The sequence below is a fragment of the Lingula anatina genome, chromosome 2 (genome assembly GCF_051362555.1).
Source record: "Lingula anatina isolate TDL-2025a chromosome 2, LinAna3.0, whole genome shotgun sequence".
Lineage (NCBI taxonomy): Eukaryota > Metazoa > Brachiopoda > Lingulata > Lingulida > Lingulidae > Lingula > Lingula anatina.
Window position 1 is genome coordinate 25,038,272 of NC_141768.1, and position 108,812 is coordinate 25,147,083.

At 35.8% G+C, this 108,812-nt stretch overlaps 2 protein-coding genes across 3 annotated transcripts; both read left to right on the plus strand.

The window, feature by feature from the left end:
* The first annotated feature begins 5,224 nt into the window (after positions 1–5,224).
* On the plus strand, positions 5,225–81,058 carry LOC106165535 (protocadherin Fat 4). The gene is made up of 22 exons (XM_087003190.1): positions 5,225–5,237; positions 5,580–5,654; positions 17,962–23,228; positions 27,352–27,471; positions 27,772–29,352; positions 30,161–30,341; positions 30,632–30,729; positions 31,142–31,285; positions 32,345–32,441; positions 32,844–33,125; positions 33,620–33,738; positions 34,121–34,340; positions 39,320–39,534; positions 53,809–53,979; positions 67,858–67,987; positions 68,325–68,515; positions 69,446–69,567; positions 70,774–70,937; positions 71,661–71,718; positions 72,865–72,958; positions 73,244–73,281; positions 78,467–81,058. Exons 1-22 carry the CDS (start codon positions 5,225–5,227, stop codon positions 80,280–80,282), a joined length of 11,196 nt encoding a protein of 3,731 aa, XP_086859316.1. The 3' UTR covers positions 80,283–81,058.
* Positions 81,059–97,684: 16,626 nt separating this feature from the next.
* On the plus strand, positions 97,685–104,887 carry LOC147763492 (calcium-responsive transcription factor-like). 2 transcript variants are annotated; one of them, XM_087005286.1, is made up of 6 exons: positions 97,685–97,859; positions 98,320–98,531; positions 102,181–102,291; positions 102,511–102,654; positions 103,155–103,463; positions 103,716–104,887. In XM_087005286.1, the coding sequence occupies exons 1-6, from the start codon at positions 97,748–97,750 to the stop codon at positions 103,818–103,820; spliced, it is 993 nt and encodes a 330-aa protein (XP_086861412.1). In that variant the 5' UTR covers positions 97,685–97,747; the 3' UTR covers positions 103,821–104,887. The 2 variants fall into 2 exon arrangements, with proteins under 2 accessions (XP_086861412.1, XP_086861413.1); XM_087005287.1 differs by having other exon boundaries at positions 98,446–98,531.
* Positions 104,888–108,812: the final 3,925 nt, after the last annotated feature.

Sequence of the window (108,812 nt, forward strand, 5' to 3'; positions counted from 1 at the left end):
CCTTTCTCATGGGTTTATTAGTCAGACCAAACTCTTTAAAGGTGGTTTGAGAATGTTGTTGTACCAGTACATGGTTCTTGAAATTACAAATTATGCGTGGTTACAATCCTTAACTCAGTGGTTCCCATTTGGGGATTTTCCTACAATATAAACTGAAATTCCGGAATTAAGTAAGCTCCTTTATATGATTTAAATTTTATAGAAGTATGCATTTTTGTCAAGTGAAAAGAGTTAAAAAAAACAATGTATTTTTTGTTAAAACAAAGGATTTTTGCCTATTCCCTGACATCAAATTGTAGTACTTACTGTTGTGATTATATAGGCATTCAAATGGTATTGATTGGCATTTGGGTGAGAGAGAGATATATTTAAAATAAGAAAAAAAACAAACAATTTAACACAAAATGCCGATGCTTCATTATTAGCTTGATTAGAACAATTAAACTGATGTTATTCAGATAAGAATTTCATCCTATATTGGAGGTTAAATACTGGAAATATTGGAGGTAAAATCTCAATATTAGCTGTTGACTGAAGAAAAATATATCATTCTTCAAACTGATGTTTTTTTGATATGACAGTATTATCTCATTACCTGACTCTGTTTGTATTTACATTTACCTAAGTGGATAAGGAAATGGACCCTTACATATTAATCTCCCTTAAAGTGGATAAAAATTCATAATTCAGTTTCATTTTATGGGTACTATTAGGGTTAGCCAAAAACTCTATGTATACTGGCTTACATACTTTTTTGGATAACAGATGAATCTTAAGTTTCACTGACTAAATTCCTGAACATGTATGTACACAAAATTAATGTCATCTAAGACTGGGTTCCCATAGATTTAGATTGATCTATCTGGATCAGTCTAACTCCCTGGGGGTTCACGCTGAATTGCTGTCAGCCGAGCAGTTAATAACCCCCTTACAGCTTTTAGTAGGTAGGACAGACATTTAAGCCGGCTAACCTGACTGCAATCTAGTGAGACTCCCCATGGGGATAGATTGATCTAAAAATCTGTGGGAATGCAGTCTTACTGATGGCATCATAATTGCAATTTTGGGGTAAAAATTGAAAAATGAATTTCTCAAATTACTTAACCTGAGCACCCTCGAATACCATCTCAATCCCAATTTAATGAAACCATTAAGTAATTAAAAACCATGTCACTGGTTTTATTAAAAGCCTTAGGTCAGATTTTATTATTTAAAAAACAAAATAATGCCTTTGTTTAATAAAAGTTTGCAATTAGGGGAACATAACATAACATAACATAACATAACATAACATAACAATACTACAAGAGATTGAAGCCCAAACACAGAAACAACTGGCAGTATCTGTTGTGTTAGCAAGGGGAGATAAAAATGCCAAAATCTTATTTTGTGGGAGATTGTTATTGTTTCAATCAGCAAAATGTTCACAAAAAGCTCTTTTTATGCATTTTGATGATAAAACTTAAGGTTGCTGACAAGATATTTTAACCCTTTATAATCATCCAAATAAAACTGTGTTCATGGGTGCTCAGGTAAAGGAAATATTTGAGAAACTGATTTTCCATTTTTACTTCAAAATCGCAATTATGAAGTCACCAATACAATGGCATGTGTAAATGTTAATTAATTTAGTCACTGAACACTGAAGATATATCTGTTATCCAAAAGAAAGTAAGGCAGCAAGTGAGGAGTTTTTGGCACAGGGTAACAATATCCTCAAACATATTTCATATTTTGAAGTGATAAAAAGTTGATATATAACATAATTTGAATTTTCAACTTAAAGATACAGTTTATTTGCTCGTCTTTTTGCAATTAAAGCTTGAGCCCAGTAATCATGATAGCAGCTGCACCAGATAAATCATCTTGTGTTGCTTCCCTTACAATAACATCTTATTGTTTTCAGGTAACCCCACTGCAGTAGCCATAAGCTGGAGCCAAGCTAACGTATCTTGGGTGCATGAGACATTCCCTGGGCAAGCTTGGGCATATGATGTGCATGCATATAGCTGTTGGGATGAATACCATTATTATTATTATTATTGCAATTATCATGTGTTGTCCAGATATGGTATACAGGTAAACTTATTAAGCGTGCAATTATCAGGAAACAGCTTTATTAGTACCGCCAGAGTACATGTTTACTCCGTTTATTTGCACATGTGCATGCAGAGAGAATATCATCAGCTCTGTGGCTCATCTTTTGCGTAGGGTCCACCATATTTGATCCATGGATGTTCTGTTCTGAATGAGCCCTAAGTAATGTAGAGCACTTTATTTATGTGGGAACTTAAGGCCAGAAGTTGTAAGTCCAGTGTCCAAGGGATGATGCTGTAGCGCCATTTTAGGGGGGAAAAATACCGTTTTTGGTTTTGGGATTTTCTCTACAACCAAGACAACTTTTCAAGTGATTCAAAAGGCATCATAAAGCTGGGTGAAAGTACCACAAAAGGATACCAGGGAATTGTCTTAAACTATTTCCTTTTGATTTTATAGTCTTTTACATTAAATTGCCCCATATTTCAATGGGTTATTCACTTCAAAGGACAATTACTTTAAAACAAACAATTTCTTCTAAAATTCCTGATATCCATCTGTAGTCCACATTCCCAACAACAATTAGTGCAATTTTCATAATGTTTGGTTGCTCAGATATTGAGATATACTTGAAACCGATTCACTTATCTCATCAATCAAGAAAGCTGTTAAAACAGTCAAAAACGTTCGCAGGTTGGTTAACAGAGTTTATTAGTCAAATTCTTAGCTGATAGATAGAACAGATAGAACCATTGCTCATTGTTATCTAGAAATATTTTGTTTTGGTGCTTTGAAATGCCAGAAAATCGTGTTTTTGTAACATTTTCTGATCACACGTTAGATTTGTAAGTGTACTGCCATTTTGATTGTCAGCTCTGGACTGGTCCCTAGCCTAGTGATGCAAAGTAGGGTGTCAAGCATACTAATATGTAGTAGGAAGCACTAACAAAGGCGGTTACGTTTAACGGCAATTAAGAGTTGTGAAGTTGCATTTGAACATTTCTATGGGCCTTCCTCAGCAATCGAGCAATTTTACCTGGAAGCTTCCTTCTCTGTTATAGGTAAAGTGTTCACATGAAATAGTTTGTATCTGAGAGAAAGTGGCTGTCACTCGTGTGACTCGAGTTTTTGACAGGTAATGCTGCATGATTGTTTTCACAGCTCTTTGTAATTGTATATGAAAGTTAAAATCTAGTAACAGATTTGCAAATTCGGCATTTTTTATTTTTACACACATCACACAAGTTACTTTTTACCCGGTTAGTCTTGACTATTCTCGTGGTCTTTTTGCAAGTTCCATCTTTTGCCTACATTTTGAACTCTTTCTTCTCGCTTGATGAGTGATTTTGAAATTAATTTTCTCCAAACATCACGAAATGCAATATCCCGCTAACATGCATTTTTTAAAAAAAATCATGTAATCAACCCTTGCTTGAATTTCTCTCATTTAGCCATTCCCATCACAATTTTTTCACATGTCTCTCAAGCCCCTTAAAATATTCATGACTTGGAGAAGAAAACTTTTTTTGTCAACATGAGTTTTAATCAATAGATTCAATGGGACCATTCCCACAGATATTTGGATCAATCTATCTCCCTGGGGAGTCTCACTAAATAGCTGTCAATTTGACCAGCTTAAATGTCTGTTACGCCTAGTAAAAATGTTAGGGGGTAATTATCTTTACCCCTAGCTGATTTGGTAGGCGTGACAGCATTAAAGCTTCTTGAGCTGGTAGCAATTTAGCTTGAACCCCCTGGGAGTTAGGTCGATCCAGATGATCTGTCTAAGTATGGGAACCCAGTCTATGTTGCGTTTTACAGCTGACAAAACATGTTTTTGAAACGGCTTCGAACATTTCTGGTTTCGTGACTTGTCACAGGTACGCTCACCAATATATATCGCAAAAATTAAGACCTAAAAGTATTGTTACCAATGCCTTTTTTTCTTTTTGTTATTGATTTTTCTTACAAACAAACTTTTCTCTTCCCCATAGAGTACTCTACTTCTTCACTGCTCAGCTGTTGTAAGACTTATGACCTGTTACCACACACATAATTGGCTTATAACTCATTAACTTTGCTCTTCCCCCTCATGGCAACAGCCGATAGCAACAGAGGTGTGGCTTAGTCATCAGTCTGACTAGGGTCTGCTGGTTGAAAAACTCATCAAAAACACATTTTGCAGTGCAAACTCAAAAAACATTATAACATCGAATGTTAGATACTTTTTTGATTAAAATAAACATGCAAAAAACTCAAAAATGTGATTTAAAGGCAATTTAACCATCCTACAGGCAATGCAATGTATGCATGTATTGTTAATAAGCCAGATGATCATTCTTGTCCTTTTAAGAAGTAGGTCTGGCGCCAAAGACAAGATAGGCTGACTGACACAACAAGAATGTTTGAATATGTTTTCAACAGACCCATTCAGCCAAAACTATGACAAAAATTGCATCTTGAAGAGAAAGAGTCCAAATTATTGTTCTATAATCACCTCCGAAGATGGATAGGTTTAAAGCTGTAGAAAAAAATTCCATTGGAGACTGGTATGAGACCTTTAGTAGCTGTTACTCTCAGATTTTCTGTCACTGGTGAAAAAATACCCTTGCACGGCCCTGTTTGGGAGTAAAAATTTAATATTTTATGTCCGACCTTTGGCTGACCATTGAGCATTCATTCTGCAATCAAAGTGATGCTAGTCCCTCCTTTCTGCGACTGTAGTGCATCCTCTCAGTGACCACGGCTATGCTTTTGTGTCTTCTCTGCATCCCTTGAGCAACCTTGTAATGACCAACCACAATCCTGTTTTTTGTGCTATTGTTTTGAACACACGCAAAACTTTGTGGTGACCATGGTGTCCTCAGCAATGCATACATTCTGTATGCATTCTTTGAGTGTCTAACAGTGTCCCGGCCAGTTTCATGGTCGCACCATGGATGCAGAGAGGATGCCGTGCAGTGTAAAGGGGGTTTAAGGAGTTGCATTGTATGGTTAGATATTTTTATTTGGTTCTTTTAAAGTGCAATTTTTTATTTTGTTAGTTATATAAGACAGTGTATTTAATATTTACTAGGAAAAGCGGGTTATCATAGATGGATTGCTTCCCAGAAGATGCTATTATTTTTCCGTGTATAGTTACTTGCCTGGTCGAGGGTTTGGCACTAGGTACAGTAACAGTATCAAAATGCCTAGGCATAGTAAGTATTATATGTTTTTTTTTTTCAGATATGGCATGGCACCAAATAAATGAAAGTTCATGTTACAGTTGAAATATAATGAATTAAACTATATGATTATTCCAAAATGTTTCATAATTCTGCAGCCAATTACAAATTGGCATTGACAGTGATAAGAAAATAAAGAAAGAGTCAATGTTAGACTTTTGACTAAACTGAATTTTGCTAAAATATTTTATCACCTTGCATTTTGTCTAATATCAACCCATGATAGTAATTTTAAAATAACATCACACACAAATCTTTAAGGACTGTATTGATAGAATCAATCAATGTCAAATTGGCAATGAATTTTACTTACAGTACCAGAATCTCCTTTCAAGTTTGTCCCAGAGAAGCTTGATCTCAGTTTTCCTGAAAATACAAGCCTGGGTACAGGTGAGAATCTATGATTAATACCTTTACTTGTGACCCTTAAGTTTACTTGCAGGCTTCAAGTGCAAGTCAAATTCAATACTTTGCATTGGTTCTTATATATATATATATATATATATATATATATATATATATATATATATATATATATATATATATATATAAAATTTCTATAGTGTCAGATCTTACTGTATTACTGTCAGATGCAAATGCATAAAATATTTTAACTGTCTATATTTTGAAGAAAAGGAGACAACAGATTTTGCCAATGATATGTTTTTTGACAAACACAGTCATATCTCTCTCTGTATTTCCATCACTTAAGTCTGTAAGCATAATGAATGCTTGTCAAGTTCAAAACTGAGCTTGAACTAATTTTTCCATAATTTTTTTTTTATTTCTTTAAATATGTGGACATTTAAGTCTTTGTTAAAACTAGTTAAAACTAGTAGATATTACTTTGGGTATTTTTGGTTTTCGTTAAATACTGAGTGTATTTGAATTTTGTAAAAACAAAAGCAAATTTTTTTTTCAAATTCAACATGATTGGAATTAATTTTACAATAGTTATTGAATATTTTTTGTATCCTGTAACAATGAAAATATGCCAGATCATCTTTTTCTTTTGGTGTGGAGATTTGCATGCTTATAAGGCAGGCCTTTTAAAAATTCAGCATGATTAGCATATTTTTATGAAAAATTGGATTTATTTGTAAATATTTTGACAGAGTTCTCCCTATAATTAAGTGCAAAACTGATTTTTTGTTTTCCTTCATATTTATATTTTTTACTTCATTATTTTAGTAGAAATACAGGCTCTTTTCAAAATTCTACATGATTGGTTTATCTTACAAAAATAATTGATTTTCTTTCAAGGTAAAAGGGTTGTTTTTCATTTGTATTTTGGCAAAGTTACCCCAAAATTGTTCAATGGTATTTTTGCTTTACTACTGATTTTCTAAGTGTTTGAGTGATTTTTGCTAAGAAAATGCAAGTTCTTTTTCAGCCTTTGGAAGGTCAGAATTATCAAATTATTTTCTTTTTATGTACAGACACAGATGTGTCTGTACATATAGCCGTCATCTGCGTCTGTCGTCGCCGTCGTTGCCGTCGTCGCCGTCGTCGCCGTGCACTTTTACCGATAACACGATAAGTGGAAACTGTTTTTTCTTTTGGCTTGAAACTTACAGAACTGATAAATATTCATAATACGCAGGTCAAGTTCGAAAATCAGCATGATCGGGTCACTTATAGGGAATTTATGCTGTTTTTTCACTTTTTTCAGCATATAGGCAGCACCGATTACACGATAAGTGGAAAACCATTTTACCTTTTGGCTTGAAACTTACAGAACTGATGAATATTCATAATAAGCAGGTCGAGTTTGAAAATCGGCATGATTGGGTCATTTTGAGTGAATTTAGGCTATTTTTTCACTTTTTTTCAGCATTTTTGCAACACCGATAACACAATAAATGAAAAGCTGTTTTACCCTTTGGCTTGAAACTTACAGAACTGATAAATATTCATAATACTCAGGTCAAGTTCGAAAATCAGCATGATCGGGTCACTTATATGGAATTTATGCTGTTTTTTCACTTTTTTCAGCATGTATGCAGCACCGATAACACGATAAGTGGAAAACCATTTTACCTTTTGGCTTGAAACTTACAGAACTGATGAATATTCATAATATGCAGGACAAGTTTGAAAATCAGGGTGATTGGGTCATTTTTAGTGAATTTAAGCTATTTTTTCTCTTTTTTCAGCATATATGCAGCACCGATAACACCATAAATGGAAAACCATTTTACCTTTTGGCTTGAAACTTACAGAACTGATGAATATTTATAATACGCAGGTCAACTTTGAAAATCAGCATGATTGGGTCATTTTTAGTGAATTTAGGCTATTTTTTCACTTTTTTCAGCATTTTTGCAACATCGATAACACAGTAAATGAAAAGCTGTTTTATGGAAGTTAAGCTGTTTTTTCACTTTTTTTCAGCACATATGCAACACTGATAACACAATATAAGAAAAACAGATAGGCCAATTGTCATTAAACTCAGAGGAGTGGTCAATGCTGCTAAAACACAGGTTGAGTTTGAAAAACAGCATAATCGTGCCATTATTTTAGAAGTTATGTTGTTTTTATGTACAGACACAGATGTGTCTGTACATATAGCCGTCACCTGCGTCTGTCGTCGCCGTTGCCGTTGCCGTTGCCGTTGGCGTGCACTTTTACCGTAAACACGATAAGTGGAAAACGGTTTTATGTTTTGACTTGAAACTTACAGAACTGATGAATATTCATAAAATTCAGGTCAAGTTCAAAAATCAGCATGATCGGGCCATTTTTAGGGAAGTTATGCTGTTTTTTCACTTTTTTCAGCATATATGCAACACCGTAAACACGATAAGTGGAAAACCGTTTTACCTTTTGCTTTGAAACTTACAGAACTGATGAATTTGTATAATACGCAGGTCAAGTTCGAAAATCAGCATGATCGGGTCATTTTTAGGGAAGTTTTGCTTTTTTTTTCACTTTTTTCAGCATATATGCAACACCGTAAACACGATAAGTGGAAATCCGTTTTACCTTTTGGTTTGAAACTTACAGAACTGATGAATATTTATAATACGCAGGTCAAGTTCGAAAACCAGCATGATTGGGTCATTTTTAGGGAAGTTATGCTTTTTTTTCACATTTTCTCTGATTCAATTCTTAGGCATGTTAATAGTCTCATTATTGAACTAATAAGATATGTAAAAGTGTTTTTTTGACATTTCCTGCATCTTTACAACATTGTTAGTTGATTATGTAAAAATGATGGTAAACTTATTATCTTGTATTGTGTAATGAAGTGTCAAAAATGGAAATAAACACATATCATTGCAGTTTGTCAGATTCAATCATCCACTATGTTCAGAATCTCAGAATGGAGGAAATTGGACATTTAATACTGTTCTATTGATATTTTTCCCATCTCAACAATTTTCTTAGTTGGTCATATAAAAATGGCAGTAAACTGTTAATTTTGTTTTATGTTAAAAAAAGTGTTAAAAATGGAAATAAACCCATTTCAGAAAAGTGCTGTCTTGTTTACATTTTGGCATTTTCAAGATGTGACTTTGAAGTTCCATGGGCCTGAAGACCTTTGCTAGTCACATTTTCTGAATATCCATGATACTAATATTTTATTATTAAAAATTGATGGTCATTATGCTGTTAAACATTATGTAATATTGCATCAAAATTTGAAGAAACCCCTATTTTGGGCACTGCTCCCATGATGACCATTTAAGGAAAATCATGTCACTTACTGTTCTCAAACTTACAGGAAAGAAACATGGGACTAAAATACAGCTTCAGTAGGCAATGCAGTCTGTTTGGTAATATTTTCTGGCAGTTAAACAGTTTTTTGTGAAAATTTAATTTTTCACATATTGGCATTTTCAAGGTGTGACTTTGAAGTTCAATGATCCTGAAGACCTTTGCTTGTCACATTTTCTGAATGTCCATGTTACTAATATTCTTTTATTAAAAATTGATGGTCATTATGCTGTTAAACATTATGTAATGTTACATTAAAATTTGAAGAAACCCCTATTTTGGGCTCTGCTCCCATGATGAGCACTTAAGGAAAATCATGTCACTTACTGTTCTCAAACTTACAGGAAAGAAACATGGGACTAAAATACAGCTTCAGTAGGCAATGCAGTCTGTTTGGTAATATTTTCTGGCAGTTAAACAGTTTTTTGTGAAAATTTAATTTTTCACATATTGGCATTTTCAAGGTGTGACTTTGAAGTTCTATGATCCTGAAGACCTTTGCTAGTCACATTTTCTGAATATCCATGATATTAATATTTTATTATTAAAAATTGATGGTCATTATGCTGTTAAACATTATGTAATATTGCATCAAAATTTGAAGAAACCCCTATTTTGGGCACTGCTCCCATGATGACCATTTAAGGAAAATCATGTCACTTACTGTTCTCAAACTTACAGGAAAGAAACATGGGACTAAAATACAGCTTCAGTAGGCAATGCAGTCTGTTTGGTAATATTTTCTGGCAGTTAAACAGTTTTTTGTGAAAATTTAATTTTTCACATATTGGCATTTTCAAGGTGTGACTTAGAACCTCCACGGGCTTGAAGACCCATGCTAGTCACATTTTCTGAAAATCCATGATAGGTATATATTATTATTAAAAATTGATGGTCATTTTGCTGTTAAGCATTATGTAATGTTGCATCAAAATAGAAGAAAACACAATTTTTGGTGCTGCTGCCATGATGACCATTATGGGAAAACCGTGTTACTTATGACTGTCAAACTTTCAAAAAAGAAACACAGGACTAAAATGCAGCCTGAGTTAGAAAAGCAGTCTAATTGGCTTCTTTTTCTGGAAGTTATACATTTTAGTGAAAAATTCATTATTATCGTGTTGGCATATTCATTGTGGGACTCGGAGCTCCCATGGACATGAAGCCGAATAGTAATCAAATTTTCTAAATGCCCATGCTATTTATAGTCAATAATCAAAAATTGGTGATAATTATTCTATAATTTATTATGTAATGTTACATCAAAATTGACAAAAATCTTTTTGCACTGCTACTGCAAACATTATGAAAAAACTGTGTTACTTATTATTATTATGTACAGACACAGATGTGTCTGTACATATAGCCGTCACCTGCGTCTGTCGTCGTCGCCGTCGTGCACTTTCACCGATAACACGATAAGTGAAAAAACGTTTAACCTTTTAGCTTGAAACTTACAGAACTGATGAATATTCATAATACGCAGGTCAAGTTCGAAAATCAGCATGATGGGGTCACTTTTAGGGAATTTATGCTGTTTTTTCACTTTTTTCAGCATATATGCGGCACCGATAACACGATAAGTGGAAAACCATTTTACCTTTTGGCTTGAAACTTACAGAACTGATGAATATTCATAATACGCAGGTCAAGTTCGAAAATTGGCTTGATTGGACTATTTTTACAAATTTGAAGTTATGCTGTTTTTTTCCATTATTCAGCATATATGCAACACTGATAACGCATTTTAAGGAAAACCAATCAGCCTTTTGTCTTGAAACTTACAGGAGTGATCAGTCTGACTAATATACAGATCAAGTTTGAAAGTAAGCTTGATCAGTTAAGTTTTGATGAAGTTATTAGCCTTTTTGTATATAAGTGGTTTTTCTTCAGATTTAATTCTTAGGCATGTTAACAGTCTCATTATGGAACAAATTAGATATGTAAAAGTGTTGTTTTGACATTTTCTGCTTCTTAAAAATATTGTTAGTTGATTATATAAAAATGACAGTACGCCTTTTATTGTGCATTGTGTAATAAAGTATCAAAAATGGAAAGGAACTCATATATGCAGTTCGTCAGATTCAATCATTCACTAAGTTAAGAATCTCAGAATGGAGCAAGTTGGACATTTAAATTTGTTCTATTGATATTTTTCCTTTGACAACATATTTTAATTGATCATATAAAAATGACAGTAAATGGATTATTTTTTTATGTAAAAAAAATGTATTGAAAATGGAAATAAACTCTTTTAAATTTAGTTTTTCTTGTTTAGATTTTGGGATTTTTGAAAGTGTGTCTGAACTCTATGGGCTAGACACATTTTGTGAATATCCATGATAGTTTCATTTTATCATTAAAAAACTGATGGTTATTATGCTGTTAAGCATTGTGTAATATTGCATCAAAATTGAAAAAAAACCCTATTTTGGGCACTGCCTCTGTAGTGACTATGAAAGGAAAACCATGTCACTTGCTCTTTTTACACTTAAAGGAAAGAAACATAGGACTGAAATACGGCTTCAATCTGTCTCATTAGTTAATTTTCTGGAAGTTATAGAGTTTTTTTGTGAAAATATTTATCTTTCACATACTGGAATTTTCAATGTGGGACTTAGAGCTCCCTTGGGCATGAAGCCCAGTGGTAATCACATTTTTTTAATGTCCATGTTTTTAATAGTAGATATTTAAAACATGGTGGTATTTATACAGTTAATCATTATGTAATGTTGCATCAAAATTGACAAAAAACCTACTTTGTGCACTGCCACCATTAATGTTATAGAAAGAAAACTGTTACTTTCTATTTTTTCAACTAGTCTTACAAGAATGATTCTTAGTATTGACATACAGCTCATATTAGAAAACCAGCTCTATTAGATTATCATTTTTATTAAATTTATGCATTCTGGCACTTTCTAAGTATAAACTTGAACTCTGATGGGCCCGAAGCCTTATGCTTTTACTTTCTTCGGTGTTACCTGTTGTGCATAATTAAAATTTGATGTTGACTGTGCAGTTAAACATAATGTATTATTGTATCAGAATTGATAGTCTCCTATTTTGTGCATTATTGTTTTCTGCTTTTCTTAAGGTGTGACTTATGGGCCTGAAGACCTTTGAGAGGGTCAGTCTGTAAATTTCCCTTGGGTATCACTAGGCCAAGTTATAATGTTATAAAGTCATTTGCCTAATTAATAGGCCATAAAGCACACTTGTTGATATTTCCCTGTAAACTCCCAATGGTTAAGCTCTCTGCTAGATTAATAATAAGGAAGCAGTGATAATTATGCAGGTAAATTTTGTTTTATATTGCAAATAAGTTTTATATATATATATATATATATATATATATATATATATATATATATATATATATATATATATATATATCAAACTCAAAGATTAAAAGTTTGAATAGCAGCTTCATTGGAATTATATTTACCTCTGCCAAGGAGGTTATGTTTTCACCCCTGTTTGTCTGCCATCAACATAACTCAAAAAGTTATGGAACGGCTTTGATGAAATTTTCAGGAATTGTCAGGAGTGGGTCAAGGAGGACAATGATTAGTTTTTGGTGGTGGTTCGGGTCAGTAATCTATCAATAATCAATAATTATCAAAAATTGCTGCCTTGGCAGAGGTCTGCGCTCTCAGAGTGCTTTTCTAGTTTTTTTATGTTTTCCTTTTTAATTTTTTCTCAAACACTGGAATTTGTGACTTTTAACTCCCATCTGCCAGAGGCTCTGCACATTTTCTGTATTTCCACATAAGCAGTTGTATTGGTTTTTATGTCTTTAAACATTATGAAATATTATTTTATGCACTGTCATCATTTTTCAAATATTGGGACTTTCATCATGTGAATTTGAACTCTCATGGTCCTGAAAATGTAATCTTATTGAAGGGATGGATTGAGACCATCTTCTGGGTCTTTCGGAAGACGGTCGGGTTTTTAAGTTTATATTGACCGATATTTATTTTTTTTCTGTTGGAAGACCATCAAAATGGAGGATGGATCAACAAAGATACTTTGGAATACTGTCAGAAAATATCTCTGGGTCCGCTCCTGTTATTGACCATGTTACCTGTTGTGTATGATTAAAATTCAGTGTTGACTAACAGTGCTATTATAAGCATTATTTATTATTGCATCAAAATTGACAAAATGACCTATTTTGCATCATTATTTTCTGTTTTTTGTCTGTACATTTGACAGCTTTGCTGCCTTGTTTCATATTTCCTCAGATTCAATTCTTAGGCATGTTAACAGTTTCATTAGTTAACTAATAAGATACGTAAAAATGTTTGTTTGACATTTCCTGCATCTTTACAAATTGTTAGTTGATTTTGTAAAAATAATGGTAAACTTATTATTGTGTATTGTGTAATAAAGTTTCAAAAATGGAAATAAACTCATGTCATAGCAGTTTGTCAGATTCAATCATTCACTATGTTCAGAATCTCAGAATGGAAGAAATTGGACATTTAGCACTTACAGGAAAGAAACATGCAATTAAAATACAGCCTCAGTAGGCAATGCAGTCTGTTTGGTAATTCTTACTGCCAGTTAAACAGTTTTTTTGTGAAAATTTAATTTTTCACAAGATATGCTTGAAGACCCGTGCTAGTCACATTTTCTGAAAATCCATGATACGTTTTTATTTTATTTTCAAAAATTGACGGTCTTTATGCTCTTAACCATTATGTAATATTGCATCAGAATAGAAGAAAAACACAATTTTGGGTGCTGCTGCCATGATGACCATTATGGGAAAACCATGTTACTTATGATTGCCAAACTTTCAAAAAAAAAAAAAAAAAAAAAAAAAATACAGGACTAAAATGCAGCCTGAGTTGGAAAAGTAGTCTAATTGGCTTCTTTTTCTGGAAGTTATACATTTTCAAAGTGTGAACTTGAACTCCCATGGGCCTGAAGCCTTATGCTTGTTACACATTTTACTTACATTGTTATTACCTGTTGAGCATAATTAAAATTTGATGTTGAATTTGCAGTTTAACATAATGTACTTTTGCATCAGAATTGACAGTAGCCTATTTTGTGCATAGTTATTTCCTGTTTTTTGTCTGTACATTTGACAGCTTTGCTGCCTTGTTTTCTTTTTATGTACAGACACAGATGTGTCTGTACATATAGCCATCATCTGCCTCTGTTGTCGCCATCGTCGCCGACGTGCACTTTTACAGATAACACGATAAGTGGAACACCGTTTTTTCTTATGGCTTGAAACTTACAGAACTGGTGAATATTCCTAATACGCAGGTCGAGTTTGAAAATCAGCGTGATCGGGCCATTTTTAGGGAAGTTATGCTGTTTTTTCACTTTTTTCAGCATATATGCAGCACCGATAACACGATAAGTGGAAAACCATTTTACTTTTTGGCTTGAAACTTACAAAACTGTTGAATATTCATAATCCGCAGGTCAAGTTCGAAAATCAGCATGATCGTGTCATTTTTAGGGAAGTTACGCTGTATTTCACTTTTCTCAGCATATATGCAACACCGATAACACGATAAGTGAAATAACATTTTACCTTTTGGCTTAAAACTAACAGAACTGATGGATATTCATAATACGCAGGTCAAGTTCGAAAATCAGCGTGATCGGGCCTTTATTTTAGAAGTTATGCTGTTTTTTCACATTTCCTCAGATTCAATTATTAGGCATGTGGACAGTCTCATTATTTAACTAATAAGATACGTAAAAGTGTTTGTTTGATATTTCCTGCATCTTTACAACTTTGTTAATTGATTGTGTAAAAATGATGGTAAACTTGTTATCGTGTATTGTGTAATAAAGTGTCAAAAATGGTAATAAACTCATCATTGCAGTTTGTCAGATTCAATCATCCACTATGTTCAGAATCTCAGAATGGAGGAAATTGGACATTAAACACTGTTCTATTGATATTTTTCCCATCTCATCAATTTTCTTAGTTGGTCATATAAAAATGGCAACAAACTGTTTATTTTGTTTTATGTTAAAAAAATGTTAAAAATGAAAATAAACCCATTTCAGAACAGTGCTGTCTTGTTTACATTTTGGCATTTTTAAGATGTGACTTTGAAGTTTCATGAGCCTGCAGACCTTTGCTAATCACATTTTCTGAATATCCATGATACTAATATTTTATGATTAAAAATTGATGGTCATTATGCTGCTAAACATTATGTAATATTGCATCAAAATTTGAAGAAACCCCTATTTTGGGCACTGCTCCCATGATGACCATTTAAGAAAAACCATGTCACTTACTGTTTTCAAACTTACAGGAAAGAAACATAGGGCTAAAATACAGCTTCAGTAGGCAATGCAGTCTGTTTGGTAATTTTTTCTGGCAGTTAAACAGTTTTTTGTGAAAATTTAATTTTTCACATATTGGCATTTTCAAGGTGTGACTTTGAAGTTCCATGAGCCTGCAGACCTTTGCTAGTCACGTTTTCTGAATGTTCATGTGACTAATATTCCATTATTAAAAATTGATGGTCATTATGCTGTTAAACATTATGTAATATTGGATCAAAATTTGAAGAAACCCCTATTTTGGGCACTGCTCTCATAATGACCATTTAACAAAAATCATGTCAATTACCGTTCTCAAACATACAGGAAAGAAACATGGGTCTAAAATACAGCTTCAGTTGGCAATGCAGTCTGTTTGGTAATTTTTTCTGGCAGTTAAACAGTTTTTTGTGAAAATTTAATTTTCCACTTATTGGCATTTTCAAGGTGTGACTTTGAAGTTCCATGATCCTGAAGACCTTTGCTTGTCACGTTTTCTGAATGTCCATGTTACTAATATTCTATTATTAAAAATTGATGGTCATTATGCTGTTAAGCATTATGTAATATTGCATCAAAATAGAAGAAAACACAATTTTTGGTGCTGCTGCTATGATGAGCATTATGGGAAAACCGTGTTATGACTGTCAAACCTTTAAAAAAGAAACACAGGACTAAAATGCAGAATGAGTTGGAAAAGCAGTCTAATTGGCTTCTTTTTCTGGAAGTTATACATTTGAGTGAAATATTCATTATCTTTTTGGCATATTCATTGTGGGACTCGGAGCTCCCATGGACATGAAGCCGAATGGTAATCAAATTTTCTACATGTCTATGCTATTTATTGTCAATAATCAAAGATTGGTGATAATTATTCTATAATTTATTATGTAATGTTACATCAAAATTGACAACAATATTTTTGCATTGCTACTGCAAACATTATGAAAAGAAAACTGTGTTACTTATTATTATTTTTAACTTACAAGTATGATTTTTAGGATTGGCATGCAGTTCAAATTAGAAAGCCAGGTCAATTGGGTTATCATTTATTATTGAATTTATGCAATTTTGTGTGAAATTTTCATTTTTCTCATTCTGGCACTTTCTAAGTATAAACTTGAACTCTGATGGGCCTGAAACCTTATGCTTTTACTTTTGTCGTTGTTACCTATTGTGCAAAATAAAATTTGATGTTGACTGTGCAGTAAAACATAATGTATTATTGCATCAGAATTGGTAGTCTCCTATTTTGTGCATTATTGTTTTGTGCTTTTCTTAAGATGTGACTTATGGGCCTGAAAGACCTTTGAGAGGGTCAGTCTGTTAATATCCCTTGGGTATCACTTAGTCTAATTTCTGAGTTATAAAGTCATTTGCCTAATTGATAAGCCATTAAAGGAGATTACATAAAGCACACTTGTTGATATTTCCTTGTAAACTCCCAAAAGTTAAGCTCTCTGCTAGATTAATAATAAATAAGCAGTGATAATTATGCAGGTTATTATATATATATATATATATATATATATATATATATATATATATATATATATATATATATATATCAAAGATTAAAAGTTTGAATAGCAGCTTCATTGAAATCATATTTACCTCAGGCTCTGCCTAGGAGGTTATATTTTCACCCCTGTTTGTCTGTCATCAACATAACTCAAAAAGTTATGGACCGATTTTGCTGAAATTTTTAGGAACTGTCAGAATTGGGCCAAAGAGGACAATGATTAGTTTTTAGTGGTGGACTGGCTCACTAATCAATCAATAATTAACAATAATCAACAATTGCTGCCTTGGCAGAGGTCTGCACTCTCGGTGGTTTTCTAGTTTTGTTATGTTTTCCTTTAAAATTTTTCTCAAACACTTGCATTTGTGACTTTTAACTCTCACCCCCTTGAGGCTCTGCACATTTTCTGTATTTCCACATAAGCAATTGTATTTTTTTTTTATGTCTTTAAACATTATTTAAAATTATTTTATGCACTGTCATCATTTTTCAAATATTGAGACTTTCATCATGTGACTATAGTCTCTCATGGTCCTGAAACTGTAATCTTATTGAAGGGGTGGATTGAGACCATCTTCTGGGTCTTCTTGAAGACAGGTTATTAAGTTTATAGTGACTGGTATCTATTTTTTTCTGTTGGAAGACCATTAAAATGGAGGATGGATCAACATAGATACTTTGGAATACTGTCAGAAAATATCTCAGGGTCCGCTCCTGTTATTGACCATGTTACCTGTTGTGCATGATTAAAATTCAGTGTTGACTGACAGTGCTATTATAAGCATTATTTATTATTGCATCAAAATTGACAAAATGACCTTTTTTTGCATCTTTATTTTCTGTTTTTTGTCTGCACATTTGACAGCTTTGCTGCCTTGTTTGTAAATGTTGTTGAATTTTGTTTTTGTTGTTTGGTGTCAGTATATCTGTCAGCTTGGTTGTCTATTAAAGTCTCTTTTCCTTCAATCACCTAGGTGCCATATACAGAGGATACTGAAATAAATAGTTCATACCTTTGTTCACCTTTAGCTGGCCTATTAGATTTTACCTTCATGTGGACACATTGGATCAATTGTGTCATCTTGTTAAATGAGAACAAATTAAGAGTGTTTCTTCTAAAAGATCCTTTCTGTTTATTTTTAGAGGTGTATAATCCTATACTCACTGGTGGATTTGCAAATGAAACACATGACTATGAATTCACCTTACTAATGGATGGCAATGGAACTTTTAATCTCACAGAAAACCATGCCATTACATTAATCAGACCTCTTGATTATGAAGTCCAGAGAACACACATGATATTGATTCAAGCTCATATGATCAACAGCAGTGTAAATGACAGCTTTAATGAGGTTTATTACAGTGATTGTCCCTCTTATTATGCGACAATGGAGATAACAGTGATTGTAGAAGATGTTGATGAGTACCCTGTGATGTTTCAGTATTACAGCAAATCCACAACGTATGGTGAAAACCTTACCACAGGGTTGTCTGATGTGAACATTCCAATACACTGGGTTGTAGTATCCTCTGATACAGAGGTTGGAACTTCCATATTTAGATTCACTGTAATGGATGCAGATGGTAGCCCCCCTGCTGTGACAGGATTTCACTTGTCTGGAAACAACTCTGCACAGAGTTTCCTAGGAGTGACATCAGAAGGGGAATTGTACACAACTGATACTATTCCTGTTAGTACTTCTGTCTGTCCCTTTGGATGTGCCGTGCAGGTATATGAGCTCTTAGTGACAGCCTCGCAAGGCTCCCAGGAATTTGAATGCAAGGTCTTGTTGGTCATTAGGAATACAAGAATCAGAATTGAGGTTCAGGAAGATACCAGTTTTGTTGGATTTCAAATCATTGATTTTGAGGCCGCAGAAGGTTCCTCTATAACTGATGGTTCACTTTCTGCATATGTCAATGTCAGTTTTCCAATACATGTCATTGGATATGACCTTTTCTTGCAGTCATTCAATTATGAGGCAGAACAAGAGTATCACCTTCTGTTTAATTGCACATATAAAAATACCTCTTTCATAACAGTCCCTATTGTTATACAGGTGGTTGATGTTAATGATCATAGCCCTGTGTTTGATCAGGACATGTATATTGGAGTGGTTAGGAACACAACTCCAGCAAATACTACTATTACTACAGTAAGTGCATCTGACAGGGATTTAGGTGACAATGCCAATCTTGTTTATACCATCATAGAAGGAGACCAGTATTTCTGGGTGACCGACTGTGGACAACTTCAGACAAAAATTGAGATGAATTTTATCCAACATCCACTCCAAGTTATCGAAGGCAAAGTGAATGTTTCTGATGGTCTCCATTCCAATGAAACCATGGTCCATGTCCTTGTGTATGCTTTGGATCTAGAATACTACATACCAGAGAACCAAACAGTGGAGTACCTGGTACCAGAGAACCAAACAGTGGGCAATATTGTGGTTCCCAACTTGTGTGGAAATATGTCAGCTTATGGTTATGCCAGTTGCAGTGTCCTTGACCCAACAGGGACATTTACAATGAGTAGTGATCACCTTCAACTTGTTTCACATTTGGATTATGAATCTAATACCACTTACACATTATTACTGAACGTTGTCTTTGATACCATTGAAATGAACATAACTGTCACCGTCCATGTACTTGATGTGAATGACAATTGGCCATTTTTCACACAACAAGAGATTTACACAGCAGTGCAAAATTTCACTCAGGAAAATACAACAGTTGCTATGGTGATGGCTCATGATAATGACAGCAATGCTAATCTTGTTTATACCATCACAGAAAGAGACCATTATTTCTGGGTGACCGACTGTGGACAACTTCAGACAAGAATGGATATGAGTTTAATGCCATATCCACTTCAGGTTATTGAAGGCAAGGTGAGAGTTTCTGATGGTGTCCATTCCAATGAAACCATGGTCCATGTCCTGGTGTATGCATTGGATCTAGAGTACTACATACCAGAGAACCAATCAGTGGGCAATATTGTGGTTCCTTACTTGTGTGGAAATATGTCAGCTCATGTATATGCCAACTGCAGTGTCCTTGACCCAACAGGGACATTTACAATGAGTAGTGATCACCTTCAACTTGTTTCACATTTGGATTATGAATCTAATACCACTTACACATTATTACTGAACGTTGTCTTTGATACCATTGAAATGAACATAACTGTCACCGTCCATGTACTTGATGTGAATGACAATTGGCCATTTTTTACACAACAAGAGATTTACACAGCAGTGCAAAATTTCACTCAGGAAAATAAAACAGTTGCTATGGTGATGGCTCATGATAATGACAGCAATGCTAATCTTGTTTATACCATCACAGAAGGAGACCATTATTTCTGGGTGACCGACTGTGGACAACTTCAGACAAGAATGGATATGAGTTTAATGCCAAATCCACTTCAGGTTATTGAAGGCAAGGTGAGAGTTTCTGATGGTGTCCATTCCAATGAAACCATGGTCCATGTCCTGGTGTATGCATTGGATCTAGAGTACTACATACCAGAGAACCAATCAGTGGGCAATATTGTGGTTCCTTACTTGTGTGGAAATATGTCAGCTCATGTATATGCCAACTGCTGTGTCCTTGACCCAACAGGGACATTTACAATGAGTAGTGATCACCTTCAACTTGATTCACATTTGGATTATGAATCTAATACCACTTACACATTATTACTGAACGTTGTCTTTGATACCATTGAAATGAACATAACTGTCACCGTCCATGTGCTTGATGTGAATGACAATTGGCCATTTTTCATACAACAAGAGATTTACACAGCAATGCAAAATTTCACTCAGGAAAATACAACAGTTGCTATGGTGATAGCTCATGATAATGACAGCAATGCTAATCTTGTTTATACCATCACAGAAGGAGACCAATTTTTCTGGGTGACCGACTGTGGACAACTTCAGACAAGGATGGATATGAAATTAATGCCAAATCCACTTCAGGTTATTGAAGGCAAGGTGAGAGTTTCTGATGGTGTCCATTCCAATGAAACCATGGTCCATGTCCTGGTGTATGCATTGGATCTAGAGTACTACATACCAGAGAACCAATCAGTGGGCAATATTGTGGTTCCTTACTTGTGTGGAAATATGTCAGCTCATGTATATGCCAACTGCAGTGTCCTTGACCCAACAGGGACATTTACAATGAGTAGTGATCACCTTCAACTTGTTTCACATTTGGATTATGAATCTAATACCACTTACACATTATTACTGAACGTTGTCTTTGATACCATTGAAATGAACATCACTGTCACAGTCCATGTACTTGATGTCAATAATAACCCTCCAGTTTTTCTTCAGCAGCAGTACAGTGTTACTGTTATGAGGGAGATAAACCCACATACACTTCTAACCACCATCACAGCAGAGGATCCAGACCAGAATCAGAATATCACTTACAAATTGCTTGGCAGTGACAATGAGAACTTCCTGATAAATAACTATGGTCAAGTGTTTAGTTTATCATCTCTGAACTTCTCAGATAGTGTTGTTCACACAGTCAATTTAACAGTCCGGGTAACAGATGGGATATGGACATCCCATGCATCACTTAAACTCCACATTGTTGCAAACGAATTGAAAATCGAAGTTTCTGAAAGTACTCCAAATGAGAGTATTGTTCATTCCAATTTATGCAGCCAGGAATTCTTACTTAATGGAACATGCAGCATTGCTGGAATGAACTCTACTTTTGGACTGGATGTTGATAAGAACTTGATGTTGCAAAGACCATTAGACTTTGAATCAAAGGAAGACTATGACCTAATGTTAACTGCAGTGACAGGGGACCTAACCTGGACATTACCAATACGTGTTCATGTGTCAGACACCAATGATGAAATCCCTCTGTTTCATAATGAAGCAAATTTCTTTGGAATTGTCAGCAATTCATCACTTCCAAATATGACAATTTTCAATATCAACGCCAGTGACCCAGACACTGTTGGTTCAACACTGGAGTTCAGCCTTGATGACCTTGGTGCAGAGTATTTCCAAATCTCTCACTGTGGACAATTGCAAACCATGAGCTCTTTTCCACTGCAGCTTCAAGCTCCGTTTCATTTTGTTAACTTCTCCATATCCGTCACAGATGGGATCCATGTCACCACAACTAGGGCTAGGGTTCTCATTTCTGCTGACTCATGGCAGTTGGCAGTTGCTGAAAATGACACAGAAAATAACTGGGTACTGCAAAACTTATGTGGAAACCTGAACACATATGGCGGATCTTGCTCAGTGACCTCAGATCCAGAAATACCAGAATTGTTGTACAATGCCTCTGAAAACAGCTTGCATCTCAACACAAGATTGGATGCCAGGATTCAAGATGTCTATGAGATAAAGGTTCAGGCCTCTTTGGTACCATTTGAAACCATCACAGTTTCAATATCAATCAACGTAATTGATGTAAATGACCATGTACCCCAGTTCACCGAGGACTCTTATTCTGCTGTCCTTCATAATGGTGCTTATGAAAACACTGTCATTTTAACTTTAGAAGTTGAAGATGGTGATCTTGGGAATAACTCAAATATAGAGTACACAATTACTTCGAACCCCTTTACAATCTTTGGCATTAATAGTGCTGGGTGGCTTTACACCACTAGAAGGCTTGATATAGCAAGTATCCTGCCTGATTTGAATGATCTCATAGCATACACAGCACAGGTAACAGTGGAAGCTAGAGACTTGGGAATACCCCCCAAACATAATAGCACTTCAGTGGATGTCCTATTTCTTGATGATGAATTTGTGATCAACATAATGGAAAATGAGTATGATATACCATTTGGGAATATTAGTGTTCCTGCATTGAGAAATATAGGACTTGTTAGGGCACCTGCTGGTATTAGTGCAAATTTGACACACCTTTGGCTGGCAGAAGGGTTGGATTACGAGCAGAGCTCAAGCCTTCACTTCAGCCTCAATCTGTCACTGGATCACAGCCACTACATTGTACCTGCTACAGTGCATGTCATTAATGTGAACGATGAACCTCCAGAGTTTGGTGAAAGCATATACAACTTTACTGTTCCAGATGGCGCCAGGTACTATACATTGATAAATATGACCACAGCCACTGACAGGGATAGTACAGACATAACATATTCCCTAAGAGATGTTGAGGATGAGGTATCTAGCGGGAAGTCAGTGACTGAACTGTTTTTGATTAATGAAAAAACTGGAGCACTGTACACGAATGGTCAAATAAGCTACAAAAAACTTCTTAAAGAGAAGCGTTTTAAGTCCGAAAATGATTCCTACCTTGAGTTTATGATTGAAGCTGCAGATGGGGTATTCACAGCAAATGCTACAATAAGAGTGATTGTTTTGACATATGATCCTAGTGTAGTTAACACTACCACAGCTTTCTTACCAGAAGGAAATTACAGCAGCTCTTTATTCTTAGTCACTGATGAGGCAGCTCGAGCAAATTATTCTGACTTCAAGTTTCAAGTGACTGCAAAGCAAGATGAGCTGATGTTCTTTATTAATGAGACAACAGTAAGTATTTCATTTTATTTTCTTCTATCATACGACCACTTAAACTATTTTGATATTTAAAAACTGCAAAACTTATTGGCAAAATTTTTATTTTTTCTTAGTATATGTATGTGGTGTTTTATATTATTTTCAAAAGCCCCAAAATTTTTTTTTTCAAAATAGCTATATAAAGAATCTAGGTTAAATCATGGTGAATTTTTGCAATAACAAAACTGAATTTGAATAAATTTTTATTCACAAATTTAACTCGATTTTTTTTAATTAAAAAAGTTTTTTTCATAAGTTTAAATGTAAATGAATATATACAGGTTCAATAATTTTTGTGCTGCACTTTATGGGGGTTAACACTTATTTATCTTGACTTAATGATGATATTTTCAGTATGAAGATAAGATATAATTTTTTTTATTAAAGAAGAATTAACCCACTTCTTTTTCAGGGTTTCATTTATACAAATCAAACATTTGACAGGGAACAAGATGACAACTATGTAGTCTATGTAATGGCTTTAGAACAAGGTCTAGACAGTTGCCAAGCAGCGGTGAGTGTACATGGTGACTAATTTTTTTATCACTGGGAGATCATAGTGACCTCTAGTGGTCTTATATCTCTCTCTTTAAATATTGATATGAAGCCAGAGGAGGTTTAATTTTATATAGTGCTGTAGGTGTCAGAATAACAAGTATAACTGGTATAAAATGCAAGAAAAAGATTGATGTAAGAGATTGTGTACATGAAGTGTCCATGTACTGGTATGCAATGAGCATATCATGCACTGAAGGGTCGACAATTCTTTTTGTTTACTGTGTACATGTAGGTGTTGGCTTTGTTTTATGAGTACATAGTGTACATTTTGTATTTTTTTGAAATAATTTTAACCTGTGGCATAGCCAAACAGATCTGCAGGCATATATAGATTCAATCCTCTACTTTTCAATTTTCTTACATTCTGTAATCACAGATTCTTTTAGTTTAATTAAGCTTTTTCAATTTAAAATGTATATCTCAATTTTTTATGTACAGACACAGATGTGTCTGTACATATTGCCATCACCTGCGTCTGTCGTCGCCGTCGTCGCCGATGCTGTCGCCGATGCCGGCGCCGTGCACTTTCCTTGTTAACACGATAAGTGGAGGGCAGTTTTACTTTTTGGCTTTATATTTACAGAGCTGATGAATAATCATAAAACGCAGGTCAAGTTCGAAAATCAGCATGATTGGGCCATTATTGTAGAAGTTATGCTGTTTTTTCACTTTTCAGCATATATGCAACCCTGTTAACACATTTTAAGGAAAACCGATAGGCCTGTTGTCATGAAACTCACAGGAGTAATCAATCTTACTAAAACGCAGGTCAAGTTCGAAAATCGGCATGATCGGGCCACTATTTTAGTAGTTATGCTGTTTTTTCACTTTTTAGCATATATGCAACACTGTAAACACAATATAAGAAAAACAGATAGACCAATTGTCATTAAACTCACAGGAGTGGTCAATCTTACTAAAATGCAGGTTGAGTTTGAAAATTAGTATAATCGGGCCATTGTTTTAGAAGTCGTGCTGTTTTTTCACATTTCCTCAAATTCAATTCTTAGGCATGTTAACAGTCTTATTATTTAATTAATAAGACACATAAAAGTGTTTGTTTGACATTTCCTGCATCTTTACAACATTGTTAGTTGATTATGTAGAAATGATGGTAAACTTGTTATCGTGTATTGTGTAATAAAGTGTCAAAAATGGAAATAAACTCATATAAGTCAGATTCAATCATTTACTATGTTCAGAATGTCAGAATGGAGGAAATTGGACATTTGACACAGTTCTATTGATTTTTGTCCCATCTCATCAATTTTCTTAGTTGATCATATAAAAATGGCAGTAAACTGTTTATGTTTTATATTAAAAAAGTGTTAAAAATGGAAATAAACCCATTTCAGCACAATGCTGTCTAGTTTTCACTTTTCAGCATATGTGCAACACTGTAAACACAATATACGAAAAACAGATAGGCCAATTGTCATTAAACACACAGGAGTGGTCAATGCTGCTAAAACACAGGTTGAGTTAAAAAATCAGCATAATCGGGCCATTATTTTAGAAGTTATGTTGTTTTTTCACATTTCCTCAGATTCAATTCTTAGGCATGTTAACAGTTTCATTATTTAATTAATAAGATATTAAAAGTGTTTGTTTGACATTTCCTGCATCTTTACAACATTGTTAGTTGATTTTTTAAAAATGATGGTTAATTTGTTATCATATATTGTGTAATAAAGTTTCAAAAATGGAAATAAACTCATATCATTGCAGTTTGTCAGATTCAATCATTCACTATGTTCAGAATCTCAGAATGGAAGAAATTGGACATTTAACACTGCTCTATTGATATTTTTCCCATCTCATCAATTTTCTTAGTTGATCATATAAAAATGGCAGTAAGCTGTTAATTTTGTTTTATGTTAAAAATTGTTAAAAATGGAAAAAAAAACATTTCAGAACAGTGCTGTCTTGTTTACATTTTGTCATTTTCAAGTTGTGACTTTGAAGTTCCATGGGCCTGAAGACCTTTGCTAGTCACATTTTCTGAAAATCCATGATACTAATATTTTATTATTAAAAATTGATGGTCATTATGCTGTTAAACATTATGTAATATTGCATCAAAATTTGAAAAAAACCTACTTTGGGCACTGCTCCCATGATGACCATTTAAGAAAAACCATGTCACTTACTGTTCTCAAACAGTACAGTTAAATGTACAGATGTGTCTGTACATATTGCCATCACCTGCGTCTGCCGTCGCTGTCAGCGCCGTCACCGGCGCCTTGCACTTTCATTGTAAACACGATAAGTGGAAGGCAGTTTTACTTTTGGGCTTTATATTTACAGAGCTGATGAATATTCATAAAACGCAGGTCAAGTTCGAAAATCAGCATGATCGGGCCATTATTGTAGAAGTCATGCTTTTTTTCACTTTTCAGCATATTTCACATATTGGCATTTTCAAGGTGTGACTTTGAAGTTCTACATGCTTGAAGACCCATGCTAGTCACATTTTCTGAAAATCCATGATACGTATATTTTATTATTAAAAATTGACGGTCATTATGCTGTTAACCAATATGTAATATTGCATCAGAATAGAAGAAAACAATTATGGGTGCTGCTGCCATGATGACCATTATGGGAAAACCATGTTACTTATGATTGCCAAATGTTCAAAAAAGAAATGCAGGACTAAAATGCAGCCTAAGTTGGAAAAGTAGTCTAATTGGCTTCTTTTTCTGGAAGTTATACATTTTCAAAGTGTGAACTTGAACTCCCATGGGCCTGAAGCCTTATGCTTGTTACATGTTTTACTTACATTGGTATTACCTGTTGAGCATAATTAAAATTTGATGTTGAATTTGCAGTTTAACATAATGTACTTTGCATCAGAATTGACAGTAGCCTATTTTGTACATAGTTATTTCCTGCTTTTTGTCTGTACATTTGACAGCTTTGCTGCCTTGTTTTTCATTCTTGTTTGAATGATATATATTTTATTGGACATCTATGTTCCCATGTTAAACATTTTAATTTAGGCTAAATGACTAGAAAAGATATGTAATTTACTGCTATCCTGTAATTTTGAAAGTGAGAGAACTTTTGGTCTGTTTTGCAGTAGAGGCTTACGTTAGTACCGAGTACTTGTGAATGCGCACATGTCCATTTGTGATTATATTTTCTATAATGTGTATTATTAAGTTTGGTGGCCAATTAGTGACTTTCTAACAGACAGTTCAATAATATAAAATAAAGTTTTGTGGACAGAATGTTGCTAACAGACTTTGGGTTATTGCAATTGTTTAATTGGTCTCAAACCAATGAGCTAGAGAACACAATGTAGAACAACCACCATTTGCAATGACATGTTTTATGACATGTGCAATGATGTGTTTGAAAATTTTAAAATCTCCATTTCCAGCTTATAGCCATTGTAAACATCACTATCACTGATATTAATGACAACCCACCTGTTTTCACATCTCAAACTTATGAAGGTGATGTGCTTGAAAATACGACTAGTGCTGAAGTTCAGTTTCAGGTAGAGACATTTCATGTACACTTGATTACAATAAGACTGATGTTTAAGAATGCAAATAACTGAGTGAAGTTAATTTGAAATAAAAGGGCTAACCTTTTGCATTATGGACTTTTTAAATTATATTTTGAAAATTTTTGTCTTTTATGTGATCAATTATACAAATAATTTGCTTGTATAGAATATGCATATTGTTTTTTCTTTATAAAATAATATTTTTTATGTGTTTGGTTTCTTCTTGTATTTATAGGCACAAGATTTTGAGAAAAGAAAATCATTTGATTATTTAATTACACACACACACACACACATATATGTCCATCTATTACCTGTATATATTTCTGTGTTATCTATGTAAATGTATTACTTTTGCAGATGCCCATTAATGCACCAGACAAGGATATCGGATCAAATGCTTTGATATACTACGAACTACTAAATGGAACAGATGCCTTTCAAATTGACAACACTACAGGGAAATTGTACACAAGTGGGAAATTGGACAGGGAAGAGACTGGTTTTTACATAGTCATGATTTCTGCATCAGATGGGACATACAATGACACAGCAACAGTTAACATAACATTGGTTGATGTAAATGACAACGCCCCTGAATTTAATGAGACAAACTATACATTTTATGTATCAGAAGACCATTCTTTGGACAAATCCATCGGTCAAGTTTCAGCCACAGACAGGGACATCAATATTTTACCACTAACCTACCATATTGAAAATGACAGCAATAAAAAATTTATCATGAAACGCCCATTCACTTCTGGTGTAATATGGATTTACAGGACTCTAGATAGAGAAAGTCTTCAAAATGACAGAATTGAGTTTCTAGTTATTGCGGAAGATGCAAGTTCAGACTGTTCCACATCACATACATGTCATTTATCCACTGCCACAGTCACAGTCATTGTCAGCGATGTCAATGATAATTCTCCAAAATTTGGCAAGAACATAGATATGGATGTGTCGGAGAACTATACAGGCCCACTCACTCAAGTACATGCAACAGATCCTGATGCAGGGGAAAATGGCACTGTTACATACTGGCTAGGTGACGATGACAAATCTAGATTTTCTATCGATAATACTACAGGGAATATTACATTGGAGCAATCATTTGACTTCGAAGATGGGAACCCTAATTTTATCCGACTCACTGTGTATGCCAAGGACAATGGCAAATCCTGTCAGAGCAGTGGTAGTTGCAATGACACAATGGAGGTGATGATCACCATCAAGGATATTAATGACAATCCACCTGTGTTTTTGATTCAAAACATAACTCTATCATTACCAGATGAAGGCAGACTTGTAATACCCATGATGGCTTTTGATAGAGACTCAAAAGAAAATGGTGATATTACATACTCTTTTCCCAATTACACAAATAATACCTTGAGGCAATTCTTTGATGTTTCAAACTCTGGGATAATTTCAGCTATTAAGAATATTGATATACAATTAGACACAAACAATCGTGTGCTCACAGTGATGGCAAAAGATAATGGCTCCAAACCTCTCTCAGGATTTGCAGCAATAACATTTTTTGGTCAAAGCGAAGAGACACCTTGTAAACTAAACAACCGAAGTTATGTCAGCAGTATAACAGAGGAACAGCATTATCCATGGCCAGTGATAAGTTTAACTTACAACAAGTCTAGTGAGGAAGAAAAATGCATTTTTACTCTCTCTTGTCCCCAAGATGCACCATTCTTGGTGATAAATTCCACAACAGGAGAAATTTGTTTGAGGAATGGGTCACTGGATAGAGAAGAACTGGATAACTTTCTCAAAAGCACTTGGGACGGCAAGACTTTGTCGTGCATTGTATCTTTCTATGTTCCTGATAAACCAAGAAGTACAGCAGAGGCAAGTGCAGTATATTATGAAATAAACTGTTCTATTCATTATGATTTTATAACTTTTTCTCATTTTTAAGTTCATTTTTCCATGTGTTGGATATTTTCAATTATATTAACTTGTCTAGCATAGGATTTGCACTTATCTCCATTGGGACTGTGATTTAATAGTATATATATGATTGTCAGCATTGCTGTCTAATTTTTTTTTTCATGTGTCACTTGCTTGCCAATTATCTTACATGATCAGTCTGAATATGATAAAATTTAGTGAGTCCTACTGTCAATTCCACATATTTAAATTAAAAAATGATGGGTTTGTTTTTCAGTATCAATAAGGGGTTAGTTGTATGTACATTAAAATAATCATTATATTAAATTTTTTTAAAGTCTTGCTGCCGAATTTCGGTATTTTAATATTGTTCTCCAAATCATATTTCTGGTTTGACTGAATTTTGGTGGCTGTCAAACTAAGACATATGCTTATTCAAAATGAAAGCAGATTTTCATAGAAATATCAGCAATCATGATTTAAGTCAAACTTACAAAGTATTTCATTGATCTTCATTTAATGAAATAGTTTAAGTGAACACTGTTGAAATTTTAAATAATATTTTTCTGCCTTTGAGTTATAAAAAACATCTTTAAATCTACTTCATTCATTCTTTCCTTTCTTTTTTTCTTGCTTTCCTTTTTTGTAAAGGCAGCATGATTGTCAGCATTGCTGTCTAAATTTTCACTACTAAGTTCTTGTTAATAAAGGGTAACATTTTCCTAGGCCTACCTTTACTTATTCACTTTTTTATTACATAAATTAGGTACAAGTTAATATAAAGGACATCAATGACAATTCTCCAGTATTCACTAGTCTAAGCATAAATGTGAATGTGGATGTGAATGAGACTTACACTGGGCACATAGGCTCTGTCACAGCTGAAGATGCAGACACTGGACTCAATCAAGTTATAAGATACAATATCAGTGTACAGTATCCTCCAGGTATAGTAGTTCAGACTATGATTTAATAGTAGGGTTGGTAGAGAAAAGGCAGGATTTCCTACTCCATACTTTTTAGCAGCAACATTCAGTCTTTGAGAATACTAAAGAAATAATATTCAAGTTTCACTATGAGTTTTATGTGTTGGACTGGGCTGAAATTGATTTTCCTTCAACAAAGTTTAATTGTTGTTATCATGGCATGTCATGCTATGGTTTCCATTAATTAAATTTCCAGTTATGTTGAAAGAGATAAGTTAGCTCCCACGTACATGTCTATAAATCTTTTATAGGTCACTTCAGCATCAATTCAACCACTGGAGTGGTGGAAGTCATCAAACCATTTGACAGAGACGGTATGGATAATCCTAAGGTGATGTTCACTGTGTTGGTAAGTTTTCAAATTTAACAGTCAGATCTGGATGACAAATTATGCCAGTCAATCACATTAGATTTGAAAATGGGAGTGATACAGCAGAGAAACTGGGTTAAAAGAATAATATATGTTTTGATAACTGCAATGATAAAAAGTTACTCTGCTTGTGGTCATTCGTATTCATGCAAACTCTGAATCAAATAGGTTGACCCTGTTTTGTATCATATGTATACATTTATATGATTAGCCATTCCTGGTTTTGACATGAAAATTGCTGATATTTACAGAATTTTTTCTTCTTCCATTTCATTTGTTTGAATCAGTTCTATCTTAATTTTTTGTTTGATGTTTGTATTCATGTACACTTTGCTTGACTAGTCAGACATATGGATTAGACATTTTTTGTTTTGATATTTTACCCATTAAGGCCATTGATGGTGGGAACAGGAGCAGCAGCAAAAATGTATCTCTGGAAATCCAAGACATCAATGACATAGCTCCGGTGATCTTCTGTGTTAGTTGTAATGGATCTCACATTGAACTGAAAGAGAATACAACAGATGAAAGCATAGTAAGTATTGGGGGGGGGGGGGGGGGGGGGGGGGCATTTTAAAGAATAAAAAAAGGTCTGTTCTGGATGAAACCAAACATCAACAGTAGGTTGGATATGTCGTAAAACACAAACACTTAGATCATAAATAGCATTTGCTAGTGGTAAAAAGTTTGGAAAGAAAAAGTAATTTATTTTCAAATTCGATTGAAATATACGTGCAGATGGGGAAACATTCTTGAAGTCAGTACCGCAAGATCCTACATTTACTACCGTCATTCAATCAAAAGATCTGCAGGATCGACTGCCCAGACTTCTTGCCGCCAAATACCATGTTCTGTCAAAATCTGACAAACACATGTGAGCTATTCACCAACATGGAAAACTGATTTGTCGACAATAAAAGTGATGCCTTCCTTATCTCCTGGAAGCAACTTAAAAGGCGGTGAAAAGTGGAGCTTCACAGAGAGTCCCACTGGGTATTTAGGTTACCCTTGAGTCACTTTTTATTTCTCCCAGATGCATGAAGCGTCGATATTATTTAGCGTAATCCATGAAGAACTCTATTCCTGAACTGGGACTGTCTTCATTAACATGTGGTATGTGCTAGGTATGCTGGAGCAGACCAGATCAGACCAGTTTCTCATTTCTGCATTTGCTTATTTCTTACATCAAATTATAAATGCATCTGTTTTAATTTTGAAAAGTATGGCAATTACATATATAGATCTTAACAGTAAGGAGAAGTTGGAATTATTGTACAAAATAATATTTGGAAACAACTTTTATATTGAAAAATGTAACTGAAAAAATGTGTAGAGATATTTGAATAATTAAAATTATCCTGTAAAATTGAGTTCTTTCAAAGAATGATACTTCAGCTGCAGAAAGAGCTCAGCTAGTGTTTCATGTTAAAAATGAATGTCTTAGTATAATATCAATTCATGAAAATAACTTTTTAGAAATAAGATAATTGTATTCTTTTTGGTTTTATTATATTTCAATAAAACAATTTGAATTGCATTATTAATATTATTATTATTGTTGTTGCTATTATTGATGTTGTTATTGTTGTTGTAGCTTCTGGTTGTTGACAGTTTTGACAATGACACTACACAAGGGGAAGTGACATATTTCCTGGATACAGTCGCTGTAGGAAGGGGTTTTGTTATTGATGGTAAATATTGTAACAGTTGTTTCTGATTTGCTATCTGGTATACTGGCACACTTAAAAAGATGATGCAAGACTCTTTTTTTAACCATGAACAAAATTGATACCTAGACCTACTTTCCATTGTTTGGGGCTCAAAGTTCCAGCAGTAGGTGGTTGTACAGTACATGTATTTAAGAGAGAGGCTGGGGGTGTTCCACCCTTGAAAAAAGCACCTGTCTGGTACTGTATGTACATACCCCCCCTCCACACACACACACACACACACACGATATATATGTACATTGTGTTAATATACCGGTAGTTTGGGAAGTGTAACGGATTAAATGAAAAATTGCTAAAACACTTGAATAATTAGAATTTTAATAAACAAGGGAATTGATGTTCCTTTTGTATTTACAACTTCAGGTGTAACAGGGGAGCTGACTATGACCAACAACACATTAGATTATGAAAATGACTTGGAACACTTTTTTAACGTCACAGTTTATGCAAGTGATGGTGTAAATGTGGCTCAGATGGAGTTTGCTTTGACACTGGTGGACATCAATGATAATGCTCCCATCTTTAACCAGACACACTATGGGTTTACAATGCCAGCAGCAGCAAAAGCAGGATACAGAATTGACAGTGTATATGCTGAAGACATGGACAGCCAGTCTTACGTCACATACAGTATATCAGATACAGGTAAGTTGAACTTCAGATACAGTATATCGATCAGATACAGCCAAGTTTCAATCCATGTACAGTATATCAGAAACAGGTAAGTTGCAATACAGATACAGTATATCTAAGTCAGGCAAGTCTCAATTCACAAATATCAGAAGCCAAAAAATTTTGCTAAGGGAAACCAGACAGCGTACTGTATATATGATCATGGCAATTTGGACTCATTTTACATGGAGTGTTTTAGAAACAGGCAAGTCTCATCTCACATACAAATACCACAGTGTATTACAATCCCTTATTTACTTCCATTGTATCATACAGAGCATCAGATACATGCAAGTCTTACCTACATACCAGTACTGTCTGTATATTAGATACAGGCAAGTTCTACCTCACATACTGGGTTTGTTATTAATTCAGTTAAAGTATAAACTAAAACTCTTTACACAACATACTGGTATTATTTGATACCAAAGTGAATGTTGTAATAAATTGATATATTACATTTCTAGTCTCCTTTGCCATCGATTCTTTGACTGGTCTCATAACCAGGGCAGGGTCAGCTTGCATCTATGGTAATGTGACTTTCACTGTCTCTGCAATGGATGGAAAATATACTTCTGCAGCTGAAGTGAGTGTATTTTTATTATTTTTTTGTTTGAATATTTTTATGTTGTTGGAAACTAATGCCATATATGCATGTATAAGTGTGTGATTACTTTTTTATTTAAAGTTTAAAAGATATATGTAAGCTTCCTAAAAAAAAAAGCATTCAGGTTAATAGTAGTGTCAGGTTATAGGTCTACTTTTTTATAAAATGTATGATAGTTACAGGAGATGGAATTTGGTAAAATATAATTTCATGGAATCAATCCATACATTTAGCATTTCATAAACATGGTTATTGTAATAATAATTTAGCATTTTATGAGTGTTTATATATGCATGCAGTTAAGTGTTGCATATTTCATTTTGATCTTGAAATATTTTCCCATCATGTTGGTAATTTCCAGGTTGTAATCAGAGTGACCTCAGAAAATGCATATCCTCCAGTGTTTAACCAGTCAGTTTACAGATTCACACTGGACAGAATACAGTTGTACAACCATCCTGAGCAGGGGCACATAAATTCCAATATGACTGTCATGGCAACAGATGATGATGATCAGGGCATGTGCAGCAGTTCTGTGTCCAATGGAAATGGAGAAATTAACTACGCTATTTCAGTTCAAGGTGGTTATTAGATTCAAATGTCTTATTCAGTACTGAAATTTATTTGAATTGTTACTAAAACTAATTAATACACTTTAAAACCAGAACCACTATCGGGCTTGAAAAATTATTAAAACTACATAAAAGTTTACATAAATTACATAACTACAATAAACGTTAACTACTTCAACAAAGTACATCAACCCGTATGTTAATGAATTGCAACACTTAGATACAGGTAGCAATATAACTAATTGCAGCTGTTCAAAATTCCCATTTACTAAGCGCAAATGTTTAGAAACTAAATGAAGATCATGTACGCAAAATGTGTAATGCAAATGTAAGAAGCCCCTTCTGCCCATATGAGGGACAGGAGGGTGGGAAAATCTTCGACGCTTATGCTTAAGCCGATTTTAATTGAAGCAAAATGGGCTCGAGCGCCCTAACACGCTGTCCAGCTTTAACGGCTGCCAGGCTCTAACTGCCAATTATTTTGAATTCACCACGTGAGCTGGCTGACCAATCGGGGGCCTGCGCCTTAAGCGTCCCTCTAGTGGTGGTTTTAAATACCATTCCCAAAGGGAAAGGGTACTTAAAACCAGAACCACTATCGGGCTTGAAAAATTATTAAAACTACATAAAAGTTTACATAAATTACATAACTACAATAAACGTTAACTACTTCAACAAAGTACATCAACCCGTATGTTAATGAATTGCAACACTTAGATACAGGTAGCAATATAACTAATTGCAGCTGTTCAAAATTCCCAACCCAGAGTATAAGTAGGTGAGTGAAAATGAAATAGACGTCATTGCACTTAGAAACTGTCATATTGCTAGACATGTGACAGTGGGGCAGTCACAGGTTGTCCAATAATTTAAAATTTCCATAATTTAACAACAGGTTCAAACTGTCTTCAGCGCTCTCAGCATTACATCGTATTTCATATCCGCCGAAGGTTTGATGTATTGGAATACCGCGTCGCTAGACCAGTCTCCCATGGCCTTCACCATCGCTAAAGGAGTACCGATGGATAGAAGCCACGTAGCTCCTCCCCTGCGGAGACTGTGAGTATTGTACATCGCGGTGGAAAGTCCGATCCCTCGAAGTGACCGTGCAAGTTTTTGGCGAAAGCCTGCCGATGTGAGGAGAGTGGTCCCTCCGTTCTTAGAAGTGGCAAGGAGCGGCGCAGATTCCGGGACGTCCATTGACATCTTCAGAAAATTCGTCAGCGCTGTTGTGGGGCACAAAGGGCTGCCGTGACGGAAGGGGAGTGTAACGATATGGGCTCTCTGGCCGTACTGGTTGTTTTTGGATTTGGTTACTCTTAGGGTGCATCCTCGTTTTGTAAATGTCAAGTCGCGACGGCATACAGATAGGCCGCTATCTGTCTGAGACCTGGCCGTAATATTGCTAACTCTGAGCATCCCAAAGAAAGCGATCAGACAAGCTGCCCACGTCTGCGCTTGTTCTAAATCATTCAGGTTGAGGAATGATCGTAGGCTTAAAAGCTGTGGTGGTAGGATGGGTGCTTTCTGAGAGCCCGGATCTCCTTTGTGTCTCTTTATACCACCTAGAGTCGTCTTCAGCTCCCAGGAACACAGAGGGTTAGGAAGTCCGAAATCCGTGTGGATGATCCGGACGATGTTTAGGTACTGCCGAAGAGATGAGAATGCGCACGATCGTGCCCGGTAAGCAGCGTATCTGCAGATGTTGGCGGGGGATATAGGAATCGGTTTACAGTTGATTTCCTCACAGAACTTGATATAAGCGCGTAGGTGTGATCTATAAGTTGATTTAGTAGAGGCCGAGAAAAGTTGAGCTCTCCAGAAGTTCACCTCCTCATCTAGTTGTTGTCTCAGTATATCAGAGCCTGGGATAAAGAAAGGAAAAAGAGGAATTAGTCATATGGTCCTGCAGAAAATACACTGGCGGCTGTCTGTGTAAGCTTAAATACCAGTGATGGACTAATTCGAGAAAACGAGAGCAATGTTCTGGCTCATGCATTCGTGACACGGAATCGGCAATTTTATTTTCTTCCCCGGCTATATGGATCGCATAAATTGAAAAGTCATATTTCAGCGATAGAAGGGATAATTCCTTAAGGAGGTTGTTGCAGGCGGTGTTGGGCGAAGCCCCTTTGTTTAAAATGTTCATGGCCACTTCACTGTCCGTGTAAACAATGACTCGTTGTGCCTTCCATAGCGGGGACCACCTGTACGCCGCCAGGACGATGGATGCTAATTCCTTGACATTAATGTGTTCATCCCCTAACTGGTGAGGAGCGTCCTGTATCCAGTTAGTGTAAAACCAATCTCCGCAGTAGAACGCTCCACCTGCTGTGATGCTGGAGTCGGTATACACCTGTTGAATCGGTCGCTCGTCCCATATTAGTTTTGTATTGTTTCCCGTGATAAGCCACCTGCTCCACCAAATGAGGTCCTTACGTAATGGATTTAGCTTGCACTTATGACTGGCTCTTTTCAGCAAAGCTATGGAGTTAAATATACTTCGCACGTGTGTTTTACCCCATGGGATGACGTTCGAAGCCCAGACTAACTTCCCGGCCAGGGATTCAAGCTGACGTCTGCTGGCGCGCACGCGGCTTTGAAATGTTTGGATTAAGCAGAGTAAGTCGCGAACTTTTTGTTCCTCTAGAGAGAGTACACCTTCAACAGTATCTATGACGATGCCTAGAAACGTTAGGCGAGTCGTTGGGTCACAGACTTTTTTCCAGTTGATGCGAAAACCCAGGAGTCTCAAAAGACTGATTAATGTGCTATAAGCTAACTTGCATCGTTCAAATGTCTCGCCTATAACCAAAAAGTCATCTAAATAAACTACGACGTGGAAGCCTCGTCTCTCCATCATCCGCTTTACCGCTTGTGTTAGCCGGTGGAAAATTTCGGGGCTTTTGCGGGCCCCGAATGGGAGTCTCGTGTCCACTAAAGTCGTTGGCTTAGTTGATCCAGCAAAGTTCCATTTCAGCCCAGTAAGGGTAAACTGGGAAGGGTGTAACGCGACAGTTCTATAAGCTGAGTGGAGGTCAACTTTGCTTAGGAAATATCCTGGTTTAATCTTATCCAGGGCCGACCGAATTTTCTCGTATCTAAATGTTTGTTTTGTTGCGTAATCGTTTACTGCTGCCCCTTCAGGTCTGCTGTAATCATGAATAAGACGGACGCCGCCGTCTGTTTTTGGCACTGCGGAAATTGCACTAATTATCGTAGGCTGGAGTTCTGGTTCAATATAGTGTCCCTCCTCTATTTCTGTCTTCATTTGAATCTCAACTTTATGCTTGAAAGCTTCGCAAGTGGCGGATCTACTGTTTTCTACTTCAGTTCTATTGATGCAATCCAGATCTAAATCGTCGACTATTCGGAAGCCCTCCCGAATACCGTTAATTATGAAATCATAGTCTGTATCTCCTTGTAGTTCCTTTTCCCATTTTTCAATGTTTTGGTGCAGCGGAGATTTTGCCGCGACGTGCGTTTGTCAATGTGAAGGATTTCTCGCTGTGGCACTGGTCCCTTGCTGCTTGTGCGTGTATTCTCCATGAGTAGTACTGGAACAGGCTACACACACGTGAGCATAACGGCAGTTCGGGAAGGAGCAGCCCTGGCGACCGTTAAATTTCATACAAATTGGTCGGCCCGTCGCTGTGTCCAATTTTGTTTGCTTCCCTCTGGTTGTTGGCTGGGTTGGATTCGGTTTTAACAACACCTGCATGAGAAAGGGGCTGTCGGTTCCCCATGGAAATCCCATCTCGCTCTGAGATTTCCTATACTCTGCGTCGTAGCGTAAGACTGATTGCCAATTAAAAGATTGCCCCATGCAGGCCACTTTTGTCACGTAGCTGGTGTAATCCATGACTGTTTGAATGTCCGCGCCGTCGTCGGCCACCATTTCCCTTAGTATTTTCATCGACGCTTCTGTGTATTGAAGTGGAGTGATGCGCTCCAGAGGGAGTTTTCTGTCGGTGAGGGAAAGCTGTAAATCGCCAATGCGGACTGGTGTATCAGGTTTTGCTTCAAATTTGTCTGAGAACATTACATAGCTGCGTATGTCGCGATGCTTGTTAAGTTTTCTTTGTCTATCTGGAGGTGAAAAAGGATCGAAAATCCCCTTACCGTCATGATCTCTGTGTTGACCTCTGTTTGGTTGATTCCCATTCCCGTTCCCAATGTCTAGTAGTTGGCATAACCTGGTATAATCGAGGTCCCCGGTGTTTCCTGCTTCCGTTTGCGCGCTGGGAGCCGCCATATTAGGGGACCCGGATGTCCCTGGCAAGATGGCTGGGGCCTCGTCTTGGGTTTTCTTGTCACCAGTTTCGGGAGTAAAGGTTGCAGCAGATACACTGTTAGACGTACCTGGACTCTGATTGTTCTGTGGCTGAGCACCATGTTCTTGCTGTAGGACAAGCACAGCGTCTTGGAGAAGGAGAATCTGAGCCAGCGGTAGCGATTTGCCGAAATGTCTTTGTATGAGTGGCTCTGTGAGTTTCTTGCAACTCCTGAGTGAGAAGAATCCTGCATCCTTTAAGATTTCTACCGTATCTTCCGAGAGCTCGTTAGCCTCCACCCAAGATTGGAATTCTTCAGCCATTGTCAGGGAGACAAAAAAACAAAAATCTTCGACGCTTATGCTTAAGCCGATTTTAATTGAAGCAAAATGGGCTCGAGCGCCCTAACACGCTGTCCAGCTTTAACGGCTGCCAGGCTCTAACTGCCAATTATTTTGAATTCACCACGTGAGCTGGCTGACCAATCGGGGGCCTGCGCCTTAAGCGTCCCTCTAGTGGTGGTTTTAAATACCATTCCCAAAGGGAAAGGGTACTTAATATAGTAGTGTTGTGAAAAGAATTGACAACAATTTTTGATTAATGAGTATATACTTATATTTAATGTAGGAACTATCCATTAATAAATGAATAGATTGCTGTTACAGTATGCATTTTGTTTAAATAACAATAATCATGTATTTTCTTTCATTTCAGGTATTTTTTATTTGAAGGAAGCTGGGTCTATTTTTATTTTTGATAAGGAAAACTTACTGAAGTATGACAAGCCCACACTATCACTGACAGTTCAGGCCACTGACAAAGCTGTAAAAAACAAGAAGACAGGGACCACCACTGTAGTCATAAACATAAGCAACCAAAAGCCTGTCTTCAATGACAGTCAGAAAATGGTGAATTTATCAGCAAATGCAGTAAGTAACTGACCTCAATTTTGTACACTGTTCTATGTGACATGTACTCATGTAAACTGGTGCAAGCACTCATGCATGTGTAGATAAACATATTTTGTGCACATGCATGTATAGATAAACAAATTTTATGTACAGATGCATATACACAGGTGCAGTCTTGAGAAAACAAAAGATATGAATATTTTATAACCTGCACAATTTTAACATGTATAAATGTATTTGGCAGTATACTGACTATAGCATGGATTTATTTGTGGAATTAAATTTAATTTTACTATTACTTCTTTGTCATAATTTCTGATTTAATAACTGTAAAGGATGTAATTGTGTTAACATTTATTAGTACTACCAGCATCTACGCTGGCAGTACTCATGGTTTTAGTCCCGACCCGTCTCGTTGGTTCCGCCGGCTCCGCCAGCTCCGTAAGCTCAGCTGGCTCCGTTGGCTCCGCAGGGTGTCATGGGCAACAAGTCACCGTTACTGCTTTTCCTCCTAGACTGCATGGGCCTGTGTGCCCATCTCTTGGATTTAGGTCACATGTAATCTCAACTTGAACCCCTGGATATTTTTGTCTCAGTCAGTGCATTGCCCTTGGCATGACACTCGTTGAAACGCACCCTTGTCAAAATTTTTGGAAATTCAATGTGAAATATCTCCCAAACCGAAGGAATTATGGGAAAAATTACTGTAGAAGTCTGACCGTAAGTCATATATGGAGATTCCAAATATGCCCTGAGATTTGACTTTCGACCTTTATTTCAAGGTCGAACGGGCCAAAATTTTCTAACAAGGCAGCAAAGCTGTCAAATGTACAGACAAAAAACAGAAAATAAAGATGCAAAAAAGGTCATTTTGTTAATTTTGATGCAATAATAAATAATGCTTATAATAGCACTATCAGTCAACACTGAATTTTATAATCATGCACAACAGGTAAAATGGTCAATAACATGAGCGGACCCAGAGATATTCTCTGACAGTATTCCAAAGTATCTATTTTGATCCATCCTCCATTTTGATGGTCTTCCAACAGAAGAAAAAATAGATACCAGGCAATATAAACTTAATAACCTGACTGTCTTCCGGAAGTCCCAGAAGATGGTCTCAATCTACCCTTTCAATAAGATTACAGTTTCAGGACCATGAGAGTTCAAATTCACATGATATAAGTCTCAATATTTGAAAAATGATGACAGTGCATAAAATAATATTACATAAGTAACATAATGTTTAAAGACATAAAAAACAATACAACTGCTTATGTGGAAATACAGAAATGTCAGAGTCTCAGGCGGATGAGAGTTAAAAGTCACAAATGCAAGTGTTTGAGAAAAAATTATAAAGGAAAACATAACAAAACTAGAAAAGCACTCCGAGAGTGCAGACCTCTGCCAAGGTAGCAATTGTTGATTATTATTGATTTTTGTCCTCTTTGGCCCACTTCTGACAGTTCCTGAAAATTTCAGCAAAATCGGTCCATAACTTTTTGAGTTATGTTGATGACAAACAGGGGTGAAAATATAACCTCCTTGGCAGAGGTAAATATAATTCCAATGAAGCTGCTATTCAAACTTTTAATCTTTCAGTTTTATATATATATATATATATATATATATATATATATATATATATAAAACTTATTTGCAATATTAAACAAAATTTACCTGCATAATTATCACTGCTTCCTTATTATTAATCTAGCAGAGAGCTTAACCTATGGGAGTTTACAGGGAAATATCAACAAGTGTGCTTTATGTAATCTCAAATCACAAGTGTGCTTTATGTAGCCTATCAATTAGACTAATTACTTTATAACTGAAATTAGCGAAGTGATACCCAAGGGAAATTTATAGACTGACCCTTTCAAGGGTCTTTCAGGCCCATAAGTCACAACTTAAGAAGAGCACAAAACAATAATGCACAAAATAGGAGACTACCACTTCTGATGCAATAATACATTATGTTTAACTGCACAGTCAACATCAAATTTTAATTTTGCACAACAGGTAACACCGATGAAAGTAAAAGCATAAGGCTTCAGGCCCATCAGAGTTCAAGTTTATACTTAGAAAGTGCCAGAATGAGAAAAATGAAATTTCACACAAAATTGCATTAAATTCAATAATAAATGATAACCCAATTGACCTGGCTTTCTAATTTGAACTGCATGCCAATCCTAAAAATCATACTCTTAAGTTAAATATAATAATAAATAACACAGTTTTCTTTTCATAATGTTTGCAGTAGCAGTGCAAAAAGATTATTGTCAATTTTGATGTAACATTACATAATAAATTATAGAATAATTATCACCAATTTTTGATTATTGACAATAAATAGCATGAACATGTGGAAAATTTGATTACCATCCGGCTTCATGTCCATGGGAGCTCCGAGTCCCACAATGAATATGCCAAAAAGATAATGAATATTTCACTGAAATGTATAACTTCCAGAAAAAGAAGCCCATTAGACTGCTTTCCAACTTGGGCTGCATTTTAGTCCTGTGTTTCTTTTTTGAAAGTTTGACAATCATAAGTAACACGGTTTTCCCATCATGGTCATCATGGCAGATGTGGATGATTGAATCTGACAAACTGCAATAATATGAGTTTATTTCCGTTTTGGACACTTGATTACACAATACATGATAACAAGTTTACCATCATTTTTAGGTAATCAACTAACAATGTTGTAAAGATGCAGGAAATATCAAACAAACACTTTTACGTATCTTATTAGTTCAATAATGAGACTGTTAACATGCCTAAGAATTGAATCTGAGGAAATTTGAAAAAACAGTACAACTTCTAAAATAATGGCCCGATAACGTTGATTTTCGAACTCAACCTGCATTTTTGTAAGATTGACCACTCCTGGGAGTATAATGACAATTGGCTAAGCTGTTTTTCTTATATTGTGTTATTAATGTTGCATATATGTTGAAAAAAGTGAAAAAACAGCATAAAAAAATTAAAAGAAAATGTAAAATAAAACATAACAAAAAATACCAATAAAGCTGCTATTCAAACTTTTAATCTAGCTGTACAATTACTAACATGATATGAATAACCCTATTGAGTTTGAGAATAATAAGGCATTGTTATTCATCTTTAGCATTAATGTAAGCGTTACACAAAATTTTTTTTGTAAACTTATTTTCCATATTAAATAACATTTACCTGCATAATAATCATCGATTCCTAATTATGTGACACAGTTAAGAAAGCTAAACCGATGGGACTTTACAATGAAATCTCAATGTGTGTTTATGTAATCTCATTTAATACCCACTTGAAAATTAATTAAGCAAATTATTTTATAACCCTGAAATAACTTGAAAATCAATTAAGCAAATTATTTTATAACCCTGAATTAACTGCCTACTATCCATATACATTTATTGCACCAAATAGCACTGTACTGCATTGCTTTCAAAACAGAAAACAATTACGATGGTTTTCCAACACAAACTGCACTTCAGTCTTTTCAGTAAGGTTGATTATCATAAGTAACATGGTTTTCCCTTAATCGCTATCCTGGCAGCAGTGTCCAAAATAGGGTTTTCTTTAACTTTCATGCAATATAACATAATACTTAACAGCATAATGACCATCAAATTTTTTATAAAAAAATAAAAGTATCATGGATATTCAGAAAATGTGATATGGAAAGGTCTCCAAGGACATGGAAGTTAGGGTCACACTTTCAAAATGCCAAAATGTTAACAAGAGATAACTGTACTGAAATGATTTTCTTTCCATTTTCAACACCTTTTTTACATAAAACCATCATCAATTAACTGTCATTTTTAAATGATCAACTAGGAAAATTGTTGACATAGGAAAAATATCAATAGAACAATTTATAATGTCCAATTAGCTCCATTTGGAGATTCTGAACATAGTGAATGATTGAATCTGACGAACTGCAATGATGAGTTCCTTTCCATTTTTGATACTTTATTACACAATGCAGGATAATAGGTTTACCGTCATTTTTATATAATCAACTAACAATATTGTTAAGAAGCAGAAAATGTTAAAACAACACTTTAACATATCCAATTAGTACCGTTATGAGACTGTTAACATGCTTAAGAATTAAATCTGAAGAAAAACCACTTATATACAAAAAGGCTAATAACTTCATCAAAACTTAACTGATCAAGCTTATTTTCAAATTTGATCTGTATACTGGTCAGATTGATCACTCCTGTGAGTTGCAAGACAAAAGGCTGATTGGTTTTCCTTAAAATGCGTTATCAGTGTTGCATGTATGCTGAATAAAGGGAAAAAAACAGCATTACTTTTGTAAAAATAGTCCAATCATGCCAATTTTCAAACTTGACCTGCATATTATAAATATTCACCAGTTCTGTAAATTTCAATCCAAGGAAAGGAAAAACATTTTTACACTTATCATGTTATCGGTGTTATAAAAGTGCTGAAAAAATTGAAAAAAAAAAAAAAAAAAAAAACAGGATAACTTCCATAAAAATTGCCCGATCTTGCTGATTTTCAAACTTGACCTGCGTATTATGAATATTTCAAGTTTCAAGCCAAATGAAAAAACAGTTTTCCACTTATTGTGTTATCAGTGCTGCATATATGCTGAAAAAAGTGAAAAAAACAGCATAAATTCCCTAACAATAATCGAATCATGCTGATTTTCGAATTGACTTGCGTATTATGAATATTTATCAGTTCTGCAAGTTTCAAGCCAAAAGGTAAATTTGTTTTCCACTTATGGTGTTATCGGTGCTGCATATATGCTGAAAAAAGTGAAAAAACAGCATAAATTCCTTAAAAATGACCCAATCATGCTGATTTTCGAACTTGACCTGTGTATTATGAATATTAATCAGTTTTGTAACTTTCAAGCGAAAAGGTAGAATGGTTTTCCACTTATCATGTTATCGGGGTTGCATATGTGCTGAAAAAAGTGAAAAAACAGCATAAATTCCCTAAAAATGACCCGATCATGCTGATTTTCGAACTTGACCTGCGTATTATGAATATTCATCAGTTCTGTAACTTTCAAGCCAAAAGGTAAAATGGTTTTTCACTTATCGTGTTATCGGTGCTGCATATATGCTGAAAAAAGTGAAAAAAACAGCATAAATTCCCTAAAAGTAACCCGATCATGCTGATTTTCGAACTTGACCTGTGTATTATGAATATTCATCAGTTCTGTAAGTTTCATACCAAAAGAAAAAACAGTTTTCCATTTATAGTGTTATCGGTAAAAGTGCACGGCGACGGCGACGACGACGACGGCGACGACAGACGCAGATGACGGCTATATGTACAGACACATCTGTATCTGTACATAAAAATGCCAAAATGTAAACAAGACAGCACTGTCCTGAAATGGGTTTATTTCCATTTTTAACACTTTTTTAACATAAAACAAAATAAACATTTTACTGCCATTTTTATATGACCAACTAAGAAAATTGATGAGATGGGAAAAGTATCAATAGAACAGTGTTAAATGTCCAATTTCCTCCATTCTGAGATTCTGGACATAGTGGATGATTGAATCTGACAAACTGCAATGATATGAGTTTATTTCCATTTTTGACACTTTATTACATGATAACAAGTTTACCATGTTTTTTTTACATAATCAACTAACAATGTTGTAAAGATGCAGGAAATATCAAACAAACACTTTTACGCATCTAATTAGTTCAATAATGAGACTGTTAACATGCCTAATAATTGAATCTGAGGAAATGTGAAAAAACAGTATAACTTCTAAAATAATGGCCCGATTATGCTGATTTTCGAACTCAACCTGCGTTTTAGTAAGATTGACCACTCCTGTGAATATAATGCCAATTGGCCAATCCGTTTTTCTTATATTGTGTTATCAGTGTTGCATTTATATTGAAAAGTGAAAAAAACAGCATAAATTCCCTAAAAATGGCCCAATCATGCTGATTTTCGAACTTGACCTGCGTATTAAGAATTTTCATCACTTCTGTAAGTTTCAAGCCAAAAGGTAAAATGGTTTTCCACTTACTGTGTTATCGGTGCTGCATATATGCTGAAAAAGTGAAAAAACAGCATAAATTCCCTAAAAATGGCCCAATCATGCCGATTTTCGAACTTGACCTGCATATTATGAATATTCATCAGTTCTGTAAGTTTCAAGTCAAAAGGTACAATGGTTTTCCACTTATCGTGTTATCGGTGCTGCATATATGTTGAAAAAAGTGAAAAAACAGCATAAATTCCCTAAGAGTGACCCGATCATGCTGATTTTCGAACTTGACCTGCGTATTATGAATATTCATCAGTTCTGCAAGTTTCAAATCAAAAGGCAAAATGGTTTTCCACTTATCGTGTTATCGGTAAAAGTGCACGGCGACGGCGACGGCGGCGACGGCGACGACAGACGCAGATGATGGCTATATGTACAGACACATCTGTGTCTGTACATAAAAATGGGAATTTTATGCAAAAAAATATTTGTTTGTATCAATTTTCAGAAACTACACAGACCTGAACTCTCATATTATGGTGAGGGGTTACAGTCAGGGACTCCCTTCGTCTTTGGGAGTTTGGGGTCAATTGGTGCATTTTCATGGGAGAAGCAGCCATTAGATACCAAAACTGAAAACTCCCTTTAATTCTGGAACCGTAAATGCTAGAGACCTTTTGTTTTTTGCATTTTGTAGAACTTGTCAAGTGCAATACTGGGGGTGGTATCCAAATTTTTATTTTTGATATGGTTTAGGCATTGTCTATTTCAAAAATTATAACATTGCATTATTCAATGGGGAAAATGTGAAATACTCCAAAACTGGCAGAGATCGCCCATAGTTACTATTGAACTTGAATAGGAAGTCATATACTGGTAATCTAACTGTGACCTTGAAATTGACCTTTGACCTACTATATATGATGAACTGCACTTTGCATGTTTCCTGGCCTTCATATCTCCAAAATTGGCAAAGAAATGCCCATAGCTACTATTGAACTTATATAGGTAGTCACATACTGTGACCTTGTAATTGACCTTTGACCTACTTTTTCACCATAACTGAACTCTGCATATTTTCTTGCCCCTCATATCTTCAAAACTAGCAGAGATCTGCCCAGTGTTGTCCCTAGGTTTTCTCTTTTGTCAGCATATACACAATACTGATAACGCATTTCAAGGAAAACCAGTAGGCCTATTGTCTAGAAAATCACAGGAGTGATCAGTGTTAGGAAAATACAGGTCAGTTTGAACATCTGCTTGATTGGACCATTTTAACAGTTACGTTTTTTCGATTTTTTTTTTTTTTTTTTTTTTTTTTTTTTTTTGCATATTTTGAGAACTCTCGTTTATAGCATTTTATAGAGCTTGTCAAGCACAAGACTTGTGTTGGTGTCCATTTTTTTTGGGGGGGGTTTCCATACGAATGCGCTTACTCCAGCTGGTGGTACAATATTAAGAGGCGGTATCGCCTCTCTGATCCTCTAGTCATTTTTATGTACAGACACAGATGTGTCTGTACATATTGCCATCACCTGCGTCTGTCGTCGCCGTCGTCACCGATGGCAATGGCGATGCCGATGCTGATGCCGTGCACTTTCATTGTAAACACTATAAGTGGAAGGCAGTTTTACTTTTTGTCTTTATATTTACAGAGCTGATAAATATTCATAAAACGCAGGTCAAGTTCGGAAATCAGCATGATCAGGCCATTATTGTAGAAGTTATGCTGTTTTTTCACTTTTCAGCATATATGAAACACTGTAAACACAATATAAGAACAAGGCAGCAAAGCTGTCAAATGTACAGACAAAAAGCAGGAAATAACTATGCACAAAATAGGCTACTGTCAATTCTGATGCAAAAGAACATTATGTTAAACTGCAAATTCAACATCAAATTTTAATTATGCTCAACAGGTAATAGCAATGTAAGTAAAATGTATTTCTTTTTTGAAAGTTTGGCAAGTAAGTAAGTAACACTTTCATTGTAAACACTATAAGTGGAAGGCAGTTTTACTTTTTGTCTTTATATTTACAGAGCTGATAAATATTCATAAAACGCAGGTCAAGTTCGGAAATCAGCATGATCAGGCCATTATTGTAGAAGTTATGCTGTTTTTTCACTTTTCAGCATATATGAAACACTGTAAACACAATATAAGAACAAGGCAGCAAAGCTGTCAAATGTACAGACAAAAAGCAGGAAATAACTATGCACAAAATAGGCTACTGTCAATTCTGATGCAAAAGAACATTATGTTAAACTGCAAATTCAACATCAAATTTTAATTATGCTCAACAGGTAATAGCAATGTAAGTAAAATGTATTTCTTTTTTGAAAGTTTGGCAAGTAAGTAAGTAACATGGTTTTCCCATAATGGTCATCATGGCAGCAGCACCCAAAATTGTGTTTTCTTCTATTCTGATGCAATATTACATAATGGTTAACAGCATAATGACCGTCAATTTTTAATAATAAAATATACGTATCATGTATTTTCAGAAAATGTGACTAGCATGGGTATCCAAGCCCGTGGAACTTCAAAGTCACACCTTGAAAATGCCAATATGTGAAAAATTAAAGTTTCACAAAAAAACTGTTTAACTGGCAGTAAGAATTACCAAACAGACTGCATTGCCTACTGAAGCTGTATTTTAGTCCCATGTTTCTTTTCTGTTAGTTTGAAAACAGTAAGTGACATGGTTTTTCTGAAATGGTCATCATGGGAGCAGTGCCCAAAATAGGGGTTTCTTCAAATTTTGATGCAACATTACATAATGTTCAACAGCATAATGACCATCAATTTTAATAATAAAATATTAGTAACATGGACATTCAGAAAACGTGACCAGCAAAGGTCTTCAGGCCAATGGAACTTCAAAGTCACACCTTGAAAATGCCAAAATGTAAACAAGACAACACTGTTCTGTTATGGGTTTATTTCCATTTTTAACACTTTTTTTAACATAAAACAAAATAAACAGTTTACTGCCATTTTTATTTGATCAACTAAGAAAATTGATGAGGTGGGAAAAATATCAATAGAACAGTGTTAAATGTCCAATTTCATCTATTCTGAGATTCTGAACATAGTGAATGATTGAATCTGACAAAATGCAATGATATGAGTTTGATTCCATTTTTGACACTTTATTACACAATACACGATAACAAGTTTACCATCATTTTTACATAATCAACTAACAATGTTGTAAAGATGCAGGAAATGTCAAACAAACACTTTTACGTTTCTAATTAGTAAAATAATAAGGCTATGAACATGCCTAAGAACTGAATCTGAGGAAATGTGAAAAAACAGCATAACTTCTAAAATAATGGCCCGATTATGCTGATTTTTGAATCAACCTGCGTTTTAGTAAGATTGGCCACTCCTGTGAGTTTAATGACAATTGGCCTATCTGTTTTTATGTACAGACACAGATGTGTCTGTACATATTGCCATCACCTGCGTCTGTCGTCGCCGATGCCGATGGCGATGCCGATGCCGTGCACTTTCCTTGTAAACACGATAAGTGGAGGGCAGTTTTACTTTTTGGCTTTATATTTACAGAGCTGATGAATATTCATAAAACGCAGGTCAAGTTCGAAAATCAGCATGATCGGGCCATTATTGAAGAAGTTATGCTGTTTTTTCACTTTTCAGCATATTTTTCACATTTCCTCAGATTCAATTCTTGGGCATGTTAATAGTCTCATTATTGAACTAATAAGATACGTAAAAGTTTTTGTTTGACATTTCCTGCATCTTTATAACATTGTTAGTTGATTTTGTAAAAATGATGGTAAACTTGTTATCGTGTATTGTGTAATAAAGTTTCAAAAATGGAAATAAACTCATATCATTGCAGTTTGTCAGATTCAATCATTCACTATGTTCAGAATCTCAGAATGGAAGAAATTGGACATTTAACACTGCTTTATTGATATTTTTCCCATCTCATCAATTTTCTTAGTTGATCATATAAAAATGGCAGTAAACTGTTTATTTTGTTTTATGTTAAAAATTGTTAAAAATGGAAAAAAAAAAACATTTCAGAAAAGTGCTGTCTTGTTTACATTTTGGCATTTTCAAGTTGTGACTTTGAAGTTCCATGGGCCTGAAGACCTTTGCTAGTCACATTTTCTGAATATCCATGATACTAATATTTTATTATTAAAAATTGATGGTCATTATGCTGTTAAACATTATGTAATATTGCATCAAAATTTGAAAAAAAAAAAACTATTTTGGGCACTGCTCCCATGATGACCATTTAAGAAAAACCATGTCACTTACTGTTCTCAAACAGTACAGTAAATATATATAGATGTGTCTGTACATATTGCCATCACCTGTCTGTCGTCGCCGTCATCACCAGCGCCGTGCACTTTCATTGTAAACACAAAAAGGGAAGGCAATTTTACTTTTTGGCTTTATATTTACAGAGCTGATGAATATTCATAAAATGCAGGTCAAGTTCGAAAATCAGCATGATTGGGCCATTATTGTAGAAGTTATGCTGTTTTTCACTTTTCAGCATATCTGCAACAATGTAAACACATTTCAAGGAAAACCGATAGGCCTGTTGTCATGAAACTCACAGGAGTAATCTATCTTACTAAAACGCAGGTCAAGTTCGAAAATCGGCATGATCAGGCAACTATTTTAGTAGTTATGCTTTTTTTTCAGTTTTCAGCATATATGCAACACTGTAAACACAATATACGAAAAACAGATAGGCCAATTGTCATTAAACTCACAGGAGTGGCCAATCCTGCTAAAACGCAGGTTGAGTTAAAAAAAAAATCAGCATAATCGGGCCATTATTTTAGAAGTTATGTTGTTTTTTCACATTTCCTCAGATTCAATTCTTAGGCATGTTAACAGATTCATTATTTAATTAATAAGATATTAAAAGTGTTTGTTTGACATTTCCTGCATCTTTACAACATTGATAGTTGATTTTGTAAAAATGATGGTTAATTTGTTATCGTGTATTGTGTAATAAAGTTTCAAAAATGGAAATAAACTCATATCATTGCAGTTTGTCAGATTCAATCATTCACTATGTTCAGAATCTCAGAATGGAAGAAATTGGACATTTAACACTGCTCTATTGATATTTTTCCCATCTCATCAATTTGCTTAGTTGATCAAATAAAATGGCAGTAAGCTGTTAATTTTGTTTTATGTTAAAAATTGTTAAAAATGGAAAAAAAAAAAAACATTTCAGAACAATGCTGTCTTGTTTACATTTTGGCATTTTCAAGTTGTGACTTTGAAGTTCCATGGGCCTGAAGACCTTTGCTAGTCACATTTTCTGAATATCCATGATACTAATATTTTATTATTAAAAACTGATGGTCATTATGCTGTTAAACATTATGTAATATTGCATCAAAATTTGAAAAAAACCTACTTTGGGCACTGCTCCCATGATGATCATTTAAGAAAAACCATGTCACTTAATGTTCCCAAACAGTACAGTAAATATGTACAGATGTGTCTGTACATATTGCCATCACCTGCGTCTGTCGTCGCCATCAGCGCCGTCACCGGCGCCTTGCACTTTCATTGTAAACACGATAAGTGGAAGGCAGTTTTACTTTTGGGCTTTATATTTACAGAGCTGATGAATATTCATAAAACGCAGGTCAAGTTCGAAAATCAGCATGATTGGGCCATTATTGTAGAAGTCATGCCTTTTTTCAGTGATCTGAAACGTCCTTGACCTTTTCCATGTTTTCAATTCCGCATATTATTCTACAAATAATCTCAAGTTACGCTTGCGGCCTCGCTGTTTAAATAATCTTTAAATAATCCCTTCGCAAGGAGTTTGCGAGGAGTTTGCAAGTGAGACTTGCGTGGTCCAAGATGCACGTCGCAAGCAACGAAAGAGAAAGTGCCCTTTGCGTGTTGAGTATGGCGCACGCCCTCACATCTATGACGAAGTAAGTCGAAAACACGGCGGGGCTGCGAGAATAAAAGGTGTGCTCACGACGCATGCTCGTGTCTCTACAATTTCAAAAATTTTGAATTTTGCTCAATTCAGATTCTAATGTGCCTCCAAAAGACAAGGGAAATAAGTTTAAGAGCAGAAAAGAAGGTTGGAGGAAGATAACAGAAAACGAAGCGCTTTAGCACTGCTTTTTTTATTATTTAATAATTTAACAAAATCATCGTTGCCTGAAGAAAAGACATAGCTGCGTCATCTTAGATTAAAACTAACTTTTCCTTAAGTAAATAAATAAAAGGGCGTATAATATAAATACGGTAACTACAGTAGGAGAACAATATTAATTTTGCACAAACATTTCTCAAATTTACAAGGCATAGCTGTAGGCCTACGTACTGTTAAGCTGCACGCAAAGTCTGAGATCGACTTCGAGTAACGCCCTTTATTTTCCCCAATATATTTCGAATAAAATGTGTCAATTATGTGTCCCAAGAGGGTGGTGCATCTTGAAAAAAATAGCATAATAGAAAGGGTTTTGAATCACGATTTGTGTTTACAAAGCCCAGGGAATCTTTGCTTTGGGAGAGTAGTGTTTTTGCGGAGTATTGGTAGGTGGGAGTATCAGTGGGGGGAAGTATCGATGCAGGGATGCAAAGAAGCGGGGGAGTATCGGTGCTGGGGAGTATTGGTGCAGTGATGTAAAGAAATATGGGGGAGTATCGGTGCGGGGACGTATAGGCATTCTAGTCGGGGGCGAACTCGGCCAATATAAAAATTTTAACTTCGTCTCACGATTTTGGAGCGCCTGTTCTAATTTTTTAAAAGCAAGACAATGGAACCAAACAATACGAATCTCAAAAAAATTGATATTTTTTAATAGAGGATATAGCCGGGCGTACATCAAAAGGCGGCTTGTTTATTATTGTGATATGTAATAATAATTTATATAAAAGATACGATATAATAGGTTCTTGCCGATAAGCTTTATTGATTTTTTAAGTATTTGGAGACTAAAAACACAATTTAAGCTGAATGGTTTCAAATCGAGGCACCACGTATTTTAATACTGTTAAAACCATGGAAAAGGTCAAGGACGTTTCAGATCGCTGACGGTGCGCGCGCGCCATCTGGTGTTAAGTCCGCGAATGACCGTTTGCAACAACTGATTGTTGAGTTGCTGTAACTGATTGTTGAGTTGCGATAACTGATTGTTGAGTTGCGGTAACTGACTTTTGAATCGTTTATTGATTGTTAGATTTTGACGAATGATTAAAATGACCAAAACTAATTTAGTAGAATGAAGTTTAGATAGTTAAAGTAGGTTTTGGTTGTTAAATAGTGCTGATAGATTGTTGAATTGACGTCTGCATTTTTTGCGTGAATGGCGTTCCATATTTATGCACCTGGTTTTAAAATCATATAGCGATTTCATGACAATCGTTTACTATCCAATCAAGGTGACAGCCGAGCGTGGGTTCATCCTGTCGGTATTCTGACTGATACTCCAAAATGCAATCTGACACACACCTTGAAAACGGGTAGTGTGGTCTGATATATACCGGTTAATTCAGGATCCTTAGGTGCCGAGTCTGGTAGTTGGGTAGGCCTGACCATGTTACTTAGGATTGCTAAACTTTCAAAAAAGAAATACAGGACTGAAATGCAGCCTGAGTTGGAAAAGCAGTCTAATTGGCTTCTTTTTCTGGAAGTTATACATTTTCAAAGTGTGAACTTGAACTCCCAATGGGCCTGGTATTACCTGTTGAGCATCATTAAAATTTGATGTTGAATTTGCAGTTTAACATAATGTACTTTTGCATTAGAATTGACAGTAGCCTATTTTGTGGATAGTTATTTCCTGCTTTTTGTCTGTACATTTGACAGCTTTGCTGCCTTGTATGGTAATACCTCTGGCAGTCAAAATTTTGTCTCTGCAGCTTTCATGCCTCCATGTGAGCCTACATACAAATATCAATGTCAAAAAAGGCAGTGCCATAATTAAGCATTTATTCTATTTTGCCTGTCACCTCTAAGAAAATGTGATTAATTAGTTTGTGGAGGATGTTGTATTGACAGACAGCTGATAAAGTGAAAGGCTTTAAGTGCTTGAACATCCTCATTTAATGCTTCTTTTTTTTTCTGCAGAACCACTTAATGTGATTACAGCAAGTACTTGTGGGGTGGGGTGAATATTTTTGCCTCTGTCTCTGTGTTCCTGCTCTTAAGTTTTAAGCCCAAACCTACTTGTAATATTGTTTACATAAACTGAAGAAAATAAGTAAAGTAAAAAATATAAAAAAACTTAATTGATTACATTTTCAGGATGTAAACAGTAGTGTGACAGAAATTGAGGCATTGGATAAAGATGAGAATTCAACCACACTCTACAGCATTGATGGAGGGAATTGCGGTTATTTTAAAATAGACAGCTACACTGGTATTTTACAGCTGAAGGAGAAGCTGCCTCAAGAGAATAATGACTTTAATTGTAATGTAAGTTGACTACAAGTACCATATTCTATTATATGTTGTCCATAATGCACCAATAAATCACAGAAAAAATGTCACAAAACCTTAAGCTAAAGATTTAAGGACAACTCCTTAGGATTTTCCCACCACTGATTTGATGGGTGCATTTTTCAACAAACTGAGAACCAAACATACACTTGCTTCAAACTCCATGTCAGTTATTTTGTTTGTACGGTAATGTGCCAAGCATTTCGACGGGCCCAGTCAATCAGACCACAAAAATTATTTTATAACATTGATTTTTCTGGGCTCAAACAATTAGTCCATACGTCAAAATCATGGGACAGAATTTTTTTCTTGTTCCGATTGTTCGACCACATCGTCGACAAGACTCGGTAAATTTTCAAGCCAGTGAAATAGATGCTGCATGCCTCGGCCCTTTGTCAATTGTTGTCCTTTCAATAGCTCTCGTCAATGAGGAAGAAACAATTAATTGAAGATCTAATCTGGAAGCATGACGTACCTGTCTTTTCCTTTGTCCCCGATGACAATAATAGTGCTTATCAGTCATTCTTTGCTAGTGGTGCACTGCAGGGGGGGCATAACAAGAATGTTATTTAAATTTAGATAGCCAACCAAATTCTCATGACATCATTGTGTATGTTTCAATAACAAATCAAAGAAGCTGCATGAGCAAGGAGGATGTTGTTATAAAAGCAAAAAAAAGAGAAAAAGAAGAAAATATATCGAAATTACCCTCAAAATGGCGTCCTTTTTTGTGGAATTTCGACCCTACCTCTATTTAGGAACAGTTTGTTTAGGGTTTGAATGAATTATTGAAGCAGGGAATACACCTACTGCAAGAAGATATAATAAACAGAATGTGCAAATGGTTGTTTAAATAAAAATTTATTTGAAGTCACTGAATAATGGTCACAAAATTAGCTTAACTTACGATACATGCGGTGTCCCACCCCGATGAAAATTTCATCTAATCCTATCTTTCCGTATTAAAACTGTTCAATCGTCCAAAGAAGTATGTCGGTTAGTTTGTGTCACGAAATCCATGATAATATCAGTTTTCTTAAGAATTTCACATTTATTGCTCAGCAAGGTCTATTTTTCTTCACCGCGTCCCAATATAACGTTCGCAACGGTGAAACTTCAGAGATCGATTCTTATCAGACGACTTTAAAATGCCGCGTGAAAATTATACATCGATAGCGATCTTCTTCCATACTCACTAACTGATGACGTCTTACACACGAATGGCTTCTTTTGCACACTAAAAAAAACAGCTCAAACTGGCGGGTGGCCCATTCTGATAACATGTCACGCAATGACGCTGTCGAGATAGGATGCAGGGCACAGGTGTAATTCCCTCGATTTAACCATCACAGGATTGTTTATTGGGATCTTCTTTGTATGAAGGTGAGAAATTATGAGTTTTGTTTCATTTTTCTTCAATTGTTTCAACATATTTGTGTACCGATTGATTTTTACCATTCTATAAGTAGGGTGACTTCGTCTGAACTTTCGTTTTGCGTCTGTGTCACATGGGGGACTAAAGGTCATATTGAACATGGTGACCCGGTGATACCGTATTCATGTTCTCTTGTTCTCGAAAACTCAATCATCGAAATTGAAAAATCTTTTTTTTTAGTTTTGTCTTAAATTAAGCTGCTACACTGTATTCCGTGCGTTTAAAATTTAACCGTCTGTAAAAACAGCAATAATGGATTACTAGCAACACTTACATTACGCAATGAAGCACCGAAAATGGGTGAAGAATATGTCTCAGTAATGCGTGTTTGCCACTCATAATGCACTGTACTTTCTTTGAATAAGCAATAAACTATTTGTGATCTTAGGTTATCCATTGTTCGTTATCAGAGTTAACAGATTCTTTGTGTGATTTTTTTTCAGAATCCCAAGAGTGGATGCCTTAGTGAGCACAGAACAGATATCACCATTGGTCCACATATGTCAGGAAGAATGTTATAATTATGAACTTTGTGTTACACTGAACTTCATTTTGTTAAATTTTGTATTTTACTGAACTTTATTGTGTTAGAATAATAATAATAAAATAATAATTCAGATAAAAAACTACAATCTGGAACATTCTTTAGATCAACTTTGTTCAGTGTGTGTCCCATGTGACAGTTACAGTAAATAAAATATGTGCATTATTCCTCTGTGTTTGTCAATTCCATTTAAAAAGCATGTGAAAGTGGTGTGCCCCTCATGATTGAAGTGTGTATGGATAATAGCAAAAATATTGTTATTATTTACATGATTATAAAAAGTTTTTGTACCCGCGTCAATAACGTTACCGTGACCCACATATTCACCATTTTTATTAATTATGAAATGTGGATTAAATTCTTCAAACCCAGTTTTGAAGCATTGAGACAACACCCCCTTATGATTTAAACTAAAACTGAAAACATTCCATTAGATTTTCATTAGTTTGTGCAAAATATATTACCCAGGGTAACGCGTCTTGGATTTGGTGGGTATAGCTGTTCAACTCTCCTGTGTGCCCTAAAAAGGGCAGCTGCTGTTTCCCTTTTTATGAAATGATAAACTGTGATGGTGTAGCTATCACATCGCAAAATTACAGCTTCCCAGAGAAAGTTTGAAATTTTCGGTCAAATTCAACATTTTGTAACCACTAGCAAAGAATGACAGTTATAGACATACAAATTTTGCTATTAAGCAGACTTGCCCTCGCTGACTGATTCATCACGCCCGTAACTGGGGAGGGGGGGAGGGTTAAAAAAAGGTCTATTCTGGATGAAACCAAATATCGACAGTGGTAAAATATGCCGTAAACACCTTCATATAGACCATATATCGCGTTTGCTAGCAATAAAAAGTTTGGGAAGAATAAGCAATTTATTTTCAAGTTCGATTGAAATATATATGCAGATGGGGAAACGTTCTTGAAGTCAACACCGCAAGATCTTACATTTACTACAATCGTCTGAAAGATCAGCGGGATCGACCGCCCAGACTTCTTGGCGCCAAATACCACGTGCTGTCAAAATCTGACGAACACGTGTCGCTGTCCCAGCAGGCAAATTATGTTGTTTTAACGTTGAAACAACGTTGAACCATAACGTTGAAAAGACATTGAATAAACGTTGGATTTGAAAGTTGTGTCAACCTCAGATAACAACGTTGTATCAACGTCAGAAAACAATGTTATATCAACCCCACTGAGCGGGAAATTTGCCTGGATGTGTTTAGCAGAAGGACATGTTTGGTGGCTAAATATATGTAGGGTATAAATGTATGGACTTTAAGTTAAAATTTCCAAGGTTTAGACTATATATATATATATATATAAATCACAGTTACCTCAACCTGTCTATCTATAACAGGTTACCAAGAACTGTTAACTCTATCACATTTACAGCAACTTATTCATCCTAGTGTTAGCTGACCTTGCAAGCAATTCAGTTTATTGGAATGTTTTTCTGAATAACAAGTTAAGAAAATTCACAAGTTAACTAAAGACACAAAACAACTGTCACTTTTACTTCAAAACCATTTTGTTATTATTTTGATAAATTTAGTTACAGTATTGATAAACAAAGTATCACGTTTTCAATAATTAATATTTTAAATTACAATCCATAACTGCAGGGTTGTGTCATTGACCAAAATACAACGTTGAGTCAACGTGGCTTGATCAACGTTGATTTAACTTTGAATTGAGGTAGATCAACGGCAATTCAACGTATCAACCTGTTTTCAACGTTGATCCAACGCAACTATGCCTGCTGGGTGTTCACCTACATGGATAACTGATTTGTCAACAATAAAAATGACGTCTTCCTTAACTCCATGGGAGCTTCATAGAGAGTTCCACTTGGTATTTACGTTACCTGTGAGTCACTTTCTATTTCCCCAGATGCATGAAATGTTGATAATATTTAGCGTAATCCACGACGAACTCCATTCCTGTGACCCCCTCCCCCAAAATGGGACCGTCTTCATTAACATGTGGTTTGCGCTATGCTGGAGCAGACCAGATAAAACCAGTCTCTCATTTCTGCATGTGCTCAATTCTCACGTCAAATTATAAATGCACCTGTTTTGTGAAAATTATGGCAAGTAAATGCTTTTTATGTACAGACACAGATGTTTCTGTACATATAGCCGTCATCTGCGTCTGTTGTCGCCGTCACTGTCGCCGGGGCCGTCGCCGTCGCCGTTGGCGTGCACTTTAACCGTAAACACGATAAGTGAAAAACCATTTTACCTTTTGGCTTGAAAGTTACAGAACTGATGAATATTCATAATACGCCGGTCAAGTTCGAAAATCAGCATGATCGGGCTATTTATAGGGAAGTTATGCTTTTTTTTCACTTTTTTCAGCATATATGCAACACCGTAAACACGATAAGTGGAAATCGGTTTTACCTTTTGGCTTGAAAATTACAGAACTGATGAATATTCATAATACGCCGGTCAAGTTCGAAAATCAGCATGATCGGGTCATTTTTAGGGAAGTTACGCTTTTTTTTTCACTTTTTTCAGCATATATAACACCGTAAACACGATAAGTGGAAATCGGTTTTACCTCTTGGTTTGAAACTTACAGAACTGATGAGTATTTAAAATACACAGGTCAAGTTCGAAAATCAGCATGATAGAGCCACTTTTATGGAAGTTATGCTGTTTTTTTCATTTTTTTCAGCATATATGCAACACTGATACAGAATATAAGAAAAACAGATAGGCCAATTGTCATTGTACTCACAGGAGTGGTCAAATCTTACTAAAACATAGCTTGAGTATGAAAATCAGCATAATCGGGCCATTATTTTAGAAGTTATGCTTTTTTTTCACATTTCCTCAGATTCAATTCTTAGGCATGTTAATAGTCTCATTATTGAACTAATAAGATACGTAAAAGTGTTTGTATGACATTTCCTGCATCTTTACAACATTGTCAGTTGATTATGTAAAAATGATGGTAAATTTGTTATCGTGTATTGTGTAATGAAGTGTCAAAAATGGAAATAAACACATATCATTGCAGTTTGTCAGATTCAATCATCCACTATGTTCAGAATCTCAGAATGGAGGAAATTGTACATTTAACACTGTTCTATTGATATTTTTCCCATCTCATCAATTTTCTTAGTTGGTCATATAAAAATGGCAGTAAACTGTTAATTTTGTTTTATGTTTAAAAAGTGTTAAAAATGGAAATAAACCCATTTCAGAAAAGTGCTGTCTTGTTTACATTTTGGCATTTTCATGAATTGACTTTGCAGTTCCATGGTCCTGAAGACCTTTGCTAGTCAAATTTTCTGAATATTGATGATACTACTATTTTATTTTTAATAATTGATGGTCATTATGCTGTTAAACATTATGTAATATTGCATCAAAATTTGAAGAAACCCCTATTTTGGGCACTGCTCCCATGATGACCATTTAAGGAAAATCATGTCACTCACTGTTCTCAAACTTACAGGAAAGAAACATGGGACTAAAATATAGCTTCAGTAGGCAATGCAGTCTGTTTGGTAAATTTTTCTGGCAATTAAACATTTTTTTGTGAAAATTTAATTTTTCACTTATTGGCATTTTCAAGGTGTGACTTAGAACCTCCACGGGCTTGAAGACCTTTGCTAGTCACATTTTCTGAATATCCATGATACTAATATTTTATTATTAAAAATTGATGGTCATTATGCTGTTAAACATTATGTAATGTTGCATCAAAATAGAAGAAAACACAATTTTTGGTGTTGCTGCCATGATGACCATTATGGGAAAACCATGTTACTTATGACTGTCAAACTTTCAAAAAAGAAACACAGGACTAAAATGCAGCCTGAATTGGAAAAACAGTCTAGTTGGCATCTTTTTCTGGAAGTTATACATTTTAGTGAAATATTCATTATCTTTTTGGCATATTCATTGTGGGACTCCCATGGACATGAAGCCGAATGGTAATCAAATTTTCTACATGTCCATGCTATTTATAGTCAATAATCAAAAATTGGTGATAATTATTCTATAATTTATTATGTAATGTTACATCAAAATTGACAAAAATCTTTTTGCACTGCTACTGCAAACATTATGAAAAGAAAACTGTGTTACTTATTATTATTTTTAACATACAAGTATGATTTTTAGGATTGGCATGCAGTTCAAATTAGAAAGCCAGGTCAATTGGTCAATTCTTTTATTATTAAATTTATGCAATTTTGTGTGAAATTTTCATTTTTCTTATTGTGGCACTTTTAAAGTATAATCTTGAACTCTGATGGGCGTGAAGCCTTATGCTTTTACTTTCGTCGGTGTTACCTGTTGTGCATAATTAAAATTTGATATTGACTGTGCAGTTAAACATACCGTACTAGGATTAAGAATGTGTACATTTACCCCGTGGACCATTTGAAGATTACACTGCGATTAATGCGGTGGAAAATACAATAGAGAGAGTGTATAATGATAGGGTCGCTAAACGATTGTTGATGGCATATTGTAACTAGCCTAATCCCCTGGTCGCCTGGGTAGCCACGCCCCCTTAGAGTACTTATGTAAACAAACGGTCTCCCGTAACGAACTATCCTTTTGTTCAACAGCTTCGCGCGTGCAGCTGATTATGTATGTAGTGACACTATAGCTAACTGCATATAAATTTGTGCTAGCTGTTATTTGATTCATTCTGCTGTGTCGGATGTTGTGTATCAGCCCACTGGTTCGTTGACTTATGTTTTTCTGAAGATTGGTGGTGCAGATTTTGAGTGCTTAATTATTTACCCTCCTTCTAACAAGAGAAAGGGAAAGGGAGATAAAAGGAGAGAGTGTCAAATGAAACGGGTAATGAGTAATACATTACATTAAATAAAGGGACTCGCGGTGGAAGAAACGATAGACTGTTTTGCATCAAGGTATGCCATTATAATCCGACATGGCCCATAACATGATCCATAACATGACTCATTGTTGTATGCCTTATATTTGTGCCGACTTATATTTTACCTTGTTCATTTCGTGAAACTATTTCTTTGAGTAAAGGGGCCCGCACACGGTGAGCATTCGGCGCGCGCCACTTGCGCTGCGCCAGATGCTTGCGCTCCTCAGCTCCCCGCAAACGATGCGCTCTTTGCTCAGCAGAGATGCCTCCCGGCCTGCCCCTATCGGATGCAACTGTGGGATCATGTGATTAAGGAAACATTACATATTGTTGTTTTTTCTGATAGTAATGGATAATGGTTATCACGTAAATCAATCAGACTAACTATAACTGTGTACTTTTTTGTTGACTTTGCTGGGGGCTGCCATTTTTGTTTGTTTCCGGCTACTGGCACATGCGCATTGTTAGCATGGCGTGAGCAATCGGCGCTTGCACCCCGCACACGCTGAGACATTTGCCTCAAGAGACCCAAAAAATCAAACATGTGAGAAATTTTGCTCAGCCGCGCGTGAGGCAAAAATCTCACCAAAATACCCCCGCACACGATGAGAAAACGGCGCAGCGCAAGTGGCGCGCGCCAAATGCTCACCATGTGCGGGCCTCTTAAATTTTTGCCTGTATAAATTAACTTTGTGACATGAAGTAATTAATTAAAACGCGCCTGTTGAAAAGGGGGCTTTTCGTAACTAATAAAGGTTCACTATTCAGAAAAATATCGTCGCCGTTCGTCGCCGCTACCTTCAGGAAAACGTACCCTCCGCGTGGATCACCGGCATTTTTGATTATCTGACAAATAAGGGCAATTTACGTTTTAGCTAATAATTCTGAATTTACTAATATTTTGGACTAAATTCAACGTCAGATTCATAGCAATGATGGAGAGCCGCCAGAGTAACTGTTACTTTTAATTTTCTAAACTAATCGAACTAGAACGCGTGGCGATAAAATGTGTCGCTAGATCTTGTAAACACTCAGCGAAATGCACCTAGTGACTATATTCAATGTGCCGTCACTTAATTGCTTTCTCGATTTCATTAATTGACGATAGTAATTGCATATAACAAGGAAGAGGAAATGCTGAAGACAAAACAACGTCGGGTCTTTGTGTGACTTTCTCCCTAAACACTTTTTATGTTGCTGTCAAAGAAAAAGGAGTCTAGATAGCGATTATTTAAACCACTGCTGCTGCTTTTGCAGGTAGACTTCCTCGTTTATCATTTAAATGCTCCCCTCCCCCAGCAGACCCAACTTGATGCATGTACGTCTTGGTAGCTATAGTACAGATCTTGGTTCAAGTAATGAAAGGTTTAAGCACAAAACGATAATTTGAGGCTATTTTTTCATTCAAGACAAAATTAAGTATCTATGGTGTGTGACAATAGGGACTTTACAAAGCTTAATTTGTCCTTAAATATATATTCCAGTAGCATAGGCGAGCGACGTAATTGTAGCCTCAACTTGAGGTATCCTCGATGAAAGCGGAGTACAAAAATTAACTTTTTTAAATATCGATTACAACATGCTGTACAATGATATTGAGACTAAAGGGTTTAATGGATTTCTTTGCCTTAAAAGCAATTCATTTCAAAATTAAAAGAAACAGTTTTTTCGTGGAGCGCGGGTAGACAGTTTACGTCAGGTGATTCGTTAAAGTCGAGGAGTGTTTCACTATCAAATGTGTAAATCATATATGTCAGAAAACACTATAAGAAAGTTTTTTGTTACGATCTGCAACATTTGTTCATTTATATAGCAGGGCGAAGTTAAAGCCAGAGGTAAATAGAACCTAATACCGTAATCCTCCTTGTCCATTTATTTAAATCGTATCAAAATGTTTGATACACAATGTTCATTAAATTCATAATTTTGGCAATTTATCAAAACCATATTGGTACATAAAAGTTTAAGATTAGCATAAGTTAAGCAACAACCAGTATGAAGAACAACACCATTTTTAAATGAGGCAAGACACCCTCTTCACACTGATTATAACCTTGAGAAAGACATTATGCAACTTAAGGCAAAGGAGTTATGCAAAGTTCTTTCAACTCAAGTGTGAATACAACACATTCTTTCTCACTTTTACAAGACAATGGAGGCGAGCAAGTAGAGTAATTACAATATACAATAAAAAGGACATTAGTATAGAAAGCTTACTTCGGGTCAGCCCTTTGCTTGTTCGAATGAAAGAGATAGATATCGCGCCACGACTCCCTTTATTAAACCTTCGTGTGTTTGTGTAAAAGTGTGAAAGACAGGCAACGGTCTTTAGTCGCTGTTGATATTGTTCGCGATTAATGTTGAAGTATAACTCCTTCGCCTGCATGTAAACGTGTTACTTTTCCTCATGTTCTCTATATTTCTCTTAGGTGGTTGAGACAATGGGATGAGATCGATAAAAGTTAAGGTTAATCTAAACAATTAGATGCAATTTTTGTGAAATGACTTATTAAGTGATGTGCATGTACCTAGCATGTTTAAATTCTTGAATTTCTAATTGGTTAAATCTTTCATACACGGCCTCATATATGTATTACTCTCAGGCCTTCGATATTATTGTGTTACACGGGACTCCTGGAAACCTGAAGCACAGGTCTACGGAGTCTTGTTATCCTTCATGCAGTTTTATGGCTGGGATGAACACTGCGAAGTAGAAACAGGCTTTACTTAGCTTTACTTGATGCACGACAGTTTAAACAAAACCAGTCTGCAAGGCTTGCTTTGATTTGGCGTTAACCTTACACTGGTTTTAAAAGAACAAATATAAATATGTTCGATGGATTAAATGCCGGCTTCGTTATATTTTAACTAAATGCGTTCATTTGCACAGTTACACAGATAATATTTTTAAGTTGTCTGTCGTTCAGCACGCATTATAGGGGAGTAGCTAAATAGTGACGGTGATCAATCCAAGCTCAATCTTGGCAAGTATCGTTTACAAAATAGATCATGTTGAATAAACTTAATTACGCTTTAATAAATAATCAACACACGGTTCGGTTATTGTCACTTGAAAGCTTTCGATCAAAGACGTTCAATGAAATCACAAATCATTTGACGATTAAAAAATGGACATGTTCAAGGGGCAGTTTTTGTTTCAGCTAAAGGGACTTCAGGTTCAGGTAGAGGGTTCAGTTACGTGTTTCATCGGATGATAGCATCACGCCCTAGGTCTAAGCGAGTTGAATAGAAGCTTTTTATCCAAACATCCTATTCCTAACTATTGATTTAGGACAAAGGTCTAGTAACATGCACTGTGCAATTACTATTAATGGATCAGATGCATACTTGATTGTTTTTCCTCTGGTGTCGCACGTATGCATCCTTACTTGAGTGATCTAAAACAAGTCGCTAGTGTACCATGTTTCTCACTGTAGCAAAATATGTTCGACATGGTGTTTCTGAACGGCAGCCGTAGACACAGTAATTGTATAGGCATGCTTTAAGCTTGTTCGAGAGATAATAACAGTCGGGTTTAACAATAGATAGCGAGCAATAGTAAGACCCCCTCCTCTTTAACTGATGATTTACACTTTTAATTGACCGTACTTTCGTATATTGTATGATCATACAGCCAGATTTCCCCCTGTTGCACGTTGTAGTTGGATTGTCATTGCGCCTATGTCAATGCACCTCATTTAATTTCAATATTATAATATAAATACTTGAACGCTTGAATGCAGATATTTCAAATTAAAACGTAAGTACATAAATAAATTATACATTTATAAATTAATCCAATAGGAATTTTTTGAGACAGATTGATGCTGACGCTCATGCATTTCAACCAAACAAACAATAATTAGTTCAATTTTTGACTGCGGAAATTTTATATAGGATGAAATAACTGATAAATTTAACTAGCAGTTTGTTAGCAACACTAAAAACCAGCTGCGCGTGCCAAACTAGTGAACAAAAGGACAGTTCGCTTCGCGTGGCACGCCTTAGCATGGGTTTAGCCTCTTCAAGCTATAATCCTATCGCCGCAACAAACAATAGGGACCTTCTGGCTGATGTATCCTGCTGTTAATTACACCTAGTTACAGCGGATTGTCACGCTCGCGCTGGGCCACAGAAACCGGTGTCATGGGGTTCACTCGTATTAAGTATTGTGTTATTCCACCTAAGCTATTGTGTTTGTGCGTTCGAATTTTGAAGGGATTTATACGGCCCTCCATTGTTTGTCCGCCCCCTTCTATTCACAAGATAGGGATTAAAATATTTCGAACGTTGTTACACCGGTGTACAACGGAAACAAAATTATTCCGACCACTGTAATGTATTATTGCATCAGAATTGGAAGTCTCCTATTTTGTACATAATTGTTTTGTGCTTTTCTTAAGATGTGACTTATGGGCCTGAAAGACCTTTGAGAGGGTCAGTCTGTAAATTTCCCTTTGGTATCACTTAGCTAATTTCAGAGTTATAAAGTCATTTGCCTAATTAATAGGTCTTTAAATGAGATTACATAAAGCACACTTGTTGATATTTCCCTGTAAATTCCCAAAGGTTAAGCTCTCTGCTAGATTAATAATAAGGAAGCAGTGATAATTATGCAGGTAAATTTTGTTTAATATTGCAAATAAGTTATATATATATATATATATATATATATATATATATATATATATATATATATATATATATATATATAAACTCGGAAGATTAAAGGTTTGAATAGCAGCTTCATTGGAATTATATTTACCTCTGCCAAGGAGGTTATGTTTTCACCCCTGTCTGTCATCAACATAACTCAAAAAGTTACGGATCGATTTTGATGAAAATTTCAGGAACTGTTGGAAGTGGGCAGGGAAGACAATGATTAGTTATTGGTGTTGTTGGTCCAGATCAATAATCAATCAATAAGCAATAATAATCAACAATTGCTGTCTAGGCAGAGGTCTGCGCTCTCAGAGTGCTTTTCTTGTTTTGTTATGTTTTCCTTTTTAATTTTCAAACACTGGCATTTGTGACTTTTAACTCTCATCCGCCTGAGGCTCTGCACATTTTCTGTATTTCCACATAAGCAGTTGTATTGTTTTTTATGTCTTTAAACATTATGTAATATTATTTTATGCACTGTCATCATTTTTCAAAAATTGAGATTTTCATCATGTTAATTTGATCTCTCATGGTCCTGAAACTGTAATCTTATTGAAGGGGTGGATTGAGACCATCTTCTGGGTCTTCTGGAAGACGGTCAGATTATTAAGTTTATATTGACTGGCATCTGTTTTTTTTCTGTTGGAAGACCATAAAAATGGGGGATGGATCAACATAGATACTTTGGAATACTGTCAGAAAATATCTCTGGGTTCGCTCCTGTTATTGACCATGGTACCTGTTGTGCATGATTAGAATTCAGTGTTGACTGACAGTGCTATTATAAGCATTATTTATTATTGCATCAAAATTGACAAAATGACCTATTTTGCATCTTTATTTTCTGTTTTTTGTCTGTACATTTGACAGCTTTGCTGCCTTGTTTTACGTTCGGGTTGTATCAGTGGGGTTTTCAATATGCACTGTGGTTTGTGCACAGCGAGAGTATATAAGTAAGAAAATCGGAAGAATGCCAGCAAAATACTGTGTCTATCGGCACAGGTACGCTCCGTATTTTGCCTTTTCTCAACATGTTTTTATATGACATGCTTTTTAAATAAAATACTTAATAGTAATTTGAAGTTACACTGATTTCCGTTTGAGTACCAGTTGGTATTCTTTGATACGGGTGATTGAATTTTCTTCGGAAGTACGTACATCTATGCCTCGACGCTGAGCAAGCCTTGCGGGTTGAAAACAACTGATCTCAGACTGGTAAAAAATTTCAATTCGGTTGATTTCAGTTGTCATATTAAAATTCATATAGGGCGTATGTAGATCACATAACTAGTTTAAGTCCACTAAAGCTACCGGTTTCAACTATAAGTGACCGGCCTTTGTTTACAACACCTGTCTCCAGGGAAATACTCGTCCCACTTGTGAAGCGCATCATGAAAGTGATCGTAGGTGAGGGAAATATATAATTAAAAATTATAATTGTCGTCTTTTTTAATGTTAGCACATATTGTACACAGCAAAATAAGATTTCAGGAGGATAAAACATGCCTGAAACACATGTTAGGCAAAAATTGTGGCTTATCTTGCATAACACTTCCGGTAAAATGCAATACTTCCGGAAAGATGGACGTTTTGGCAGATGCCCCTAACAATCCAACGATATCAAAGGTTTCCATTTGCTATATTTTAATCAATTCGACCAAACTGCCATTTCCATGAAATTAATTAATTAATCTTGGTCGAATTGTTTGGCATATTACCGTATGTTTTTTGTCTTGTCTGCATGAGATCACACAAGATCGCAATGTCAAAGGCAGCTCAAGGCAGGACAGAGCTGTGATGGTTGAGACATGTGACTTCCAAATATGGAAGCGCCTCAGGCAAAATTTTGCCAAACATGCTCCCGATATGCTAGTGGTGGCTATAAAGTGGGTATTGCTGATATGGGCTATATATAAAATCAAGAACGAGCTGGCAATACAGAAATCTAGAACCTAGGGTAATGACACTCATGACATTTGTATAAATCCTAGTCAAGGAATGAAAAGTAATTTTTGTGATGTCTATGGTTTTATAAGACATCCTTCTCCAGCACTGTGGTCAAACCAAAAACTTGCATTTATTTTTTTGGCTTGTATATAGATACATTGAAAGCACCTTAAAATTATTTATTTTATAACACATGATGTTGAATGTTCAGACAGAACTAGTGAAGTAGTGATGCAGAAAATGTGGAGGAATTCAGTCTGTACAATGTGTCTGTCCATATATGTAAAGGCTGGAACAGCTTCAAATGGGCACAACCCTGAAGTTGTTTAACAATTCACTGAAAATTAAGAACCAGTTTCAATGCTCCATCAATCATAGGCTGCATCACTAATTTTCAGGTGACAATAAAAGCCAGGGACCCTGTTTTGGAAGCAGTCAATTCAAGTCTTGGATTCTGTGGCAGCGATCTTGTTGTAATCATAACAATTGTACAACCAAATAAAAACTTATATCCTCCACAGTTTCAAAGTAAGTATAGGAGTATGCAAGTACTGTATTTAGGTGTGCTCCACGAACCTATAAAAGTTGAGAACTAAAACAGTATTTGGATCTTGATAAAGATACCAAAAGAAAACTTTACTTTAAGCTCTGGTATGAATTGGACAATTTTAAGATAGGCTTCCTTTAAATGTTAAAAGATTTGGAACACAGCTTGCTGTAAAGAGTTATAATTTTTATTCAAAACCACTCAAAAACATGCACACATGCATTTCAAATCTTGGTCAGGTGAACCACCAATCTCTATGGAATGTGACATAGCTATTTTATTTATGTCAGTTGAAAGTTGGTCCTTTTTATGTTTCAGCTTTTGATGGAAAGAACATTTCCAACACCATAAATTCAGTACAGAATGCTGTGTACTACAATGGGATAATGGGATCCATAAATGTGACTGCCACAGATGGCGATAACCCTAGCAAGCCACAAGGGCAGCTTGTGTATTCCTTGGAATACAACTGCCATAAATTAAAATATCTTGACCAGTCCTTTGTGTGGGTGAGTTTATTGGTCTTATGAGAACCTTTTTGATGGTTTGAGAGAAAGTATAACTTTATTCCTCCCTGTCCCTCCAGCTGCATGCTTGAAGAAATAATAGTAAACACAGTTGTCTGTCCATTTTTTAGTAATTACATTGATTATGGTCCATTCTCTGTCTTTTACACATGCCTTTTCAACCTCTCCTATAAGTTTGCTCATGCCTTGATCTTTAAGGATAATTCCCTTTTATATGAACTAATGAGTTTATTTGATAATGGCATCTTAATTATAACATTGAAGAAGTGCTGATACAGTAATATGTATTGATAGTTGTATAAGAAAACTACTTGAAACTGTTAACTGCATAAAACACCTCAACCACACCATCCTGACCCATTTCACATACCCCATGTCACCTCACACAGCCTCACCCTGCCCAACTTAACCCTCCCAAAACAGCATGTCCTCACAGTCCACCTTGTCCAAGCTCATCTCAGCACATCCAACTCACCATAATACACCTCATCTCACCCATCCCACCTTACCCCACCTTACAACTGCATCTTATCTCAACCCACTCTGATCACCCTCCTCCTTCTTGTCCCACCCATCCTATATCACTCATCCCACCCTACTCTACCATACCTCAGCCCATCCTAACCCACCAGACTCCATCTTATATATATTACTCATCCCACCCTAATCTACTGTACCTCAACCCACCTTGATCCATCATACCCCATCCTGTCCTATCCATCCTTTGTCATGTATCCCACTCCACTGTACTAAGCTCAACCCACCCTGATCCACCATACCCCATCCTGTCCCACCCATCCTATGTCACTCATCCCACCCTACTCTACTGCTTTCAACCCACTCAAAAAAAAAGATGGAATCACTTTTGATCATGAGTAACACATGGATGATAGATGGAATATTTTATTTTAGAACATCACTCAGAATGCCAGTAATGGTACCATCCAACACCATGGCAATATAACTGACCTTCCTGTGATGTGTTATTTAAATCTGAATGTGAGGGACAATGGAGTGGTGGTTAAATATACAAGGTAACACATCATCTTAAGAGATCATATATTATTTCCACTTGGCTGATAATGTATTAGATAAGCTCTTCTGGTGGAAAGGAAGATAACTCTTTTCCTTTCAGTAATATTGTATGTCTTCATTTGTATAGGGTTTAAGGGGGGATGTACCCAGATAGGGCTTAAAATCACATTTTTATAGATCAGATCAATAGTAAGTCTTTTAAGAAAAATCCCCAAACCCCTTTTGTAGTACTTTGTTCAAGTGTTATAATATCACTAAAAGCATGTTTATAGCTGTCCAGGTGCCTGAGAAAATCAGGAAACCGAAAATGTCTTTGTGCCAAAAATCCCAATATTACATCACACAATGAACTTGTGTTTCAAGCTTAATTACATTACATGTTTTGATGATGCACGGAATGAATGCAACAGGAATAAAAAAGCTAAGACCTTTAATTTAAGAAAAAATTTCTAACCTACAGTCCTACCTTAATTGGCTGCCTGTGTAATTCTAGTACAAATTTCAAGCTACAGGGAATGATGAGTATCTTGCTGTTTTTTTTTTAATTAGTAAAATTTTTATGTCAAACACCATTGTTTTTTCAATACACTTTATGTTGAACTGCATATTCACATATGCAGTTCATTAAAGAAACTCCCCAGTGCTGGCAACAGTAAATATGCCGTTGCTGTGTTTACATACATGTACTGTCCAGTGCCATTTGTAACAATTCATGCCTCCATCACAAGAATTACCTGCTGTTATAGTTCTTTGTTTACTGCTGGCTTTTGAAATAAGTGTGATGGGAATTAGAGGCATTAAGAGGTCAAGGTGGCAGCAAGAAGTCAACATAGAAGCCTTGGAGTGAGAAATGTCTAGAAAATTCAGACTTGGGGGAAGAGTCCTTAATAGATTTTGATAAGTGATGTAGCAGTGACTCTGAGACAGCAAAGATGATGTACCTCTGGCTATGAGTCGTCAGAGAGCATCCATCCTCTGACTTGGAGCTTGATTAATAGAAAATGCTAATGTTATCTAGTCTAACAAAAGTAAACCACTAAAACACATATTTCCATAGCTACCATTATGTATGCCTGAATAAACTTAATTAATCTCCTGTGTGGTACAATACTTGGCGATGGTATCACTGGATTGATCCTCTAGTTTCATATGGTCAGTGAATCTTTATCTGGTATATCCAATATGTATTTCCTTTTTCAAATTAGGAAGACCATTCCACTGCTTATCTATGAAGAACCAGGACCATCTACGACAACTGAAGCACCCACAACCACAGAGGGTGACACAGTACGCAATTCGACCTGCCCATCCAGTAACAGTTCTGATACCGGTACAAATAATCTCCCGCAGGGTGTGAATATGGCTGCAGGTACAGTGTATGAACAACCATCTGATTGTGGATTTTATCCTCTTTTTTGCTATCTAATGAATTAAGGGCTTAAAAGAATATCTAAGATGGGACAGTAAGCACATACAGTGTACATGTACTAGTATAAACAACTGCAGCAATTCTGCTATATTGGGCACAGTTGCTGACAGTAGCTGGAAATATTTATGGTGAAAGATTTTATTCTTTTTATACATAATGAATATTTAAACAGGCATTAGGAATGTGTAAAACTTATGTACAAGGAAAGTTGAAAGCCATTAAAATGTGTACAGAAGTTATATCAAGTGAAGTCAATAAAGAATAACATAATTTGCATTGAACTGGATTGGTTTTATATCAACTTTATTGGTAATTAAAACCATCAATGGAATACTATTATGTTGTGTGAATACTGTATCTTGCAAATGGGCCATGTCTAAACTTTTTTCTTTTTCTTTCTTAACAAATTTAACATGGAATGGCATTTCACAAATGTAAAAATTACCAATTTTCTCTAAAACTAAAAAATTAAACATGAAAAAATAGCTTAAAATGTCAGTGTGAAACTTTTTCAAGCTGCAAATGAGTTCAAGCTCTCTCTATATAATTAATGTTTCATACTAATATAAAAACCAATGCTTGTTCAGTGCCTTGCTTGTTATGTTGCATGACTAAGGTGTAGCTTATATTCAAAATCTAAAATTTTCAATGATTTTTTTTCAGTTGGTACTTTGGCAGCTGTAAATGGTATACTCATTATTTTGCTGATCCTAAGTTATTGGTGAGTTTATACTCTGCTGTTGTGTAGATTTATCTTATACAATAATTGACTATGGCTTGTAAAGCACTCCAGGTTGATAAAATATCTTATTTTAGGTCAGCAAAACAAATTTGACCAGTATTGTCCAAAAGTCAGAGTTGATATATTTAATAATATTAATTCTTTTATGGTCATTTAACAGTGTACATTTAGGTATTCTATGCATATATGTGATGCAAATAAAGAAATAAATAAAACCAATTTTATATTCTCTTGGCATCACAACAATGGGATGACCTAACATTGCCTCAAAATTTAGTATTAAGTATGCACTACTGACTGTGACATCACAGAACTATGGGGTTGGGGCATTGCATGCTGGTTGCGATATTATGCAACAATGGGGTAGTGTCATCATATCAATGGGATGAGCTAACATTGCGTTGACATTTACTGTAGTTATCAAGTATGCAAAACTGATTGTGACACTACAGAACTATGGGGTTGGGGCATTGCATGCTGGTTGCGATATTATGCAAAAATGGGGTAGGGGTGTCAAAGGTGGTTAGTATGTTTTTTGATGATGTCTGAGAGGTAAATTTGCAGTTTAACCACATGGCAAATTCCTGGGTATAAGATCATATTCCATCCCAAATATATGATAATTATAGATACTGTATTCATTGCTATCAAGAAAAAGAACAGAAGTTCCATATTATTTTAATTAAAGGCTGTTCACCTCTGGTGATAATTTATGTGCAAAGAAGAAAAGGCTGATTGCTGAAAAATAAATGTCATTAAATTAGTGTTTAACTGCTTTGACATAGTTCTCCACTCTGTTGTACACACTCTGAAATATAGGGATATACTTGCTTTGAAATGCAGGATGATAAATAAGACCCAAGAGTTCACCTTATTTAGGCAATATATTTGCCTTTCTTATTTTTGGCAGAGAATATGCAGACCAAATAAAATCCATGTACATTATATAATATGAAAAAATTTACAACAACTGGTATTATATAAAGGCATTTTAGCAAATTTTGGCTAAGGAGGTATATACCCTTGACAGGTTTTGTATCTAATCAAATGTTTTCATTTAAAATTATTTCCTAATTAAGAGTTCACATCAAAGGGTGAAGGTTAAGTATAATTTCATTATTTTAGGAAAACATTGAAGAAATGCAAGAAACCCAGCTTCAAACTAAAGCGTGAAACCACATTCACTCCATCTGAAGGGGACACTGGATATGATGTTAATGTAAAAAGATCACAAATATACTTATTTATTCATCTATTTATCTTTCTTTGTTTTTTATTTGTTTTTTCATTTATGTTTATATTTATTTATCTTTAAATGCAACAAATTTAATATTAATTGAAGGGCACTTAAAATTTAGTTATCCATAATTATCATTTTGATTAATCCAAATGTGCTCAAGCTGTATAATTGTATATATGGCAGACTTAAATTTCTCTTATTTTAATGAGAGCATGCACACATTTTTAGTTTTTATTCAAAATCAATTTTTGGTATTTATTACAGAGCATGTTCCCAAGTGGTGATTATAGCTATATCAAAGAGTAAGTATTTTGCATTTTTCTTTATCTCCATCTTCATGTAGAATGATCAAGCTCTGTGTGGACTTCAGTTAAGCTGATTGCACTCAGCATGAGTCCCCACAGAGTTGGATTGTTCTACATAGACTTATAGTATTAATTTTATATATGGGCCTTATTCGCCGCCTTCCTTCTTTTGTTAATGAGTTGTGGTCTACTCCCCTTTTTGACATACATGTATATACTGACACACTCACAGGCACATATCTTACTATCACTTTATAGCATGTTACCACCAGGTATATACTGTACTAATTATATACACACACACATGCACTCTCTAGAATATACAAATGCAGCACATGCGCAATTGCATTTAAACGTATATACATACACAGAGAAAAAGATAAATCTACATTCTTGCTGTGTGTAAAAGGTACTGGAGGCCCCCTTGTCTGGTTACATCATTAACATGATAAAGATATGTCTCAGTCTATCAGATATAATGATGTGGCAATCAAAGTGTTGCTGTGGGAACTTTTTATGTACAGACACAGATGTGTCTGTACATATTGCCATCACCTGCGTCTGTCGTCGCCGCCGCCGATCATGTCACCGTCGCCGTGCACTTTCAGAGTTAACACCATAAGTGGAAGGCAATTTTACTTTTTGGCTGTATATTTACAGAGCTGACTAATATTCATAAAACGCAGGTCAAGTTCGAAAATCAGCATGATCGAGCCATTATTGTAGAATTTATGCTGTTTTTTCACTTTTTAGCATATATGCAACACTGTTAACACATTTCAAGGAAAACCGATAGGCCTGTTGTCATGAAACTCACAGGAGTAATCAATCTCACTAAAACGCAGATCAAGTTCAAAATTCGGCATGATTGGGCCACTATTTTAGTAGTTATGCTGTTTTTTCACTTTTCAGCATATATGCAACACTGTTAACACATTTCAAGGAAAACCGATAGACCTGTTGTCATGAAACTCACAGGAGTAATCAATCTTACTAAAACGCAGGTCAAGTTCGAAAATCAGCATAATCGGGCCATTATTTTATAAGTTATGCTGTTTTTTCACATTTCCTCAGATTCAATTCTTAGGCATGTTAACATTCTCATTATTTTTAGCATATATGCAACACTGTTAACACATTTCAAGGAAAACCGATAGACCTGTTGTCATGAAACTCACAGGAGTAATCAATCTTACTAAAACGCAGATCAAGTTCGAAAATCGGCATGATCGAGCCACTATTTTAGTAGTTATGCTGTTTTTTTCACTTTTCAGCATATGTGCAACACTGTTAACACATTTCAAGGAAAACAAATAGACCTGTTGTCATGAAACTCACAGGAGTAATTAATCTTACTAAAATGCAGGTCAAGTTCGAAAATCAGCATAATCAGGCCATTATTTTATACGTTATGCTGTTTTTTCACATTTCCTCAGATTCAAATCTTAGGCATGTTAACAGTCTCATTATTTAACTAATTAGATTCGTAAAAGTGTTTGTTTGACATTTCCTGCATCTTTACAACATTGTTAGTTGATTATGTAAAAATGAGGGTAAACTTGTTATCATGTATTGTATAATAGTTTCAAAAATGGAAATAAACTCATATCATTGCAGTTTGTCAGATTCATTCATTCACTATGTTCAGAAACTCAGAATGGAGGAAATTGGACATTAAACACTGTTCTATTGATATTTTTCCCATCTCATCAATTTTCTTAGTTGATCATATATAAATGGCAGTAAATTGTTTATTTTGTTATATGTTAAAAAATTGTTAAAAATGGAAAAAAACACATTTCAGGACAGTGCTGTCTTGTCTACATTTTGGCATTTTCAAGGTGTGACTTTGAAGTTCCTTGGGCCTGAAGACCTTTGCTAGGAACATTTCCTGAATATCCATGATACTAATATTTTATTATTAAAAATTGATGGTAATTATCCTGTTAAACATTATGTAATATTGCATCAAAATTTGAAGACACCCCTATTTTGGACACTGCTCCCATGATGACCATTTAAGGAAAACCATGTCACTTACTGTTCTCAAACTTACAGGAAGAAACATGGGACTTAAATAAAGCTTCAGTGGGCAATGCAGTCTATTTGGTAAATTTTTTTGGCAGTTAATCAGTTTTTTGTGAAAATTTAATTTTTCACATATTGGCATTTTCAAGGTGTGACTTAAGAACCTCCACGAGCTTGAAGACCCATGCTAATCACATTTTCTGAAAATCCATGATATGGATCTTTTATTATTAAAAACTGATGGTCATTATGCTGTTAAGCATTATGTAATATTGCATTAAAATAGAAGAAAACACAATTTTGGGTGCTGCTGCCATGATGACCATTATGGGAAAACCATGTTACTTATGATTGTCAAACTTTCAAAAAAGAAACAAAGGACTAAAATGCAGCCTGAGTTGGAAAAGCAGTCTAATTGGCTTCTTTTTCTGGAAGTTATACATTTTAGTGAAATATTCATTTTTATCATGTTGGCATATTCATTGTGGGACTCGAAGCTCCCATGGACATGAAGCCAAATGGTAATCAAATTTTTTACATGTCCATGCTATTTATAGTCAATAATCAAAAATTGGTGATAATTATTCTGTAATTTATTATGTAATCTCTCTCTCAAGTGCCTTGTCCCATTAAGACGTTGGCGATCATGGACTTCCACCTCTTCCTGTCCTTTGCGGTCTTCAACAGGTCTAGCTCCGCTATTCCTGTCCACCTACTTATGCTTGCTGTGTATGTTAATCTTTGCCTGCCCCTGCTTCGCTTTCCATTGATCTTGCCTGTCACACTAAGATGTTCTAGCTCTTCTTTCCGCATTACGTGTCCTAAAAATTCCAACTGTCTCTTTCGTATGCTTTTTAGAAGGAAACGCTTTGTTCCTGCTCTCTCCAACACTTTCTGATTTGTCATTCTCTCTGTCCAAGATATTCTCATCATTTTCCTGAGAAACCACATCTCTGCCGCTTCTATTCGTTGTTCTATACCTTGGGATGTAGTCCAGCATTCGCTTCCATAAGTGAGAATGGAAAACACATAACAATTCAACATTCTGATCTTTGTCGTCATAGAAATTTTGTTGTTCTTCATTATGCTGCCCAGTTTTTCAAATGCAGCTTTTGCCATTCCAATACGTCTTCTAATTTCTTGGTCACATTTGCCATCTTCAGTTATCATGCTGCCAAGATAGTTGAATTTCTGTACATGTTTTATTAGGATGTTGTCAATCAATATCTTACAATGTTTAGCTGTTCTTTGTTTGCTGATTACCATACATTCTGTCTTCTTACAGTTGATGGTGAGCCCTTTCTTTTTGCTGGATTCAACCACTTTGTCTAGTATCTCTTGTAACTTTTGTTCTGACTCAGCAATTAGGACGGTATCATCAGCATATCTCAAGTTGTTAATGTTTTTTCCTCCGACATGTATTCCCTTTAATGGTGTTATTTCTCGAAGAATAATCTCACTATAAAGGTTGAACAGGTCTGGGCTAAGCACACATCCCTGTCTAACGCCTCTTCTAATTTTGGTGTATGAGCTTGTGTCATTGCCTACTCGCATACATGCAGTTTGTTCCCAGTATAGGTTGCGCAGAACTCTTAAATCCTTTCCATCTAGATCTAAACTTTCTAACATGTTGAAAAGTTCTTTATGTTGCACCTTATCGAATGCCTTTGTATAGTCGATAAAGCACACATATAAATCCTTCTGCATCTCAATAGCTCTTTCCGATAGCATTCTCAATACAAATATCGCATTCCTTGTGCCAGCATCCTGGATGAACCCAAACTGTTCTTTTCCTATCTCAGGTCTTATCCTACTTCTTGCTCTCATCATCAAAATTCGGAGTAGAATTTTTATTATGTGGCTCATTAAGCTAATTGTTCTATGTAATTCACATTCAATTGCACCAGGTTTTTTTGGGAGGGCTATGAAAATCGATCTGCTGAGGTCCTCTGGAATTTCTCCGCTGTCGTATACCTCATTCAGGATTTCATTAAGCTTCTCTACACCAAAGTCTTCCAGTGCAACAATCATCTCGGTGATGACTTCATCGGGTCCTGCTGCCTTATTCTTCTTCATTTTTTGTAATGCATCTTTAACTTCTGATTGTAAGATTTTTGGTCCTTCGATGGCTTTTCTTATTTCTGGTTTGTTGCCCCTGTCGTCTGCAAAAAGTTCACTGATGTATTCTGTCCAGCGTTCTAGGATTTTGTCCTTTTCCATAATGACTTCCCCATCCTTTGATCTTATACATCCTGAAGAAGAACAACATTTGGAGCCTGTAATTTCCTTAATCTTCCTGTGCATTGCACCTGGGTCGTTGGTTTTGCACTTCTCAATTTCTGCACACTGTTCATTGAGCCAGATCTCTTTGGCTTCCTTACATTTCTTTCTTATTTCTTTGCTTACCAGTTTGTATTCCTCACTTTCGTGGTTGAGGATCTGCTGCCTAGAGCTTATTTTTCCAAGATCTCATTTGTCATCCACTTGTTTTTTGACCTTTTCTCACGTTTAGGTACAACTTCTTTTGCTACCAATACTGTTGCATTATGTAATGTTACATCAAAATTGACAAAAATCTTTTTGCACTGCTACTACAAACATTATGAAAAGAAAACTGTGTTACTTATTATTATTATTTTCAACTTACAAGTATGATTTGTAGGATTGGCATGCAGTTCAAATAAGAAAGCCAGCTCAAATGGGTTATCATTTATTATTGAATTTAAGCAGTTTTATGTGAAATTTTCATTTTTCTCATTCTGGCATTTTCAAAGTGTGAACTTAAACTCCCATGGGCCTGAAGCCTTACGCTTGTTACACATTTCACTTACATTGGTATTACCTGTTGAGCATAATTAAAATTTGATGTTGAATTTGCAGTTAAGCATAATGTACTTTTGCATCAGAATTGACAGTAGCCCGTTTTGTGCATTGTTATTGTCTGCTTTTTGTCTGTACATTTGACAGCTTTGCTGCCTTGTTATTATCACTGCTTTTCCATTTTTCCTCAGCAAAATAAAGCAGTACATGGGTGTTACACTGTGATCTCAGGTCTTGTGTACGGTATGATGATGCATGCAAGAGAAAATGTACTGATGATAGTTAAACAAGATGTCATCAAAATTCATGATAAAATTATTTTTCATATTTTCAGTGTGGCACCAAATCCACCTCCAAGACCCCAATTCACATTACCAAAGCTGAAAAATCCTCCAGGTGGTAAAGGCATCCCTCTGCAGACTGATGACGGTGATGTCAACAAAAGCTACCTAAGTCTAAGAGCTCCAGACAGTAGTGCCGAGGGTTACAAACACCTTGTTTCTAAACCAAAACACTCTGTTTATGCTGATAGATATGGAGCTGATGAAGCTGGCAGTCCTTCTCGGGTGGGATCACAAATTTCCCTTCAAAAAGAAAAACATTTTGTGGAAGATGAGTCTTGGCAGAGAGCCACCTACAGGCAAGAAAGCCAAAGTCCTGGGAGACAGAAAACACAGACAGACCCAGTTACAATGTCTAGACCAAGCAAAAGTGGATCTTCAATAGGCCAAACAGTAGTTTTCAGTGGACCTATTAACATAACCAACATTTCTCAGCCTAATCGTACTGCCATTCTACCTCCTCTTCGTCAAATGCCTAAGATGCTCGACAAACACAAACAAGGGGGAAATGATGAGAAATCTGCAGATACCTCCTTGGAGGATGATGCACCACGGGGAGAAGCAAAATCAAGCATAGAAGCAGCCAGTGAAAAACTGGCTGAAGCTCTTTCAAATAAAATCGAAAACAGCCAGGGGGAGATGTGGTCAATAGACCAAGGACATCTCCATGAATTATCCCATGGCAGTAAAACAATATTGCAAAACATCTATGAAAAAGAAATTCTTGGTACAAAGACAAAGACTGTCACAGATGAAATAGAGCATAAACCAGCACTTGACAGCTCTGCCATCCCTCTCAGCAGCCAGCCTGTGAAAACAGGCCAAGGTGACCATTCCCTTAGTCATGTGGAACCTCAAGAAAATGACTGCAAGTCTGATGAAACCATTGAGGATATTGATATAGAAGAGACAGAAGCAAGCCAAAATGGTGACAGTGACCCACTGCCAAGCTATCCATCTGCCACGCGTCGAAATAGTTCAGATGTAGTTACAAGAAGAGAAAATCAATATGATTTACCACCAAAATCAGGCAGGCTCTCTATTGCCACCCATAAACCATCCCAATATGAGCCAAACCTTGTAGCTCCAGAGAATAATCCTCCAAACTGTCAAGAAAAACCACATCCACCAAGATGTTTCCTAGAAAACGAGAAACCACAATCACCAACAAGTTTCAAAGAGAACATAGGTAGTTCACTGGAATCTGTGAATGTTCCAGAGTTGGAAAATCTTCGCCCAGGTAGCGCATCAAGCACTACATTTACTGTTATCTCAGATGATGGTGCTGTTCAGTATGGTAAGAGGCGAACTTCTCTAGCTTCAAGTGAAATAGATGCAGACATACCCATATTGGAAGACTCTAAAACCCATACAGAGAATTCTTGGAAACTGAAGCCCAAAAGAAAAGTGGCACCAAGTCCTTCAGACCCGGTGCATTTTGAGCCCGGAGAGGCATGGAATATGAGCAATTTAGACATAGGAAAAAAAGGAGCAGGTGAGGAAATTTTTGTGCATGATGAGCAGGATTTTGAGGGAGCAAGTAGGCCAAGTTACAATGATTTGGAACCAGATTACGAAGACAATAATCATCAGCCATTTGGTGGTGAGACTTCATATCATTCACCAGATGATGGTAGCATCAGAGCCTATGTACCCCAATCCAGTCAAGATTCAGTAACACCCAAGAAAAAGAAGAAAAAGTTGAAAAAGAAAAAGTCAAATTCCACGGAGAAGAAAAAGAAGACTCCAAAAGTGAAGTCTACTGAGGGTTTTGGAGAGTACACAAATCAGTGGGAATCCACATTTTGAATTGTTTCATACCCCTGTAAGACATTATCTCTTTTGTGACTTATTACTTGTATGTAGTTATTGTAAATCACCTGTATATTTTACATAAAACTTTGCAGTATGTGTTAACATTAAACCAACAGAAGCAAGACTGTAGCTAGAAACGTCAAAAGGGGTCCTTTTTCTGTAAAATTAATGTAAATTTTTTACAAATTTGAGAAATGGCATAGAACCTGGTTCAGAGCAGATGCTTTCAGGCCTTAGGGGCAGTTCTTTCTTACTCCCCAAACCCCCTGCTTTTAGGCAGGGGAAACCAGCCAGAGTCTCATGTATCAAAGTTTGGCACTTTACAGTGTTTTCTTTGCATATATTGATTGATACTATATTATCAGTATATTATCAATATTTTATATTTTTAATTACAGCTATAATAACAATAAAGAATCATTGTACTCGATATTAAACACATTTTGTAAATAGATGGTGTTTAAAATACAGAATGAAAAAAAATAATAAATTGTAAATGCACAATATAAAAAAACGATTGTTTGAGAATGATGTCCCTGTAATAATAAGATAAAATGTAATAATTGTAAAGAGTCCTCTTTTTTGTCTTTTGCAGAAATCTGAATAAACTTTAGGTTTGTGCTTTTTTATCACATATATATTATACAAACATGCTGCACTCCAATGTGTATCAAACATGATTGCAAGTTGGACAGTGAATCGTTCCAAGTACATGTACTAATTACAAAGAAATATTGCATTACATTACTCAATAAACTGCTACGAAACACTTTGTTGCCTTTCTGTTGTAGTTACACCATTATTGGACAGAGGCTGTTTGATAGTATATCATATTACAGGGGCAGATCCGTAGCTATTTTCTGACAGTGTTCCAAATTATCTTTGTTGATCCATCCTCCAATTTTGACCGCCTTCCAACAGAAAAAATTAGACACCTGTCAATGTAAACTTGAAAATCTGATCGTCTTCTGGAAGAAGTGATGCACATAAGAGGGGCTGGCCACTGTAAGACTCCTTACGACACAACCTGCATCTTCTGTAGACCCACTTGTCATGAGCTGTGCACAGAATGAAGTTGGCCTGAACTCCTCTCCCACGTACACTACAGGGGAATGCCCCCGACTCCTTCACCTCGTCCTTGTTATTGCCCCCCCCCCCCCCCCCACCATACTGTATATATTAACATTTTTTTTTATTATTTAAAGTGAACGAGCGGAATAATTGTTTGTTTTAGTGGAACTTAACTTACATCAGTCTAGCAGCTTTAATCACTAAAAAAATCACTAGATTAGAAGGGAGTAAGATGTCTACTCTAACGTTTCAAAAATGTCTAAAGTGTAATTTTTTTAATAACCCAAAAAACTAGCTTGTGGCTACTTTCGCGGTGTCGCCCAGCTTTTGAAAGCTGAAAAATAAACTTCATGACGTCTTTGATCGTCTTTGTTGCAGGTCACATATTTTAGTTGTTTGATGTTTTTGTAATATTCAGTTATTTCGACGAAAAGCTTGACGTTATGGTGACAGGACACAGTCAAATATTTTACACGAAACTCAGCAATCGGCATTCTCTTATTAAAGGCCCCTTTAAACTGGACGGCGCCCTTTCTGCATCTCTTGGTACGGCCCCATTTTAGAGTGAAATATATAAACATTAACGTGCTGACAACTGGCCGATTATTGAGCATTCATTCTGCAGCTAAAGCGATGTTTGTAGCCTACCTCCTTTCTACGATCACAGTGATGTCAGTTTCATGATCGCAGAAAGGACGCCGTCCAGTGTAAAGGGGGGTTTAGAAAGATATTTCAAAAATCTTCGTTACCTGGCATTGTGAAAAATATACTTGAAGTTGGGGACAAAATGAATCAGTAAAATATATGTGTACAAAAAAAAAAAAAAAAAAAAGACTGAAGAGAGCTAACGCCAAAATGTATTAGGTATTATTATGAAAAGGTGTTTTTAAAATGCTTTATTTCTTGACAAAATATCAGGATGCAACATTACAGAGAACGGTCTGTTAGGTTAGGCCATCGAACTCGAATCTCGTTATTCCCATACATCTCTATTCGACCTAGAAAAAGGACTGGTTCGTTTCTTATGAGTATTAAAGTGAACCCTTCATCACTGCCTGTCTCGCCCATTTAGAAAATACAATCGGCTCATTAGAAGAATACATTTAGCAAACCGTTATGGCTTAATGCTCGTTCATGCACTAAAAAAGAAACGCGCTCTTTTTTTGGATTCGTAGTCTCTGGGTAATAAGCCTTTTCGTGTTCTCTTTGCACAACGGCTCAAATGACTATATAGTAACATGGGCTGTAGGGGACGCCATCTTTTTCGCTCAGTTATCACCTCGGTTCTGTCACGAGGTGTAACAACAAATCCCGTCAGTGATGAAAGTTACCATATATGGGTGTTTAGCGTGAAAATACGAGGGGATCTTTGGCATTTTTAAATACTGGCCGATCCATCGTTCCATGTCAAATTCAGACTTAGAGACACCTACTGGTAAAAACTTTGATATTAAAATCATGAACACAATTCAAAATCCATTCTTCTTATCTCAACCCAATATAGGATTTCATGCTGCAATTCTGTGACCTCGTCTGAAATGCAATAGGCATAAAATAAAACGTGTTACTAATGCAATAATACGGTTTTCCAAGAGTTAAGATAAAGAACAGAATACACGCACTGTTCCTAAAATAAGCTGAGATCGTCCAAACGTTAAGGCCCCCTTTACACTGGACGGCGTCCTTTCTGCGTCCAGCAGTACGGCCCCATTTGAGAGTTAAAAAATTATAATACTTTACGTTCCGACAACTGGCTGATCATTGAGCATTCATTCTGATACAAAACCAATGCTCCTGCCTCCTTATTAAGACCACAGCGATGCCAAATTTCATGGTCGCAGAAAGGACGCCGTCCAGTGTAAAGGGGGTATAAGAAGTAGATCACCTTTGACAATCAGTCACGATATCACTCGAGTCTGGGACCCATAAGGTAAGTTTAATGGACCCTAGCTCGAGAACAATTCTTCTGGCAACGCGATAAAGAAGTCAGTAGACTGGAACTCGTGTTGATGACGTTCAGATAAATACCCATGGTACTAGCTGGACCGATCCAACTTTGCGGGAAGTTTTCCTCAGTGCAATCACTGTAATCTTAATTGCTAAACTGCACTCAGTGTCTGACACGCCTCCTCGAGCTGGGGGTATTTAAGCCGAGAAAGCTAATTACCCCGCAGATACTCAAGGTGTGTCAGACAATTAAGCTGATTAAACTGAATGCAATTTAGGGAGAATCCCCGGCAGAGTTGGATCGTTCCAGCTGGTACATGTACAATGTTTGAATATGAACGTGATCTTTGATGAAAAAAGTGCAGTCCTCTGTTTTATTTATTTATTTATTTATTTATTTATTTATTTATTATTATTATTATTTTTGACAATACACTTTTGCATCCTTTGTTTTCATTAGCAAAAAGATTAACGAAACGATATTCTGAGAATCCTGTGAAAACTTAATTATTTACTTTATTTGTGAACGAGACTAATGTGATGCTTATTGAATATTGATTTGTAATAATTGGGGACTGCTGTGGGGCTGACCACAGTAACCGGATAGCGTTAATTCCTTCGGAAATTAAAGTTGGAGAAAAAGCGCAGGTCCATTTTCCCCACAGAGCATTTTTATTATAATAAACAGAAGCCATATAAGCAAGGAGCTAACCTTTTAAAAAAATCGGACAGAATTTATCAATTCACAAAAATTTTGTCACGAACTTATTAAGGAAAGTACCTGTAGTATGGTCTGTCGGGATCTCTGAAGCATGGCTGTTTGTTCCCTTCGAACTGATTTACGTAACACAAGGGAGAACGGAGAGCACGCCAGTCCGTCATTGTCAATATGGAATCATTTGAAAATGTCACAACACTTGCACTACTAACATGACTGTGAAAAATTTTTCGTCATTTAAATATCTTATTTTTGGTAGTTTCTTTCTAGCATCCCCCCTCCCCCCGAGCCTGGTGTTACCTTTCTAACACGTTTAATGCAAGCAGCGAAAACACCTGCCTTTCTTCTTTTAACAGATTCATTACACCAGTAGTATGTATTTATTATGAAATCAAGAATCAGATCAATTCTGGAATAGCTTTCTTCTGACCAAGAGTTATTTTTACTCCGCTAGTTTGCCACCATATTTCATTTTCGATATCCATCCTTGTGTGGTGGATAAAATGCCTACAAGAAATACAAAACAAACCTCCACTTTCACCAGTTTAATCGTTGTCATTAATATTCAAACATGCCCTTTAGCTTTTTTGTTGTACTTCTTTCAACAATCGGTGACTATAGATTGCAGTATATGGAGACTTTATTTAGCCTTTCAACAACATTCACTGTAGAAGCGATTAAGCCTTAATACAACAGCCAAGATTGTTAAAACAATAATCAACGTCTACGGATCACAGTAGAAGTGATTCAGCTTTAAAAAAATGTTAACATGTACGGATCACTGTAGCAACAACGCGTTACCACTTTTTACGTCTCTTTTCACTCATGTATTCATTTATTATAGTGTCCTATATTTAGAAGTCACTCAGCCCTCTTGGAGGCCACTTTATTTCTAAAACAGCCGACATTGGTATCCTCTGCTATCGGGGCCGTCTAAAACAGTAAACAAAATTTAAATATGAGAAAAAAATAACACACTTGTAACAGACTATTCTAGCGTCCCCATCAGAGAGTTCGTGCTTGGCTGGTGTTATGAATTGTTGTTATAATCTTTGCTATTTGTTTGACTGTTTTGTTTTTTACCTTTCCAGAGTTAGCAAGCAGTCAAACACAAAAAGGTGACAATAATGCCCAAAACTTTACGAAATCAATCATCTGTCTTTTGAAAATCACCGTACTCTTTTACATGATCCATTTTAATAACACACTGCCAAGTGACGTTGAAGTGAGTTTTTATTGCAATGCTCCGTCGGTGGCAGTTCGATATATAGAAGGCCCAGGAAACTTTCACACAACAGGTGAAAAGGGGTACGTCTTCATAGATGGGTTCTATATTGATGTAGAGTGCCACGTACATATGGAACCCAAAAAGATGAAAATCGACATCGGTCGCTGTGGTATTAGAGTGAGCGTGAATTTCAGGACAGTTTTTCAAGATGACATGGGCTATTTTCTGGCGACAAACGACCAGATGCACACCTTCTGCTGTAATAGCGGGGAATTTAAAATCCAATGTCACATTGATCAATGCCACGATTCGAGGTCGTGCGGGAAATATCACACCAGAGGTGGGGATGGTAATGAGCGGTCGCGTTCCACCAATGGAGGCAACCGTGAACATGGAAATCCGCCGAGCGTCAGATATGGGACTTATTCCATCTGAAGGGTCAGCCACAGTGGCACCGGGGGAGAACGTGACTCTCGTACTTAAAGTCTTGCCTAGTAACTCTTTGAATATTACTGTGAACAGGTGCTGGGCCGCCGCTGCCATTGACGCGTCAGACGCGTGGAAATCGGTAGAGCTCATATATGGCGGATGTCCTGCCGTGTGGTTTATTAGCGATTTCATCCAGAGCGCAGACGACCATTCACTGCGTGCGACGTTTCCAATGATTCTTATCACCCCATGGCATAGCTCCGGCTGGGGGCAAATGAACTTTTTTTGCACCTTGACTGTTTGCAACAACAATAAAACTGAGGATGCTTGTCATCAAAATATTTGTCCAGTTGATAATCGGACCATGCCTCCTCCAAGGGAAAAGAGGCAAACTAATGCAGACGGCAAGCTTGCCCTAGACAAGGGCGTGTTTGATGATGAACACGAATCAGGATTTCTGGCTCTGCGTTACTCGCTTTGGGTGTTTGATCCTGGGAATTCAAAGTTAATTAATTTTAAATCCTCTACTGTGACTTTATCAGAGAAAAAAGAGTCGGGTTCATTTACCTTTCAGAATGGCACAAGCGAAGCACTCTGTGCATCCCAACTGATATGTGTAAAGAAAGCAGAGATAATTATTGTTATGTGTGCTATTGGCATGTTGTTTATATGCTACTTCACTATAACCTTTCGGTTTTGCATTCAGAAGTTAAGCAACAATGACAGAAGTCGTCTTCACATAAGAAAAAGTTATGTTTATGTGTTAAATTCTACAAAGAGTTGATATACTGATAGATTCAGATAGATTAAGACGTAATGATCGTGTCTTTTGGCATCAAGACACCCTCCCCCTCCACGACAATTCCCCGACCCTCCCCCTCTGGACCCTTCCGGTTAATTTCCCTTCCCCGTAATGAACATAATTATGAGAATGAACAATGTGATATTGGGAAAATTGTAAATGCCTGCATTTAACAAATGCAAAATGTATATACCGGTGGAGTTGGGTAAACAGATAATCTCATTTATACAGGCATCCCTTTGATTAACTGATACTTTGAATTGTTTTACCTCCCCCCCCCCTCCTTTCATCACTATGCCTGTCTATAATCAGAGTGCTTCGTCAGGTAAAGGTGGGGTCAGCAGATAATTTTCATCCATTGAGCAGCTTCTGTCAGTTTCAATTGTTTCTCCACTCTTCCCCACTCTTCAATTGTTTCTCCACTCTTCACAAAACTACAAAACCTACAAAACTTATTTTCTTTCTCTTGTTTCGTTATTATTATTCTTATTTTCTTCACCTATTATTCAGAAAAATCACTAACATAAAATAATATGCAGATAAAATGACCCTTTTAGAAAAATTGATGAAATGGTACTATTTTGATTAAAAATTACATATAATGGCAAATTTACAAGATTTGCATCTAAAGCATCTAAAAATTAATGTTGATGTGCTTAAGTGACCTTCATGTATCTTGTAATAAATAGCCAATACTTTCTTATATTCAGTAAAATATTCAAGAAATATGTAAATGCCTTAAATCAAAAATGGATAATGCAAAGCAGTATATTTTCTTTCCTGGGAAGGTGGCAGGGGATGCCTTGGAGAGTTGGATTGTCCGTGGGGGGTTGTCTTTCGCAGAATTGTCCGGGGGGGGGGGGTTATCCGTGGGGAATTGTTCAAGGAGGACTTGACTTAGAATGCCTTTATTAGTTATATGTACTTTTTGATTCACACGAAAGCATGTAATTGTTTGGTCATTGGGATTTGAATGTTTTATACAGTTGTTCATATTCTGGCTCTTAGTATGTTTTTGTTAATGTGCTAATAGGTTTTTAGTGTCGCTCTTATTTTGTTTCTAGTAGTTTTATTTGTTACAGTTTTATTTTGTAAAATGCCAATCACTGAGGGACCAGTTGTTATGTACCTTTACATATACATATGAGATGAATGTCCTAAACTTATATAATTTAGAACGCTTAATTCAAGCGTGGGCTCGAAATAGGACATTACGTTTTAAACTTACTCAGTGGATAACGCAATTCGAAATTCCACGGTTCGTGTCAGCGTTACGTATGGTCGCGCAAAGAAAACCCCAGTCCACATAATGACCAGTTTAATGGTTTATTGGTTGACGATCTCTAACTACATGTTCTATACGTGAAGCCTCCAACTTCTAAGCCGTCTCCCATAGCTCCGTCGAGCGGTCACCTTCGAGTCTTCTTCCGTCTGACCCCCGATATTAATTCTATACGTCTTTTATACCTATTTCTTATCTTTAGGTGGATTCTGTGCTGCAGTATTTGGCGGTACATACTAATTTTAATTATTCAAATTGCACACGTCCACTTAAGTTACATGACTTCAGGTAAGGCCATAAAACGAGTCGAGTGCACAAGCAATCGACTCTAATCAAATTAATTTACATGTCTGGGAATTATATTTGTGAACACTACACGTTATATTTGTGAACACTACACAGTGATGACTGAGGCATATACCAATCCAGTTTTATTTGTTTGTATATACTTGTTAACGGTAATGTTATTGAGTAAGACGTAGTATATACAATATACCCACACTGCAATCATAATATAACACCCGTGGACGGACAGCACAGGATCTCTACCCAAGGCACGGCACCTCTACCCAAATTATCTATCCAGTGTCAATTTGACTTTTTTTAATCATACCTGTTGCTTAGCATGTATATCTAATAAGGATAAAAAAGAATATTGTCATGTGTTTACAAAGGCTATATCTATCATTAAGATCTCGGTAGAGCAAATTAGATCCATCCATCAAAGAAGAGAACTCCATGTTAAGACGGATTTTTGAGAAATAGTGATGCTTTCTCCTGGAGTCTCATCAAATCCTTGCAAATGCAAGCCATCATTTAGAGATAATTTTTCCGGTATGTTAACTAAAAAGATGCTATATTATGAGTTAATTACAGGGCTTCACCCGGATTTTTTTTTTTTTTTTTTTTTTTTTTTTTTTTTGAAATATATTTTCCGTCCGTCATTCATAAAAAGGCGATACTATTGAAAAATGTTCTAAATCCAGTTAAGTGCTCTCTCTTATACTCCGGAATATAACTTAATGAACACCTTTGACTGGTGTCATTTTTGAATGTCCAATAATGGCAAGATTGACACATATTAGAAAAAAATTATCAAGAGTTTGGTGTTTGTGTATGTGTGTTCTTACTTACAGTGTAATTATTTCATGTGCGCTACCATATGGGGTATGCTATTTTAAATGAGCATTCTTAAAACTAGTTAAAATCAAGGCTTTGAGAAGAGTTTTTAAAATGGATGTGGTCGCTTTAGGCATATGCTTCTACAACAGTATCTTTACTTAATAAGAGGTTTCATTAATTTGTCAAATTCACAGTGTGATAACTGACGTCGAAGTTGAATCTTAATTCAGATGGGTTGCACAGAAAGTATTGATATTTAAAGAAAGATGTGTCAATGTGCGTGTGTGTGTGTGTGTGTGTGTTAGAATACGTTCGTTTTCATTCGTCTTAAGAGAACACATACACCGTGGTGTTCGTTTTTCGTTGAATATTGATAATGTGTTCAGTCGAGTCAGTTCCCTTTACCTGATACCAATTCCTGTTGGTATTATTTTACTGATTGATGAATGCTACAAATGCTTATTTTTAGTGTGTGGTTTTCATGGCTTTGTACGTTGTTGTAAAAAGTAATTCTTAAAGACCACGATTAGCGTTTTAGCCTCCTCTTCCTTGTTTTAGCCTCCCCTTCCGGACTTGAGACTAAAGGGAGGGGCGGGGGGGGGGGGGGGTCCTTGATACATTGATACGTTTTCAAGCAATGACAGAACCGACTGTTTTTGATCGGAATTAGTTCAATGACACACAGCCGCGAAACTATAAGAAAAGGTCAAATACAGTACTTCACCTTAGATGACAAATGTTTCCACGACAGCGCAAGTTTTAACAGGCTATTCTAACAGCAATTTTCTTCTGATTAGTAACAGCGCAATGAGGGTTGCTTTGATTTTTCTTTGATTTCAGAGGCACATTCCTATAAGGTGGTAGGGGTTTCCAAGAATTTCGATATTGTTAACAGTGAGGCCCAGATTGGGTCTTATCAGTCTGTCCTTTTTCATTATCTGTTCAGTGTGAAAGGCAATTACCCGTCGGAGACAATGATGGTTTTCTTTGATTTATTACGGGGCTGTCTCATTATCTGGATTAAGGTCATTCATCTTATAATGGCTTTTATAACAGTAAAAAAGCAATGTGTCCATGTAGGACGAACGGAATCAATATTCAAGTCGCACCGATTCTGTACGACCATAACCCTTAATCATGTACTTTGCTAGAGGAATTTATTCTAAACTTTGCAAAGATCGTGTGCTTTTCTGTTAACTGTATATATATGTATTCTCATTATCTGCGGTGAGGTGCCACAGGCGTAGACAATAGGCCTGTATTGTATTTTCTAAAATTATTCAGACATCTATGGATACAAAATCTTTTCTGAATGACGTTTTCGTGAATCGGTATCAGAATATAATGTAAAAAGATTACTGTAAAAGAGAGACCGATATACCTATCTTGTATTAGTCCTATTAACTTAGTCCTGGCAAAGAGTTAACCCTGTCACTAAGTCATCTTTAATTCAAATTTTCTATGAATCGCTATTAAAAGTACATTGCTTACGAGCTACAAGGGACTAAGGGACCTACATGTAAAAGAGGCCGACTAGCCCAGGAACTCTCTGAGTTCTAATCGACAGGAATTCAAAATTGACAGTGCTGTCTACAGTTACACATTTCGAAAATATTTTGAACAACCAAAACAAATGAATACCGAAGTTCTGCTTTAACTAAACTCTGACCACAGGCCCGCTAGTTGTATGTTACAAAATTATATTATCACATATACTTTAATTTTGTATACTATTTTAGACGCCCATGATATCAGAGAGTCGTTTTAACGATCACTGTGAAAATTGGCACTTCACAGTAATTCTCACAAGTCGAGCCTTCCATAAATGATTAAAAATTTAAATTGCAGTACTTGGCAACGCCGAAAGTGCAAGAAACCTGCAATTTATTCAGATCGAATACTGTGCGTATTTTTTTTCTCATTTTTTAAAATTCCCTTCTTGACTTGAAGCTCCCTCAATGCCCTAAAAGAGCACCAAAAGTGTCAAGTGAAAAGCTTATAGTTCGCAATTGCTATGCAATGGATAACCGATCACGACGTAAAGTGCTCTCTAGGTCCATATGGTCTGGCCTAAAAATAGGCTTAAAATGGGCTTTAAAATAGGCTTTAAAATGAGCATGCTGTTCCATTTTTGCGAATGTAAAATATTTGGAGTGTTATTAATCCCAAATATCCCAATGTAATTACTTTTGGGTCCTCTAACTTCATTTTTCTTGCACATCGTGCAAGATTTGGAGATTCAGACTGGAACTCTTTTTCCTATCAATGTGGTGAGTTGGCCAGCCGATTGGAGCACTCAAATTGACGCCTACTTTCTTGTGACCTTGATCGTTACTATCAGAGGAAAACTAGAAAAGCATAAGTGAGTATTGCTAAGCAACAAAGTCAGTCCCTTTCAAAACGACAAGATCAAATAAACCTTAATTATTATCGGTCTGACAGGAATGGTAGTCCGGTAGGAACCGAAGTCAGTTCCCCATTATTAAATGTACAGGTGGCATTCGTCCCATATACATATACTTACCTCAATACTCCGACTTACCCTAACCTGTACTAATCATATGGGACCCCGCATTACCATTCCTGTCACACCGGCAATATAGGCCATCCTATTGGGAAGAATGTATAAATTGATTTGTTCTAAAAGGACACAGGGTGATGCTTTTTACTGACGACTTACGAAAAATTGGCACATTTAGTGTGGTTAGCGGTCTTCAATATCAGTTTTTAGACTTTTTAAAACAAAATCTATACAAGATAGGAGTATTTTTGCATAGGATTTAAAGACGCGGATGTTTACCTGTTTACAGACAGTGAATAGTTAACTCTAAAGACAATCTCTTATTCATATTTAGATAAATCTAGTATATGGAGATCATGCACGCGGATTGATTTGAATTGTACCAAATGGCAATGTTCCAGTTTGGCACCTTGCCACAGTAATATGTATGACTGACACTGCACTAGGTATAAAAGAGACAACGAAATACATTAATTTAGAGTATTTGATGATTTCCCACATTTTGCAACTTAACAATGCAAATGTTTACAACACTGCATTTTAAAGCAGATGTCATTAAATTCTAATCAATCACATATAAGTCTATTCACCTCAATTGTCTTTATAAAGATTTAGGATCCCTTAAAGGCAATTAAAGCGATTTATGTTAAAATATTTTAAACCTTTTTTTTTAATTAAAATTATTCACCATTTCAGTGTATGCACAAGTTAAAATAAAACACTGTTGATCAAAAAATGCCACAGCATCAGTTTTTTCTTCTTTAAACTTATATAGATGAATGATATACTTAGCAACCATTATCTTTTTATACATATCTGTTGATAAATATTTGTTCCCTATTTTTTCTTCTTTACAAAGTTTTTCATAATTTATCAATATCCATATTTTTTTAAATATTTGAACACTCTACAAAAAAGTGAAACATATCATCTTGAACAGAAGGACAATATTTATATACATCATGTTCTGAAACATTTCTTTAAGTATTTTCCTGTTGGATAAATTGCATAAAATATTTTAAACCTGTTGCAAATCTTACAAACATTACACCTAATCTGTTTTAAAAGTGTGCAGGGGTCAAATCTTGCATGTAGGAATTTCAGAAACAGCACACAATATTTTGATTTCTCGCTGTTGATTGAGTAATTTTTTCAGATATTAGTGTCTTATTTAGAGTTGAACGACGGATTGCCCTCCCCGATGTTGCCTCGTTATGTGTAAGGTACAGGCATGCTCGCCCCTCTCTCTTTCTGCATTTGTGAATCTTATTTATCTTATATATCTTAATTTAGTATCATGGAATCATGGAGGCCCTACAATATACCTCCCACACTTATTCATTTATCCAAATTCTCTTGTATCTAGGCACATCCAGTTATTTCTTAGAACGCCATTGAAGAATAATTGCTGCAAAAATGGCAGATAAAAATAACTGCACTATTTGCACATGGCCACATGTACCAAGGACGTGACTAGATACATCTTGGGATACAAAGAACAGGTTTTTATGCTTAGTGCAGAATGCAGATGCATTTTAACGTGTTTGTCCTTTGGTCATTTAGAAAATAAGTTATGTACGTGCACAGAACATGAAAATGAACATCTTTCAAATTCATTATTTATTTTTGTACCTTAAATGCATGGGCCAGATTTATATCATATAAGTTATTCAATTATGTACCATCACTTCAGTTAATTACATTGCTTTTACCTCCTGAAGATATCATCATCACTTTCTTTTATCATAATAGAAAGTCTTGAATGTAATGAAAGTTTTGTTTAAACTGCTATTTCTTTGTGATGTTGTCAACTTCTGATCGTTGCATTCGGTTTGAGATAAAACAAAAACGCAACCCCTCTTGTGGAACGAAGATCTCCAGCTGACTTTCTGACGTTGAGGTCTTAAAGTAGTTGCGGTCTTTAAGTAGTTCATAACTTTCTAAACTTATTAATTAATGTCATTTTTAAAAAAATTCGTTGCTGAAGGAGATTTTCCTGATAACAAAACAACTACAATGTATGTTTGACCGAACTTTCTCATTAGTTTCGAAGCAATACAGAAAATTGCTGCTATTACTCCGTGCTTGCACCCAGAAGGCCTATAGAAGATGTGTACAGCCTGTTGTTCACTTGGAAATAGGACAGCTTGAATCTTATTATAATGTGATTGCTCAAGTGGCTGTTGTATAAGCAAAATGAAGTTAACAATTACAGGGTAGCACCTTATTTTATGAATGTCCATTTGCACTTGACGATATGTATTATTAGGCCTACACATTGACGATATTTTCTATTACCCATGTGGCCTGAATTATGTTGGGTTACCACTTAGAGTGATGAAAAATCCCCCATTTCCTCAGATTTCGAGGAGTCTTTCATTTTGTACGTATTTGGTTAAATCATAAAATTACTTGAAAGTTAACAATGCCCAGGAAATAAACGTCCTTGAGACTCTCTTTGGCATTTTAAATACAGGGTGACCCCCCAAAAAACAGAACCCATAAACATTTTATTAAATCCTACAAAGGTCGATCAAATTTCAAGAAATTTGCTGGACTTTAACTTCAATATGTGCATGATTAAGTTCTTAGTTATCTAGGTCGCTTTGCATAAAAGTGATGTTGTTTTAAAAATATGCTCCAAATGGCCTCCACGGCATTGAAGGCACACTTGCATACGTCGCCAAAAATTGTCAATTACATTTCACAGAACACATTTCTCCCTCGGGATATCCCTGATTTTTGCTGTGATTGCTGCCTTCAGTTGACCAATCGTTTGAGGGCTCCTCTGACATACTTTATCCTTGAGATACCCTTACAGAAAAAAAAATTGAGGGAGTTCAAGTCTGGTGAATGCCATGTCCACTCAACACTTAACATACCAGGCCCGTAGCCAGCAATTTCAAAGGGGGGTTCTTTTTTTTTTGAAAAAGTGGACCTTTTACCATATAATCCCCATGTACCTAGGTCAAATTTTACCCAGAATGGACCTTTTTCCAGCAAAAAAAACCCCTGGCTACGGGCCTGCATACTGGTAACACTTCCTGCTGATCCTGATCAGTCTCTCTTGAAATCGCTCTCTTAGTCAGGCCAGGGATTCATGTGATGTGCCGGCTGGTCATGCCTTGCTGGAACCACTGTCCTGATCTGGACATCACTGCATTGTCCCAGTGATGTCCAGAACTTCCTCAGCCACATAGCTGATATGTGGCCACATTTATTTTTTATAATACGACCGTATTCCTGGCTAGTCTTGGGGTTGGCGCGGTCCACTGGCAGCATGGGAGGGTTTTTCTGCTCCGTAAAATGCTTCACCAGGGAGGATTTTGTCCAGTCTGGCCCTAAAAAATCCCCGTAGGTGTCTGTGGTGGTTTCAGGGAAGTTGTTTTTGGGGATAAACCGTGGAATTTCACCTGGCATACTGCAAGCTATCACTGACAGCTAAACCGAAAACGGAACTACCCTGGAATTGAAATTTTGAGAAATGTCGATAAAAAATAAAATTTCGACGATGTCAAGCATTTCCAATAGCTTTCCTCTCATTACTGGAGAGAGAATGAGAAAAAAATAATGAAGGCCATAAAGACCAAAGCATGTAATCACTTTTTATGCTCTGCTTACCAGACGCTTTTTCGAAATATGATAAAAGAGAACTAAATTGTAAACGAAATATGGAGACCTACTTTGAAAATGTAGAAGTTCTTCAAAGAATCAATTTAAGCTCTGCGAGCTCACTTTTAGATCCAGGGTTGCTACAGCATGTTTAAAACTAATATGCCTAGAGCTTGAGTTGTGCGAAGGCGATTTGTAATCATTGGCTTTCAGAAAAATATTTTTTATAATTATTACCATTACTGTGTTTATATTTTTGACTAATGCATGAAGAGTCAAAACGACAAACCAACTATCACACACTACTTGTTGCATACGAACTCTGAGCTGACAGTATAAAACTGATTTTAAAAACTTCATTTTGCTAGAAAACCTTTACTTATATGAAGCTAGAACCTGCGATAAAGCAAGGCACACCACGTCTTACAATTTCTGAAAATACTAATTGTTACCTTAGTAAATCCCAGATCCCTTCTTAAAAAACGTGCGCAACCTTGCCAGTCTCCTTTTGCAAGTAAGGGATTATCAGCTCGTTAGGGAGGTATTGACCACCTAATGTGGCGTAGTCAATAACGATTGTTTTCTATGCCAGATTTTCATGCCCGCTCAATAAATCAACCCCATGGAGAGCAGGAGTATTCAACTGCACAGCTGCGATACAATGGGACAGATAATAAAACTTGGCAAAGGAGATCCGATACCACTAGAGTATCGGTAAAAATATTGAGTAATAGGCCTATATCGAATATAACTAACAAATTTCAAGGATATTTTGTTTTTTAAAGACAATTACAGGTAATAAGGGAAATATCTTGACCAATCCTGACATGCGAAGAGGGTAATTTACAATTTGGTCCAAATTACCCCTTAAATGGAGTTTCGATCCATTTTTGGTGCAGGCCCAGTGTCACTTTTACTTAACTGGTGCGGTCCACTTTGAGAGGTTTTAGCATGCAACGGTGCCTTGCTCCCTTGAAAAGGGGGTGAGGTTTGGGCAGTGGGGTAGGGGTTGGTTTGTTAAAGTGACTCACTTACGTTACGTAATATACCTCGCTAAAAGTTAGAATTTGTCTGTGTTTCAGAATGCTCTGGTCCATTTAATTATAATTGTACCGCTCACTATGACCATAACATTTTGTGGTATTTTGCTGTCCTTCCTTCTTTCGTTTTGGATTAATTGTCGTTTTCGATACGGAATCAATAATTGGATCGTATTCATCAAGGATTAGGGCTACACATTGTATTTTTGTACAATGTATTTTTGAATTTAGCGACCTCAGGCCACTCTCTGTCAGAATCCATCTGAGGGAAGATAAATCGCGATCTCCGTGCTTCAGTGCTACTGTACGTCTCACGAATGCGCTACTATACCTTTTCTTTCTACTAGTACTTGACGTACCGGGCACTTCACTGACAATTTACAAATAAACCATTGAAAAGATGACTGATTACAATACAGTGTTTTTATTCGAAGACGGTGTCCCCGGGTCCACAAATTAATTGATAAATGACTGATTATTAGTTAGCTTCATAGAGTAAAATGCAAAAAGTTATGGAGGGTTATGATCGAGGTATTGAAAGTTTCAGGATCGATTTAATTGGTCAGAAATGTGCTATTCAGTACTTGGGTGGTGATAAAGAAGTTAATGAGAAGTTAGTGAATTAATTAATAAATAACTTATAATTAATAATGAGGCGTATAAATTTACATCTGTCACTGATTAGTTAGCTTCATAATAACTAATTGGTAAGGCCCTATAATGGGTACAGAGTTAACGAATTAACTTATTCATAAATGTTTAATAAGAATTAAGTTGCCTTTGCGAGGTATAGAAACAAATGGTCATTATTTAAAAGTAATTTTTAAGTAAAAATTAAATAAATTTAAAAATCGAACCCAAATGCATGGGACGGGTCGAGCAATGACTCATGGATGGAAGAAAATTAGCCCCCCCCCCCCCCAAATAAAAAGGTCATGTTGACGGGTAAATGCAGAGTGCCTTAATTTATTCACTCATTCTCGATATATAAGTCCATTTAACTTTTAAATTATTACTATTTTATTAAAAGTAAGAGAGCAGAAGAATTGTTTGCCCAAGTGGAAGTTTACTAACATCAGTCTAGCAACTGTGAAAATAAATTTTAAACAATGATTACTTCATTTATCTGTCCTCACACAAAAAACATAAACGGACTTAATTTTCGACCTACGTTACTGTGGCTTGCAGCACCATCTTACATTCTCTAATCGATCTCGTTTATTTTAACTAAAGTAGAAAAATTGCAACTTGTCAGGAAGCGAGTATGTTGTCTTACGCCTCAGAAAATGTCTAGAATGTTTATTCTAAATAACTAAATATTGGCGGGTTGTTTAAAAAAAAAAACTAATTTTTGTTACTTTTGGATTTGCAAATATTATCCCTAGGTTTTTAAAACTTTCGTTACTAAAACAGCTGAAACCTTCAATGCGAAATACAAAAAAAAAAAAAAAAAAAAAAAAATCATCCTCTGTCATCAGAGATTAGGAAAAAGTAAAATTCACGAATATATCTTTAACTTCATTTTCACTTTTTTGTTTTCTTGAAAAGGACCTATGAAATGAGAATTAGTGAATTTTATAAGGTGTGTTACGTACAAGCCTAAGTCCCTGTAATCGCTAGGTCGGCGCTAGTTCATATGGAGCTAAAGTTGACCTACTTTTATGGGAATTCCCGCCCTGGTTAGAAAATGGCGGAGGCTGCACGCTTTGCCAGCTTAGACGAGCTGGAAAAAGCCTTCCAGCGGTATAAAACTGAGACGCAGAGTTCCTGGCGATGCTGCTTCTCTGAGAAAACTTTTGGTAAGACAATTTCCCAGTATTCTAGATATACTTATTTATGAAAAAACTAGTAAATGGATCCAACTCATGTCATGATGATGACAAAATAAATGTACATGTATGTACTATGTAGGCCTGCTATATGATGTCAGTACAGAGATGACGACCGTACGCAGTCATCATACCGTGACAGTGTCAGTAGTGAGTGTCAGTGATACAGAAAAAGCATAGCCAGGCCTACATGAGTAAAATCTAGGCCTATAAAATATTAATATTAAATAAAATATTATTAGACCTGTTTTATAACATGATGAGTATAGTATAGAGTGACAGCTGAGTGTTTGAGTACAGGTAGTAACTTATCTTAATTATGCAATTCAGTTTTTTGACTTTATGGTTAGTTTTATCTCCAGTTGAAATTGAATATTTGTGTAGGTTCTTAAATCAATTTGTTCAAATCTATAACTTTTTCATTCTTCAGGATCCTCAAGTGAAAACATCATTTTAAAATTTAGAATTTCAGAAAAGAAAAGCAGATTTCTATGGAGTGTGAAGGTGGAGAAAGGGGTGGCTGTCAATTTTGATGGAACTCCTTTCCTGATTGCAGGAAGGAAATCTTGGACCTGCCATCAAGGCCCTGATTTGGATTTAAGGAAAAAAGAAAAGCATAAAAGAGAAATTTATGAAAGCAAGGTAAATATACATGTATAGCAAGCAAACTAGTTTTTTTTATGTACAGACACAGATGTGTCTGTACATATTGCCATCACCTGCGTCTGTCGTCGCCGTCGCCGGCGCCGTGCACTTTCCTTGTAAACACGATAAGTGGAGGGCAGTTTTACTTTTTGGCTTTATATTTACAGAGCTGATGAATATTCATAAAACGCAGGTCAAGTTCGAAAATCAGCATGATCGGGCCATTATTGTAGAAGTTATGCTGTTTTTTCACTTTTCAACATACATGCAACCCTGTAAACACATTTTAAGGAAAACCATTAGGCCTGTTGTCATGAAACTCACAGGAGAAATCAATCTTACTAAAACGCAGGTCAAGTTCGAAAATCGGCATGATCGGGCCACTATTTTAGTAGTTATGTTTTTTTTCATTTTTCAGCATATATGCAACACTGTAAACACAATATAAGAAAAACAGATAGGCCAATTGTCATTAAACTCCCAGGAGTGGTCAATCTTACTAAAACGCAGGTTGAGTTCGAAAATGAGCATAATCGGGCCATTATTTTAGAAGTTATGCTGTTTTTTCACATTTCCTCAGATTTCCTCAGATTTAATTCTTAGGCATGTTAATAGCCTTATTATTTAAGTAATAAGATATGTAAAAGTGTTTGTTTGACATTTCCTGCATCTTTACAACATTGTTAGTTGATTATGTAAAAATGATGGTAAACTTGATATCGTGTATTGTGTAATGAAGTGTCAAAAATGGAAATAAACTCGTATCATTGCAGTTTGTCAGATTCAATCATTCACTATGTTCAGAATCTCAGAATGGAAGAAATTGGACATTTAACACTGTTCTATTGATATTTTTCACATCTCATCAATTTTCTTAGTTGATCTTATAAAAACCAGTGAACAGTTAATTTTGTTTTATGTTAAAAATTGTTAAAAATGGAAAAAAAAAAAACATTTCAGAACAGTGCTGTCTCATTTACATTTTGGCATTTTCAAGTTGTGACTTTGAAGTTCCATGGGCCTGAAGACCTTTGCTAGTCACATTTTCTGAATATCCATAATACTAATATTTTATTATTAAAGTTGATGGTCATTATGCTGTTAAAAATTATGTAATATTGCATCAAAATTTGGAAAAAAAACTATTTTGGGCACTGCTCCCATGATGACCATTTAAGAAAAACCGTCATTTACTGTTCTCAAACTTACAGGAAAGAAACATGGGACTAAAATACAGCTTCAGTAGGAAATACAGTTTGTTTGGTAATTCTTACTGCCATTTAAACAGTTATTTTGTGAAAACTTAATTTTTCAGATATTGGCATTTTCAAGGTGTGACTTTGAAGTTCCACGGGCTTGGAAGACCCATGCTAGTCACATTTTCTGAAAATCCATGATACATATATTTTATTATTAAAAATTGACGGTCATTATGCTGTTAACCATTTTGTAATATGGCATCAGAATAGAAGAAAACACAATTTTGGGTGCTGCTGCCATGATGACCATTATGGGAAAACCATGTTACTTATGATTGCCAAACTTTCAAAAAAGAAATACAGGACTAAAATTCAGCCTGAGTTGGAAAAGCAGTCGAATTGACTTCTTTTTCTGGAAGTTATACATTTTCAAAGTGTAAACTTGTCACATATTTTAATTACATCAGTGATTGCGAAAGAGATTGAAAACTTACCAGACATGTGGGCTGGAGCAAATTAAATTTTGTCAGCCCACACCTTTTTTTACCGGCCCACAACAAAATAATCAAGCTGTATATTTTCACTTCATTTTTGATGAATATTATTGTCTGGCATTTTAAATCGTTGCTTTTTAATTTTCAGGCCAGATGTAATAGGATGTTTAAAGGTTTAAGTTTAAACGTCTTTCATTTTGGTTGCTTTCTGGCATTTAAGTTTTATCCTTTTTACATCTGGGTTGCCTATCTTAATTTCTAATCTTTTAACACAAGATCATGTATCCTTTGTAAATTTTATTCCAATTTTTGACTTAAATTAAAACATAAGTCATAGTGAAGTGGAGCTTCCAACTTTTGTAACGTTTTTTAGATTTTTTTACTCTTGGAAAAATGCTTGTCTGTTAGCAGGGATTGTCCTGGGTCAAAATCTGGTCGGGCCATTTTGGCCCACTTGGTCAAAAAAAGTGTGCCATTTTTTAAAAATGTGTGCTGTGAATTATTTAAAGAAAATTCATTGTATTTCAATATTTTTTTATATGATTAAAATCGATGAAAAAAGGCTTAATGCTACTACTCTGAAGTCCTAAATAATTGTAGTGTGTGGAAAAATCTTCCAAAATAAACATACTGTCTGAAAAATTGTACAGTACTTAATGGAAAAATCTTCAGAATTGATAATTGCACTATGCCAAATAATTGCACTACATGGAAAAGGTAGACAAATCCCATTTTTATTGTAAAATAAAGCTATTGCTCTCATAGCAGGCCCGTAGCCAGCAATTTTAAAAGGGAGGGAGGGTCTTTTTCCATAAAAACGCCATGTACCTAGATCAAATTTTACCAAGAGTGGACCTTTTGTCAGCATAAGAGGCGGTTCTTTCGAAACCCCTGAACCATCCCTGGCTACGGGCCAGAGTCTGAAAAGAATTTTTATTCAATATCTAAGACTAAAGTTTAGATGAATATACTGTAATGGACAGTTTTGCACCCTGACTGTGCCATTGCGGATTTTCCGCATGGAAAATGATGTTGTCCCTCATTTTGACATATAGCACCGCTAAAGGCGCAATATGACTTAAAATATCCGTTAAAATTAGTTAAGAGCACCCATCTAAAAAGCAAATGAATATTTCTCCTTTTCACTTATCGTTTACTCAACATGCAGTCCGACGAAGCCATACTTGTTTACCCAGCACGTGTAGTTAGGTGTTCTCAGAGGTCCGTGCGTGGCCAGTCGTAAGCAGTTTGAGCGGCCTGTTTTCAGAGTCTTGAGCAGTACGTTTTTCATTGACCTGTAGTTGTTTCAGTTTCGATACATTTTTTTGTGAAACGGGTCACATGTCAGCCCTCACACCATCGCTACGCACACTTCAAGCGACATCATAATGTACGTAGACCTTTATTACAAAACGCGCCAGTATGGCGCAAGTTAAAGTTTTACTTGCGAATAGTGCGTACTTAGAGCTTTACGATAAATTCAAATATGAGGCGAGGTATCTGTTAAAGAAACTGACTTTAGTCCGTCGGACATGTGGGCCGATGAGTTAAAAGGGTTTTCCAGCCCACAGAACTTTTGCCGGCATATGGCCGTGGTCCGACGGCTTTCGCAATCACTGTACATTGGTATTACCTGTTGAGGATAATTAAAATTTGATGTTGAATTTGCAGTTCAACATAATGTATTTTTGCATCAGAATTGACAGTAGCCTATTTTGTGGATAGTTATTTCCTGTTTTTTGTCTGTACATTTGACAGCTTTGCTGCCTTGTTCATTTATTCTATTATTATTTACTAGGAAACAAAACCTTGTTGCTAATCTTACAATTGATTATGATACAGAAATGAGAAGTAGATTATTCATACATACAGTTGTACATGTATTAATTGGTTATTCTTTATATTTTTGTTAGTTTTTGGGCTCTTCATGATACACTTTTTACTAATTTACAGAAATCTGACCATTGCTTCGCCCAAAGTCGGAATCTTATCCAAGATTCAAAGAAAGTTGGTTGCCCAGCAATGGTCCATATGAACCATATCATTCGGTTCCCTGATTTCAAGGTTTGTATATAATTACTGATTGAATGGCACCTCAATTTACCGTCCTTTACTTTAGCACAGGAAGGCCTATCTTGAGGATGGATTCAATTTTTGTATGTTTATCAGGAAGGACTACATGTAATTCCATCTGGATAAATTAAGTTGAAAGAGACCGAATAGATGCCTAGAATGGAATTTTCACATTTATTTTAACGGATGCGGTTTTTTTTTTCCATTCAGGTTGAATCTCAAGGAGAAAAGAAGGCGCAGACGAAGGCACTGAGAGAGCTGATTTTGAAGGGAGAACATGTCAAAGTGGAACAAGTTTTCCACCTCAAGGTTCCTTGCTCATCAAGTCATGTTGGACATCCTATTCTTGGAATTGTAAGTAGATCATATTGTCCGACTTTTGAAAATTCGATCATATTGCATCTTAAATTTTGATGGAAAAAAAATTTCAGCATTTCAAAAGTTTGATGTCAGGAAGACTTAAAGGTACAGGGTTATTTTGATTTTCAACTACTTCTGCTTGGTGTTGGTATATATAATAGTATCAGTGGGTGTAATAGAAGTGCACATCTCCCAAGTTTTATTTAACCTCACAATATATGCTTGCACGAATTTGATGTACATGTATATTTATTGCCTCACTTTGTAACTCCTATTTTCAGTAATTGGTCTCTGCTTATTGCCTCAGTTATTTATAATCAGTTTGCTTTATAATAGATAGACATAACAGACGTGTACTATTGTATTTTCCTTCATGTCCTTTCTGAGCTTATAGATGCAATGTATAATATGTGTGATTAGTGTTTCCAGAATTCTATTTCTTTTAATAATTAATATGTTTGTGTCCTCACAGTTATTTTGGCATTTTGATTCAGGGTGCAAGTGTACGAGAGCAAGTTGATCCTGTAATAGTCCAAAAAGTCAATGATCTGTTCCACAGCGGTGTACGCTTAGTTAGGGAGATAGAGAGACATATAGAAACTTTTGTTGAAGGAGAGCTCTTTCGAGGTCAGGTCCCTCCCTTGAAGACTCAAAGACGATGGTATCCAACCCAAGTTGATATCAAGAATATACTTACGTTGGCAAAATCAGCTGATAGAATGGTCCCAAATGACCAGGATAATTTAGTATTATTTTGTAATGATTGGAAAGAACGATCCCCTGCTGATACTATTTACTTTAGGGTGAGTATTATATAAAGATTATTCAAATCATCCTTTGGCTGTAATTATCTGATCTGAAACTTTGAAGGTTTGGCTTTGATGTACCTCTTTCACTATAGTAATTTAATGTGTAACCCAAAGAAGACTAATTCTTCAAAAGCTTAGATTAAGTAATCACATTAAGTAATGGTTATTGATTTCATACCTGATATGCAAGAATTACGTCTTTTTATGGGGACCGAATATCTAACATAATAACATTTGTTATTTCAGCCAAGTACAGAAAAATCTGACGGTGGGGATGTGATGTCAAAAGAGGAGAAAGTTTTATTCTTTTATCAGGCTGCGTGGCAAAAGCACCCTGAGCTTCAGAGCTAACTTGACACTAACCTTTTCACTGTAGCCTATCTCCATCGTGTCAAGTATACTCTGATCAGATTCGATTGCCTCCGCCGCCCGCCAATCAAATTTAAAAGCCCGCACTCAATGACTCATTGAACGATCTAGCCAATGAACGCGAACGAGTCAAAGCGCGTTTTGTTCAAATCGGACCAATCAAAGATAAGGCTGAATATCAGGGACTTGCCGTAACCTGTGGGCAGCACGCAAATAGCATCGGCTCTCAGTAGATAATGATGCAGTGCCTCAAACTGCTAGACCCTATGGTTTCAATTCCAATTTACTCATATTTTGCAAAGAATCAAGAGATAACTTAACACATTCTTTTTCGTAGTCACTCGCCTTGCTTTCTTTGTGTACGGCAATACACTCGGAACTACTCGGATGTCTCCACACTCGACAATAACTTTGTTGAACTAAAATTAGTATGGAGCTTGCGGAATCAGCCGAGGATTGCCGATTGACGGTCAACCAATCAGCGTTTTCACCAAACTTTGGTGAAAAATTTTGAAACATGGATTTGATTGGCTTATATAAACTAGGTCAAACTATTTTCGTCAGAGGTTACTTGACACGATGGAGATAGGCTGCAGTGAAAAGGTTAGTGTCAAGTAAGCTCTGAAGCTCAGGGTGGGCAAAAGAGACTGCTCTCTAAATATGGCCAGCAGATGTGTCTCATGGATGCCACATATAGAAAGAATAACAATTTCTAAAGCTAAGATCTGTCCTCTGTTCATTAAAATGTCGATTGAATGCTTCTTTACTGTACAATCTGTCTTCTATCTTCTATCTTGCTTTGCAGATATGCACTACCGCTCTTTTTCCTTTGTGTCAGGACCAATGTATCCTATTGTGTGGTTGCAATGTTCATAACACAGAATGAAGATGTTGAGTCTTTAGTAGAACCTTTAGAAATGATTAGAGAAAACAATCCTGAATGGAAACCAAAAAACATAATGGTAGATTTCAGTCTGGCTGAAATAAATTCCCTTGAAAAATGTTTTCCAGGTACATTTATATGTATACATGTACAGTAGAGACCAGAAACAACGCGACGTTACCCATAACAATACCCCTTAACAACTTAATTTCGTTACTTTTGGTAATAAACGCCCCTTATTTATGAATGGATTTTGTTACTTGAACACAATGAATGTTTACACTCATTGTTACTTTCGAACAATAGTTTGGTAACACATTACTACATGGGCTGTGATCCACTGTCCAAACAGCCAGTGACCACAGACGTTTGTCACTCCCACCTAATTGGGGGTTATTACCCAGCCTGTAATAGTCGTCATTGTGTGTTGTAATTGCATGTAATTGGTCATTTATCGGTACTGTTCCTTTCACTAGGCTGATGCCTGGCCTATCATACCTTATGCCCTGGCCTTATAACTGGCGCTGTGGTCTTCGCTTTGTGAAGTTTTTTCTACTACATAATGTTAGTTTGCGTCCGTTTGCAATGATCTAAATTGTTTTTAAAATTACGCAATGCAGTAGGCCTATCGGTCACATGGCGCGCACCAAACTTGAGTCCACGAGTCAGAGATAATGAGGAAAATGCATACATATATAAACTTAAAAAGTCTGATATGCAGATTGTCTACACCTGTTTAACTTCTTTTAATATGGGCTGTAAGGTGACGTCTGGAATTCCTCACATTTTGTTCCGTCAAATTTGGCAATTATCGACTGTTAAGTATGCGTTACTTTTGTCACTAGAAGTAACAAAAAAGTAACAAAATATTAACAAGGAAGTAACAGAGTGAAGCGTTATTTCTGGTCCCACCTGTATATTATCATGCTCTATTTATCTATTTATCTTTCTCTATGACGTACCTTGGTAAAATCAATCTTGGTAAAATCAATTTATGGCAGTGCATAATTTAAAAATTGTTCTTGCTTTCAGAATCTAAAATATTAATATGTGACTTTCATCGAGAGAAGGCCTGGACAGAGTGGGTGTCCAAAAAAGACCATGATGTCTCAGATTGCAGCAAAGAAGTCCTGAAGTTATTGCGAGACATTGCAATCAGCCCGACGAAGAATGCTTATGAAAATGCTGTGGGAAAATTGAAGACAAGTCAGATATGGAAAGAGAAAGAAAAGCTGAGAAACTATTACTGTAGGACATGGGAAAACCATCATGAGGTAATGATAGTGATAAATTAATTCATAGCTGACCACTATTACTAAATGATAGGGTATTAGCTTGTAGTTTAATTGACTGTCACACGATCATTATAAATAATATTAATCAATATCATTTCAAACCTCTCTTGACCAACAGCTCTTAATTCTTAATACATGTCAAAGTACTGATGCTATTGTTGTTAAGGAATGATGAAGATTTATGATTATTCTTTCAGCGATGGGTACGTGCATTTAGAGATGAGAGCCTGACTATCGCCATAAACACGAACAATGGCGTGGAACGACAGAACGAGTGGTTGAAGTCAACTTATTTACTTGGGTACAGAAATTGTAGCTTGAGTGAACTGGTAAAGGTTGTGCTCACACAATTCTTTCCCGACAGCTTTAGAAAGTAAGTAAATTAACATGATCATTTTGATTTTAGAGGCACCTACAATAAATGTGAATAACTATATATGATTAAACCATTGCGAAGTTTGTTAGTCCAATGTTTAGTAAATTATAATTTGAATATCATTATGTACAGACACAGATGTGTCTGTACATATTGCCATCACCTGCGTCTGTCATCGCCAATGGCGATGCTGATGGCGATGCCGATGCCAATGCCGGCGCTGTGCATTTTCCTTGTAAACACGATAAGTGGAGGGCAGTTTTACTTTTTGGCTTTATATTTACAGAGCTGATGAATATTCATAAAATGCAGGTCAAGTTCGAAAATCAGCATGATTGGGCCATTATTGTAGAAGTTATGCTGTTTTTTCACTTTTCAGCATATATGCAACACTGTAAACACATTTCAAGGAAAACCGATAGGCCTGTTGTCGTGAAACTCTCAGGAGTAATCGATCTTACTAAAACGGAGGTCAAGTTTGAAAATCGGCATGCAGCCTGAGTTGGAAAAGCAGTCTAATTGGCTTCTTTTTCTGGAAGTTATACATTTTCAAAGTGTGAACTTGAACTCTCATGGGCCTGAAGCCTTATGCTTGTTACACATTTTACTTTCATTGGTATTACCTGTTGAACATAATTAAAATTTGATGTTGAGTTTACAGTTTAACATAATGTACTTTTGCATCAGAATTGACAGTAGCCTATTTTGTGCATAGTTATTTCCTGCTTTTTGTCTGTACATTTGACAGCTTTGCTGCCTTGTTTTACACAATGTAGTTAACCCACTTTTTTAAACAAACTAGAAATTTTTCTTGCCCACAGTAGTATTATGTATGCATTTATCTATTATGCATTTACAACATACATGTATTACAGACTGCTAACATTACTTTGCTTTACATACATGTGCATTGAAGGGGTTTCACTCGGCTGTTTGTGTTCCTAAGGTTTTTGCCGTTTTGTGTTTTTCAGGTACCAAGAGTGGAATATCCGGTATTCTGAAGGGTATCAAAAATATCATCAAAATATCCCTCCCTTCCTGAGAAATAGGCCGAAAGATGTTGTCGACCACATCATGAAGCGGTTAGGTGCTGCGTACCCAAGTGACAAGATAACCGTTGTCGACAAGTCAGCAGGTCGATTTAAAGCAAAAAGTGAGGATGGAGTCCAGGAATATTCAGTATATTTAGGTTCAGACTCAGCGTACCCATATTGCACACTGACTCGCAAAAATGAATTTTTTTGTTGAGGATATATATAGAAATTTAAAACAAACAATGATTAGGATGGTTAATTATACTGTATGTTTTATGATATATTTTCTGAAAGTCATTTATTTTTGTTTCGGAATGGACATTTCGTTTAACGGAAATACCAGCATGCCATTTAAAGACTTTTTTTTCTAGGATACACCTCTCTCCTGTTAATATTTTAACTTATTTGCTTCCACCATACTACTGAGTGTTTTATAATCCAAAAATATGCAATGTCAAACACTGTTTTAATTTATTTCAGATTGCTTTTTATTTCATATGACTAAAACGGGAAAAAATTTTGGTCATTTTTCGGGCTTTGCTTTACCATAACTTTGGACTCAGTGGTGATATTTGGTTTCTATTTTCAGTGTTTATCTTCACTTACACCATTCTCTAACATAGTGATAAAAGAATTCTTTGATCATATGTATGTAATTTGTTAATTAGCAATATGTGGGAAAATCTGAAAAGTGCCCAGGACTGTAAAAATGCCCATATGCAGCTTGCACATGTAATTTTGAAATAGATGATATCTCGAACGACTTGATTTACTACACAATTGATGATGCACTATTTTTGGAAACGTTAATGGAAATTAGAGGAGAAACAATATCGTTTGCGATGTACATGAAAAAAAAAATGAAAAAGAAAGGGAATTGGAAAAGGAGATTAATGAAATTGAATCTAATTCATCTTTTGATGGCTCTTTGAATCTTTTAGATGAAAAAAAGACTTTCATATATGACCATACGGAAATTTTAGAGAAAACAAACTTTTTTCAGAACCTGCATAGAGCAAAGGAAGGTGATATCGATGATGTTGATTTTAGTGAAGGGAGTTAGAAATATTAATTTATGATAAAATAAAAGTTACTGTAGAATTCTGTATTGAAAACTTTATCTTGGGCACATATTCAAAGGTTAATTTTCAAGCCACTAGACGATATCATACTTGTTACTAAGTTCTATATATATATATTAATTCAGAGAAAAAATATTCTGGTTAATATTTAGGGTCTGAAAAAGTTCCTGATAATTAATTATGAAATAGAGAAAGAAATAGCTCTACTGAATTTTAAACAGAAAGAATTTGCATTTATGATATTATTTACTTAGCATTAACATCTAATTACTTTATATGGTACATTCTGTTTATATATGATTTA

Coding starts and splice junctions, on each gene's coding strand:
- LOC106165535 (XM_087003190.1), top strand. Junction 30,342..30,631: donor CAGTGTACAGTATCCTCCAG/GTATAGTAGTTC, acceptor AATCTTTTATAG/GTCACTTCAGCATCAATTCA. Junction 33,126..33,619: donor ATACAGTATATCAGATACAG/GTAAGTTGAACT, acceptor TTACATTTCTAG/TCTCCTTTGCCATCGATTCT.
- LOC147763492 (XM_087005286.1), top strand. CDS start 97,748: ATGGCGGAGGCTGCACGCTTTGCCAGCTTAGACGAGCTGGAAAAAGCC. Junction 98,532..102,180: donor GAGAAATTTATGAAAGCAAG/GTAAATATACAT, acceptor ACTAATTTACAG/AAATCTGACCATTGCTTCGC. Junction 102,292..102,510: donor TTCGGTTCCCTGATTTCAAG/GTTTGTATATAA, acceptor TTTTCCATTCAG/GTTGAATCTCAAGGAGAAAA.